This window comes from Pyrus communis, chromosome 11 (genome assembly GCF_963583255.1).
Source record: "Pyrus communis chromosome 11, drPyrComm1.1, whole genome shotgun sequence".
Classification (NCBI taxonomy): Eukaryota; Viridiplantae; Streptophyta; class Magnoliopsida; order Rosales; family Rosaceae; genus Pyrus; species Pyrus communis.
The window spans coordinates 24,485,261-24,616,115 of record NC_084813.1 but is presented as its reverse complement, the minus strand read 5'-3'; the positions used below and the strand labels follow the sequence as shown (position 1 = coordinate 24,616,115).

General features: G+C 38.3%; 17 protein-coding genes, 4 non-coding genes and 1 pseudogene across 22 annotated transcripts in view; 14 read left to right on the top strand and 8 right to left on the bottom strand.

The window, feature by feature from the left end:
* The first annotated feature begins 16,894 nt into the window (after positions 1 to 16,894).
* LOC137709271 (uncharacterized) lies at positions 16,895 to 18,627 on the top strand. The gene is made up of 8 exons (XM_068448362.1): positions 16,895 to 17,045; positions 17,162 to 17,331; positions 17,417 to 17,479; positions 17,574 to 17,593; positions 17,702 to 17,746; positions 17,988 to 18,049; positions 18,270 to 18,406; positions 18,508 to 18,627. The coding sequence occupies exons 1-8, from the start codon at positions 16,895 to 16,897 to the stop codon at positions 18,625 to 18,627; spliced, it is 768 nt and encodes a 255-aa protein (XP_068304463.1).
* A 391-nt stretch (positions 18,628 to 19,018) lies between these two features.
* Positions 19,019 to 21,925, bottom strand: LOC137709402 (type I inositol polyphosphate 5-phosphatase 8-like). The gene is made up of 8 exons (XM_068448495.1): positions 21,907 to 21,925; positions 21,557 to 21,761; positions 21,370 to 21,460; positions 21,165 to 21,278; positions 20,495 to 21,076; positions 19,956 to 20,219; positions 19,520 to 19,709; positions 19,019 to 19,408 (listed from the first exon to the last, which is right to left on the bottom strand). Exons 2-8 carry the CDS (start codon positions 21,654 to 21,656, stop codon positions 19,316 to 19,318), a joined length of 1,434 nt encoding a protein of 477 aa, XP_068304596.1. The 5' UTR covers positions 21,657 to 21,761; positions 21,907 to 21,925; the 3' UTR covers positions 19,019 to 19,315.
* A 3,696-nt stretch (positions 21,926 to 25,621) lies between these two features.
* On the bottom strand, positions 25,622 to 26,313 carry LOC137749442 (uncharacterized). The gene has a single exon (XM_068489537.1). It carries the CDS (start codon positions 26,294 to 26,296, stop codon positions 25,793 to 25,795), a length of 504 nt encoding a protein of 167 aa, XP_068345638.1. The 5' UTR covers positions 26,297 to 26,313; the 3' UTR covers positions 25,622 to 25,792.
* Positions 26,314 to 29,164: 2,851 nt separating this feature from the next.
* Positions 29,165 to 32,839, bottom strand: LOC137708726 (uncharacterized). Its single transcript, XM_068447869.1, has 4 exons — positions 32,722 to 32,839; positions 32,404 to 32,580; positions 29,791 to 31,488; positions 29,165 to 29,323 (listed from the first exon to the last, which is right to left on the bottom strand). The coding sequence occupies exons 1-4, from the start codon at positions 32,737 to 32,739 to the stop codon at positions 29,291 to 29,293; spliced, it is 1,926 nt and encodes a 641-aa protein (XP_068303970.1). The 5' UTR covers positions 32,740 to 32,839; the 3' UTR covers positions 29,165 to 29,290.
* A 1,958-nt stretch (positions 32,840 to 34,797) lies between these two features.
* Positions 34,798 to 37,049, top strand: LOC137707848 (inactive LRR receptor-like serine/threonine-protein kinase BIR2). Its single transcript, XM_068446776.1, has one exon. It carries the CDS (start codon positions 34,938 to 34,940, stop codon positions 36,741 to 36,743), a length of 1,806 nt encoding a protein of 601 aa, XP_068302877.1. The 5' UTR covers positions 34,798 to 34,937; the 3' UTR covers positions 36,744 to 37,049.
* Positions 37,050 to 44,027: 6,978 nt separating this feature from the next.
* On the bottom strand, positions 44,028 to 46,217 carry LOC137709270 (uncharacterized). The gene is made up of 8 exons (XM_068448361.1): positions 46,118 to 46,217; positions 45,906 to 46,020; positions 45,515 to 45,644; positions 45,327 to 45,431; positions 44,885 to 45,023; positions 44,558 to 44,670; positions 44,423 to 44,479; positions 44,028 to 44,285 (listed from the first exon to the last, which is right to left on the bottom strand). Exons 1-8 carry the CDS (start codon positions 46,215 to 46,217, stop codon positions 44,178 to 44,180), a joined length of 867 nt encoding a protein of 288 aa, XP_068304462.1. The 3' UTR covers positions 44,028 to 44,177.
* Positions 46,218 to 48,283: 2,066 nt separating this feature from the next.
* On the top strand, positions 48,284 to 51,956 carry LOC137708497 (uncharacterized). 2 transcript variants are annotated; one of them, XR_011064793.1, is made up of 10 exons: positions 48,284 to 48,639; positions 48,734 to 48,814; positions 48,949 to 49,293; positions 49,391 to 49,526; positions 49,629 to 49,791; positions 49,972 to 50,100; positions 50,281 to 50,475; positions 50,569 to 50,691; positions 50,787 to 51,199; positions 51,295 to 51,955. XR_011064793.1 is itself a non-coding variant. In XM_068447589.1 (9 exons), exons 1-9 carry the CDS (start codon positions 48,495 to 48,497, stop codon positions 50,895 to 50,897), a joined length of 1,428 nt encoding a protein of 475 aa, XP_068303690.1. In that variant the 5' UTR covers positions 48,284 to 48,494; the 3' UTR covers positions 50,898 to 51,956. The 2 variants fall into 2 exon arrangements, 1 of the variants encoding a protein (XP_068303690.1); XM_068447589.1 differs by having other exon boundaries at positions 50,787 to 51,956.
* A 797-nt stretch (positions 51,957 to 52,753) lies between these two features.
* Positions 52,754 to 54,481, bottom strand: LOC137749522 (transcription factor MYB35-like). The gene is made up of 2 exons (XM_068489632.1): positions 54,344 to 54,481; positions 52,754 to 53,488 (listed from the first exon to the last, which is right to left on the bottom strand). The coding sequence occupies exons 1-2, from the start codon at positions 54,479 to 54,481 to the stop codon at positions 52,754 to 52,756; spliced, it is 873 nt and encodes a 290-aa protein (XP_068345733.1).
* Positions 54,482 to 54,915: 434 nt separating this feature from the next.
* Positions 54,916 to 57,649, bottom strand: LOC137708457 (probable prolyl 4-hydroxylase 7). The gene is made up of 8 exons (XM_068447542.1): positions 57,419 to 57,649; positions 57,238 to 57,324; positions 57,068 to 57,125; positions 56,825 to 56,929; positions 56,034 to 56,091; positions 55,762 to 55,937; positions 55,617 to 55,677; positions 54,916 to 55,411 (listed from the first exon to the last, which is right to left on the bottom strand). Exons 1-8 carry the CDS (start codon positions 57,523 to 57,525, stop codon positions 55,101 to 55,103), a joined length of 963 nt encoding a protein of 320 aa, XP_068303643.1. The 5' UTR covers positions 57,526 to 57,649; the 3' UTR covers positions 54,916 to 55,100.
* A 9,474-nt stretch (positions 57,650 to 67,123) lies between these two features.
* Positions 67,124 to 69,010, bottom strand: LOC137749158 (glycerol-3-phosphate acyltransferase RAM2-like). Its single transcript, XM_068489272.1, has one exon. It carries the CDS (start codon positions 68,869 to 68,871, stop codon positions 67,324 to 67,326), a length of 1,548 nt encoding a protein of 515 aa, XP_068345373.1. The 5' UTR covers positions 68,872 to 69,010; the 3' UTR covers positions 67,124 to 67,323.
* A 4,603-nt stretch (positions 69,011 to 73,613) lies between these two features.
* On the bottom strand, positions 73,614 to 75,823 carry LOC137708371 (serine/threonine-protein kinase D6PKL2-like). Its single transcript, XM_068447428.1, has 2 exons — positions 75,044 to 75,823; positions 73,614 to 74,478 (listed from the first exon to the last, which is right to left on the bottom strand). Exons 1-2 carry the CDS (start codon positions 75,715 to 75,717, stop codon positions 73,617 to 73,619), a joined length of 1,536 nt encoding a protein of 511 aa, XP_068303529.1. The 5' UTR covers positions 75,718 to 75,823; the 3' UTR covers positions 73,614 to 73,616.
* A 1,797-nt stretch (positions 75,824 to 77,620) lies between these two features.
* LOC137708370 (pathogenesis-related thaumatin-like protein 3.5) lies at positions 77,621 to 78,768 on the top strand. The gene has a single exon (XM_068447427.1). It carries the CDS (start codon positions 77,911 to 77,913, stop codon positions 78,619 to 78,621), a length of 711 nt encoding a protein of 236 aa, XP_068303528.1. The 5' UTR covers positions 77,621 to 77,910; the 3' UTR covers positions 78,622 to 78,768.
* An 827-nt stretch (positions 78,769 to 79,595) lies between these two features.
* On the top strand, positions 79,596 to 79,681 carry LOC137709606 (small nucleolar RNA Z199). The gene has a single exon (XR_011064895.1). It is a non-coding gene; the product is annotated as a small nucleolar RNA Z199 (small nucleolar RNA).
* A 267-nt stretch (positions 79,682 to 79,948) lies between these two features.
* On the top strand, positions 79,949 to 80,038 carry LOC137709608 (small nucleolar RNA U54). The gene has a single exon (XR_011064897.1). It is a non-coding gene; the product is annotated as a small nucleolar RNA U54 (small nucleolar RNA).
* A 61-nt stretch (positions 80,039 to 80,099) lies between these two features.
* LOC137709610 (small nucleolar RNA R64/Z200 family) lies at positions 80,100 to 80,200 on the top strand. Its single transcript, XR_011064898.1, has one exon. It is a non-coding gene; the product is annotated as a small nucleolar RNA R64/Z200 family (small nucleolar RNA).
* A 96-nt stretch (positions 80,201 to 80,296) lies between these two features.
* On the top strand, positions 80,297 to 80,422 carry LOC137709584 (small nucleolar RNA SNORD14). Its single transcript, XR_011064877.1, has one exon. It is a non-coding gene; the product is annotated as a small nucleolar RNA SNORD14 (small nucleolar RNA).
* Positions 80,423 to 87,740: 7,318 nt separating this feature from the next.
* Positions 87,741 to 89,246, top strand: LOC137709478 (AAA-ATPase ASD, mitochondrial-like). The gene has a single exon (XM_068448573.1). It carries the CDS (start codon positions 87,741 to 87,743, stop codon positions 89,244 to 89,246), a length of 1,506 nt encoding a protein of 501 aa, XP_068304674.1.
* Positions 89,247 to 103,450: 14,204 nt separating this feature from the next.
* LOC137708255 (AAA-ATPase ASD, mitochondrial-like) lies at positions 103,451 to 105,619 on the top strand. Its single transcript, XM_068447294.1, has one exon. It carries the CDS (start codon positions 103,555 to 103,557, stop codon positions 105,097 to 105,099), a length of 1,545 nt encoding a protein of 514 aa, XP_068303395.1. The 5' UTR covers positions 103,451 to 103,554; the 3' UTR covers positions 105,100 to 105,619.
* Positions 105,620 to 105,791: 172 nt separating this feature from the next.
* On the top strand, positions 105,792 to 108,127 carry LOC137709269 (AAA-ATPase At3g28510-like; annotated as a pseudogene).
* Positions 108,128 to 110,495: 2,368 nt separating this feature from the next.
* LOC137708635 (AAA-ATPase ASD, mitochondrial-like) lies at positions 110,496 to 117,195 on the top strand. The gene is made up of 2 exons (XM_068447754.1): positions 110,496 to 110,571; positions 115,555 to 117,195. Exons 1-2 carry the CDS (start codon positions 110,496 to 110,498, stop codon positions 116,919 to 116,921), a joined length of 1,443 nt encoding a protein of 480 aa, XP_068303855.1. The 3' UTR covers positions 116,922 to 117,195.
* A 1,807-nt stretch (positions 117,196 to 119,002) lies between these two features.
* On the top strand, positions 119,003 to 120,487 carry LOC137749175 (AAA-ATPase ASD, mitochondrial-like). The gene has a single exon (XM_068489290.1). The coding sequence runs from the start codon at positions 119,003 to 119,005 to the stop codon at positions 120,485 to 120,487; it is 1,485 nt and encodes a 494-aa protein (XP_068345391.1).
* An 8,227-nt stretch (positions 120,488 to 128,714) lies between these two features.
* Positions 128,715 to 130,855, top strand: part of LOC137707593 (AAA-ATPase ASD, mitochondrial-like) — a 2,171-nt gene continuing 30 nt past the window's right edge. Inside the window, exon 1 of the mRNA XM_068446496.1 lies at positions 128,715 to 130,855. This exon is cut by the window's right edge and continues 30 nt beyond it. Coding sequence (XP_068302597.1) covers positions 128,806 to 130,275 — 1,470 coding nt within the window. The 5' untranslated portion in view covers positions 128,715 to 128,805 and the 3' untranslated portion in view covers positions 130,276 to 130,855.

The following is a 130,855-nucleotide window of genomic DNA, read 5'->3' as shown; positions in this document are numbered from 1 at the left end:
GCTGATGAGTGACGATTACGGCAGTCATTACAGGCTTTCCTGTGCGGATAGCGTCATTAGTGACGATCGATGGGTCGGTGGACCCACTTGACACCCCGTAACCATTTGATAGTGTTTTTAATAATTTTTTTTTAGTGAAACGTATGATTTTATATTTTTCTAATTTCTTTTTATTACTTCAAGAAGAAAAAGAATTTAAAACTATTACAATTAAGAATGGTAATTTCAAACTCAAACGCTTGAGTGAAAACTCATAATCCTGTCCAACCAGATACGTTTACGATATTTATTACAACAAAAGAAATTGTACAAGAGGGTTAAATCACAAATGATAGAAGAAAAATATCTTTGTCGGCGCTTTTAATACGAAGTCAAGAAAAAAAAAGGACCATCACGACAAAAATTATAAAAATTTATAAATTAAACATTAGAAAATTCTCAATCAAAACAGCCGCTGACGTATGTGATGATTCTTCAAACCACACAGTTTCTTGCTCCCCACGCCCACCCCAACCCTCCTTTTGCAAATCTGCAGAACATTGCAGGAATACATGGTCTCTGCTGGTGCTTAATTTTTTGATTTGGAAGCTCGATCGTGGAAATTAGAAACTGCCATGTTACCTTCAACTTGGGACAAAGAATTAAATAATTATATTTGAAGCTTTTTGTTTTGAGATTTTTTTTTTCTTTTCCCTTCCTCATTTCTACTTTCTTTTTCACTACTCCTTTCTATCTGTTTATTTAAATCCACATATCAATCTTTTTTTCTTCTCTAAAACGAACCTTAGCTTGATATTTTTATATTGAAAATTGGGGCTAAAAGCACAAGCTCAAACAAAACTAATCAATAAAAAGTCTAAACTAGGACATCTCAAGTCGATCTTTATGAACAAAACTAACGAACAAGAAAGAGGATTATCAAAGTAAAAAATGCGTAAATCTAAATCACGATTATAGTTCACTAAATTGTCTGCCATAAAATTCTTTTCTTTGTAATCATGCTGAAGATCACATTGCCAAGATTTTGAAAGCACTCTCAACATTCCAAAACAAGAAAGAATAATTGCCAGCAACTTGCATCACCAAATAAATTGTGAAGAACATTTTGAAGAAAATATTGTTTTTATACAAAATTATGCCACCTAGTTAAGTCATAATTAAATATTGAACTCATTATATATACACATACTCGCATCTATATCCATAAGTCGCTTGAAAAATAAATGGGTAATCCACATATATGTCGAGACAACTATCACCAAACCAAATGCTGATTAGTTAAATAGAAAGAAAAGAAAAGGGTTTAACCCCATCTAATCCTATTTGACAATCGATGTGTTGTTGTTGGGGTTGGGTGTGTGGGTGAATGTTGAGCTTATTTTTTCTTTGTATTTTTAGTTTTACTTAATTGTTGACAAAGTTAGATGGGTAAAATTTGGCCACAGATTTGGACTCGAACAATAATTTGGAATAAAATATTTCTATTATTATTTCCCACAAATAGAGTTGCAAATAACTATTAAAGCCTGTTTTCAAACAAATAATCAGCAGTAAAACATTCACTGAAATTTCAACAAATATTTCACGACTGTCCAAAAGATTCGTAAATAATTATCAGTAATATTTTTATTTTGTCAAACAAAGATTCGTACACGGCTTGCACATCAGGTACTTCAAACTCTATTAGAATTTAGAATTGCATCCCTATCATCACATCCATGTCATTACGATTGTACATGTGATTAAGTACAAACAAATTTAATTAAGCTAACGGTCAACAGTGTACATAATCACGTTGTAGAGAGCACTGTCAGACAGTTAAGCTGAGAAAATTAAAGTAAAACAGGCACTTAACTTTCAAACTAGCTTGCTTATATATCTACTAATTGAAAAGTTGTAGTTGATTAAGAGCTTCTCGTAAGCATTAAAAAATCATTATATAAAATTACTGTCGATCTGCGCTAGCTCATCGCAGTCATATATTGACATCCCACTTCTCTTTCCATAAATAAAAGAAATAAAAAGGAATAAATAATTAAATAACAAAAACAAATATCTTAGTCCAAAAGGATCAATAATACAAGTAGTTAGAAATTTGGAAAAAAAAATTTAACCAATTATATTATAACACTTTATACACCTGACCGTACGTATTTCTGCCATATTGAAAAAATTTCTCGACAAAAACATGCAAGAAAGTAAACACGTGGCTCATAACATACACATGGCTTGCATCCAATAATCTTATTTTTTTTAGCTCGATATTGAGTGATATTTTATAGCAAATTAAGGCATGCATGCATTTGCTTTGCTTGCCGTTGTGTCTATTAATTTCAATTGGTTTGAACACATATTTATAAGGACTTGGCATTAAATTTGGCTTTTATTGTACCTGCAGGTTTCTTGATATGTTTCGCAATTTTCAAAAACGAATTTATAAAAGAGTTGCATGAATTAGAAAATAACGTTCAAAACAGTTGCTAAAATGCTGTGGAATTGTGCATTAATATGCATGGCCAATGCCTCCAACACGTGACCTAATTTGGTGGTATTCAGTTGCAGAAGCATATGCAGATGGCGCCACGTGAAAATTGTGGAGGGAGGAAAAGGGAAAGACATGCAGTGGTCTTCTCTCTGCAAGAGGAAGCATTAATGCACTTTAACCAAACAGCTCCTTGTTAAGAGCGAAGAAATTAAGGAACCCTATGTATTTACGAGAAATGCTAAGAAATTCTCTCGAATAGAAACTCTTTATAGACTTTTTGTTTATAATTTAACGTCAATTATCGTATTAATATTATAAAATATTATGTCAAAAGTATGCGATAACAGAAAGCTTATCGAAAGCTCATTTTTTAGAGAGTCCCATTAACATTTCTCGTAACTTAATTTATGGAACATATATGCTAAGTTTTTCTGTCTCTTAACCATCGTGGTAAGAGTAGAGGTCCAGTATTTCAAGTGGTACATATGACGTATTTGCATGTTGCTATATGGCTTCCATTTAATTAAAGATTACACGTTCTAATTCGTGCATTTAGTCCAACCGTCCAACCGCCCAAGTGATGAAGAAGCATATATAAAGAAAGATATACACATAATATATAAGAAAGATTTTTTTTTTTTTGGTCCAGATTAAGAGTTTCACCCTTCTTAGGAATCGTTTGGAAGTTTGTTTAAATGGCTGAAAGTGTTTTTTGTGAAATTGTTTTTGCAGTCAATTCTTAATGAAAATGCAAGTGAATCTTGAAAAAACATTTGAAGTGGCAGGAAACACTTCAAGTATTTTTTAAATCCAAAAAATATTTTCTAAAATCGTTTTCAATTATTTTAAAAGAATCTCCAAATAAGCCCTTATATGTTGAAGCGAATGAAGAAAAGGGATTGACATTGATTATGTATTATGTACACCCTAATACGGTTAATACCATTGTCTTCTCTATTTTAATTTGTATTTTTCTTGCTGAAGATTAGAAACGCACGTAGTGACGTTCTCGTTTGATGTGATATAACCAATAATCCATGGTCTTCTCTTAAACTAATAACTTAAACAAATTAAAAATTAACTTATACAAATCCAAAACAAAGTTGACGGTTCATCTGATTAAATTTGGACTATTTACAGCTAAATTGGGTATATTGATGGAATAGTTTAAGGAGATACTTAATTTAGATGATCCAAATAGTATTGTCACAAGACTGAATACGGAAGATTAAATCGATTATATGTAAATAATGTTTTGCAATATTAACATATATATAGTACGAGTTCTTATTTTTTTGTCCATATTAAGAGTTTCATCTCTTCTTACTGCTCATTTGGAAATATTTTTAAAATGCTTAAAAACGTTTTTTGTGAAAATGTTTATGAAATTAACCCTTAATAAAAGTACAAATTAATTATGAAAAATAGTTAAAGAAGCACTAGTTATTTTAAAAATATTTTCACACGATTCTTTATATGAAGCCAAAGAAGGTAAGGGATTGACATTGATTAAGTAGTATACCATAATACCGTTTTCTTCTTTATTTTAATTTTTATTTTTCTTGTTGAAGTAAAGAAACGCACGTAGTGACGTTCTTGTTTGATGTGATATTTCCAATTACCCATGGTCTTCTCTTAAACTAATAACTTAAACAAATTAAAAATTAATTTATACAAATCTAAAACAAAGTGGCCAGTTCATCTAATTTACAGCTAAATTGGGTATATTGATGGAATATTTTAAGGATATATTTAATTTAGATGATCCAAATGGTATTGTTATGACGGATGCGGAAGATGAAAACAATTATATGTAATTTATGTTTTGTAATATTAACATATATACGCGTTTCAGGTGTTGTGTTCGATTTCTTCGTTAAATCCCACGCTTGAAAAGATAAGAAAGTAGCATCCTAATCACATTTCCAATTGGCCGGCAGACAGTTGAGCATGGACATATTCTGCATCAACAAACTCGATCATCTTGTTAATAGATATCCAACTAATTGGTCGGTTACCAATTTTTAATTTGTTGCTCTTTTTTCTTGTAGTGTTGATTATAAATGGGATATAACTTGGGAATTGTTATTAGCACTCCAAAAATCTTATTCTACATTCCTTATAAGTGTATTTTTCTTTTTAATTACAGAAAATTTAAAATGTCAAATGAAATTTTTGGAGTGCTAATAACAATTATCTATTTCTTACACCATATTTCACTAATGGCATGACTGCTTACACTTGAAGAGAAAAACTTGGGTGTACGTAACCAAATTATACCCTCCTCGATCTTTTGATCGCTCTCTCACTCATTACATAACCAAATCACGTATTGGGTAAGATAGAAAAAAAATATGCCTAATTATATGGAAGAATCTCCCTCCTTGCGTGACTTAATTTATAATTATACTTTAGGAGAAAAATTAAGGGAATTGTTATTGTCACTTCAAAAATCTCATTCTACATTCCAAACTTTCTATATTTGGAAAGAAAAATACACTTGTGAGAAGTGTAAAATGAGATTTTTAGAGTGCTAATAACACTTCCCAAAATTAACTTGAACATAATATTGGGTTCTATCATGCTCAATCTTAATCTATATCTTATTCATTGTATAACTAAATCACATAATGAGTGACATAAAAGAAAAATATATACCTAACTATAAGAATCTCCCTACACATTTGAGGAAAACAACAATTACTTTATTTAGATGATACTTGTTGAGACTTAAAAGTATTAATTCCACATTGGAGAACCAAGAGAACTTTGCATATGCTTATAAGGAATTGAGCTACTCCCATTGGTTGATAAGCATGTTGTTCCATATGTGAAGCCCAACAACAACACATGCTCTACGTCATTCAATTTGTGTTGCCCACATAGGTTTGAGAATTCGCCGCACGTGAGGAGCCTTGTTGAAGGTTTTAATCTTACATTGAAGAAATAAAGGACATTGCATATATTTATAAAAAAATGAGTTACTCTCTATACATATTACCAATTAATTTTATAGTAGAACTTTAACTTTCTTCCGTTCACATAACACTTGATATCAGTATAGCTTTCAGTTGTGAATGTAAAAGAAAAAAGTTCCTAAATCATTAAAAGCAAATATGGCAGTGACTTTAATTTTTTCAAATAACATATATTTGGACAGGACTAATCAGTAATCACCAACTTGAACAATTCTTTCTTGTACGCTTTGTTATACTTCAATATGGGGGAATTTATTTTGCATGTAAAGGTAGGAATAAAGGCAAATTTGAAGAGAAGAAGATTTAAAACACCCATAATATTGGGTTTCCCACTTGAAACATCTTTAATTTTTTTTAGTGGTGCTATTTACACACATTATTTCACTTTCCGCACTCTTATCAATTTCTGGTTATCGGATCGATTGAATTAAAAAATATTAAATGACATAAATTAACCAAAATTATGTCAAAAGTAAAAATGAGTGGGTGGATAGCACAACCTTTTTTAAAAAAAAAATTTCAAGACCACATCAGTCATATATTAACTGTCTTCAAGCTCAACCACCCAATTATTTTCTAATAACAGTGGTTGTTTTTAAGCATGAAGATGATCTGTATACTTACTTTAGAAAGAGTGGGATCAATCCAGAAAGAATTGGATCAAATCCATCTTTCCTGGAAATTAATAGCTAATTAACTTGATATTAACTTTTTGCACACAATCTAACTTAAAACACATTGCGTGCAAAAATTGATTACATGAATATTATTTTTAAGTTACTAAATGTATTCTAATTGTTGCTTCATGCTTGATGAGTTTTATAAGTCGAAAATTGAGTACGCTAACGAGCATATACAAACAAACTATGAAGAATACCTTATTAATTGAAACAAAAGAGAGCACTACAAATTTGCCAAGATGGCTACATAACCCGTAAAAGTACATGTTGTAAGACCGAGTTACAAATTATTGTATACATAGAAGACTAATCTAAACCTAATAGGTGATGAGTCCATATTAGACTATATATTTTATCCTAATCTTAGTATTAGTTTATTGGTTATTTTGGTAGAATTTTGATACATTGTTATGTAATTTCAATGTAGGACATTCGACATCCTCTGGAGAAAAAAGTGATCAAATGGGTGAATTTTGGAGTGATTCCAATTGGAGGATGTTCGTGAGTGTTTCAAGATAATTGTATCAAAATTCCAGATTTTTCTACTAAGTCGTTTGATCGTGGCAATGAAATAAAGGCCCAACACACAGCTTCTAGACGTTTTGGGTATTTTGAAGGTCAAGATGACATATTTTGAGGAAGATTCCTTCTGAAGATTTGTAGATGACGTCTCAAGCTCTAAAAAGAGACATTTTGAGACTAAATCGGAGTTGATTTGGTCAATAGAAAGACTGATTTTATGAGAAGTCCGAATTTCATTTTAAATATGAAACCTTTTATTTTCTGGTTTATTATTTTATTATGTTTCCTAGTTTTATTCCAGACCTTTTAGGGTTTTATTTTGTAGTAGTATAAATAAAGATATTTAGCCATTAGGGTTTGAAGGAAAGGAGAGGAGAACACGCACATTACTTTAGAGAGCTTTGGAAGTTTATTTTCAAGGTGTTTTCTTTCCATGTTCTTAATAATATTTTGCTTATGATTGTACATAACTAAGTTCTTTTGCTAGGGCGAAGCCTTGAGCCTTAGCATGAATATGTGATTTTATTAATTTGCTTATGAATGGATGCATGCTTAATTTAAATTATTAATCACCGTGATTAAACTATCTAATTGTCTTAGTGATTCGCGACCATTAGGGTTTTTAGACAAGTAATTTAATGCAATTTATGTTGGAACATCACTTTGAAATTGAGAAGGGCTTCTAGTGATTAGTAATTGTAAGTTCACTTAAGGTTAAGGCGAACATTACGCTCTTAAGGGTTGCATGGTTTTTCAAAGGGTTTTCACGAAGCTTAATGAGTCTTGCATGTTTATATTTGATCTGAATATCACAGACAGATTACATGTTAGATATTCGTTTTCCCTTGAACATCGCGAGGAAAATATGCATTAGGAAAACCTAAACCTTCAAAGCATGTTTGTGAAAATTCATAAGTAATTGGTAAAATTGCATAGGATTGTTAATGGCGACGGTAGAATCCTAGTGTTTAAATTGTTTTTCAAAACCTTTGTCTTTTGCTTTCTTTACTTTGTCAATAATTTAATTGTTTTTATTTTAAATTCGTTTTTATTATTTTAAATCTCAAAATCAATAATTTTCAAACTTTGTTTTAAATAATTAATTAAGAGTTGATGTTAAATACAAATTATTCATTCAATCCTTGTGGAAAACGACATTGCTTGAGCTGCTATACTACGATAACATTGTACTTTTGCAAGTATTTTTAAGTGTTTTTATCCCTATTTTTGCAAGTGGTAAAAATCCTATCAATAGGCAAGGAAATGAAACCCTAATTTTAACGGACTAGGGTAAAAAAACCAAATATTAAAATAAACCGGTATTTTCCAACATTCTATTCATTTTATTGACAATTCATTGGTGCATTTAAATGATGTAAAGAACTTGTAACTCAAGTAAATAAGAGTATATTTAGTTATTTACTCATACACTCAAACAGTATTGTCTTCTATTCTCCCTTCTTTATATCACTTTTATAAAAAGAAAACGAAAGTTACGTACGTTTCTACACTTCTGCAGTAGCATAGATTCTATGTAAAGATCAAGGTATATTTATAACCGTCTGTTGCACTGTGCGCATCGATGCTGCCATTTTTCCAACTCCAGAACAAACAACTTACAAATTCGTCAAGATTGAACACGGTGAATTCTTGCTAATATAATATATATCCATTGGAATTTGGTTCTTAATGCTTGTGGTTTTGGTCCTCAATGATATTATTAACCAATATCAGCTTGATAAAAGCAAGGGGGCACACTCCAGTCCAGTGCTACTTGATTATGTCCACCCTGGTGGACATGATCAATTTTAATTTGCTTGCTTGGAGCTATATATTCCTCCTTCTAATTGGTTTTGTTAATGCATTGCTGTCTACACTCTACAAGAAGGGTTTGACAGCATGAATCTCACAAGTATTGCACAAGAGCTTAAAATATATACCTTTTTGCGATCGTCAAGTGATTGGATATTAGACAAGACTTTTCACTAGATTGCTCAAGGATAACACATGCTTCAACGTCACATTACTCACTTATTAGACTCAAGATGTAATACACTTGAGGTAGCGTGAATGAGATAATTAAAGTAGCTAGCTAGTAGTGCATGTCAGGCCTCTATAAACTTGTGGGCCTCTTCGGCATCCCAAGTAAACTACACAATAGAGAAGAGTAATGGAGCTGCTTCATTTCAATATGGTTCATTTAATAATGGGGAATTTTCCTCTCCAGATCTTCAAGTCCTGAGTCAGCATATTCAAAAATCTAGGTTGTTTAAAGAAGGAAGAGAGAGATTCAAACTTAGTTTGTGTAAGGTTAGCTAGTGAGATGGACAAATAGGGACTATAGGATTTTCAATTAGTGATCTGGATCTCTGAGTCCGCCAACTCCGAACATATAGATGATTGATCCAAAAAGGATCTCAATTCGTTAAGGGTTTGCTGATGGCTGATGCTACCATTGAACTATAGAAGGGGACAATACCATTATTGAAGCAGAGGACCCAAAAGGGTCCATAACTCCGTGTATTTGAGGCTCCACCATTTGCTTTTTGATACCCCAATTTGGAAGAACAGGGTGAACAGCTCCCCCATCATCCGTTTTTTTTCTGCAGAATCTTTCAGCAGATTTAGAAACAAAGCAAATTATTTTCCTCATGATCAAAGAAAAAGCAACTACACTTCTTAGATCATCCAACTACCTCTTTAATTACCATCCCCACCATTACCAATCACCAACAGTTGCCTTGGAGCCATATATGGCAGCTCTCACTATTTAAACAGTCCTTTCATTTGGAAAGAGATTCTCTCCGAATCTCTTCCACCAAAACCCACGGATCAAGTGATATGGACCTTTGAAATTTGATCCAACAGCTAAAATTATTATAACTTTTAAAAGGGGACCTTTGTTTTTAGTCATTGGATCAAATTTCAAGAGCTTGGAGTGGACTTTGGTGGAAGAGATCCGTAAAGGATCTCTTTCCCTTCCATTTCTCCAACTTTCATTTATTTGGTTCCCTTAAGTAGGTCAATAAATGTCATTCAGTACTACGATCTGGTGGTATTCGTCTTCACTTGGAAGTGAACTCTCACTATTTAAACAGTCCTTACATTTCTCCAACTTCTCATTTATTTGGTTCCATTAAGTAGGTCAATAAAGGTCATCCAATACTACGATCTTGTGCTATTCCTCTTCACTTGGAAGTGAGAGGTCTTATGTTTGAATCTCGTGAATGGTGAATTTGATACCAAATTAGGTTATCCATTGTGTGGCTTAACTGAACCCATCATTCCCCTAGTGTAAAAATATTGATATACTCAAAAGTAGGTCAATAAAGGTACATGCATGGAGGTAATGGAATATGCTATATCTCCTACTGGTTAAGACTTTAAAAAAAGAAAAAAAAAAAAAAAAAGAGTAAATTAAGGATGGTACTATCGACACATCTCTTTTTTTGCTTCCCTACACTCCTCTCAATTTTGTTGAATGTTAATTACGAGATTGAGTACAATACTTATACTTATTTAATATAAGGGTTATTTTGGTTCCGGTCCTTTATGAACCTAATCATTAGATTGAAACCTTATTTGTTTAAATATTTTGATCAAGGTCCTTAACATCATTTAAAAGGTTTAACTCATGCATTTATGCATTTAATGTTCCACAAATTATGAAATTTAAACAAATTGAAATAATATTTTTAAAATATAATAAATACTTAAAAATAAATATTAGAATAATATTGTTCTTCACAAATTATATAAAGAAAATAATCTACCCACAAAATTAAGAACATATTTTAAAAAATAACTACTAACATATTTTAAAACTTTAAAATACATATAATTAGCATGGGTACATTTAGCAAAATTAAAAATGGGCACAAATAAATTAAAAAATATGGGTACAAATACAAATAAAACTTTAAAAAATATGAGCACAAAAAGAAATTAATATATGAGTACAATTTAAAACTAAAAAAAAAAAATTGGTACAAATGAAAAAGGGTTGCAAATTAAAAATGGGTACAAACTAAAAATAAAAATATATGACAAAAAATTTAGCCATAAATATAAATATACCATGTGATGACCCGTCCCAAATTAATACATACATTTTCTCCCCGAGTGTGTAAAGTGACGAATATGCCCTCGTTGGCCTTATGATGTGGATGTACATATCTAGTTTTAAATTATTTTCTCTCTCCATCATAATTAAATCGTACTCGGTGTCACGAGCGCGTTGACGCGAGTTAGGGTCGAATAAGTTTCTAACGCAAAAGTTGAGAGATTCAAGAACGAGAATGGGTAGAATTATATTTTAGGGTGGATTATATCTATTTTTGTCCACCAATCACCTTAATTCCTACTTTATTAGGCCCAATTAGATTTTGGGTTTGATTTCACTTTTCTTTGGCCCACTTAACATAACTCTTTCTCCCTCTACTATGTATGGTTGTGTTCTACTCTTCAAGAGCTTCAAATTCGTATAAATTTCATGAATTTTGGTTGAGAAATGAAGAAGATATTGAACTTTGAAAATTTTCCAAAAACTGACAAACCAGATGGCGGTCGGCGGCGAACTCCGGCTAGTCACCGGAGAAGAAGGAGCATATTTCGTTAATTTTAACGGAATATTCTAACAGCATCAAGTAATTGTAACGGAATATTATACTATTTTAACGGAATATTCCGTAACGCCGTTAGGGGTTTCGTCGGTGTGCCAGGCACGTGCCTGCGTGTGGCTGGCACATGTGGCCGTGCCTTAGCCAGCACGTGAAGGCGCGTGTGATGTCCAAAAATTATTCTAAAAATATGGGAGTGTTCGTGGTGTTGAGTAGATCACGTTGGTATATTCAAACACCCCATTTGAGCAACGTATGAGAACTTCAACCGAAGTTTTGTTTTTGTGCTATTGAATTAATGTTAAATTAGTTATTTCGCATATAGGTGAGACATATCCCGAGGACGAACGTGGACAAGCGAGGTTAGGGGGCTATGATCTTGCTACTTATCAGTGAGTGGGCATTTGTTTTATATATATATATATATATATAAATATATTATGGTTTCTAGAACGTTTCTTTTAAAATGATTTATGCTTTGAATGCCATGTCGTATACGAGTTGCATTTTAAGTGTTGCATTGTTATAAAATGAGAGTTATATTGTTTGATGTTGTGGACGCTCAGGTAAGCTTCATGTGATTGAAAGGGTTGTATTGCATTGGTGTACATACATTTGTTGAGAGCTCATTATGGTTGTACCCCAGTATTAGTGCTCCCGCCTGGGGTTAGGGCCAGCCTTCAAGTGATTGTTCACCTCCCGCACCGCACGCTCACCTTGGATCCAAGTCTGGTGCCAGCCTGTTGTACATATCACAATAGGTGGTTTTGACTCGTAGATGACCCGGGATATATCGCACAGCCTTCACATGATTGTAGCACTTGAGTGTAAGTATTTATACCCAGCCTGTCGTACAGGTCACATTAGGTGACTCCGACTCGTGTGCTAGCCTAGATTGATGAGCTATAAATCTAGTCGTACAAGTCACGTTATGTGATTTTATATTGGTTTCACACTTGGCTTACATTTATTATTGCTGAGATATTATGACATGACATACTTTAGTTTTGCGATGATCTTGTGTATTGGTTTCCATACCTATGTAGTATTATTTTCTGGAAACTATATGGGTTTTACAGAGAGGGGTTATTATTTTCAGAAAAGATAAATATGTTTTCAAATGCTTTGTTTTTGCCCACTCACCCTTCTGTTTTGCACCCTTCCAAGTTCTAGGTAGCTGATCATCCTTGGTGGCTCACGAGGACTTCACGGCGGTTATGACGTCTCCATAAATAAGTAGGGACCTTCTCCCTATTTGTATAATTAGTAGTTGGTTCGATTGCACTTTCGCTTACCTATGCTTTCATATGTGTGTATCTTATACTTGATCACTTTCACATGCTTATATTTTATCTCTAGCTTAAGTAGGTTTAGTTTTGGTTTTTATTTAGAAGTGTTTTTCTATTATTATCACTTCTGTTGCGCATGTGGCTACGTCACCCTCACGTGACGGCCAACATGCCTCGACTCTGGTTGGGGTGTGTCATACCAAATATAACATTAGAAATGAATATATTTAGAAATAAAAAATATTTTATTATTGAAATAATTAATGATGTTTATTAAAATTTAAGGACATTGATAAAAAATTGAAAATGAATAAGATTTTAATTAATGGAGTAGCAAAAAGAAAGATGGGAACCTAATTTCTCCTTAATATAATTTTCATCTAACTGTCAGATATAATTTATGTGAATATACGTAATTAATACAATCACCATCGGACTCTTAAAAATGATGATTATACCAAATAAATGTAATTATTGTAAACAAATTTAACATGACCAAAATAAAATCGAAAACAAGTGCCCTTGTCATAATTAGTCCCCTAGAAATTCAACTTCACCAGAGAATCAATATGTGAAAAAATATCTACCTTAATTTGCCAGCCAAATTACAAACACTTCACATCAAGGAATATGAAAACTGAAATTCCTAACTGGAGTTCTATTTTTTTAATCCCATTTGCCCTACTGGGGTTCCTGTTATAACCAACTAATGCAAGTTTTGATAACTAGGAATTCCAGTCATCATTTACTTCCGTGACTGCCTAGCTCACTCAAATTGTTCTTGTTGTTGGGAGTTGAATTTTCTTCCCTCCTCTCAATTTTCTCTTCTTTTTTTTTCTCTTATCAGAGAAGGTAAGACAAGTTTCTTTATTTTGAGTGTTTAAATAAGAGAAAAGGGAGGAGAGGAAAAAATGGAAGGGGAGAGAATCTAAATCCTTGTTTTTGCGCGAGTGATAGAGAAAGGGAGATGGTTTATCAATCCTCTAATAATTTTGATTGTTGATGTCATACTGATGAGAGGCTGAAAGTGACATTAATTATTGTCAAACATTTGATGATCATAATTTTGTTAATGATCATCCACTCCACCAATAATCCAATTAATTAATTAGTAAATTATAAGGTTTTTTTTTAATCACAAATAGTCTCTGAAATTGACTCATTCTATCAAGATGGTCTCTAAAATTAAAAATCGATCAATGTAGTCCCTGAAAATTAGTGTCGCAAATCAATGTGGTCATTCCATCATAATATTGTTAAAATTTCTGTTATGTGCTAACGTGGCACATAACTAAATCCCACAATAATTAAATATTACCATCTTAAAATATTTAGTAATAAAAAATAATTTTTATTTTGTTTTATATAAATGAAAACTTAAAAAAAAAAAAAGATAAAAAAAAAACCGATCATCTTCTTCCCCTCCACCGAATAATATGTGGTATTTTTGCACACTGACCATGCATACGTTGAATTTATGAAGTTTCAAATTAGATTTTGATTTCTTCTTGGCAAACTCATAAATCATGAGTTTGAGGAGGAATGTTGGAAAATACAAAGGAAAGTATTTAAATTTTTTTTTAATTAGAAATTTGATATGATTTGATTTAATTAAGGGATTTAATATGATTTGGTTTGGCTTGGTTGGTCTTTCAAAAAGATTTGGTGTTAGTTTTAGTTGAGCTTTCGAAAAGAGGCGTTAGTTCCGAGGATATGATTTGTTAGTCTCCCTTTTGAAAAGAGGCATTTGTTATAGTTGGGCTTTTCAAAAGATTGGCGCTAGTTCCAGCTGAACATTCGAAAAGAGACTTTAGTTAAGGTGGATTGCGATTTGTTGAACGTTCGAAACGATTGGCATTTTGTTTCAAAATATCAGTGAAGATTTCGTGACTGTGCGGCTCACTTGATATGTGGCCTTGTGTGAGGAGGTGTTGAATTTATAAAGTTTCAAATTAGATTTGATTTCTTCTCGGCGAACTCATAAATCAAGAGTTTAAAGGGGAGTGCTAAAAAATATAAAAGAAAGTATTTTAGAGATTTGTTTTAATTAGGGGTTTGATATGGTTTGATTTAATTAGAGATTTGATATAATTTGATTTGGTATGGTCTAGATTTCCTTGTTTTGTGGACAAATGATTGTTTTAATTTATTTCCTAGTACCGCTCCTTTTAATTTTATAAATAACTCCTTAAGAAAAAAAAGAAGTAAGGTGTCGAAGAGATTATTAGACAATTTTGAATTTGCCATAAACCTTTTATTTTCAACTTGCCAAATTATTAGAGAGACGGGCCAAATGCCTAGTAACACTAATATTGTTCTCAACTTGTAATTACCACCTGCACAGTTTGACCAGTGGGAGTTTTATCACAAAAAATCTCCATATTAGATGAAGTGAGGTTAAAATATTTTAACTCTTCCTGTTCTCTATCTCTACCTGACGTAAGATATTTTAACAATATATATGTGTGTGTGTGTATATATATATGAGATGAATAAAAAAAAGCATGCACAAAGGAAAAATATTTTTTGTTTGGAGGGAAACATTGTGGAGATTGAATTCCACATTGAAAAAAAAAAAATAAAACATTGTATGTACTTATAAATAGTTAAACTACTTCTATGAGTGAAACTCATCTGCTACACATGTTTCACATCATTCAATTTGTATTGTTTACATATTAAGTTTGAAAATTTGAAATTTATATACTTATAAATAGTTAGGATACTTTTCATATTACCAATATTTATAGTGAGATCTCCACTTTTCCAAGAAGTCCAAATATACATCAATAATACCTTTGCATTTCCGTTGTTGAAATTATATGCTTCCTGATAGTATAAACCATCAAAAGTGGATAAAAATAGTACCATGACAGTTATGTGCCGACATCCGCCGGCCGTCCAACATGACCACGCAACAGCTTTTTCTGCAGGAACATCTCTCTATTTCGAATCTGTATCTTTGCCAAGATTCTCTTTACGAGGATTTTAGGAATTCGTGAATTGTATCTGTTCATCATATATCGTACAGTCAGAAATCATTTTAAATATTTTTGTTTAAAATTAAACATAAATAGTATCTGATAAAAATTGATCGTATGATGTACGATGAACAGATATAATTCACAGATCTTTAAGATCCTCCCCAAAAGAATCCGAAAAGAATCATATTGGCTCTATTTCTCCTTATCACACAATCAACCACCAATCTCTCACCTCCATCCACCCACCACATAAAAAAAAAAAAAAAAAAAACTGTTACGTAACTGCAATATATGTATTGGGTCACCACTTTTATTGTAAGGCTGATTCTCTCCTACCGCCACTTAGGGTTTTGGCTAGGTCACCTTCCATTTCAGTTCAAATGGGATGCAACCGGACGGTACCATATAGGTATTGTTGTCGGCTTATCATGACATTACTAAGCAGAGATCAACTCAACTTTTAATCACTCATAGGTGGTAATCTAGTCACGTAGATACAGAGATGAAGTGATGATTTTTTTAATTTTTTTTTTTTTTACAGAAGTATTAGGCAAGATTAACCCTTCGTCAATGTGCAAGGCACCAATCCTCCTCCAAAAGAAAAAAGACCGCAAATCTAAAGACTCAACGTATGCCAGGTGTTCATTAGAAGCACATATACCCATTATGTCCATAACTAAAACACTACCGCACATGGTCCTTTCATGGACATTCAAAGCATAAAACCTCGAATATATGAGTAAACGCACATAAGCACTTAAATTCGCAAGGAGTAATGCTAGGGAAACCAAATTTCTAAACTAAATTTTGCAAATCAAATCATGTGGATGTTGATGATTGAATTATTACTTAAGTGTTGATTAATGTGATTATATTTCCTATTGATGACACATCAGATGGTTTGCAAATTTGATTTAAAAATTCGGTCTCGTAGCATTATCCAACTCACAAATGCACCTTTATTAAAAGTCGAATACGACCTCTTTTTCCTAGTGCTGGTAGTGGCCCTTTCTTGGTTCTGACCATCAAAATTTAAATAAAAAGAAAACTAATGAAAATGGCTTGAAAACTTTGAATTTTAATTAAAAGGACAAAAAAGTGTTGTAAGTAAACAGTACCAGGAGTGACTTTTTAGAGTAAAAATATCATTTTCGTTAAAAGTGAACGGTACCGGAAGTGTTTCGTTAAAACTCTTAAAGGGTAATGGGCCTACTCTTGGGCTTTGAAAGACCATTTTGAATTTACGATCTCGCACATAAGGAAAAAAAATCGCAGTCGAGTGTGATGATCTGAGACTGTTTGAGTACGAAGAAGCGCGAAACAGAAGCACACAAGTCATGGCGGGAAGCGACGCTCGGAAGCAGCTCCTAAACTTAATTCACGATTTCGCATCCGAAAAGTCGCACGGAGGTACAGTTCTTACCTACACACCTTTTCCCGTTCTGCATTCGCTACTCTGTTTGGTTCCCGAGAAAATGTACATGAAAGGTAAAATTTGAAAAATCAATTTTCTCGAGAAACGAGCAAATAGAGTTCCGATTCTTTGATTTCACTAAATTTAGCTAGAAATTGAACTGAAGAACTTTAATGTTTGAGAAATCCAGAGCGAAGAGTGGTAAGTCTGAGGAAGAGAATCGGCGAGCTCGGATCCGAGCTGGAAGTTGCAAATGCAGAGCTCGAAGAAGCGAAGCGCGCCAAGGAATACACCGAGCAAGAGATCAAAGGCTACGAAGTTGAATTGGCGATGAACGAAGCAGCAATTCAAACGCTGGAGGTTTGTTCGTTATTTTTATGCATTTTTGAATTGAGTGATTTTGTTCTTAATGTGATTAGGTTTTAATCTGATTTTTCAAATTCAGTCGAGGATTTCTCATACACAAGAAGAGATTTCCGCTGTTGGATCTGAAGTCGAAGCTCTCAAGGTATTTGGAATTTCAGTTTTTTTGTAATTAGTTAGCTAAAATGTTTGATTACTGATCCTCATTATGTTATTTTTGTGCTTGGATCTTGCAAAAGAACAAACAAGCTGCTTCGCGGTATGAAATTTTCATCTCAATTGTTTTTCTATTAAATTCCACATCTCCATTTCTTTTCGAAAATCTAATTGCTTTCCTATTAATTACTTTCAGTAATTGTTTATGCAGAGACGAGTTTATAAGTGAAATGATTGAGATCAACATTAAGATAAGGTTAGCATCATTTTAGAAGGAAAATGTTGTACTTGTATGCTACATTTTATGCATGTAACGGAGAAGAGGAGGCATTTTTATAATCTTGACAGACAGTTAACTGAATTTTGCTTTGATCAGTTTTCACATTTTATGAATTGATCGACGAAGCTGCAGTTCTTCAGAAGTTCACAAATAATATGGAATGCGTGACGTATTTCTGGTGCCCCATTATAGTCTACTTTCGCATTTGTGAATGCAGGAGGTTCCAAGAGTCAATTGCTGGCCATGTTCATGAGGAAGAGTACAGTGGAAGTGCAGAAGGTGATGGCCTGTGTACGTTTAGCCATTAGCCAGAAGAATTGATCTTGTAACATGTGCTGTTCCATCTTATTCCAATTCATTTGTTGAATTTTCTGTTTGTTATGGCTTAAAATCCTCCATCTCTCGTTACTCTTCAAAGAAATCTCTCTCACAATTGGAACAAAATGATCCCATAATGTAGTGTGGGTAGAAACTGAAGGAAATTGCAATTTTGTTTCAGAAGAAGATCCCAAGCTAGGAAAGGAGGAGGTTACTGAAGGTGATTTAAGAGAACTTGAGGATATGCTTGCTGGTGTGGTGTCTCAGACAACCAAAGCGGAAGAAGAATACGAAGCCGAACAGAATACTCAAAAGCAGGTGAAGAAATCGGTCTTTGAAACATTACAAATGGATAACTTTACTGTTTGATAAAAGCTTAGCTTAAGTAATTGGATTGTATGGCACTTCTGCCTCTGCAGGTCCAGCAGGCGCTGAGTGCTTGCGAAAGGAAGGTGTTCTTAATGGAGGAGACGTTCAAGGCAACGAAAGAAGTGCGTGATTTGACAAGATATCCTTTACAAGAATACATTGGTTACTGAAATTGTTCAATGCTTAAGCACAATCATAAGAACAGTTGGCTACTTGAATTTTTCATCGTTTTGAAAACTGCCATAATTGAATGCAACCGAAATCCACATCGGCTATTGTACAAGCTTCTTGGACAGCTTTCTTCCTAAGTGAATGCCTGTTTTAGCTAGTCTAGAATTCAATGGCTATGTTGGATTTTAAGGTCTAGTTTTGCGCTAAATGCCATATTTGTGAGCATGACCTACATATGTTTTGCCTTTGACGGGAAACAAGCAGACTTCAGAATTGGAACAGATCTGTGCTACCGTTGATGAGATATTGCAGAGCAGATGTGTCTGTCCCAGTTGTCATTTTGACAATGTGGAGGTCCTGGGTGGATTGATTCAGTCAAGTGAGGCAAATTAACATTTTGTAAGTAATGATATACTTCACATAACTACACTTTATATGTTCGCTTAACCTAACACGTAATGTACTGCAAATGAGAACTTGAAGAACTATAAATCTATGGCACTCCTACACAATTTATCAGTGACCGCAGTTTGTCTCTGACTTTGTTAAGGTTCCGTACTGCTGAATTTGCATTTTAAACCTTTCTATATATTATTTCAGCTCATTTCTATTAACATTTGAGAGCATGCATCGAAGAACACAACTTGCTAAACGCTAGCAGCAACCACTGTCATCTATTTGTTCTATTCAACTTGCATTTCCTGTTGGTGATTCTTCGATATCCTTTAAGATCATTGATAATAATGTAGACCTGGCCTCTTCGTCACGGTCTCTCTGTACCTGCATCGGTAAATTTATTCTCATTACTCAACAACAAAAGCTTCATCTCCTTATAAAACTCAAATTGAACGTGACTATAGTGTACTGATACTTGACACTGTTAGAACTTACTATTTCTTTAAGAGTTGGTATGACGGGAAGAATGGTATGCATTGAAACCATTCTTGGATTAGTAGATTGCAGTACGTCTACCTGTGTTGAGAATAGGGCAGAGACAGGGCGATGGTCAGAGAACTTACTTTCACTACGGAAATAAGAGAGCTGCGTCACTCCTTTTCCATACCACATAATTCTATCACACCTGCCACCATAATCAAATTACCTCTTTAGTATTTATGTAGCAGAAGAAAGAAAGTTAAGCTGTTTGTAGATCAAGGCTCATGGGAGGCCTATCGGGGGTAGACAACTTAGTCTGTGCCTTCTCTTAGAACCTTGTCCAGGGTAGGTCCTCATGAATCTCTATGGTAAAGCTATCGCTGGTCTATTGTGTTGTGGCCACATTTATCTGTGAGAGCTAAACATCTAGTAGCATGGTGGTGGTTCTTACCATGCTGGAGTCCTTTGCTTCTCTCCTGATCTGCTTGGAAGCCCACCTGAATAGCGATTGCAGTTTGATGAAGAATACTTATAGGTTGGTGCAAATTCTAAAGCTCCCTCCATCCAACCCTGAAATACCCCACCATATTCTCGTTCCATACGAAGCTGATCAAACTCTTGCAACGCTCTCCAGTCTAGTTTCCTTATCAGCTGCCTGGCTGAATTGTCCTCCAAGTATAGCCTATAGTTTAGATCCCCGAACCAAAAAATCTGACTGTTTCACAACAGAAAAATTAGCTTGTTAAGGATGACTTCTTCCATTCTTCGATAATTTTGACTCATGAAGTTAATTGGGTCAGCCAGATACCTTATTGGTTTTGAAATCTGGTTTATTTTTTACTTACTCCGGTGATTATCGAATTTTGATTACTTTGAGTACCAAATCTTTCTCGGTATGTAATATAATTATATTAAAGCAAAAAAATTTGAACTACTAGTTGTCAAATTTGTCCTTCTATCATTGTCAGTTTTAGGATGAGGAACACCTACTCGTGTCCTAAGATGGTGAGAGGATGAGGAATATCGTTGTCTAAAGGGGATCGAGGGAAAGAAGTTCGCTTGAAAATCTCTGTGACTTGATGATTCCTTCTGCCTTCATCTCCTTTCTTCTCACCAGAAGCTAGATGGGCTACAACGAAGCAAAATCTAGTTCCTTCAATCGTCATGCTAACTGAAACTGAGCCTTTGTTTCCCAAATAACCCATGATGCCGCAGGCCACGGAACAAACTTTAACATTTGAAATTTTATATTTTTTGACCAATTCACTTTTCATCCATACGGTAATGAAGACTCCAACCATCTTCTTGCTTGCCATCAGCTTGTACTTACTCACACTCTCTGGCTTTTCATGTTCGGTTCTTGATTGCTCTCTCGTGATTTCAGGTTCGGGTTCAGAAACTTGCATGTAGTGGTAGTTCTCACTTGAAATTGGATTCACAATGGGCGTCAACCAAGGGCAACCGAGTTTTTTGTTGAGAGCTTTTCCTATCAGCAGGTTCCAGTTTCTTGCTTCGGTTGGGTCTTCCGCTCCTATCACATTTCGGGCCTTCAAAGGTACGATCTCCTGAAATCTGCAAGCAAAATTACTAGTTTTGATATTCTAGTTTGTGATATCCTGAAACTATAAGTAATGTTGTGGTCGAAATTTATATAACATACCCGAGAACATACATGTCTGCCGCATCATCCTTAAGATTCAGCCACTCATCCAAATCTACTGCCAAGCTCCCTACTGGAGACCTTCCCGCGACATTCCAAGTTCCCACAAATATTCTAAAACAAACGAAAATGGTTATCAGACGGAGTACTATGAAGATCATACGTTTTCTCGTTGCTTTGTTTCTTCCATAAATCGAAAAATTACCTCAGCTCGCCAGTTGACGTGCGTGGATCCATCTCCATGGACTGAAAGAGAATATCATCCAAGTAATCTCCGCTTTCATCTTTACCCCCATCTGAAGAAAAGTTCAGTAAACTTCAGTTCGGATTGAACTTATGCTGTGGAAGAAACAAGAAGTCGATATCAGATGCATAGATAGAAGAAACAAAACCTGAAACTTGACTCAGTTGATAGGGGTCAGCTCTCTTATGCTTTCTCTTGAACCACTTTGTAAACCTTCTTCTCCTCGATTTATGATTCTCTCCGTCCATCCCTAACTATCCCGTCTTTCGTTGTCCATGCAAGCTGTTCCTGCACCTAGCTGATCAGATGAAAGCTGTTCCCCTCCTACCATGGCGGCTTCAAGTCGCATTGCTCTGGACACGAAAACAAAACGCGGATTTAGCTGTAAGATCATCGTGTAACCCATATTCGCAAGGATTTGAAAGCGTAGAAACAGACAAGCACAAGAAGCCGAGGGAAAATACAGATCCGGCGGCAAACAAAGGAGAGAAAACATACCGTGCGGGTGAAGTAAAAGGTGGGTTGGAATTAGGATAACTAATGGGGGATTAATATGGCAATGAAGGAAGATATTGGCCTCACAGTGATTCTATCATTTGGTTGGTTTATTAGGGTTGGTTAGGTTGGTGCTTGTCACGTTGGTGTTGTGGGATTTCTACGTGACAAGTTTATTGCATGTCCAAATCAAACAATTTAAAGCCAAGTTATAGGCTAGTGGTCCAAGTCCAATCAACAAGCTAGAATCTCTTTCTTTGTACATTGTTGCCCCTTAATTATGAGTTGAGATTCTCTCTGAATTTTATGTTTGAAGCTAAAATTTTTTTGAGATCTGGATCACTCATTTTAAATTCTGTGATCCTCATTAGCTCATTATTCTGGCCTACTTCACACAAGCCATGAGTCTGAATCTCTCTCTCTCTCTCTCTCTCTCTCTCTCTTTTCAACGGCCCGGATTTTTTGGTCCTTGAGCTTCGGACACAAAGATTAAGAGAGGATCTCAAATCCTTAATTAAATGGAATGAACCTAAGGAACCAATTCATAGTGTCTTTGATTAATCATTTGTTCGACTTATGCGTGGTTGTCTGTCAGTCGTTGATGAATGTATGTAAATTTTATTACTGATTGGTCGTTGCACTACGTATTTATGAGTGACTCTTTGAAAATATGATAAGCTAAGACATTTCTAAAACTCGTACGTAAATAGGTGTTAAGCCATTGTTAGAAGCGAGTCTCGCGATGGATTAAGCTTGAGGACTCTGGTTTATATATGATAAGTTGTTGTCGAAACCCTTAACAAAGATTAATTGCCAAAAACAAAACTATTAATGAAAGATCATCTCACCATCAGTCCATGTGGGAGCATGGATATGTGGCCCATAGTAGCAATGACACTAGCGACTTGTACGTTTGGATTTATTGTGCAAGCACATGAAGTACATATCATGACAAAACAATATATATACGAAGATTTTTTATGGTGTTTTAGAGAAACTTTGAGATCTTTTAATCGTTTAAATTTTTATTAAAAAAATACAAAAATTAAAGTTTAATGATTAAAAGTAAATGATCATTTATTAGTTATTACGGTAGTAGAAAGATGTTGAAAATTTATTTATGATGATGTGAATTCGAATTCCGTCGTAATTAATCTGACATCTAATCTAATTAAATTTATCGTTTCACCAAAAAAAAAAAGTTAACAATTTTAAGCATCGTATCCTCCAGTCCATCAAAGAATTTTCGAAGAACGCGTCGAACTTGCCTTTATAACAGGCCATAGTTTTTGTCGGCTGCACAATTTTGTTCAATTCATTTTTTTTTTTCACCTAACTTAGCATCTAGGGTGGTCTTTTAAGTAGGCCGGTCGGATATTATCTGATCCAAACTTATCCTCAATTGCAAGAAAAATAAAAAAAATAAAAAAATCCAATTTTTTATTTTTTATGTGTTTCTTTTTGTGGAGGTTCAATAATGTAGACATAAAGTACAAAGTATTATTATACTGAAAATATATCAAATACAAAAGGTCTCGTGTCTTTTTCTGACGACTAAAAAGTATTATTGAAGACATCAACCGATGGACGTTATCTTTCGATTTTATAATTGTTTGGGTCTATTTTATAGAGAAGCAATCTTGTTGGCGGATATAATTACCAGCATAGGATTTCATTTTAATGATTTCATATTTGGGACGGGTCACTGCCTCCTTATGGCGACGGGTCACTGCCCTCCTTATGGTGAAAAGCGCCCATCTCTTCGATTATATCGGAACTGAAGTCATTCTACCCAATGTATTTCCCTTTTTTCATAAGAAAAATAATAATAAAACAAGGTATATATTTTTGTTGGATACATGGAACGAAATAGATGCCCTTCTTTTCTTTTTCTTTCAAGGCTGGATTTTGACGTATTAATTAATTAATTAAATTCCAGTTGTTTTTATGGGTTTGAGACATTCAAGCAGGAGAAGTAGATGCGATTCCAGTCTTTGCAGATACCTTTCCACCTCAAAGTATAATGAATCCGGATTCTCGCATGATCCTTTTTGTGAGGATTCCGGAGGTCTCTGAATCATATCCGTTTATCGTACATAGTGCGGTCAGAAATTATTTTAAATATTTATATTTAAAGTTAAATACAAACAGTACCTGATAAAAACTAATTGCACGATGTACGATGAACGAACACGATATACGAATCTCCAGGATCCTCACTAAGGGTTCGTTTGTTGCATCGGAGTATCTCGGACTGGATTACCTTCTGGGATTAAGTTGGACTGACTTAAAATAGACTAAGTTAAACTAATTTAGTGAAGCGTTTGGTGCTGTGTCGGACTAAAAAATGGACAATGAAAACAATGAAAAATGGACCGTATGCAATCATAACAACACAATTTCATGCAACAACATCATATACTAACTAACCTACAATCAAATCCTAAATTGAAAAATACGGAGGAGGAGAAATTGCAAATTAACTCATAATTCAATCCATAAGTTCGTTTTCTATATAAAAAACCAAAGATTTACATGTGCAATTCAAATCAAACCAAACAATAAATCGACATTGCCAATAAATTTCCCCTAAATCAAAAAGATAAAAAAATTAAAATTAGAATTGGTGGAAAAAATGAAAAGAAGTGAATCAATCTATCAGACCTCTGCGTAATCGAGATCCTCCATCTCCGAATCAAACCTCTAGTCGCGAGTCCATCATTGTCTCCTCATCCAACCTATCTTCTCCGATGACCCACCCTCATCCCCTCCTCCAATCGACGTGAATGGCCATGCCGCCAACAGTGAAGATCTTTCTATGGCAGACTCGGCTTCGCTCTAGTCCTTTATGAAGTCGAAGAAGTGCGGAGTTGAAAACAAGTACATCTCGTCGACGATCGTCGCCATTGTCGTCGGTGGGGTGGACTGGCGAGGTACGTTGACCAGACCAGAAGAAAGAAGCGAGGAGAACAACTGGACGAGGAAACGAACGATCTTAGCAATCACATGCTTATTGGGGGGTTCTCGCTAGGACCTTCTAACGAAGGACTTAGTCGGGACGAGTCGGGTTTAATCTCATTAAATCTATTCATGCGTGTAACAAACACGGTATTAGACTAATAGCTAGTCCAATACAGTCCAAAGAGATTTAGTGAAGGCAAACAAACACCCTAAAAGGATCGGAGAGGATCCTGTTGGAACTATAATGAGATGCTTACTTACTCCTCTACCTTCCCCTCATTGGGGACCATTTGCTTCGTTTTCCAATTATTAAGCATCAAATTACGATTTTGCCCTCCCAATTTAGCACCTTATTTCATAGTATTGAATACCTTGTCAAGTGTTTGGAAGATTGTTTGGGTGGGAAAAACAACCTTGTTAATTGTTAATGTTGCTACCCACATATGGCGGGCTCGGGTTTGTATCCATATTTCTTCTCACGTGATCTCTTACATAAGAAAACGTTTTCATCACGTGAAAACATAGATAAAAATAAGAACATACATTAGAATACACACAAATTTCTCTACAACGTTATAATATAAAAGGTACACATAAAGTTTCGGGAATACTATTCATACATCTCGTTTTACTTTCTACACCACTCTTAATTTTCAGCTATCGAATCTAATGAATTAAATAAGATCAAATGATATAAATTTACATGGTGTGTGGGGAAAGTAAATATAAGTGTCAAATTGTACATTTTATTTATTTATCTCTATCCAAATGTTGTAAATCCAAGAATTTAATCAAGATAAAAGAGTGGAACTTTTGATCAAGAAAATGAAAAAAATAAAGAGTGAACCAAGATCAATAACTTAAACAGATTACAGGTTTGAAAATCAAAATGCTGATTTTTAGAAACCCTAAACCCTTCAAACCTCAATCAATTTCTTGCGTCGGAAACCAAATGCTGCCGGAACATAACGATGAAAGCTTCCACTCTCTCATTCAAATCCTCCTCCGACAGCTTCCGAACCTCCTCCTCCTCCTCCTCCGTATCGTCTTCATCCCGCTCTTGCTCGCTCTCACCGCCGCCGCGCGCTGAGCTCTTGCACATTTCATCCTCACATTCCTTAACTTCTTCAACCACTTGAGGAGCAGATTGGCACCGATATTCTCTTCTCTTCTTTCCTCCTCCGTTGCTTTTGATCCCTTCGCCATTGTCGTTTTCGCAATCTCGATTCCGATCAACATTTGAGGTCCCGGACGAAATGGAGGTGAAGACAATGGCTAGGAGGACGAGGTTGAGCAGAAGGAAAACCGACGCCCGCCATTGCTCCATGAGAAACACCATTAATATAACACGTTTTAAACATGCCATTGCCACAGCTGCTCCTGCTGTGAACAAAACTGTGTTTACTCTCCCACTCTCTCTCCACTTCTCCATGTGATCGATGTGTTTGGTTTTTTCAGATGTTTCAAATTTTACATGTATAAATTGTTATATCATGTCTTTGGTTTATATACACCAACGGAATGAGATTTATCTAAAAAGAAAAAAAAATTTAGTGCGTCGAAAACACGGTCACGAGTTTATACATGTGAAAAGGAGCGGATTTTGTGGGATTTGTGCTTCACTTTTCAGGGTCCAGCTGTGATGATCAGAGAGACATGTCTTAAGCTTGCTTGGGGAGGGGAGACATTTAGACATAACTTCACTAAAGCCTGCAGTCCCTGCAATCTTCCCATCAGCAACCTGCACGCAACCATTTGAAGGATCCGAATTCTCTCATTTCTTATTTTTCTTCTCTTTCAGTTTTCTCTTACTTGAACGTTATCGATTAAATTGCGTTAATATCTTGTGTTGATTTCTTTACAAAAAAAAAAAATGACAATAAGGAATGAGGTGGGGAAGAGAGGGGATTTAGATTGGAGAGAATCCTACTCCTGCTATGATACGATGATTTATCCTATTTAGATTTAGGCTTCTAGCTGGTTCATAAAATATTCTTGCATGTAATCAGAGTATATGGTCATCATTCTATCTCACATGTTACATGATATTTGGTCATGAGAGTAGTAAGTACGATAGAAGACATCCTCAATTACCCTCAAATGTTTCACTTGATTTTGGCAATTTAGCTAGGCTTAAATTCTCAAAAATTTATTCTTAATGAGTGTTGTCATAGTCAAGCAACCTTACTGCCCTTACCAAACATAGTCTTGACAATTTCTCCTACTTTAGATTTAACCATGCAAGTTTCTTATGTTTGGTTTTGAAGATATCCTTAGATTTAATTGAGTATATATACACACACACATATATGTCTCACCTGTTACGTAATCAGAGTATATGGTCATCATTCTATCTCACATGTTACATGATATTTGGTCATGAGAGGAGTAAGTACGATAGAAGACATCCTCAATTACCCTCAAATGTTTCTCTTGATTTTGGCAATTTAGCTAGGCTTAAATTCTCAAAAATTTATTCTTAATGAGTGTTGTCATAGTCAAGCAACCTTACTGCCCTTACCAAACATAGTCTTGACAATTTCTCCTACTTTAGATTTAACCATGCAAGTTTCTTATGTTTGGTTTTGAAGATATCCTTAGATTTAATTGAGTATATATATACACACACATATATGTCTCACCTGTTACGTAATTTATTGTAATATAATAAGTGAGGTTATGCGACAAAATATCTTGTTAACTTGAAATTGTTTCCTTGTTTTGGGTGCTTGACTTTAATTCGAGCCCAAACAAGTGTCATTACTTTTGGGATTATCAAGGTCAATCTTCTACTTGATTTTATGAAATGGAGAAAAATAAATTATTTGATTTAGATTTAAGATAAATGTTAAAGAAACTTTGTCATCCGATAATCAACATCAATTTTCGTAATAATGTTATAAAATATTATGTAAAAAAAATATAAAACGAGAAAGAATCCTCCTTTTGAGAAACGCAAAAATTAAGGGAAGTAGGAATCACTTACCAAGGTAAGGAAAGGCGCATGCCCTTTTACTCGAATCCGAAGTTGGAAGTTGGAAAAGCGGGACTTGCCGCGTAACGGAGGGGCAACGAAATTATGGAACGTGAAGGTCGAAAAAGCACGCCTGTTGCTTCGTCATCAGAAAACGACACCACATGCCACCGTAATTACATCACAACCACCATCAGCTGCTGTCATTGTCAACACCAGACAATCATTCTTTTGGTTCTTTTCGGTTTCTGGATTTTTTCAAATTACATCACAACGCCTGTTGCTTCGTCGAACAAGAGATATGCTTTACTAATAAAATATGAAACTTTAATGAAAAATTCTCAATATTATTTATTTTGACAAAAAATTATATTTTTATATTAAAAAATCAATCATAGTTATTGTATTTTTTATTTTATCTTTATCGTTAAAATTCAAAGTTTTCAAGCTATTTTCATTAATTTTTCTAATAAAATATTAACAGGGGCACGAATTGCCTTCTCTCTCTCAACAAGACAAAATTGCCTTATTAACTCTATTTTCAAATGTTTTTGGATCTCTGTCCGAAGCCGAGGGATCAAGAAATTCAAACTAATCAATTGAATCATGCAGTCCTTAAGGGGCCCAAATCCCTCTCTCTCTCTTGGGGGGCCGGAACTCTTTGCTCCATTAGCTTTGGACACAAACATTAAGAGAGGATTTGAATTCATCAACTCCCACTAGGTATTTTTACCTAGTCAATTGCCAAGTTCTTTGGAGGATTGTTTTGCCTTTGTGACTCAACAAATCTCATTTGCTTAGCAGTTACATTAATATGGTCCAGCCAACCAAACCAGTCGAGCTGAACATGGTTTGGTTTGGACAAAAAAATTGCACGGTTTAAAATCGAACCGAACCAGACTGAAATGCAATAACCAGGTGTTATGCTGTGGGTAGACCTTTGGAATCAAATTGCATCGCTTCAGATTGCACCCTTTTGCGGACCAAAACAAAATAAAAAAGAATCAAACCCAAATTTTCAGAAACTAGACAGCTATGAACTGGTTATTAATCTTTTGGCTTGAAATGTGATATTCTAAATCTAAACTAGTCTAATTTACAAGGGACTGATTTGGGTGCAAGCAGGCGGACACACCTGCCTTTTGCCAAACTGACCTAACTCACATGAGTTTCCTGCGCTATGACAACGAGAAACAAAGGATTCTAAGCATCAACTTGCAATATAGCTCAGCATGACCAAAATATGCTTCGCGGGACTAAATAAGACATCTTAGGGGAAGTTTTGACAGGAATTGAATGTGTCACCTGTTAGCTTTGGCACCGGTATTGGATTTGTAAAATAGCATTCAAATGCAAAGTAGAAAACTAACAGAAATGAACGGATATTACTGCAGATTTATAAATCTCTCTCTTGCCTTCTCTCTTTCGAAAACTACCTCTGACTGGGGGTTGTTAATCCCATCTCTTCCCAGACAACGATATGAGCTGCCAACAAATGAAAGATTTAGAGAGATCAATCACCCCGCAGCAGTAACTTAATAAGCATATAGATTATAGAGTTATAGAGGCTACATAAGATACTTCTAGTCCCCAAAAATATAGATTTTACAGACAAACCATATATCAAAGCATAAATATGCAGAAACAACAGCGGCTAAGTTCCCATCTTCAGCGATCCTGTTATAGTTCAGATCATTTCAATTAAAGATCCTGAGTTTCAATGAAACATTAAAATATTTAACTCTATTTGTTGTGCTCAATGAAATTTTAACAAATATGTGTGAGTTGTAAGTGGTTCATGAATGCCTAATTGAGCTACTTTCCTCCCCAGCCTAAGTATTTCCCAAACACATTGCAAAGTGACCTTAGCAGTTAGCCCTTGGCGTGCTAATACAATTCTCAGTTTTCAATTCAAATTGAAGGAGTGAAGAAAAGGATTGTTGGCAACCAACCTGTCGAGCAACCTGAACTAGTCGCCGGCTGTCCCTAGATAATTCATCAGTCGTTTGTGGCTGTTGTGCAACACATTCTTTCTCTTCCGTCCTCCTCTTAGCAGTGTTCTCTTCAAAAGCAGCAGTTTCACCAGGGTTTCTTGAGGAATTCTTGCGCTTCCTCTGGAAAGTGTACTTGAGAAGTCTGCTGTTGTCCACAAGACTAGGAGATCCATTTGATTGTTCTGATGCTCTCGCGTCTTTTAATTCAGAGCTTATCAATGATGCACTTGCATCTTTTAATTCAGATTTCATCAATGATGCATTCACATGTATTAATTCAGAATTCATCAATGATACTTTGACAGTTTTTAACTCAGAGTTCATTAGTGATACATCAGCAGAACCAAGTTCAGAACTCGGAGCCTCTGAATTCTCCATAGCATCACTTTCCGTCATCAACACAGGCACATCTATCAACTCCATGTCCTTGTCTGCTGCATCTTGGACAGCTCCAGATCTATTGATCCCCTTCATGCTCACATTGACACTAGCTGACCCTGATAAAGGATCCACATGACTTCCAATTAATGTCAACCCAGGATCCAGACGAAGCAATGGCTTCATCTTAGCCTCATTTTCAGTTGTGTTTGGTTGATCTTCCCAAGATTTCACACCACCATGATGTAAATAATCGAAAGACCTGCAGCGGGAAAGAACAGAAGACGGTTGATCAGTACTCGTGAGTGAGGTTGTAATGCCATCCTTACTTTTCATTTTCCTTTTCCTTTTCCTTTTTCCTTTCGGAATATTCTTAACTCTGTCCATGAAATAGCAGCTACTATGCTGCAAACTTTCTTCCAACCCACTGGAAGTTCTTGTCATGGCTACATTCTCAGTCTTGATAGAGGACAGGATGCAAGCTTCTTCATCATTTCCATTCACAGAATATATTCTGCAATGAGATTGAACAAAATTTGGTTGGTGAGATTTCACGAGCTCACTAGGATGACATCGGCGTGAAGTTTTGGATTTCCCAAATCGAGACTTTCTTCTGCGTAATGTGAGTACTTTAGCATGACTTTTGGTTTTTCCCACAGATAAGCCGTTAACTACTTCCATGCTGTTGTCGCTAAAAGAGGGTGAATTACACCTTTCTTCCTCGTCAATTTCTTTGATGACCAACTCATTCTTCCTGGGGGAATTGTGATTGTCTACGTATCCAGAAGGCAGCACTTTCTCATCAATTAAGCTTCTTTCAAATGCACGGATTCTCTGTGTACACCCATTCCTGAGCAGCTCTGGCTCCTTATGTCTCATGATTATTGAGGCAAGGTCAGAGTCAGGGGCATAAAATTTATCCAATTCAGGAACACTTAACTGCTCACTTCGTTTCATTTCATTAAAGAACTTATGCTCAATACCTCTATTTACTTCGATGTTCATTGGGCCTGAAGTTGGAACAGTTTCATGTCCTGAACCTGAAGGAGATAGTATGATGGTCTCAGGTGTCGGATTGTCAGAAAATGATGTATCTTCCCTCGTGATTTGTTCGTCCAAAGGCTTCACTTGGTTGTTATTTAGCCTCTCCAATTCACTCCATACTTGTTTCAATTCTGATCTCAGATCAGTTATGATATCCTCCGCCTCTTGGAGCTGCGCTTCAAGCTCTTCAATCTTTCGTTGTTGGCTCAAACATGTTATCTCCGCGTCACTAGTCTGCATCAATTAAAATATTGATTAATCCAATATAAAAACACTTATAGTAAATGCAATTAGTGGTGATCAGTAGAAATTCCGTAAGGTAAACTAAAACTCTTTGTATCACTCAATTTGCACATGTGTTATTGCAAAGAGAATCTAAAGAACCTTCAAGCAACACCAGACGATGCCAGTATAAACTACCAAACATCACAAAAGGTGAAACCTGAAAATTTAGACAAGGCATAACAGATACATCAGATGAGTTTAAAAATGTGTAGATTGATTGAGCATCAACAAGGAGCGAACATCAACAAAGAGGTTACTGCTAAACAACGACATTGACATTCTTAACGAGTAGTTAGCGTTCGGGAAAATGCTTTCTGCTTTTCGGGAAATTTAATTGCTTTAACAGAAGACGCAAAGAATCCCAACTTCAAATGTCAAGCTTCTTCAAAGTTCAAAATATCCGAAAATGGCTTCTTTCACTACTACGAATCACTATTACTCTCAAATCTAACACAGTCACATTCCATCCAAACTAGATTATAAAGATTCACTGATTGCTACCTTCCATTTCGTCAAAGTTCAGTATGCTTAAACATTAACAAAGAGCTTTCTTGCTTTTAGAAATTGAAAACTGCTTTTACAGCAGACAAAAAAACACCCAATTTCGAACGTGAAGCTTCATCTAAGTTCAATAGAACAGAAAATGGTCTCTTTCGCGAAAACGAATCGCAATTACAAACTCCAGAATTTCAACACATTCACATTCCATAAAAAAAAAAATAAATCACAAAGATTCAAGATTGAATCTTTCCAAGAACAAGAATCCGATCATCAAAACTGGTTCAAAAAAACAGAACTTTCAACTTCAAGGAAGCAAAATTCAGAAAAAAAAATAAAGACAAGAAAAATAAGAAAGAAATAAACCTTGGAATCGAGCATTTGCTTTAAGCGGCAAAGCACGCGAAGCGCTTCACCTTTCGTAAATTGCAGATCGTGCTGGTACCGAAGAGCCTTGCGCTCCGACGCCATTACTCTCGCCGCCGCCTCTTTCGCCGTGTTCAGAATTATCTCCGCGTACGCCTTCTTCAGAGCCACCATTTTCTGCACCATCACCAACAAAACAACGTAAATCAGCACCGTATTTTACAAAATGAAATGAAAAGATTTGAAATTGAGGCGGCGGGAGAGGCGGAGATGGTAGTGGCGCCGCCAGTAGTGGTTGAAGGTGGTTGGGAATTTCACCTGCGCCTCGTCGTCCATTTTCGGTAGTTAGCTGTATTGCGTGTGCCTCTCTGTCTGTTAGGAAACTGAAAGTCCGTTCTCTCTCTACTTTTACCTAATTCTCCCTCAATTCTATTTGAATTACAATGCTTTAACCGAAAATATAATTTCGTTGTATCAACTATCACGTGATTATATTTCAGTACGATTTAGTTTAAGAGCGTTTTGATATAGGCTTTTCATTTTTTAGTTTTTTAGATCAAACATACATTTATTTTGAAAATTTGATCAAACATGTTCCTAAAATTTTGGTTATTAATTTCAAATTTTCACATAAATTTAATTTTGTTTAGAATTTTAGTTTTTTACGACTTCTCCGGGACATTTCATTTTTTTTTCTTCCTATTATCCCTATATTTATGCATTTATGATCCATGTCTATGCAATTTTTTTATTGTTTGTTATATTTTTTACTTTTTTGTGAATATAGTAGAATATTTATAAAAAAAATTGTCAGATTTTATTATTTAGAAGACCCAACACATAATAAAGATTTGTTTGATTATATAGCTATGTCTAATTACCTATAATATGGAAACATTTAGTTTTATAGTGGATTTGATTTTTTGTATTTATTGGTGCATTTGGAATGTAAATGTACCAAAAAGGGTTATTTAATAGAGACATTTGGTTTTGTAGTACATTTAGGATTTTTTGTTTATTTGGTCTTTTGGTACATTTGGAATCTAAACGTACTAAAATGGTTACCTGACAATGGGCACATTTGGTTTTATGGTACATTTGAAATTTTAGTACATTTGGTTTCTCTGTACATTTGAAATCTAAACGTACCAAAAATGTTACATAACAATAGGTATATTTGGTTTTATGGTACATTTGAATTTTTGGTACATTTGGTTTCTCGGTACATTTGAAATATAAACGTACCAAAAGTCGATACTTTTGTTCTTAAATGTACTATAAGTTTTAAGTATATTTTTTATATATCTATACGTGAAAAAAATATATATTGAAGACTTTTTATTGAGACATTTTTAATAGAAATAGAATTTTTTTTTAAATACTGATAATAAGAAAATAAGGAATTAGTTAATTAAATTTTTGTTTTAATAAAAATATCATTTAATGCGTAGAAGGGGATTCGAAATTAAATTCCTATATTATAGGCAATTAGTTCCTAAGCTAATTTATGCCTCTATATAAATCCATTTAAATTAATGACATGGAAATTAAATAAAAAGAAAATTATTAAGGTGACAATTGATCAAGCACCTTAATCAAATCTTTAAAAGGGATGAATATTTAATCTAACAATTATAGAAAAGATATAGGGTATTCTAATTTTCCCTTTAATTGACTCAATTAATTGGTTAGATCAAACATTTGTACGTCAACCTTATTCTATTGTGAATGTTTCTAAGTTTTAACATTAGGGGAATGACTTATACATATTTGTTGAAATTTCACATTAGAATAACGACATCATGTGTCAAAACTTTTGCGTATAAAATTTCACTATTGATTTTGGATGCTATGGTGACATTTAGACTATGTTTGAATCAAGAATTTTTCGAATCTTAAGGAATTAAGGCTAAATTATAAAATATTAAGGGACTGGAAATGACATTCATAGGCATTGTAAATGCATGTGAAAAAATTTATAAATTTTATATAAAATGAGTCATTTACAAATTTCTCGTAGTATTATAGTTAGGTAATGCTATTCACATATTTATTTTTACTTTTCACACACTCTGGTTAAATTTTGTTCATTGATTTTTTTTCAATTCATTCAATCTATGACGAAAAACTAAGAGGAGTATGTTAAATGTAAAAACAAGTGTGTGTCGAGCGCCACTCTTACCAGTTTCTCACTGTAGATAGGAGAATGTCACATGAGTCTAAGCTTGCCTTAGTGAGGCTTTGAAATGAAAACGACGTTAGGAATCACAATGGTAGTTGAATTCTTTTGAGATGATGTCGTACAATTTCGGGGGGTTGGTTTCGTCATTTCGCCCGTTTAGGCTCGCAAGAGGAGAAAACGTAGAAAACACGAATAAATAAGCGCATGTAGTTATAATATGAAACAAATTTGACCAAGAAGTATCATATTCAATTCATACGTGCAAAGTTGACTGAAAAGTTCGGATCTTTGAGCATTTCAGACATCACCAAGAAGAACCCACAATTTGTTTTTCCTGCTGAATTGCCCGGATATGGATTCCCGCATCGCCAGGATTTGGATTCCGGTACTGTTATGGGGCTGTGTGAGCACCCATTTCGGCTCTTACGCCGCCGTGGTCGAAGACGACGTGAGGTGCCTTCAGGGGCTGAAGCAGTCGCTGAATGACCCGCTCGGAAACCTGGCGTCTTGGGATTTCAGGAACCACACCGTCGGATTCATCTGCGATTTCGTCGGCGTCACCTGCTGGAACGATCGGGAGAATCGGATATTTAGTCTGGAGCTCCGAGACATGGAGATCACCGGCGAGGTCCCGAGGGATATGGAGTACTGCGCCAGCCTCACGAAGCTGGATCTCGGCGGGAACGAGATTTCCGGGCCGATTCCCCCGAATATATGCGATTGGTTGCCGTTTTTGGTGACCCTCGATTTGTCCGGGAACGACTTCTCCGGCGCGATCCCGCCGGACCTGCAGCACTGTGAGTATCTGAACATTCTGATCCTTTCGGATAACAAGCTTTCGGGTCCGATTCCCTATGAATTTTCTAGCTTGGGTAGGCTTAAGACGTTTTCAGTGGCGAATAATAAGTTGAAGGGGTCTATCCCTTCGTTTTTCGACGGGTTTGATAAGGCGGATTTTGCCGGGAACAGCGGGCTTTGCGGCGGGCCTCTCGGGTCGAAGTGTGGTGGTCTGAGCAAGAAGAGTGTTACTATTATAATTGCTGCCGGAATTTTTGGCGCGGCGGCGTCTTTGCTGGCTTTTTTGGGGCTGTGGTGGTGGTACCATTTGAGGCTGAGTAAGCGGCGGAGGACGGGAGGTTATGGTGTTGGGAGGGAGGATTGGGCTGAGAGGTTGAGGGCTCATAAGCTTACTCAGGTTTCCTTGTTTCAGAAGCCACTTGTGAAGGTTAAGTTGGCGGATTTGATGGCGGCTACCAATAATTTTAGCCCGGAAAATGTGATCATTTCGACCAGGACAGGGACAACTTACAAGGCTCTGCTGCCTGATGGGTCGGCGCTGGCCATTAAGCGGCTTAGGGCTTGTAAGCTTGGTGAGAAGCAGTTTCGATTGGAGATGAACCGGTTAGGACAACTTAGACATCCGAATTTGGCCCCACTTTTGGGGTTCTGCATTGTGGAGGAGGAGAAGCTTTTGGTGTACAAGTACTTGTCGAGTGGGACTTTGCATTCGTTGTTGCACTTAAGTGGTGAGGGATTGGATTGGTCGACTAGGTTTAGGATCGGTTTGGGTGCTGCCAGGGGACTTGCTTGGCTTCACCACGGTTGCCAACCTCCGATTATGCATCAGAACATATGCTCCAATGTGATCCTCCTCGACGAGGATTTTGATGCTAGGATAATGGATTTTGGATTGGCAACGCTCACAGCTTCTGATTCTAAGGAGAGCAGTTTCGTTAACGGTGACTTGGGAGAACTTGGTTATGTAGCTCCAGAGTATCCGAGTACTCTGGTTGCTTCACTGAAAGGGGACGTTTATGGACTTGGAATTGTGCTTCTGGAGCTGGCAACCGGGCAAAAGCCTCTCGAAGTCAGCACTGCTGATGACGGTTTCAAGGGTAGTGTAGTGGATTGGGTGAATCGTCTCTCTAGTTCTGGTCGAACCAAGGATGCCATCGATAAAGCTCTCATCGGAAAAGGGCATGACGAGGAAATTTTGCAGTTTCTGAAGATTGCTAGTAGTTGTGTGATTTCTCGGCCTAAGGACAGGTGGTCTATGTACCAGGTTTACCATGCATTGAAGAGTATGAGCAAAGAACACAGTTTCAGTGAACACGACGACGAGTTTCCATTGCTTTTTCGCAATCCAGATAAGGAATAAGGATTCCGCTTAAACTCAAATAAAACGGAGAGAGATGACAAATGGTTGCAGAATTCCATATCGAGGTAATTTATTATAAGGTTCATATATGTTAATCGTACGATGTGATCTCAATTTTAATTCGTTAGCTGTATAATCCAATAAACACGCTATAGGTCCTGCATCCCACGAATTTTTTTTGTTAGAGATCCAGCGATATTTACAATATGCTTTCCAGTTCTTCGCCATGGAAAATTGGAACGAAAGATGACAACGGAACTTCTAGTGTAATATATTATATGCAAACAGTTAAATCCTTGCCTTCTATCTGCTCAATCTGTTTTGATGTGCTACTTTTACTGCTTCACACGACGAAAAATTTTCAGGATGTCAAGCTTTTCTGAATCGTGCTAGACTCCATAGACTACCGTGACCTTAACCTTCTCGTTGTTCAGATTTAAACAAGATTTTGTGTTACATGCTGATTCTACTGCGTTCAACTTCTTACGACCTCCCTTCGTATTAACTGTGTTTATGATTTAAACAAGATTTTGTTTTGCTTCCAAGGATCAGTTTCCTTTCACTCGTAAAGAAATTAACCGTGTTTATGATCCATTTATGTGTTGGCTAAGAGACTGGTGGATAGTTTATAGGCTTGAACTGCACCTTATAGAACTGAGCCTGACCTAGGCGCTAAGCTAGAACCGAGCAGACAATCAAGCTGGACCTGTTCAATGCAGACTGAGGCCTTCTACTTGTTTTGAGCTGCTCATTAGGAGGTGCTTTCAGTGATGAAAACGTCGGTTTTCACAGAAATATTGATGTTCCAATTTGTCCGGTTATTCTTTTCCACTTCCGAGTTCTTTATACCGGTATAAATACCAACTGGTACCGGAGCAACATGGGGTTTGCAGATTGGTGGTTTCAGTTTAACAACTATTTAGGTAGATCAGCGTCGAGCAGGAGAAAAACTTGGCTGCACTGGATATGTTGCGCACAACCATGGATGTGCATGTTTTTCTCGCCGAGCAGGGATGGAACTTGTGGATCGGTCATTCGTTTCCCCGGACTTGCAACAAGCTTACGCTTAAAACATATGGAGCAGGTAAAGGATTAGAGAGCATCACTTGGGTATATTTAGAGCGGGACAAATCCTACGCGATAGCAACGAGGTGTGAGTAACTGGTCGACCAATAAGACACAACTGAACCGCCAACCACTCACATTTAGCAACAATTATGCAAGATTTCTTTTGCATAACTGGTCACATTGGTGACACTCTTTAATACAGGTGGATCCTACATGCAATGGTACCAAAATGCCGCGTAGCCCACCTCTATATTTAGAAGAGTGGCAACAATGCCGTCAATTTTGTGTGTTTAAGTAGTGTGATTGTTTTGCTACTTAGTACTACGGTCTAGTGGTATTCCTCTTCACTTGTAAGTGAGAGGTCTTCGGTTTGATTCTCGCCAAAGACGAGTTTGAATCACATTATTGCTTAGCTCATTGTAAGGCTAAGCCCACCCCTTCCCTTTAGTGTAGATAATATTGTTCAAAAAAAAAAAAAAAGTAGTGTGATTGTTCTAGCATTGCTTTTAAGTATGATTAGTGACCCGAATTTCGTAATTAATTATTGATATCAAAACCGATATCTTAAGCTAGTGATAAAGTAATTTGGTTGGAATAGTTTGAAGGGAAAAATCTAATCTTTTTACTGCCTTGATTTTTTAACGCAAAGCATAGGGAAATGCACTGCACGGAAGGGAGAGAATTTTTAGTGTGCAAGAAACATGGCGTAGTATATCAAGTGTCATAATATCAGTGGTTGAATACTTAAAGAAAAAAAAAAATTTAACCACTTGTACTATGTCAGTTGATGCATTCGACCGTGTTTTCGGTACATTGAAAATTTTCTCAAAGGGAGGGGAGAGGAGTCTGTCTCCCATGCGACAAAGAAAAGGACCGTAATTTTGAATCTCACTCGTTCACTTTTGGACCCAGTCCTCCCCTGCCCTCTCGAATCAATCAAAATCAAGCCACAAAAGGAAGCAAAAGTAAAAGCAAACACCACATTTTTAAGCTCCTTCGTTTTCACTTTGCATATTCAAAGCACTTTCTCTTTTTTTTCCTTTTCTTTTCTAAATTCCTTTTTTTTTTTGTTTTTTTTTTTTTCATTTACTTTGGTGGGTTATGCTTTATGTTATATCTTCCTTGTTTTTTGGGAGAAAATACGCATTAAAGGAAGGGATTCGATTGGAAGCCTAGATATCAGGTGCAGCAGTGAACGCCCTTAAACAAGCTCACGCCCGGTGCGTTCAACATCTTTCTTTTCAAACATAAATTTAAAAAAAAAAAAAAAAAAAAAAAAAAAAAAAGAAATGGGAACCTAATGGGAACCTTTAGTGGAAGGGAATTGCTTTACGTGGGAAACACAAACACCAAAAGCCACTTGAAGAGGGCCTAACTATTAGAAAGCAAAGAGATGAATGACGAATGAGTCACGCAAGTTACGAGCCCCACTCCACTCCAATATGTCTCGTGTGGGATCACGCGACGAGAGAGATATTCACATCATCACGTGAGTGCATATTTCGAGTGACATCAGTATATATCATGCGAGGGGGCCAAGACTTCAATAGAGCTATCTGACTAGGCTAATTCTCACATCGGGTGGTATTAGAGTATATCTACTTGGTTTTTTTCAATACAAAAGTGAAATCCACTCCATTAACTTGTCTCCAAAACATTTTAAGCAAACATAATCGAGATACATTCAAAAGTTCTTATCTTTCTCAAGATTCTTGAACGTGTATATTTGGTTTGAGATAAGCTTTGGCTTCTTTCCATGCCCATGAACAACTCTACAGTGAGTCTGCAACAATGCTCGGAACTTGGAAATCGATCAAACTAGTGAGCTTAAGCTTATCTTTCTCCTAAAAAATCTAGTAACTAATCACTCCACAAGTCCTAATTCCTACCGGGCAGGGAAAACGATAATTAACTGAAGGATAAATAAAATGCAGAATGCAGATATATAATTAACTTATTGTACATGCCTCCTGCTCGAGTTCTGATGCTTCAAAACTCCGCACGCCTAGGCTCATGTAGGTGGTTGTCTAGTCTTCTCTGCTCTCCTGTATACACAAAAAGGAAAGCACTAAAATATGAGAGGCAAACAATTTGGGGGCTCCATGGTCTTCTATCATACTTAAGATTACAATTAATATCCCGATTAATCTTGAATTCTTACGGGAAAAAAGAGCGGATGAACATTTTAAATAAATTAACAAATTAGTAAAAGAAAAAGGAGAAGCTAGTTCTTTATGTTCCGTCCCACAACAAAAGTTGTCTTCTTCTTTCTCCAAGGCCTTTATGTGTTCCTTATAAAAATAAGAGAAAGCTTGGTATATAAAGAAGCTTTTGATAAAGATGGAGACAATCATCAATTTCCATATATAATCTGAAATATAAGTTCCTTCTATTTAACATATATAATAAATATATCAATTTCTTTTGCTCAGTGTTGATATCAAAGCCGGTTAATAAAGTTCACCGTCACGTCTCATATGAAACGTAATTTATGGAAACAATATATTCTCTTTCCAATTGATGTGATCTGGCTTTTCCTTATATTGGTTTTCTTTCTTTTGGATCTTTGTCTACTGAAGGACTTACCTACACCCCATGATGCCATTTTAGTTTCCTGGACCAATGATACAATGCCATGAGTTTTAAATTCCCCACACAGCATTGTATTATTGATCTGGGACGCCACAGTGGCATCCCGGGGTATAGGGAAGTCTCTCTCCTCAGTCTCAGTATGCATGTCCCCTTCCCTCGTATTTAAGCAGCTTTAAGCATGCAGCAGACATTATTGTGCGAGAGAGAAATATACTAGTGCAAATTGACGAGGGAAAATGAAAGTACCTGTTATGAATGGGATCAGGTCCATTTGGCACTCTTCTTTTGCTCACGTAGATAAAGGTGGAGTCCCAGACAACAGCATGCTTCTCTCTTCCAATCAACTTCCAATGCTTGAAGATTTTAGTGGATGAAACTGTAACGGTTGGTTTTTTTTGGGCACTGCGGTTTACAAGTATTCCAGCAAGGAAAAACAAGAAGACAACCAGAAGCAGAAGAGCTCCAAACAGAGCTCTTAAAACCTTCCTGCGACTCTCCATGTATATGTCTCCCCTTAGCCCCCTCCGACTTTAAGTTTTACCTACTGGCTTTCTGACCACACCTGATGGCCAGTCATTTCTAACCAAGATAAAGAATGTACCAAAAGACCAATGCTTGTGGCGAGAGGACAAAGATGAACTCTCAGACAAGCAAGCACAAATGGAAACACAGAGAGAGAGAGAGGGAGAGAGAGAGAGAGAGAACAAAAAGGAGAACAGAATAGAACAAATGATTAGGTTGTAACTTGGCGGGTAGAGTTGTTGGTTCTATTTAAAGGCTCATACAATAAGGCGCTGTATGAGATGTGTATCTATGAGTGTGTGTGTGTGTGTGAGAGAGAGAGAGAGAGAGAGAGAGAGAGAGAGAGAGAGAGAGTAAGCGGAGAATAATAAACAGAAAAGTTCGTTATTCTAACCCTTTTCTGTGTTGAATGGGTCCATTTGAACCCTCTTTCTCTGCTTTAGTTTGTGTCGTGCAGCTAATTGGGGCTCACTATCCTCCTAATCCTTACGTACTCCCAAGTTTCTAAAAGATATAGAGCCTAGAGCTACCCCATTATATACAATCGCGACTGAGGAAGTTGGAACCCCCTGCTTACTGGTGTGCTTGTTCCCCTCTGCCGGAAAAATCTTGGATCCGATTGCTGGACCACGTAACCTGTCCAACCCTCCCCACAACAGAGTCGGGTCCCCCTGTATTTGGTCCCACCCAACCACACGCTGGTCCTACAGTCTGAGTCAGCTACCCTATATGGTAGCTGCAGACAAACTCCTCCCTCCCCACCTATGATGAATACTTGGCTCCAGAGTACAAGCTAGCCCCTGACTTCTTAACTGAATTAAACTAATCTCACATTATTTAAACGGCCTCACCCACATTCTTCACCCAAACAACAGAAACCAAATGATATCAATGATAATAATATTAATCAACAGAAAGGTGTCAGGCTAAAACTTTGGCTACGGTTGAGAGTTTTCTTGCTTAGTAAGGATCTCGACATATGGTTGTCTGTAATAAAGTAATAATTAATAATAAAAAGAAAGTTCATATGCTACTTTTCATTCAAACAAAACAATACCAAATTGGATTGGCACTAAGCTTCAGATCAATGTATTTTGGACTTGATAATGTACCTGTCTTAGTCGCCTAGGCATAATTTTCCAAATATGCCCTCAAAATGAGGTGAAATTTCCAAACAGAATTTAAAAGTCCCACTAAAATGAGGGTAAATGCTTTAGAACTATCAATTAAGCTATCAATTATGTAATTACTTTGATGCAATCAATTCATTACAGGACCATAAGGTTTGTCTGTCCCCTAGTCAGTTGCAACACTACTCGACATCAGTCAGTCAAATGAATATATGATATACAATGTATCACAAAAGCTTACTCTACCTACTTCTCAAGCGTCTTCAAGTAAGGATGATCTCGTAACAGTCTGAACTAGTTTTATTCATATGCATGCGGATGTGCAAAATTTAAAAGCCTGTAGAGTAATAAGAGTTGAATAAAAGATATGTGAGCACATAATTACCCTACTAAATTCAGTAATACATAACAAAGATACAAACTGGAGAGGCAAACACACAAGTACATTTCCAAAATCTACTTTCTTATTAATCATAACAATGAGAAGGGAATAATAGGGAATTTCCCATCATACTCATCAATGTCAGCAACAACCCTAGCATTTTAAGAATACAACCTGAGAGTGACAGTTAATTGAGGAATCAGAAACATTGAAACCTGAAAAAAAAAAAACTAGTGGTGTTTTACGAAATCTGACGATGATACCACATTATTGAACTTTATCCATGGTCACTACTTACAGAAACTGATGTGTACAAAAGCTTGCCCGAGAGACGATTATTAAGTGACAGATAAAGAAATGCTACCAGAAAGGTACCTATCCGATATTATTTAAATACTGATCTTGACTTGCATTTGAGACATTTGTCTATTCAATTCTGCAAATATATCCAGTCAGAAAATGTTAGTTTTTTGTGATATCCATGTGAGTCTGAGTGAACTAATCAATCTGACATACAAATGAGATTAACAAGTCACAATAAATCCAAACCTCATCCCCCAACGAAGGCATGAACCTAGTTCAAAGTTAGTATTCTGTCCACAACAAGGGTACCCTACATGTCTGATAATAAACCCTTATTGAATTCTACTAGTTTTCCCCCACTCCATACGCAACTTCTTTGTGCTTTCAGAGAAACAGAAAATCAAACTTGCAATTACAAAACTCAAAGCATTTATTAAGGGCCACCATTCGTCATTTGATCAAAATTCACCTCTCTTTATGAAATTTGTACTTTTAGATACTGCCACCTCTATTAGGTGAACATATAATGTGCTTTCAAGGGCCCAGTAAAATGAAGAGATTCAGTCAAAAGTATTTGCTTCACCTTAGATCTTAGAAGCATAAATCACTTAGTGGGGTCAACCAATTTTATACTAAGATGCTATGCGCTCTTCTGGACCTCCATTGCCGGCCTTGAATGGAGTAAGACCACACACCAATATGAATAAAATAATGCCAACATCATATCAGCAAGGATTCAAAAGAAAATAGAGGATACCAATTTTTAAAGAAATTCTAAAGGAAATGTTTTGATACAAATCAACAAACATTTTGGGAATCATAAGACGATAGTATAAGTAGATAGGCTATGTAGAACATAAATACATACATCTTGCATTCACCTACACAGTTATTATTTGAAGCAAAACCAAATGATAAGTTGGCTATAAGACCTAATAATTTGAGCAACTCAGATATGGGAGAAGATAAATACTTAGGAATACACCTACACAGTTAAATTTCCAATTAAAGAAATATATACAAAATTAGTTTCTGATTTCTTACATTCTCGACAAAACTCAGCTTTAACATGAAAAAGTTTAACTCATCTTTTAACATTTGTTGATCGTCCAGGAAACTCTAATTTATCAGCGAAGTCTTTAACCTGCAGCTGCAATATATAGGTCCAATTTCCAAAAATCAGAGAGATGTAACAATATGGACATATACATAATATGTTACATCTATGGGACCATGTGGAAAACACAACTCATATATACTGCCCATGAAACAGCAATTTACCATGCAAGTTCATTAAAGCTGATGCAGCATGACTCAAAGTTACTAGTTCATTGTGTCTCGACATAGCATTAGAGAATGTGCAACTGCATTATCTAAAAAATCATCATAGTTTCAGATTTCAGTTTCCATGCGCCCCCTCCCATAGATAGACTTCTGTCAAACTTCTACTGCTGCTCCTCGAAGTGACTTTTCTTTCTTCTTCTTCTGGGCCCACTTGGGTCCATAAATAGCCAAGTGTGTCCTGCCAAACCATCGATCAGTTATCTGCAGTTTCATATGAAAGAGATTAGCAAGTAAAAACCCATCCCAAACATTCTATAGTTATGTGGTCAGGATAGCTATCATGATCTCACATTTCATAATGCTTTATCAATAGTAAAACTGCTGATAGTTTGCATTACCTTCACAAGGCATCCCCATGAATCCAGCATGTCAGTCCTTAGTGGGTACTCAACTACCTAGACCGTGAATTTGGAAGATTAATGAAGAACTGGCAAAAACATAAGCAATAACAAAAATAGAAAATCACAACTTACTATAAAGGTATCTTCTCCAACTAGGTCCGAACTTGATATTTGATCCATCAGTACTGCATAGTCAACTTCCATACATGGAGGGGTAACACTAATGTAATCAAATGGTTCTTTACCTGCAGGAAATTGAATTTTATTTTAATGATTGGATATAAAAAGAACATGAAATATGGTGCATATGTTGTAAGAAATATGACCAAGACGAATATAAGATTATGACAATGTTTTTGCACAATGAAGTCTCTTCTAATCAGCACTCATCCTTTGTCTATGTTACAAAGAGAGAGAGAGAGAGAGAGAGAGAGAGAGAGAGAGAGTATTAACACATACCTGCAAGTTTCTGTGCACGTTCCATGAATTTTTCAACACGAACAGTATGTATAAGTGACACATCAAGAAACCCAGTCCATTCCAAATCTGGACGTAAAACATCTGAAACGACCCATGGATCCATCTCAACAAAATGTACCTGGAATTGGTAATTGTAAAAGGTAGGAAATCCATAAAGATGTATGCTCCTTGACCCAAAGAGATGAGAGAAACATGCTACAAAGTACAACAAAAACAGAAAAAAAATGCATTGTACAAAACTTTTTGTTGGAGATTCCACATTAAAACCCAACTTCACTTCAAACTAGACAACTACTTTAGACTGTTGTAGGTTCAGCACTTCAGCTATGAGTTGAGAGCCAAAGTACATACATAAAACTATAATACAAAGATTCAAGATTTTTGTAGTAGCAGGAGATATGAACTAATTTATCAATGGTACCTCAGAGCATCCTCGACTAAGAGCTTCAATTCCAACCGATCCAGTACCACTGTACAAGTCTAACCAACGGCCAGGCCTTAAAGATGCAGGACAACCCCCAGCAGCCTAAGATTTTTGGCACAAATATTAATTTACAAGCACAAATGTCAAATTTACAAGCACGTGTCGTGGACAAAAGACTTACTTACCTGCAGGAGGCTGCACCTTTCACGACCTCCATCATCGGGCGCACATCCATACCCTTTGGAGATGGCAACTTCATTCTCCGAGCCTTTCCTCCAAGCACCTACATTGGCTGCAACCTTAGACTCGAGAAATCTTAATAAATCGGTATTTCACTATTTCCAACAGACAAACATGTTATTGTATACCGCCATTTCGCTAATCAACAAGTAGCAGCTAAACGTGTTCTTAACTTGCATTAAAAATTGTAAGAAGAAGACACAAAATTTGGAGAAATTGCATACAGTAAGCAACTTATTCCCCTAACGACGCTAACGTTCCAATTTCCAAACGTAAACACACACACACACACATATATATATACATATATAACCAACAGTAATCAAACAGATTAACGGAAGAGAGAGAGGTACGTTTGGAGAGGGCTCAGGAGATAAGGCCTCGTCGGGGTTGAAACCGTACTGCTCCATCAACACTCCCTTGGCCTCGCTCCACGATTCCTTCTCCGATTCTGCAGCCATTAACACAACTAAAAAGTTCAAATTTCTAAGAAAAAGGACGAAACTTCGATCCGATGAACTGAGTCGTATAAAAATGATGAGGTTTACTGGAAGCGAGGACGACGACGGGCGATTGTCGTCGATTGTTGCAGAAATTGATGAGAGGAGTGGTAGAGGGCGAGCCAAATTCCGTAGCTGTTACATTCATTCGGAATGGGGAGAGAATCGGAGGAGATGAAACCGCATTGCCGCTCTGTCTGAGCTCCACCACAAGCCGTAGACTGTAGAGTGAGAGCTCCTCACTTCGTCTCTCAAGTTATCAGAAACAAGCATCCTTTATTCTCTTGGGCTGAATACGAGCTGGGCCTACGTGTGGGCTATTGAGCTGGGCCTATAGTAGCTCAATTACGCGTTTTTTTTTTTAACAAACAATAACGTCAATAGATTAAATTAAATTATTAAATATTATGAGAAAAATTGGTGGAAACCGAACTCGCACTATAATGCATAAACATTTTACTTTTCGAGATTGCAGTAAAGCGTCATTTGCAACTCAACTAAGTGTTAATTTTGTTAGAGGAATACAGGCTTAAGCTTGTTTTTCTTGAATTACAACATTTCGTATACTATAATAATTGGTTTAATCGAGACAGTTATTGACATATATTGAATTTGGATCCTCTCTAGACCTTTAGGTCATCTCCAACTGACCCGACCAAAGGGCCATAGGGCTAAAAATAGCCCATTTTGACACAAAAACTGTCTCCAACTGAGGGCTGAGCAAAATGGCTCGTGGTTCCCACCCTGGCAAAAATGGGAGAACCGGCCAAAGGGCTGGCCAAGAGCAGCCAGCCCTATAGCCTGGCTTTCCAGTGCCAGAATGTCAAGCTTAACATTTTACTAGTCTTCCAGCTCAGCCCGTTTGAATCCCAACGGTTACCTCATTTTATTTCAATTCTTCACATTCTATTCTCTTACATCTTCCAATAATCTTACCTTTAATTTTTTCAATAATTTTCAAATGGCCACATCTGCAATGAAATGAGGGGCTTGGACTCGAAAAAAAGATGACGACATTTGCAGGGCTCATAGATGGGTATCAGAAGATAGTGTTAAGGGTAGTTCTCAAACAAGTGAAGGTATTTTGAGGTGTGTGAATTTTACCCCAATATCCAGCCAATTTATTAACATTGGAAGCTGAAGATGAGATGTGCCACATAAATAAGAATCATATCTAAAATTTGCACAACCAATTATATATCGACACCTGGCACTCGAAATTCTATCTGAAAAATTATTAAGATCATATAAAGATAAGAAATCTGAAGAGTCACTCACTTTAGCGATAAGTGTCACTCGAAAATCCTATTCGAAAAATTATTGAGATTACATAAATATAAGAAATCTTGAGAGTTACTCACGTTAGCAATACGTGTCCCTCGAAATCCTATCAAAAAAATTATTGAGATTATATAAAGATAAGAAATCTAGAGGTTTATTCATTTGGTAACAAGTAGCACTCAAAATATGTCTAAAAACCTTATTTTAACATGATAGTTTAATTTAAGTAACCATATTAATTCAATTAAAATAATACATTATATTTGGCCTACGGCCTTTTGGCCCCCTCAGTTGAAGATGATTTTTTGTCAAAGGGCTATATTTGGTCTATAGTCCTTTGGCCCATGGCCTGACATAGTTCATTAAAATATAAGTTCTTGCAGAGCTATAGGGCTAAAGGGAGCCTTTTGGTCCTCCTACGATTAAAAATGACCTTAGTGTTCGGAACTTAAAAATCAGAAAATTCTAATCCTTAGTTAGTGTAAAAGAGAAATCTAAGGTTTTGAATTTTGTAAGATACGCCAGACGAATGAATTAGTGACAACCATCGAACAATTTGAGTTATTTAAATTTGTTTGATTCCTAAACTCTCGACAGCGAAATCCGAAGATGATTTCTGTCCACAAATACTAAAAGTAGAACGTCGCCGAAATTGTTGACTTGTTTATTTGAACAAGGGAAGTTATGATTCTGAAACGACATGAAGCTGACACGTGCTACATATATAAGCAATGCAAGCACGGAGTCTACCCATTACGATCAGCTCGCCACGCGGCATCATCTCAGCCGTCGATTTCGAAGGTGGGAAGAGCGCGTCACAGAAACTGAACTGTCCCACCGCACCAACTACCCGAGCCCGACTGTTGCCAAAATTAAAATCCAATTTATAATTAAAAATTAGTCACTTTTGCGTTCCGCATAATTGACATTTCCCCGGGCGTCACAAAGACTCCAACTTTGCCCAGTTCCGAAGTCGCAAGCGAGCGAGAAGGAGGCCTCGAATCTTGATTGATTAATTAATTAATTAAGTATTTAATTAATTTTAATTGATCGATCGATCAGGAACTGAGAGGAGGAGGAGGAGGAGGAGCAGTGGAAGCACAAGTTGCCCAATTGTTAAGCGAGAAAATTTAGTTTTGGGGAAATGGGAGCTTGTGTTTCGAGGCCGAAGGGCTGCTGTTTCGGATTCTCGAAGAAGAAAAAGAAGAATGGAGGCGGCCGCCGCCAGAGACGAGTCATTCGCCGGCGCGTTTCGTCGTCCTCCGATCGCTCCGTTCCTACACTCCAAGGTGTTTAATTTACTCTTTGATTGGTTCGGGTTTACTTTTTATTTTATTTGTTTCTGTTTTGATTTAATTTAATTGGATGAGTTCTGACCAGCAGGAAGTATGGATGGGGCGTTTTTTGATGCAAATTCGGCGATCGAGTCAGAGCGAGATGACGATTTTTACAGTGTTTATGATGGTATTATCATTTCTCAATTTCAGTATATTAAAATTTTTTTTTTCAAATAATTGTTCAGCAATATGCCATCGAAGTTAAGCGAGTTTAGGCGAGAGTAGTAGTTAAGAACTGGGTTGGTTTGATTTAATATGCAGATGTGATGTCATTAAACGAGTCGGAAAGTGCGTTGAGTGTTTTGTCACCGAGAGGTCTTTCTCGGCAGGCACAGAAACCGCCGCCATTGCATTCCACCTCCGCTGTGTCTGCGGAGGAGAGCATGGACGAAAATGGCGGAGGGGACAGAATGCAGGGACTGGATCACTGTGGGATTCTTCAAAATTCTTGCTTGCCTTGTCGTCCTTCCAATAGCCTGTCGGGCGACAAAAGAATAACCACGGCGACGCCAAGTTTGAGGAGGAAAGTCCTTTCGTTTAAATGGAGGGAAGGGCATTCTGCTGCAGCTGCAGCTGCAGTTGCAGTTGATCACACCCCCACATTACGTGAGTGTTGCCCATGGACTTGCCCATTTGTCAGTATTATGATGCAACTTAACAATGTGGACTGGCAGCTGATCTTAATCTTCCCTGTTTGTGTTAGTTTCACCGAGATCGCTTGCGACAAGACCACTAGCCGGTTCTACAATTCCGTACTGTCCCATTGAGAAGAGAATGCCAGATTGTTGGTCACCTCTCGAGCCAAACACTTTCAAAGTCCGGGGTAAAAATTATCTTAGGTGAGAGCATAGTACTTTCAATAGAATTGATCTCTTTCTTTTTTTTTTCTCGGAATAATCTGTCTGATTTGTGTTTGTTTCAACTCTTCATTTGCTTAACAGGGATAAGAAGAAAGAAATTGCTCCGAATTGCGCTGCATTTTATCCTTTTGCCGCTGATATTTTCGTATCTCAGAAAAAGATTGATCACATTGCTCGATTTGTGAAACTTCCGGTTGTGAGTACCACCGGAGATGTCCCTTCTATTCTTGTTGTAAATGTTCAGGTGCCTATTCCTTCACAAACTTATTTTCATGAACTTTTTACATCTTATTTTGTTTCCGTGCTAAACCTGTTGGTATGTTCATAATCTGTTTGTCCTCCATGTTTGGGAATAGTTTTTCTTCTTATGCTAAACGCTCTTTGTAATTTTTTCTCAAATTCTATGTGAATCTTCTATCTACAGATACCACTTTATCCAGCCAATTTTTTCATAGGCGATGGTGATGGAGAAGGAATGAACTTGGTTATGTATTATAAGATTTCTGAAACTTATTCGAAGGAGCTTCCTCCTCATTTCCGTGAAAGTATCACTGTAAGCTGCTTGAAACTCTAGCTGTGGCCGTTCCTGATTTTCAACATGTAGAAATAAAGTTACGAAGTTTGGTTTTCTTGAAAATATGCTGCATCACATGGCAGACTCGTGACTCGCTCATTAGGTTGATTTAGTATGTATAGCTAATTAATTATTGTGTCTTGGTTAATATCTTGACAGAGGTTAATCAATGATGAAGTGGAGAGAGTTAGAGGATTCCCTGTCGATACAATTGCACCCTTCAGGGAAAGATTGAAAATTTTGGGCCGAGTGGCAAATTTGGAGGATCTTCATTTAAGCACAGCCGAGAAGAAGCTAATGAATGCTTACAATGAAAAACCTGTTCTTTCACGACCTCAGCATGAATTTTACTTGGTAAGTTTTGGTTTCGATTCTCCACCTGCATAATTATCAGAAAACGCACCATATCCATTTAACCTTTCTTTCCCTCCAATCATACTCATACAGGGAGAAAACTACTTCGAGATCGATTTGGATATGCATAGATTCAGCTACATCTCGAGAAAAGGTATTGAAGCATTTCATGAAAGAATGAAGCTGACGATATTGGATTTTGGTCTCACAATTCAGGTAAACAATATATTTCATAAATCTGAGCTTGGCGTATTTACCTCATACTTAAGATCGACACCTAATCTGTGCTATGCATTGTGAATTTCAAATAGGGGAACAAAGCAGAAGACTTGCCGGAGCATTTGTTATGCTGCATACGGTTGAACGAAGTTGACTACAATAATAAATCATTACCGGGGGTTCTGAATCAAAAGTTTCTGTAATCCCAACACAATACTCGAGTTTTTCAAATCGATAAATAACAGAAAAACAAGTTAACTAATCCGAGAACATATCGAGTCTCAAAATCTTAGTTTTGAGCATCTTCAATTTGTATGTATATAGAATTTTGAATGTACAGTTTCAGCAGGAAGAGTGAAATAAAGAGAACATAAAATTTTATTCATACTTCCGTGTCCAGTATGCTTGCAGTTTCTGTATGCAGCTTCTTGGCAGCAACGGGTTTGGCTATAAATCGGAGCAAGAGCCAGCATCTTCACCTCACCTCCTCCTGCTGCATCTACAGGTCTCATTCCCTCCCCTCCATTTAAATCCACTGATTGTATCTTGAAGCTGCTTCTTTTATCTGCGTGCTGATGATCGATAATTTCATCTTTCCAGATGTTCATGGTAAGAAAGTAAGAAATATAGATTTCATTCAAATCTACCGTCGTGAGGTACTTATGAAACGAAGATCCAACTACGATACAGGTGGCCTCATACATCGCCCGAAAACGGTAGACAAAGAACATTTATGAACATTTTGTTCAGGCTTAGAACGTAAAGATGAATCTGGTGAGGAATGTGAATCGGCATCCTTTCTTTCTCGAAATCCTTCGTCTGGATTTGGATGTTCTTCCCCGTCACCTTTGTTAATCGAAATAGTGACCTTCAGAGTTGGCTTTTTTTCGAGGACTTGAATCTTATCCTCCCAAATGAGGCCGGAGGAGCCCTGCCTTCGGAATGAAGTCGCCGATCTCTGCAACGCAGTCATTGATCGATACTCTGTCTCTGTCTCCGTCTTGCTTTGTGCTCGTCCGTCTTGTTTCGGTCCCTTCCTTGACTGGGAGGAGGATGGTATTAAAAGGCTTTCCTTTTTCTAACTAACAAAACAGTTTCTTGTTTTGAGTTTGTGGTCACTTACCCGTTATTACAGCCACAATTTTATTCGAGAGCGAGAGGAGTTTTCATTAAGTGACTTGGAAATATCAAATAGTGGTTTTTAAGTGGTTATGGTATTCTAGATGCAATTACATTACTATGATGCGTACAACATTCAACATTTAAAATATTGGTATCGATGGAAATATCGATATGCAAATTTACGAAAATATCGAAGGATATATTGATATCGATATTGGTTGTCCTCGATAGAAATGATGGAAATTTGTTAAAAAAAATATGGAAATTTCAAATGAAACTTTCGGAAATGTAAACATTAGTTTAGACGAAATACAAGAGTTTCTCCGATATTTAATTTATATGTCAAAAATATCGATAAAATATATCAATTTTAGCTAAAATTTAAAAGTGTCTCCGATATGGGGTAAAGTCTAAAACTTCAACCCCCTCCTTTCCATATCTTTCTAGTATCAAAGAAATTTCAAATACTGTCCACATTTCAATATTACACAAGAATTTTTTAACGAGTAACTAAAAAGTCGTTCATGTTACGACTATCATCTCTCCTTGGTTTTGGTAACTTGTTAGTTCACGTTATAATGAGTGGATGACGAGTTTATGCCTCAGGTTAAAATATCACAATAATCCACCCATAATAAAACGTGATCATATTCTAATACTATCCAATAATCTCTCGTCAAATATGGTTAATTGTAGAAAATTACTTTAAAATGATGACAAAGGAAAGTAGTTTTTTCTCTCCCTCAACCTTAAATAATTTCATATGGATTATTGTGGTCTGATCCTTGGTGGCAAGTGAAAAGTAATATAGATAATTTCATCACGTAATTAACGTAACATATTAAAACTGAGACTAGAAATTAACTTCATTAATGCAGATGTAAGTAATCATAGTTTATAGGATATCGTCTTATCAAAAAAAAAGTTTAACTGCTAATTAATAATCGAAAGAAGCATCCAAAAGTTGAGGAAAAGCTGCCTGCATCTCACTGTCTTGATCCAAGATAGTCTCCACAAACGAGCTCATGGAAGACGAAGAAGCTTGCTGTTCAAGCAAGCCATTGTTCCTCTGACCTTCAAAATCACATCCCTCAATTGCATCAGAGTTGCCTTGCACTCCAAGTTTAGGGTTTTCTAAAGATGACATCACCACGTTATGCAAATCTTGTTCTTGCTTCAAAGGATCAGCTGATGCAAAAGGATCTTGCAGAAGAAACTCACTCCAGTTAAACGAAGAAGAAGACGGCGTAACCTGAGCCTCCTGTGATTCCCGGCACGCGTAAGTTGGTTGAGAAATTAATTGGTGATCTGTGGCACGAGGAGAGGATGATGAGGAGCAAGAGGAGGTTATTTCATTTAAAAAGTGTGGCTGCTCAATTTGCACACTCTCTTGAAACCGATGAGCCAAAAAGCCAAGTGAAAGTGTGCTATCACAGGAATTGTGCTCTGATCCCTGTCCATTAACATTAGGGTTCATCATCACACGGGTATATGGGATTCCTGTGATGCCGGAAGAAGGCTCTGGTTCGGGTGCGAATGCCCTATTCGAGAGCTTAAAGAAGTACGAGAATTGATTTCCGGCAGCGGTTGGGAGGCCGCTGATGTTTCCGTAGTCGGAGAGGATCTGGGTGTAGGGTTTGTGGGTGACAGGGTCGATTCCCATTTTGGAAAGCTTCTTTTTGAGCTTGGTGTTCCAGTAGTTTTTGACGTCATTGTCTGTTCTTCCTGGTAGTTGCTTTGCAATGTGAGACCACCTGCATTGCATAAAACGAGTATTGCATTTGTTAGTAAACGCATAGGAAGTTAATAATGTGAATAATTCCAATATTTATTTGCTTGTAGATATGAAAAGGTCGGAAATCAAAATAATTTCGATTCTCATTTTAAGCAAGTAAACATGTCATCAGGCTTTAGAGTTAGAGAGAGTGTTTGAAATCCATTCAATAAGGCCAAAACAGATCTTTGAATCTTACTTTTGTCATGTCAATCTTGATTAATCTCTTGGCATTTTAATTTTATCTACTTAAAAGAGACATCTTTTGGTTAATTTTTCTAAGGAAATATGTGCACATAAAAGCGGTTACAAATTTTTCATAAAAAATTTAAATGGATTGATATTAAATATACATTAAAGGGACACTAAACCTCAATTTATGTACGGCTCACTGTTTGTTTGTGTCCATCAATTCGATTTTTTGGCTAAAAGTTTGTAAACGGTTGTATTTGCTTGTGGTATTGACAACAACACTCATATGAAAAGGAGAAAAGTAAACAAAGAAATCAACTCCACCTGCTTCCGATGGCCTTGTGAAGGTTAATGATATGCTCTTCCTCTTGAGGAGTGAAGTTGTCATGCTTGAGGTCAGGCCTCAGGTAATTAGTCCACCTAAGCCTGCAACTCTTCCCGCATCTGTTGAGTCCTGCAGACAAACCATGCAAACACATAATCTTTAAACATCGGACAAACTAACGAAATAGTTATCAAACAGGCACTTCGGTTAGCAATTAAATAAGTTAAGCATAAAACTGGACCTGCTTTTTTAGGAACCAATGTCCAATTTCCGACACCATGTTTCGATACATATGCAAGAATTTTTGCATCTTCCGCGGCAGTCCAGAGTCCTCGTTTCACATTCGATTTATCGCAGCAAGGCGGCCTTCCCATTGTGTGTGTGTGAGAGAGAGAGAGAGAGAGAGAGAGAGAGAGAGAGAGAGAGAGAGAGAGAGAGAGAGAGAGAGAGAGGTGAGAGATTATAATTATGTAATGGTGATGCAAGTTCTAAGCTTTGCAAGTGTTATTTAAAAAGAGGAAAGAAATTGGCAAAGAGAAGAGGGCAAGGAATGCATGCTAATAGGCTCTCAATTAACCAGAATTGCATGATAATTTTCATCTCTCAGAAAACTAACGGTTTAACATGACATCACAAACCTATGCTCTCTCTCTCTCTCTCTCTCTCAGCTGGTTCAAATTGGATGAATTATTTGGTTAAGGCACAAGCACAACAAATCTAAGGCCGCTTGGTAACAAAAATTAGGATTTTAAACCCTCGTGGTGTAGTCTGTTATCAAATTTAGTCATTTCAACACATTCATAGGATGTAACGAGCTCATGATGCTTCAACGAATAACCTTTCATATTTGTAATAGTAAACTGTGCAACAATGAACAATGTTTCTAAAATTTGGATCTGGGCACAGCAGCTCCAAACATATATCTCACTATAGCAGAGCTCAATGTTATATACAACTTAGCATTTAACCGCTCTGTGTAAATATTGACCTCCCTTAGGACGAACACGCCTTGCAACTCTTCCTACAGTATCCAAGAAGTCCCTCCGTGCCTATCATATAAGTTGGGTTCTTTTTGCATTCTCCCGCTTTAGCCCACAGGGGGCAGTTATCATTCTCGTCTGAACAAACTCCGCCAGTTGCACGCTTTATTAGTGACTTCTCGAAGGATCTCACATGAATCCACTTGGTTGCAGACCATTTCTCACCCGCAATGACAGGGCAACTCCCGTGCAAGCTGCTTGGATCGGTTGTTGCATTGGGATGGAGACTGAAGAACAGCAGGGCATCACCCTTGTACGGTTTCACTGTAAGGATACATAGACATAGTAAATAAATGAATACAACACAAATATAACAGCAAATACAATGTGTCTATGAATTTCAAACTGCAATTCACTACCCCCTCCCGCACTGTACACAGGACATACCCACTTGTGAATTAGTTAAAAGAGAACTAAGCAGCAAGTTTCAAATACATTTAGTTTACGTGACCATATCATAACGTGATACCTGAATAGCCATCTTTAGCACAATCAGACGTGTCATCATCCTTAGGTTGAGACAGTTTTCCCTGTCAACACATAAGAAGATGAATGAAATTCAAAAGGTAAGGAAAAAAGAGGACGAGAATTCAGCCTTGCAAGTAACCAATTACCTCCGAATTGGGAAAGACTGTTTCCCCACCCTTTTCAACATTAGAGAGATACATCAATACAGTGGCAACACGGTGGCCACCCAATTCTTGGTTAGTCTTGTCTTGAAAATAATCGAAATGTGGTTCGTACTTTTGACCATGTTCATAGTGCAGTATCTGAATGGACTCCCCATTTTCTGATTAGAAAAGAAAAGGAAGTTCAATAAAGATGAAATATAGACACTTTCTCAGTAGTCCAATAAGCTATAAATCAAATGCGCACGAGAAATTACCAACTGGAAGAAAGGTCCATGCAGCAATCCTGGCCTCAATGTTAGCAACTATTTCATCCTTTAAGGTGAAACAAAGAACACCAAGTAAGCCTTCTGAGTTCAAAAGTCAGAGAATAAATAGAAAATCTATGCACACATGGGAATGTATCTATCATGCAACGTGCCAAAAGGAGAATAATGGGTTTGGATCTCAGAGCATAGTAAGAAGGATCATTACTTGACAACTAAGCATAAACAGAAACTTCTCTACTTTCCGAGACAGATACGTTGATATGAAGGTTTGATCAATAATCCCACTCACACATTTTTTATATGACGAACAACAAACTTGAGTTTATGTAAATTAGAAGAAGATGATCATCTTGACCATTTCCACGCACTAGATTCAATTGTCTATCAAACACAGTGGAAAAACCATACTTAATAACCCAAAGAATGTTCGGCTTTTCAGTTATAATTCCACAACTTGGACAACACCAAATGAAATTAACAACTGTACCGAACCAGTAGGTCCAGAACTACACGAAAGGACTACTATGAGTTGTTGAATCTACCACGAACAGTATACATAAATGTGTAACATAGTAAGATGCACTACAGATTGTCAAACTCATCAACATCTTCTAATTCTAAGCTATAACCGCAGACCTTCAAACGAATAATGGATAACATGAAGTGACAAAAAAATGGAATCACAACGCGTTAAACTGATACCATTACGATATTAATGAAGTAAATCAAAATCATCGAACAAATTCAAACCATTCATTTAAGAAAGCAGAGGAACAAACCTGAGCTTTCAGAAGGAACATGCCGGAGCTCGTCCGGACTTCACTCTCCATACTCTGGCCAGACTCGTTATCGGCCACCATAGACTTTTCTAGCTTATCCTTCGCCTACCTCGCGAAATTCACACAAACCAAACCAAATGCAAAATTAAAACCAAATTATTACTGATTAAAGACTCTAATTAGTGAATTTCAGATGGACTTAAAACAAAATTCAATGAAAATATAGGGAAGAAAATCATTTACAATTTCAATTAGATGATCACATTCCTCCTCAGAAAGAAAACCCTTATGCAAAAACGCCCTGTAGATTGTTGATCACACGGGAATTTAAAAAAAAAATTAAAATTAATGAAACAATAATAAAAAGAGAAATTCAGCAGAAATTATTGGAGATGCAATTGAGAAAAACAAACCTGGGACGCCATGAGAGCTGACTGACACGAGTCGGATCGAAGGTAGCAGATGAAGCTCCTCTTCTCAATCTGATCACCGATCCCTCCCTGAAAATTCACACAATTTCCAAACAAAAAAATTTTAATTCCACAAAAATGTAGATCAAAAAATACGTAGAGAGAGAAAGAGACGGAGAAATACGTTTTCTTCTGCTCGAGCAATACTGGGATGCGAGTTCGGGAATGGGCGAGGTGAGGGAAAATGCAGAGAAAACAGAGAGAAAGTGCGAGAAAGCATCGAAGATCCATGAGAAAATCTAGGGTTTTGGTGAAGGTGTGTAAGAAATGTTACAGAATCGGAGGGAGACGAAGAAGGAAGACGTTGGCCCTTCCTTGGGGTTTTATGGCGGTAAAAGTACTAAAACGGTGGGTTGGTTTGCAAATTAATTAATTTTCTTGCTAAAAGTTAATTAATTAATTCGATTTTTTAGCTATTTTTGGAATGTTGAGGCGCGTAGGGTATACAAAATCCAAAAGGTCAGTCCAAAAAACGAAAAACAAATACCAAGGGTTGGTGAGGTAGAGAAATGACAGAATAGATCGAAGAGGAAATAGATCGTCAGAAAATAAAAGGATGCTGTGAGAATTTATAAAGTCAGTGTCTAAGTTCTAATTTGGATCCGTGATATATTTTCATAAAGGAAATGACGCCACGAATATATGATGAATTTTGGCGATCCGAAATCATTTCAAGCCCCAAAATAGTGTGAAGTTTCATAATAAATACTAGACCCTTCAGTTTCCATCCAATTAATGTTGTTTAATCCCTAGATTTCTTTTAGTTGTTCCAAGCAGTTGTAATCTTTTATTTAAATCATCATGATGTAACAAATGTAATAATTCAATCATCAGTTAATATCAACCCTTTGAGATTTCTCTCAATTTTTTGGTGGATTGACTTTGTTCTTCAAGGGATTACGTTGGTAACCCTTTTGATTACTTTTTGTTTCGTTAGTTAGAGGAAAATTTTGATAGAGCTGTTTGATTGGGTAGCTATCACATTAAGTGGATTAGTGAGGTGTTGGATCAAACTCTTGTTTTGCAGCAATGTTGCGTTCTCCTACTCGTCATGGCCCTCATGGGTCTAAAACTTATCATGTAAACCGGGTATAGACAGTGCAGTTTAGCGCCATCCGGTTTTCAGGTTAGTAACTACTTGATTCGTCAAGTCAGTTGTTACAATGATAGATTTTTTTTGTTTTTGTGGCTATTGTTCTATTGTCTTCATCAACCAACATTTTTTTGTAAGTCATGAGTTAGGCGTAGTTAGGCACTGTAACTGAATCGACTTCCCATTCATCCCAAATTCTTAATTATACTTACAAAAAAAGGGTAAATTACATTTAACACCCTCAGGTTCAGATCAATTTCAACTTCTTACAACATCTTTAAAACATTTCAATTTCATACATTTACTTTCATTTATTTCAATTTCATACATCCGTTAGAAAATTTGTTAAGTAAACTGTTAAGTGATGACAAGTCAAATATGGGATTCATATTTGTACTGACGTGGCTGTCAAATTTGTGCCACGTGGTAAAAATAATATTTTTTATGTATTTGAAAAATTATAATAATTTACCCTTAAAAAAAAAAAACAAAAAACCCTAGAACCCAGGGTAAACAGGGGCATGTCTCGTAAAAGTGATGGGGGGCTCGGCCACCGTGGGTTCTTCCTCTGAACCCAAGACTCCTGGATCTACATCCTTGTCAAGCTCGTCTACACGTTAAAATGCCTCAACGACGCGATTGATTTTCCAACATCTTCTCTAAGACTGACGCCGATCAGTGCACCTTTCTCTTCGCCAACTGCCTTCGGCCGCTCTAAGTCTCCAAGGACGTCAAATCGACAGTGTACAACCTTAAGGGGAAGACGAACGACCATTGTGATTACCTCTTTGCCGGTAAAATCATTATCCTAGGTTTACTTAATGTTATCTTTAGTTTACACATCTCTTTCTCCCTTCTTCAAAATCAAAAGATTCATCTTTCTCTCTTTCTCCTTTCTTCAAAGTCAAAAGATTCATCTTCCTCCTTCGCGATTAATTCGGTCTTTTTTTTTTTTATTCTTTTTTTTATATTGAGGTTTGGGTTTTGTTCGAGCCATGATTTCCAGCGAAAAAGGGCACAAGAAATCTTCTAAATTGAAACAACCCACCGCCTCGCAGCCGCCGCATTTGTTCTCGGATCTTCAACCTAGTTCCCCATTATTTTCTTCCTCGCCTTTTGTTAGATTCTCATCCTAAAAAACAAAACCAAACTACCTGAAGCATCAATCATCTATTTTTGTGTATGAATTGCAGTTAGGTTCTTAGTCTTTATGGTTTTTCTGACACACCCCGATCGAGATCAGGGCATGCTGGCCATCACGTGGAAATGACGTAACCATGTGCACAGTGCGGAAGCTTAAAATAGTAATGTAAATAGTACGAATAAATAAAAACTAGCCTTACATAAAGTAATAATAAACAAGTGCAACGTAAGTGCGATGCTAAGTTCAGAGCATGAAAGCCTAAAGCAGTCCAAAAGAAAACGACACAACAAAAGTACACCCGAAGGTGGTCCTACGCTGGTGATCGTCTGTCAGATATGCCGGGAAAATCCTCTGGGAAACCACCAAACGTGCTAGCCAACTAGAACCTGGAGGGGCGCAAAACAAAAGCGTGAGTGGGCAAAAACAAAGCTTTTCGAAAACCATTTAGTAAAAATGTTCTAACCCTTTGCCGTAAAACCTGTATACTTCCCAGAAAATAGAATAGATACATATATAAATCATGCTCAAGAATATGTTATGCCAAAACCTCAAAGTAAAATGCAAGTGCTCAGGTAAAATCATATCAATGTCATATAATCTGTCAGCTGGAGTCACCTAATGTGACCTGTACGGCTGAATCTAGAGCTCAAATCTCAATCTCGCTAACTAGACCTGCACACGAGTCGGAACCACTTAAAGTGGTATGTACGACAGGCCTGGGTGTAACATATATATACGCTCAAGTGTTACGATTACGTGAAGGCTGTGCGAATAATCGTGGGTCACCTATGAGTCGGAACCACCTAGAGTGGTCTGTACGACAGGACTGTGCACCTAACTTGGATCCAAGCTGAGCGTGTGGTGCGGAAGGTGAACATCACGTGAAGGACTGTGCCCAACTCTTGGCGGGAGCACTAACACCGGGGGTACAGGTTATGAGCTCTCTATGCATCTCAAATCACTACTGAATGTAAACATAAATCACACTTACCTGGCACTTACCTGTGCGTCCGCAGCACCAATACATACACATATATAAATGCAACTAATCATGCATAACAACCGGCAATATAGATATGGCATGTAACGAATAAACATTTTAAATCACTTTCTGGGAAAAATATAAGTATATAGGTATATACGGAAAACCAAAAGCCCACTCACTGGTATGTGGAAGGGTCGTAACCCCCCTGCCTCGAGTGACCACGCTCGTTCTCGAGATAGGATTCACCTATATGCAAAACAACTACAAAAATGTTAATTTTAAAACACATAACCAACCTTTAGAAATAACTTCTCATACAATGCTCAAATGAGGTGTATGAATACACCAACGTGATCTACTTAACCTTAGGAACATCCCCATATTTTTAAAATAATTTTTTCAACGTCGCACGCACCGGCCAAGGCACGGCCACACGCGCCGGCCACGCGCAGGCACGTGCCTAGCACGCTGACGGCGTCAGTTGACGCCGTCAGGAATATTCCGTTATCCCTAAAGATAACCGTCAACGGCGTTAGGAATATTCCGTCAATTTTGACGGAATATTCTGTCGTCTTCTCTGACGAGGCTCCGGCGCCGGAAAATCGGGAAAACTTTAAATCGTCCTATTTTCTTCGTTTTTCAACCAAATTTCACAAAATTGGTACCAAAATGAAGCTTACAACGAGAGGAACAAAATCATACCACTTTCAAGTGCTAAAATCCATGAAATCTCACTTGGAAAATCACCCCAACTCCGGCCAACCTCGAAACTCACTATCCCGACGTCCAAAACCTTCAAACGAACCACCCCGAGCCTCCTAGGGACCTCACCAAGCTTCCTACAAGCTTGATATTCCCAAAAACATAAGAAATTACGTGTGCATGAACAATACCGAAAATCAGGTATCCCGAGTTTGACGCGAAAACGAAAGTATCCTTACCTGAAATGGGTACGGTTGGACTCCTACGAGCCTCACGAGCATAGATATGTACTTTGTTTCTTCGATATGTGAAGGTTTGATGTGTTTGAGTGTGTGTCCGTACGTTGGAATGGAAAATGGGAAAGGAAAGGGAGCTCGGGACAGGTGCAGGGATAGGGGAAACAGTGAGGGTGAGTGTAGGGAAGAGTGTGTGGTGCAAAACTAGCTACACCAAGCCAAAAAGAACAACTACACAACGAAAAATCATGCTAGGGGCAAAATCGTCTTTTCATGCGTACGTTTTTAAAATTTTCGGAACGGGCTATCACATTTTCTCTAGTGGAAGAGTAAAAAATCTCGTTGGTAGATTGAACCCAGAAATCTCGGTCTGATAGGACAAAAAGATCTTTGCTTATGGGTTTATTTTGTTTTGAATTTTTAAGGTTGTTTGATGGATTTGAAGACCTTGGTGAGATAGAGATTTTGGAAATTTTTTGTTTTGATGGGGGTTTGCTGGAGCAACAAAATCAAGGCTAAAAGTCTTTTCAATACAAGTAATGGGGAAGAAGACAGGGTGTTAGTTCAGGGAATAAGACAAGGGTGTTAGTTCGAGGAAGACGGCTGCTGGAAAATAAGGGGTCAGTTTTGGAGACGGAGACGAGAGGGTGCGACATTTTATAATTAAAAATTATTTTATTTATTTTTTGTCCACCTGGCATAAATATTGTGGGTCTTATTATAGCCACATAGGCATATAACAGAGAAATTGACTTAAAATCTAACGATTGTATGAAATTGAAATAAAATGAAAGTAAATATATGATGACACACCCCGACCCAGAAAGTCCACTTGGACCCTGAATCGAGCTGTGCTGGCCGACACCTGGAAAGTGACAAAGCCATAAAATGTGATAGTGTATAAAAAGTGAATAAATTTGAATATAAAAGTGTCTAAATACCAAAGTGTGCTACGAATGGGGGCGAACCCATTTCACACGCGATGTCAAAGCATAAGTAAGGTACAGTAGTGTGGGTAAGAATCATACCCTTAAAAGTAGCCACCAATACTAAGATTAGCTATATATATCCTCGTCGATACGAACTCAGCAGTTAAAACCTGAAGGGATACAAAACAAAAAGTGTGAGTAAGCAATAAAACCAAGCTTCCTAAAACTATTACATTTCTAACATTAATAACCCCTCACTGTAGTTCCCTTATCGTTTCCTATAGGACAGTACAACATATATACATATATCCAAACCATACTCAGAAATGACCAAAACCACGGCTTGCCATCAACTCCACCATGCATTAATAAATAGGCCAAATGAATTTAATCAATACAAAATGATATGTCAGCCAGAGTCATCTAAAATGACATGCACAACTTATACATATCTCATCAATCATGGCTAGCATATAAGTCGGAGTCACCTATAGTGACCTATACGACTTATCCATATCTCATCAATTATGGATATCATATAAGTTGGAGTCACCTATAGTGACCTAAGTCGGAGTCACCTATAGTGACCTGTACGACTTATCCATATCTCATCAATCATGGCTAGCATATAAGTCGGAGTCACCTATAGTGACATGTACGGCTTATCCATATCTCATCAATCATGGTTAGCATATAAGTCGGAGTCACCTATAGTGACCTGTACGACTTATCCATATCTCATCAATCATGGCTATCATATAAGTCGGAGTCACCTATAGTGACCTGTACGACTTATCCATATCTCAACAATCATGGCTAACCAATAGCTCAATAAGTATATCTGCACACGAGTCGGAACCACCTAAAGTGGTCTGTACGACAAGACTGGGTGTAAATAAATACGCTCAAGTACTACGATCATGTGAAGACTGTGCGAATCATCGCGTGTCACCTACAAGTCGGAACCACCTAAAGTGGTCTGTATGACAGGATTGTGCACCTACCTTGGATCCAAGGTGAGTGTAAGGTGCATGAGGTGAACATCATGTGAAGGACTGTGCCCTGGCCACGGGCGAGAGCACTAACACCGGGGTGCAGGTTTATGAGCTATACTATATCTCAACACAATCGTACTCACTACCATCACTAACATCAACATGTACTCACCTGAAGCTTACCTGGGTGTCCCGCGTTTACCTTTGCACTTGAAAGCATTCCCAATAATTATATGCAAGTAATATACATATGGATATACCATGATGCAATCTAATATTCAACCATGTTGTAGCATTTTCAATTATAAACAATACGGTGTGAAATGTACAATCCATAACGCCCTACTCCCGAACTACTTATTTTCAGGGATAATTATCCATGACAACCCAATTAACACTAATTAACTAACTAATTCACAAAACTAAAACTTGCCTTTACCAATTTCCTTCGCATTACTCAATTTCCCAAATAAAGCTTTTGTCTCAAATATATTATGGTTGCATCTAACGTCTCGTTAGACTGCCTACGTACCCTAAACAGGGATCAAGCCATTCGTAGTTCATATAGTACTTCAAGCATTCACAATAATTATATATGAAAGTAATATACCTAATCAATTTAAAAGTGTTGATAGAACTCTCAATAACATATATGATAAAAAGGAAAAGATGCACTCACCTGGAGTCCACGCTATGATTCTCTAGCGCACACATCGATGCGTCCTGAATGATTGGTCATTGTGACCAATTATCAAATTACATCTCAGAATTCTTATCCGTAGAATATGTAATTCACATAAAACACAACCTCAAGGGCATTCTAAAATAGTTTGAGATTCATTGACCACATGTCAACAGTTGATCAAAGATCGATGATAGGGTCTACAACCCTGTATAACTTGACCTGGAAGATCCGCATATCAGATTTCCAATTCGTAACTCCCAACGATCCACAATATGTTTCTAGATCAACATATTAAAATTTCATTACGATCCAACGGTTGAATCTCCACCATTTGTGAACATTTATTTTTCTAACTTACAAATTTAATTCGGGAATATCCGTACATCGGATTCCCGATCCATAAATTCCTATGATCTTTAAATATTACGTATTATAATGTATCCAAGTTTGGTGACGATCCAACGGTCGGATCGTCAATTCACATTTTTATCAAGTAACGTATTGTAACGAATTTAGGTTCCAACAATCAACCTATGTCATTCAAATAATAAAGCTGAATTCAAGACATTCGACATAGCCTAAAAATAGCATTGGCGGCTCACTGACCACGCGCCGCCGCGGGTGGCGGTCGGCCGCCCCAACTCGCCGGAAATCCAACTATTTCCAAAAATTCTCAAACTTCACAGAAATGAAGATATCAGTGAGTGGAGAAACTTTCATACCTGCCACGAAGTCCAAAAGTGGACGGAAGATGGTCAATTTTTCCCACAAAGCCGGCGGGTGCCTAAAACTTCCCGACGTCGATTCGTCGTCTACGGTGGTCCAACGGGGTCAAAGTTGGTTGGGTTTTGCTCCTGGGATGATGGGCTACAAAGCCCAAGTGGTGGCATCAGCCATCGCTTCGCCGATTTGCCAAAAAATCGAAAAGGGTGGCCGGAGTACTATTGATTTTCGTCAACTTTCGTGGTCTCAAACCGCCACATACCATGGTTAATCAAGGTTGTTCTTGGGTGGGTTTTGTAGAGGGGAATGAGAGCTTCAAGATGGTGGTGGTGGCATCGAAAAACTCCACCAGAGTTGGTTGGAATCGGCCTTGGAAAATGGGTGGTCGCGAGTGGGAAAAACCCACGGGAAAGCTGGGATTTTTTTTTGTTTTTTGTTTTTTTGTTTTTTTTTCTTTCTATTTCTGATTGGGTCTCACCCTCTCCCTCTAATTTAATTGGTTCCTTCCTATTTGTGCCTAAAATCAGATTGGCCACTTTCCCACAAGGTGGGAATTCAAATAATTTATAACTAAACTTTAAATAGCCATTTTCAAACGTCCATAACTATACCGTTATAATCCGGACTCACAAACGGCTTTCGCCTATGCGTTCACATCCACGAGTACTACGAGAATATGTTAAAAGAATAAGTCATACGTCTCTCTAGACGATGGTCAACATAAGTCAAAATCTTTGCCTCTATGGCATTTTTGTAAATTCACGCTTTTAAAATAAAATAAAAACGTAAAATTTGGAACAGGTTGTCACATATGAAATTGAAATGTTTTAAAAATATTGTAAGGAATTGAAATTGACCCGAGGGGTAAAATGTAATTTACCCCAAAAAAATTGACCAATGTCCAACTCTCGATTATGTTCGTTGTATAACTTAAGGGGTGCGTTTGTTGCATCAGACTATCTTGGACTGGATTAGCTTCAGGGACTAAGTTGGACCGGCTTAGACTAAACTAAGCTGGACTAACTTAATGAAGCGTTTGGTGCAATGTCGGACTAATAAGCAAGATAATTAACAAACTCTAACATGATATTATTTAATCCATAATTATTAATATTTTATTTTCATCATTTTTTTACCCATCTATTCCTCCCTTACCATCCCATTCTATCTTTTTTTTCTCCCTTTTCCATTCCAATCTTTTCCTCCCCATATTAAACCTCTCAATTCAAGCCTCTCTCTCCTCTCTCTCCTTCTCGATTTCAATCTGTATCTCTCTCCCCTCCTTTTCTCTCTCTCTCTCTCTCTCTCTCTCTCTCTCTCTCTCTCTCTCTAGCTCTGCGCTAGTCGAATAGAACCCTCACGACTCCATTTGTAAATTTCTCAAGGAGTTTTCCAACTAAACCTCGTCGGATTAGATGAGGTTTGCACCACTAACAAACTCTTCCCCATCTCTGGTCCCAAATCCGAGCTTTGCATCTCAAATCTGTCATGGATTCGAAAAAACCCAAACCGGCCGAGACTTCCAGGTCATTTTTCGGTCACCTTCGACTATCTTTTGGCCTCGATTTAGGTAGAATCGTAATCCCCTCACTCCCATCTTCAATTTGGTATTTTATATGAAAATTGGTTGTGATAGTCCAATGGTTTTTGAGGGTGAGTGGTCGAGGAGCAGGGCGAGGAGGAGAGAGAGGGAGAGAGGGGACAATCTTAGTTAGTCCCATGGTTTTCAAGAGGTCTCACTAAGACCAGCTAGTCCCTGATTTAGTCTAGGGGAGTGAGACTTAGTCTCATTAAACCTAGTCCCTGTCGGGAACAAATATAGGACTAGACTAACCCTTAGTCCTGTCCAGTCCAGCACACTTTAGTGAGGGCAAACAAACGCCCCCAACACAATCTAGGCTTGCATTGTGTAACAGTGTTAAATATTGGGCCTGAGAATCTTGTGGGAATTTACATTTTGCTACTACTATAATAAAGTTCACAAACTTTATTGTTTTGTACCAAACATGCTTAGCCGCAAATATTGATATTAACTAGAAATTTTTTAGTGTGCTAAGAACACTATCCAATATATTAAGTGTAATATTATAATTAGTTGTAATTTTTTTCTTCAAATTTCACTATTTAGATTATTACACTTAGTATACTAGGTTGTGTTCTCATCACACTGAAAAATGTCTCATATTAACGAGCCAATTTGCCTTAGGTATTATCAAAAGGATTGGCCTATCCACACGTACATTTTCACTTCTCACACACCCTTTTAAATTTCGACCGTCGAATCTAATGAATTGAAAAGAAGTCAATTAACAAAGATTAACACAAGAATATGAGAGGTTGAAGGGGATGTGTGAATAACATTATCCTTATCAAAGGCAGGCGAAAGTACAAGGCAAAGGAAGAACAAATACATTTAATTTAAACTACTAAATGTATTTTAACCAATTACCATGCATAAGTTGTTATATGCATGTGATTATCTGCGATTAAATTTATGAGAAGGAACAAAAATAAAAAAAAACACACACTAATTATGGCTAGCAGCCCATAATTTTCTTAGCTGCAGCCGCGCGCTTAGACTTTTCCGCCACGATGCCGTCGTTCCCCGCCAAAGCCCGGTACTTGTCCTTCCGCGTGAAGGTGGTGCACTCGTACGACAAGCTCGCAGCGATGTTCCTCTGTATATAATTCGCCACGTCATGGCTCGACTTCCCGGCACCACAAGTCAGCTCGTAAGGCAGCTTGTTCAAAAACGTCACTTCGTAGGCCGGGCTAGGGTTCATGAAGAAGTAGAACGGGTCCATCCCCTTCCATCCTCGAGCCGTCGTCCCGTGGAACATGCTCATCCGGTTTGACATGGCTACGGGAACGAGCTCGTCTGTCAGCTCAGCGAACAGGGCTGAAAACCGGAGCAAAAATGGTTCCCGGCACGTTGTTCCCTCGGGGCATATGACGAGGTCGCCTTGTTCCAAAAGCTCTTTAATCTGGTTCGCGTCCTTGACCCTGTCCCGGGTGAGCCGGACGGTTTTAATTGGCGAGATGAGCTCCGAGAGGCGCGAGAGAGAGTAGGTCACGGCCGGAATGGGCCGGCCTAGAGCGGTCGAGAGAAAAATCGGGTCGAGGAGAGTGCGGTGGGAGCAAATGAAAAGAACTCCGGTTTGGCCTGTGGATTTCTTGGCGGAAGGTGGTGGGGTCCCTTTGATATACACCCGTACGCCCAACGCCCAAAAAGCGTAGTATACGACGTGCATAGGAAGCAGGGAGCCGGCTGCTACTCGCAAGCAAGCTAAAAGAAAACCGACCGGGATCCAAAGAACTATGAGCAAAGCCATGAGCGGCGATGGCTTCTGAGCCAGCCTTCCGTCGTGAAACACTATCGGTTTTGGCAACTTGTCGTGGCTCACCGCCTCGACTTCCGGCGTAGCAGGAACCACGTAGCTCTCTTTGCATAGCTTCATGAATGGGTAATCCGTTTGCCGATCACCGAGCCCGATATCTGGTGCTGACGAGGGCTCATTGCCAAACGCTTTGGTAAGCGCGTTGGCCTTGGCTTCACCGACCAAGACTCCGGGATTGAGAACCCACCCAGTGGCTCTGCCTCTGTAGGTGTCGATCTCAGTCCCCAGAACCAGGTCAGCACCCAAAAACTCCTTCAAAAACGGCTCCACCATGATTCTGGGGTTCGCGGTCAAAACGCAGCGTTTCCCACATGAAGAGAAGACTCTCCACGTCTCAGAGTGCAAGTCCGCTGAATAGAACTTGGGGAGGACCGCACGCGCCACGGATTCGATGTCGGAAACTCTCATGCCGGCGAAGGTGGCAAAAACCATGACACGAATGCCGGCTGACTCAGATACAAAGTAGTACAGAAGGCCAATGAGTGGAGACGCCAGTAGTAAAAAGAGAAGCCTTAGTATGCCGCCGACCTCGAAGGCGACGAGGGCAAAGTAAGGGAATGAGCTCCGTCCTCTAAGCAAAGTGCCGTCCATGTCCGCCATCACGGTATGTTTTTCTCGACCAATTGACGGGCAGCGGTCGATTGTCGGGAAGGTAGGAAGAGAACGTTCCTCTACGGTGGTGGCCATGGAGGGGAATGAATTTTTTGCCAATTAGAACAACTTGGCTATGGAAAAACTGTTTGTACTAACAATTTTTGTGTTTAGTTAGTGTTAATTTGTTATTAGCACCTGACTAAGGGGGTTTGTATGTGGATATATATATATATAGAGAGAGAGAGAGAGACAGAGAGAGAGAGAGAGCAATAGGGTGGTTGCTTGAATGTTTTGGCTTATGAGATCAATGACAGTGTCGCCGAGAGTTCCGAAAACAAGTGAGAAATGGTGAAAACATCATATTGGATTCACCACCCATTTGTCTTGTGTGTGTTGTGTTGTGTATGAGGCTTAATAATGAATGAGAGAAAGAAAGATGCTAATTATTGTATTAGTGCGTAATATTATGGAGAGGTTTTTTTTTAGTGTATTTGAAAAATTATAACATACGATGTACTACTTTGTGCTTTGAACATACATCGACAATGTTGCATTACTTGGAATATGAGTTGCATTACTCGAAATCTGAGTCAGTTTAAGTGTTGTAATGATTTAGAGTATAATGTAAGTGAATCAATATATAATGCTAACGATGCGAGTCATAAGAAAATTTTCTTCAAAACGACTAGTCTGTAAAGTCATATTATAATAAATATCGACGTGTTATAACATAAGTGAATTGACTATATTGTATTGTAAACCTCAAAATGATTTTTTTTAATAAAAATATTGATCTATTAGCCATGCATGACTTTAATGCCGTGAACGTTGATCTCTATCATGTTTTAACGTTTTTAATGCGCTTTGGTGAAAAAAATTGAGGGCATCTTCGTACTTCTCGCCGATGTCTGTCGTGTTGTGGCCTCCTATTTGTCCTTAATCGTACGATGATGGAAGGTCTTTAGTTTGCTCGGCCCAACTGTGGGCCAATAACCGTAAACACTCAAGTGCTTCAGACTGTCATTGATGATACGTAGCTGGAGGGGATGAGGCCCCTCACCATGAGGGGAGGTTGAAGACTTTCCAGTAGATTTGAAACATGACCCGGTATGTCATGTATGGTATATTGGGCTATGTTTTAATAGCATAGAAAAATCTCTCGGGGAGGAGGGAGTTGAAAACTGCTCGTTGTAAAAGTTGTGGTGAAATATGATAATTTTTAAGGAGTTTTAACGAAACATTTCTAGTACTGTTCATTTTTAATGAAAAATCATATTTTTACTTTCTCCTAGTACTATTTATTACATATTTCTTTATCATTTTTCATTAAAACTAAAGTTTTTTTTAAACTTTTCGCTAGTTTTTCTTAATTTTTATGTGTCGTTTGACAATCATTATATTTTAAGTTTTTGTTAGTTAAAAAAAAAAAAAAAAAAAACTCAAACCCAAATGAAAATTTTGAAGTGTTTAGTTTTTTATTTTCTGAAAACTAAACCTAGTTAACCAATAATTTTTTATTTTTCAAAAGTGAAAACCGTCGATCATTGATGCTCTCCTTCCTCTCTTTCTTGTTTCTCTACGAATTTGGATCCAATCAATTGGAAAAGAGAGAGGCCGACTTGAAGCGGGGGTTCACGGGAGCATAGTGCAGAGCCATGTTCGTCATCGACGCTGACATCAACACCGATAGAGTATGATGATTCATATTCTTCTCAAGGTATGAGAAGAGGGAGGAAGAGAGAGAGAATAAAAAATCCACTCACTATTTTCTTTCTTTTCTTTATGTTAGTTGGATGTCAGGATAAAACAAATGGATCCAAATAAATTTTCCATTTCTGCTATTAAGGAAAAGTTTATGATAAAACATGAGTGGTGCAATTCATACCCTTCTTTTTATTATACATTCTTTATTAATTTTTATCATTTAATCATCTTTAATTCATTTTAATTGGATGCTCGAAAATTATAAAAAAAAAAAGTGTAAATAGCGTTACCCTGAAGTATATTGCAAAAGAAAAAGAAGCGAATGCGACCGTCCAAAAAAAAAGCAGAATTAAAACACTCATAAAAGCAGATTATGAAGGAACAAAAGCGATCAAAGTGCCAAGGAGTCGAGAGTTTATTTTCAAAAACTGCGTTTCCGGCCAAAGTTTCAGACACTTTGCATGTGAAGTGATTGAAAAGACGACACCACTAATGGAGTATTCAATAGGGATGCCACGTTAAGGCAGTACTACCGGTACGTGTGGGGCTGGCGCGTCAAGGCAGTGCGTACAATATGTAGGGTTCGTGAGTTAAAATACATGGGACGGTTGGTTTTACGTGAGGGCGAATGGCCAGGGTTTTCGTCAAATTCACTTTGGAAGGATCTTGTAGATTCTTTAATTACATTCGTTTATCGTATATTATGTGATTAAAAATCATTGTAAATTTTTTTATTTAAAATTGAATATAAACAATAATTAACAAAAACTGACCACACGATGTACGATGAACGGATGTGATTGAAACATTCGGCAAATGAGGCAAAATGTTGTGCCCGATGTTTGTGTAGGGCTGCCGCATTAAGGCAGTACATACGACATGTAGGGTTCAAGTGCTTATGGGTGAGTTAAAATACACGTAGAAGGCTGGTTTTATGAACAATGTTTGACTATTCAATAATGAGTAAGAATTCTTATTCAAAACTCTTCATGTTAGAATCACAGAGTTTCGTGCTTATGATCAAAACCTTTCATTTTACGAATTATTTGGTAAAGATTATCTCTTTAGTCAATATATTATAGTAAATATATGGACAATTCTTAATACTTCTACCAATTCTGTTTATTTATTTTTATACAATTCGATGACTACACGACATTAGTTTTAATTAACTTTTGTAATGTAATATTTATAGAGTAATTTGTAATATGAACGGTTCTGATCATAAACATGAAATTCTATGAATCGGAAACGAACTGTTTTGAATAGGAACTCCTACTCATTCTTTAAGTAGCCAAATAATGTTCCTAGTTTTATTTGAGGGCCAATGAAGTAAATAGTCTTGCCCAATGTTTTTCTCCACAACCTCACACCAATAGAGGGAAAGAGACTTAAGTAACCATCTACAAATTGGATGTTACAATGATTGTATTCCAAACAAATCGCAAAGGGTCGCGCTTTTAATTTTTTCATATGCTAATGAGTGTATAGTGTATTGCCCTGCCATTATAACGTCCTTAAGACCATCTCCAACCCTTGGACTAAAAATCAAATTTTTTAGCCCGAAAAATTTAGTTTTTAGCCTAGAAACAATTTTTCTACTCTAACCCTTCTGGCCTAAAATTTTAGCCTGAGATTATTAAAGAATGAACTTAGGCTAATTTTTTTCTTAAATCAAATTTTCAAAAATAAATAAATATGTAGACTATTGTAAATTAATTTTATGAACATTTTTATCTAAAAATATTTAAATTCCGATAAATATTGAAAAATCACTAAATTTTCCAGAAAGCAAGCCTTCAACTTTCACTGATCATAAACACCACCATCGTCCCGCCCGCCGCAGTTGCAGTTTTCTTGAGACTTTGCAATGATTTTATCCCACAAAATCTTTTTATTTTGATTTGTGCCAATTGTACCATCTTCGCTAATCAAAACCCATGCCAAGCATAAAGCAACATCTTCCTCACAAGTCCAATTACGATCTCTAATATGATCTCTTGCCATGTTGAACAATTTGGAAATGGAAAGAAATGGTAGAAAGATAAATTGGAAGAATTGTAGGAGAAAATTGAATTTTGTGTGGATGTTTGAACAAATACATAGGTATTTATAGAGTTTTTGTGTGAATTTTGAGTTAAATAAGTTTTTTAAATTATTTTAGCCGTTGGATTTAAATTTGGGTCGTGAGATCTTTTTTTTACCGTTAGATTTGATTATATTCAATCTCAGCTGTTAGATTCAACGTATTTTAAAATAACATATTTTTTTTAAAGTAAAATTTGAATATGGACCGTTGGATCAACCAACGGTCCTTAAATGTTGGTTGTTCGATGCGGAAAAGAGCCGTTGGGCTCGGGGAAGTGGCCGACAGGGGCCCTGATAATGGGCCTCTTGCTGTCGGGAGCTGAATGGAGGGGGGCCGCATGGGGCGTGTCAACGAGTGGGCGAGCCGAGACTGGCCCAAAGTTTGGCAAGTCCACGCGTTTTTTTGGGGGGAGGGGTATTTGGCCCACATTTGGCTTTTAGCCCATTAGCTTGGGTTGGGTGGTGTTTTTTTTTGGGGGGGGGGGGGAAGAATAGATGGGGTAATTTGGCATTTAACCCAAGATTAGAGGAGGTCTAAGGGTAAAGAAACTCCCATGCCAAGTAACAAAGGAAAAAAAAGGGGGGGGGGAAGAATAAATGGGGTAATTTGGCCTAGGCTTTAGCGTTTGGCTTTTAGCCCATTAGCTTGGGTTGGGTGGTGTTTTTTTTGGGGGGGGGGGGGGGAATAAATGGGGTAATTTGACATTTAACCCAGGTCTAAGGGTAAAGAAACTCCCATGCCAAGTAACAAAGGAAAGGCCGCCGCGGGGGGGGGGGGGGGGGGGGGGGGGGGGGGGGGGGTGGTGGAAGGGAGGAGAGAATAAATGGGGTAATTTGGGCTAAACCATTTAGCCCAAGATTAAAGGAAGGTCTAAGGGTAAAGAAACTCCCATGCCAAGTAACAAAGGAAAGCTAGCTAGGTTCCATTTTACACCCCACTATGCAACGAGTTGAATGAAGCAATTATGTGAAGATAATATGTCATTGAGAACATGAACAATGTCACAAGAATGCTAAAATCCTTTCTCTCGCGCCATCAAAATTCATCAGAAAAATTCAAAATCTAAGTATGGACCTGATGATCGATTTGATTCGGTAGCTCCCTTCTTGTTCTGAGGCACTGCAGACTTGCATGTAGCAAGATCAAACGATTTTGGAATGTCCGGCGGGCGCGTGCTGCGAATGAGAGCCCAATTTACGCTTGCAAAGAAGGGGTGCTGTTTAATTTCTGTGGCACCACGTTTAAATCCCAGTCTCTTTTGAGGGTTCTTCACAAGTAAGCCCCGGATCAAATCCTTTGCAGCGAAACTGACGTTGTATCCGTCCTTAAACTGAAGAGACTGACCGACCACATTGAACAACGTCTCCCGGTTTCCATTCCCTTTGAATGGCGTCCTCCCGTGCAGCAACTCATACAAGAAGATACCGAAAGTCCACCAATCAACTGCGCTACCATGACCGTCACCTCTGATTATTTCGGGAGCTAAATACTCATGTGTCCCGACGAATGACATAGAGCGCGCACTCGTTGGCTCAGCAATAAGTACAGGCAACGAATCCGAATTTCCAAAACCTGTTCTTTCGGTTTTCTCCTTGGTTGATTTGGATCTAAGAAACCTAGGCTTAAAGCAAGAGGGTTGCAAACAAGCAGGTTGAACACAAACCGGTAATTTGCACGACGGATCAATGCATGCAGGCTGAATGCAGTAAGTAGATATTCTATAAGATGGATCGTCGCCGGACTGAACAAGAGTAGGACTCACATAACATCTCAACGATAAATCGAAATCGGAAAGCATGATATGGCCGTCCTCCCTCACTAGCACGTTTTCGGGTTTTAAGTCTCTGTACACCACTCCCATCATGTGGAGATACTCTAGGGCAAGAAGCACTTCTGAAGCGTAAAACCTGCAAAACAAAATGCAATTTGATCATAAATCACTATGAATGTAACCAATACTGACATGTAAGAATGTTAAAACACATGACATTGCGTTATAACTGTGAGATAATATCACAGTACAGTACGCGATGTAGGTACGTCCATCTCCACGAGAGAGAACAGGAAGGGGGAGGATTTAACGGAATCATAATGTTGGTCTCAAAATTGGTGTTGGCCACACGGCTATCGAGCCAACGATTTTGGGATCTTGGTCCAAGCACATAAAAGAGTGTTGTGGCTACAAACATATAAAGATATTGAAAAGGAAGGAAGTGATCAGTTTTGAAAAATATTTACATTAAAAGTGTTTTTAATTATTTTAATGTATTTTCGAAATCTTTAAATATGGAATAAGATCATTTCTGAATCCTTATTATAAGAATTTAAAAAATTATCAATCGTGTCTTAAATAGTTAGACGTGTGGATACAAGATACTGACGAAAGAACTACAACGTCCTTATTCCTTAATAACATCACGCAGAGAAAATACAAGGACAAAAGGGTAAATATTAACACAAATCGACACTAACCTCGCTGCTTGTTCAGTAAAATGCTTCCGGGGCTGGCGCTGCCGCAGCGTATGGAGATCGCCGCCGCAGCAGAACTCCATTAACAAGCAAGAAAACTTCTCGGTCTCGAAATTCGAATAGAGGGTCGGAAGAAACGGATGGTCCAGCAACCCCAATATGTCCCTCTCCGTCTGAGCTCTGATCAGCTTCTTCCTCCCCTCCAACATTCCTCTGTCCATTACTTTCATGGCGAAAAAGCAACCCATGCCTCTCAGCTCCGCCAAGTAAACGCTTCCGATGTCGCCGCAGCCGAGCTTCTTCAGCAGCCGGAAATGGCCGAGACCCAAGTCTCCGTCTTTGGAATTCACTGATTGTATCGCGTCCCACCGCGCGTCGTTGCCTTTGTGCGGCTTCGACGGGCAGAAGCTCCGGCAGTTGCCCTCGTTCGGATCGGACAGGCTGGAATTACCCAAGTGACTTAAACTGCTTTTGTCACTTTCGTCTTCGCAGTCAGCATTCTCGGCGTTCTTGTATACTTCTGGAGTTCCATTGCTGCTGACCTTGGTGCTATCGGACCCAGAAACGGTGCTGCTACACATGCTAATGCTTAAGCTGTTTTTGAAGCTGAGATTTTGGAGGCTGCTGATGACGGATTCGCCGTCCTGGGATTCGCCGGAAGGGGACGTCTTGTCCATGGTTGAGAGGTTGCGGATGAGATGTTCGATGAAATGTCAGAGACAAAAAACGCGATAAGAAATGGGGGTTGGTGGTGGGATGGGGATGGATGGGGGTGTGACCGAGGTGGTCAAAGGGAGGACGAGAGAGACGCGGGCGCGAAGAAGGGAGCTGAGCGTAGGGACCCAAAAGAGAGTGTACAAAAACGGTGTTCAAATTTGAAATGAGACTCTGAGTGTGGGAAGAATGGGGTGAGAGAACCAATGTCCATTTTCTTACTCTCCGTCCCAGAAAATGTTACAGCTTGGAGACAAAACACAACACAGAGAGAGAGAGAGAGAGAGAGAGAGAGAGAGAGAGAGAGAGAGAGGAGGATGAGAGAGAGAGGAACAGAGAATCCCTGTTCACGAGGACGACAAAATCCTCTCAGATTTTTCTAATGAAATCCAAATTGCAAAAACATATTTTACACCTCCTCAGCCAATACCATTGTGGCCTTCCCTCTGGTTTGAGTGTTTGGTGCAATGTGATTCTCAATTTTGGGTTGGTGGAAGGGATGTGATATATCGTCACATTTTAATGTATATAAGTTTGTGAGTATGAACAGTTTCAATGTACTGCATCCAGAATTAAGTAGATGGTGAATAGCAGATTTGCAAAGTGAAATTGATGCAGGGGATGCAGTGTGGATACCATTGGATATTATTGACCGCTGAATGTGGCAGGAGAAGGAGAAGGTAAGGTAATCCACTCTGGACAATAATGTCATTTTCCATGTATGTGAATAGATTTTACTAAAAAGAGGCAATTTTTGATTTTTTGAATTTCTGAAACATATTTGCAGAGACCAGAACAAGAAAGGAACTCATTTATTATTTTGTTATAAAAAGGGCAACAAATATTATCTGGATTTTGGAAAGGAAACAATGCACAAAAACTGAGAGGGTCTGGCCAGAATCCTGGGTTGAATTTCTTGATGACCACATTAATTGCACTGATGATTATCTGAGAGTTTTTGTAATATTTCAAGAGAAATGATAAGGCGACTCTCTTCACGTATGATTTTTTATAGATTTTCTGACATATCACAGTTTAACTTTAATTCTCGTGTCAACATTAGTTCATAGAGAGTCATTTTTGAGTTAGTCTTCTTAACATTTCTTTTATCATATTACACGAATCTTTTGTCATCATTGACCCATTGTCAAATTGTTGTAAAGCTTTTGCCTTTCTGCTTTCTGAGATAAATTTAGGTGCAACCAATTGTATATCCTCCCTTATCTATCTCGCTCTTCACATGACACATGAGATGTATAACATGAACAAGTTTATACTCGGTTGAGATTTTGCACACAAAATGAGAGAAATTTAGGTATAACCGAACTTATATCCTCTTATGTTTAGTATCATTTTGGTATCTTTCTTTTCACATAATATATCACTTGAGGAGAGAAATAGTCATATTGTTATGGATAATCAGTTGCACAGAATATTTTAACGTATAAAAGAGTGACCTTAAAGTTGGGAATTGAGTGTCACATCACTCTTTTTTCTGCTCCAGTCGGCACCGCTGATAATTACTGCCCATCTTATTTTTTCCATGTGGCCTGCTAGTGGTGATTTTTGTGTGCAAAAGTAATTAGACATTGTTTTGCTTCTCATGATTTGTCAACGGAGGGTCCAAATGGCAGTTTAAGAATGTTGCTTAAAGGGCAACAGAACTATAATCCTGTCTTAATTATCTTCAAAGATTGCCCACTTCAAACCTTGAAGTGCAATCCAAGAAGAAGCACTATTTAACTTTACCTATAAATGTTGCTTCTAAACAAACATTGTATACCACCTGAATGTACCATGAAGTTGCCTGACTCTGTTGCTGCTTTCTTTCTGTTCCTACTGTGGACTTTCATGTTATTTGGTAATTTTGTCGATACATACTTTCATGTTATTTGGTAATTTTGTTGAAACATAAAAGTCTATTTAAGTTTTTAACAGTTTAGTTTTGCCACGGTAGTGAACTCTCGTTTCTCTTTCTGCACTACTCTTGCAAAGGCTACAAAAAAATTGGGAGTACAACTGTACAAGGGAGAAAACGTGAATGCGAAAATCACTTTCTGTTTCTAGAGTAGATTCATATTTTTCATTGTTAAATATGTTCTTGATCTTTATTGTATGATAGCATTGAATCAATATATTCTATTGCAGGACAGGGAATGGCACATACAGTTACATTTTACATACAGAATAAGTGCCCCTTCCCCATATGGCCAGCGACTGCCCCCAACACCGGACAGCCTGTGATAGCTGATGGCGGCTTCTTCCTCCCCGCCGGACATACTCAGCCCATCACTGCCCCGTGGTCATGGAGCGGTCGGATTTGGGCTCGAACAGGATGCGACTTTGTCTCCAACTGCAAGCCTGCTTGCGAAACAGGAGATTGTGGCGGACGATTAGCATGCAATGGACTAATAGGCAATCCACCGGTGACACTAGTGGAAGTTTCGCTTCAAGGCGACAAGGGCAAGCCAAATTTCTACGCTGTGAGCGTGGTTGATGGATATAATCTTCCGGTTGCAATCTCATCAAGGCCGGTGGCATCCAATTGCGCTGTCAGAGGGTGTTTGAAAGATTTGAAAACTTGGTGCCCCGATGAGCTGAAGGTTTTAAACGACGAAGGGGAAGTTGTGGCGTGCAAAAGCGCTTGCTTAGCGTTTGATACAGACTCATTTTGTTGCCGGAATAAGTATGGAACCCCGGAAAAATGCAAGCCGAGTGTGTACTCGAAGATATTCAAAGATGCTTGCCCTTCGTATTACAGCTATGCTTATGATTCACCAACTCCATTGGTGACCTGCAAGGCAAGTGAGTACGTTATCACATTTTGTCCTGCAGGGTGGGGTGCTGCTGGCTATACCTCTGTGTAGGTAAAAGGCTAGTTTTGCACTTCATTTGTTGTAATCCACTTTTATATTTGAATTAAGAGTATTTTCATTGTAATAAGTATCAAGTTTATTTGCTTTTAGTTCTCATGGTTATGTTTATATGTTACGTTTATTTTCGTTGAATCCTCAATTTCTTCGAATTTTAAAAGGGAAAGACCTAGGAGTAGTCAGACAATTGTTCAAACTGTTCAACTCGACCAGATGAAGCCAAACCAAACCATTTTGAGCAGTTTGGTTCGAATTTTATGTTAAAGCAATGAAATCTTATATGAACAAAACCAAACTAAGTGGTTTGGTTCCTATCGAATTTGACTATAAGTGGTTTGGTTCCTATCGAATTTGACTATGTGAAACTCATCTAAACCGAACTTAATTGTCAATATTACTTTTATTATTTTGTTAACACTTGCATTGAGTTTGTGTCGAAATTCTCCCCCAACAGATTTTTGTTCACACGCTCAATCACTTAAATCTCAACTGTTCACACATAAAGAAAAAAAGTGTGAGTAAGCAAAATTATGAGTCGGTATATGATTTGAAGGTTTAACTGAACCAAACGGAATTGTCGCCGGCCCACCAGTTGGTCATACTAGCCCAAAATATATGTTTTTGGGTTTCATTTGTGGACAAGTATAGAGATGGGCCTTTGCAATATGAATACGTAGTAAGTGAATACAAGGCCCATTTATGTTTCAAAGCCCATATCAAGATCCAGAACCTTCGCATTAGGGTTTTAACACCTCCGCCGTTGCACTATAAAAATGCTCTCCTAGTCTCCTAGAGCTCCAAACCATCGTCTTCTTCCTCTTCCTGTCACTCTAGGGTTTCTCACCAACTGCACACAACCGCACACTCTCTCCGCTGCCCCCTCTGCCTCCGCCGCCTCTCTCTCTTTATGTATGATTTAATTAGTTTGTTTTACTTCTCTAATTTTAGGTTTGTGATGTGGAAATTGCGAATCAGGTGATGAAGAAAATACTGCAACAATATGATGGATACGCTCCATTTTCCGTGATTCGTAGTATTTAAGTCTCTGATGATTTCCTTCCACTTCCTATTTTTTGTTGATTTTTTTTTTCGTTTCATGAATTTCTCAAAAAAAAAAAAAAAAAAAAGCAATTTAATTTGATATATTAGGGTTTTAGGTGTGATATGATGAGGAACTTATTGGTCCGTGTTTCTGATTTAACCGTGACCGACAACCCTTAACCATCTCTGATCGCTCTTCCAATTTTTACCAATTTCAAAATTTCGTTTAAAGTATTTGGTTTTAATTTTTTTTGTATCTGTTTGAATGTTGTGTTGATCTTGCTCTGTGATTACGTGCCTGGAATTGGCAGTATACGCTATTCCGATTCAGAACATGAATGGATAACTCTCAAGAGAAATTATGAGAGCAATTAGTTTCTAATTGTTGTTTAATTTTTGTTTCCGGGGTTAATATTTATTTATTTTACAATATTCTGCTGTGATGATTTCTGAATTAATTCGCATGTCAGACTTCAGAGATTTTGTAAAAAAAAATCAATGAGAATGAAAATTCAAATTATCTGAGCAGAATTTTTATTTTTATTTATATTATGATTATTTTTTTAAATTATAATTTTTGATTATTTTTTTTAAATTAGAATTTTTGTTTGAATGTGAAAAAAATGGATATCGATGATGACAAAATGTAAGGCTTGTTTCTCAAGAACATTCGCAGTGGCCGCCTAAGAGCTTTCGCCTTTCGCCGGGCTTGAGAGCTTATGCTGCTTTTTTCCTTCCTTGGATGTCTGAGATTGTTTTACTTCACAATTTATTTCCTCTTCAATTCCAGGCTCGGATAACAAGAGCTGACGTTTTGCATAAATTTTTGCGCTCTCATCACTCTTTTTTGGTAAAAAAAAAAAGGTTGTTGTAGGCTACATTCCGAGTCGGGTTTTACGGAAAGTTCTCCCATTTTTATGATCAAACTCCTGAGCTCTCTAAGGATGGTACTCAGAAGAACTGCCCATCTTGTGGCCTAGCCAGTTTTTATACACTAGACCAAACCCCATTGGGTCGCACTCTCATCACTTGATAACTGCGAGAGACCGAGATTCGAACTCGGTATATAATAAAAACTCATTTGTTATGCGCAGTTTAGGGTATAGCATTATCCGAACAAAGATGCCAAAGGTTTACAAGAAGGCCTACTTTGAGGCAAACAACCTAACAAACTACTAGGAAAGAGTAGTGAGGAGTTCACAATGATGCTGCATCTAATGCTAGAGCGTCATTCCTGGCACTACCATAATCACTTAGGGTGGGGTATGAAAGATTATCATTACACAGAACATGATCAAGAAAAGATGGAGACCCAAATACGATCACATACTTCACCCTTAATTAGGCACGAGTAGTGACATACAAACCTAAATCCTGAAGAGATTGCAAAGAAAACACATCCAGTCCAAGTTGTCACTAGGTTTTACCACCGTTTGACTATATAGCACAACGTTCGGTAGCTAATTTAACATCTAATTTAATAAAAGAATAATGCTTGGCTACTCAAAGAGATGAGTATGAACTCTTACTCAAAACTTTTTGTGTTTGAATAACGGAATCATTTATATTATAAATCATATTGTAAAGATTTTCTTTGTAAAAAAAAATGAATTAAAATTAAGGTTGTTTTTGTTAACCTATTTTAGCAAATGCATAGACGGTTTGAAGCTGCTAGGGTTAGTTTCGATGTTTTTTTTTTGTTTTGGGCTCAAAATTTGGTTTTAAGCTCTTTGGTTGCTTTGAAGGTCTTCTTTTTGTTTGTGTGAAAGAATGTGGGCTTTTTCTAGTGTAATTGTTGTGTTCTAATAAAACAACTTTTCACTAAAAAAAATTGGATGGGATGGGTTTATGGGTAAAAGCATGAATGTTTTTTCGGCTTATGAAGCATAGCAGATTTTGACTGTTTAACTTGGAATATGTGAGAATCTCTCTCCTCTCTCTTGGGACATGGGATAGCTAGCTTAGCTAATATGTAGCATCGAAGAATCGATTGCACTGCTCGCGACGACTCGACGGTGTTGCTTTCGACAATCCAAACAACGGTTCTCGCGACGAGACCTGGAGGCTGAAAAGCGGTCGCTGAAACGAAGAAGAGCGTCTGTTGAAAAGAAGATGATGAACAACAGCAAATTGAAGAAACAGATTGCTGCAAACAAAAAAAATGGCACAAGAAGAGAAGAAATTGAGGGGAAGATGAACGGAGAGTCGGATACGGACTTGTAACTTGTGTGTATGGTTGGGTTACATAACCCATCGTACTTCCTTACTTTGGATTTGTAGCCAATTCAATTCATGTTACAATTTTTCACATCAAACATTGGTTGAGTTACAAGTCTAAATTAGTTTGAAACAGCCTATCTCATTATGCCCACCAAATAGGGTCTTAGTGCTTTTAGGGAAAAAAAAAAAGAAAAGAAAAGAGAGTAAGATTGTTAATATGAAAGTTATATTAATGGGAACTTTGATGAAAAGCTCTTGGTACTGTTTATATTTTTATACTAAAAAGTCAATCCTGCTACTATTTACTTTACCATTTATTTTGCCCTTATTGTTAAAACTCAAAGATTTCAAACATTTTTCATTAATTTTCCTTATATTAATTGGTATTATTCATATCTCTAATGAGAAAATACATTTTTTTGGAAGTATGTATAAAGTTGTCTATGCTTTTTGCTGCTTTGAACACGATTTTTTTTTTCATTTACCAAACTTTTTTTAATAATTTTCTTTAAAATAAAACTGTTATCCCAAACCACCCCCTGAATATCATCTAGTGTGCACCCAATTGTTTGTTTTTGTCAAACAGCTAATTTCATTAAAAATAACACTAATACATAATGAGAAAACTCCAAAACAATTTCCAACACTTAACTACAAGTCCATCCCAAAACAAAAAGAAAGTCCAAAAACAAATTCCCAACACTAAAGTTCAAGTCCATCCCAATACAAAAAATAAAGTCCAAAAGCAAATTCCCAACACTAAAGTTCAAGTCCATCCCAATGCAAAAAATAAAGTCCAAAAGCAAATTCCTAACACTAAAGTACCAGTCAATCACAATACAAAAAGAGTTCAAGATCAATTCCAAACACTAAAAATACAAGTCCATCCCAATACAAAAGAAAGTCCAAAAACAAATTCCCAACACCAAAAGTACAAAAAGTCCCGACACTAAAAGTACAAGTCCATCCCAATACAAAAAAGGAAGGGAGTAACATTTTTTCTCCTTTTTATTCTTCCCTTTTCTTTATTTCTTTCATATTTAAACTGTCACAATTAAGCTACATCAACATTTTATATTAATTTTTTATAGAAAAAGAAAGATAAAATGGAGAGTGTGAAAGAAGGAGAGGGAAGATGATGGAAATAAGAGAGGAGATAATCCTATTCCAAAAGGAAGTCCAAAAACAATTCCCAAAAGGGGTGTGCTATCCACACACTTCTTTTTACTTCTCACACACCCCTTGTTAATTTATGTCCGTTGATCTTTTTCAATTCATCCGATCTGAAGGCTGAAAACTAAAAAAAGTGTAGGAGAAGTAAAAAAGGGTGTGTGGATATCACACCCCTTCCCAAAACTAAAAGTACAAGTTTATCCCAATACAAAAGAAGGGGTGTGATATCTACACACCCCATTTTGCTTTTCACACACTCTTCTACTTTTCGACTGTCGAATCGGATGAATTGAAGAAGATCAACGGACAAAAATTAAGAAATGGTGTGTGAGAAGTAATTTAGGGTGTGTGGATAGCACACCCCCAAAAGAATACAACATAACAACCCACAAAAGTGAACCCTTAACAATCCTTAGAGTATCACCAGTGAGGTGCTCTATATGGGGTTGGAAAAGTGATGGATATATCATATTTTAGAGCTTGGAACAGTCTTTGGGGTTTTATACAAGAATTTCTCCCAATGAGGGACTATTTATTTTTGGGCTTTATATGGGGCTATATATATATATATATATATATATATTTATGTAGTAATTGATTACGCGATAATTTTTTTTTTGTTAACTTTTCTTAAATTGACTTTTGGATGTGTTGTTTAAGAAAAATTATGAACATTTCAACCTAAAAAAAATTCAAATTCTAACAAAGTAAGATTTCATCACTTGTTGAACCGTTGGATTAGTTTCCCTTATCTCAATATTCTCTATTGATTTGTTTATCTAAAATCAGACAATATAATATTTTATCTCATAACTAAATTGTAATGCCCTTGCAATTTAGGTATGTTGTTTGGTTATGTTTTTAGTTTATGTCTCTAAACTTCCAATGTCATTTTAATATGAAGTGTGTTTTTATTCGAAAATTAATAAAAGTAAGCCATTTTAGTAGAACATCTTATGTCATTTTATGTCTTAAGCATTAAACATACAAACAAAATGGAGGAAGACCTTTGGGACAAAAATATGTAAAGAAAAAGAATAAAATGAGAGTATAAGTGTATTCATAAATGAAGAGAGAGTGACAAAATTTTGCTCACATGGGTATCTACTTTTCTCGTGGGACTCACTAGCATTTGGGGCTAGATGTAGCCTAATTTTTTGCTATCCAAAGAAAGAAGCTGCTAGCCAAGTGGTGGATATATGCCCATTTTCTAGCTTATTGGGGATGAACTTTCTCATTAGGGCTTCAAATGTAGTAGTTTCATGAAGGATAAAGTCTCCATGGGATGTTCTTAGACTGCAAACCTTAGCTTTGGAAATGAACCAGCCTCATCCACTAGAGTAGTTGCACCACCTTTGCCAAGCCACTGCCACTAGAAAGAACTAACGAACCGAAAAGATAAACGGAAAATTTGGGGGAGGGGGGGTGGGCAAGCCAACCCGCGCTAAAAGCATGCACATAATTCTACCAAATAGTGCAAATTGAACTTTAGTAGCCACCGAAACCCAAAGCATGCTTCCTACCGAGATCCATGGAGAAAGCATTGAGGAGTCGAATAGCCAGAATAGGCAGTGTTCTAAAACTCGACCCAGGCCTTGGGCGACAGAGAGCCACCGCGATTTAGGCCAAATCGTCGAACAAAATCAAGTAGGAGTTAGGAGCCCGCCTAGGTGCTCTCTAGGCGTTCTGAGCGGACTAGGCGGCTATCCAATCGGTGGGTTTTTTGCAGACTCTATCAGTTTTGGTTGCCATCACATCCCTTTGGTTTGCTCGCTGTCGACCTGATGAGAAGAGGAAGGGTGGGAGAGATAGGTGAGGTGGTGAAGCGATGAGAACGGTGGATTGCGAGCACATAGATAAGCTTGCAACTTTGTCAATGTGCTCGCAGAGCGGTGTGGAATTAAGAGAAGTAAGAAGACGACTGGTTTTCTGAGAAAAGGAAACTGAAATGGTAAGAGAGTGAGAGATTGATAAAAGATGGAGTTTTAGTGGGAGAGGTAAAGACGGCACAGGAATGAAAGAAAAATGAATAAAATGTAAACGGCTGGAAAAAACCAAGACAAAGGCACAGTTCAAGGGTATAAAAAAAAAAATATTAAAATAATTGATAAAACCAAGACCAACTAGACAATTAATTTTTTTTAATGACAATTATTTTTATCCTCTCGCCCAGCCAACCAGCAAGTTCTAAAAAAAACCAAGTTCAACTTGACAATTAATTAATTAATTTTTAATTTGTGGTAATGTTTTATTATTTTTCTTGTTCTTTTTAAGTCTAGCTTATTATATAATAAAAATGTATAATAAATTTACTTAAAATCGCCTAATCCATCTAGCCGTCTAGGTGCTTGGTTCCAGATCGCCGTCCGACTAGCATCTAATTTCTTTTAGAACCTTGAGAATATGTGGGCAGCAACTTGTTGCTAGAACAACAATTTGGAAAGAAAAGACATGAATCCCTTATTTGATATAATATCTGCAACAACTTGAGACAAAGCTCGGAGAAAATGAGGCAAGCTCAGAGGAAAACTACCAGAAATCAAGGGTTCAGAGGTAAACGGACGGAAGAAAGAGATGGAAAAGGGTATAAGGCTTGCCACTGAGTCCACCCAAAATGAAGGGCTGACGGCTAAGGCTAGGGTTTAGTTTGGGTTCAGGCGTTGGGCGAGATAGAAAAGCGAGAGAGAAAAAGCAAGATTTGAATATAGGGTTGTCCACTGATCCCACTTGTTGGGTTTTGTTGTGATTGGTTGCTCTTGGTTTTGTTGGATAGATTAAGGTTAACACAGATGGGTCTTCTAAACTTAATGGTCACGTGGATAATGTTGGTCTTTTTCGTGACTCCAATGATCTTTTTTTTTAATTATTATGACTGTTTGTTTCTTCATCTTCTTATCCAAGTGCAATATTTGTTAAGATTGTTGTTGTGATAAAGGCAATTCAGATTGCGTTTGATAAAGAGTGGCATTACATTTGGTTTGAGACAAATTTAATGCATGTCGTTCACCTTCTATCAGCTTGCTCCATGGATGTCCTATGGTTTCTCAAAGTTTCTTGGGTAGTTGTTTATGGTACCGCTAACTTGTGCTTGCGTTTTTTGCATATTTCAAGGGAGGAAATTGGCACCTGATTTTGGTGCAATGAATAATAGTTTTATGTGGCGAGACTTGGTACCTTATTTTGCAAAAGCGTCATATAGAAGAGATAGTGTTGGCTTCCTATCTTTCCCTCGAGGTACTTTTTGGATAAGGTTTGTAGATTGTTGCTTGGTTACAGTTCTTGGCAGCATTTAAGTTTTGTTTTCGAGGGGTTTCTACGTCCCTGCTCCCCCTTTCTGCCTTTTCTTGTGTTCTTCAAGTTTTAAGAGGTGGTCAAGTTTTTGTTCCCTCTTCTTCTTGTGCTATTAGGGGTAATATTTTTGTCCTCTTGACTAAATGTAGCTTTACTTTTCCTTATCAACCCTCATACCACCGAGGTTTCATGAAAAAAAAAAGGTTTGTTTTATTTTCTTCTTGAATCATACATGTTTAATTACTCTTGTCACTTGACTAATAAGCTTTGGACCTTTGGTAATTACCCTTGATTATTAGGATTAGGCTCCAGTAATATGTCATTTAGTAATACGGTCCAGATTGTTTAGTGGTATTCATTTTTTTTTGTTTAAAAATTTTAGGTTCGAATCTTTTGAATAACAAATTTGTCATCAATTTGTTATGAACAAGACCATTGTAAGACTTAAAAGATTAAATCCCCCTTCCTTATGTAACTATATCAATTCTTCAACAAAAAAAATAAACAGATCCATCATATAAAATGTATTTTACTATTTTTATATGTATATATGTGGATGTACTTTTTTCTTAAGAGAAAACAAATTTGCCCATCTCACCCAACTTTGAATTCCACGTTACGTCCCTCGAAAGCCTCTTCTTTTCCATTATTATTTAGTTACGATAGTAACCTTCTTTTTTAATTCAATAAAATTCACCTTGTGCAACAAAGGCGTTTTTTATTATTTTTTTAATTTTTATTTTTTTAAGATAAAAGACTTTTTAGCAAAAATGATATTTGAGATTGGTATAACTCCTTACTTGATCTCTCAAATTTAAAATTAATTGCATTTGTCTATTATCAATCATTTTGGTTATTTTGTAAAAAAATTTCGTTTAAATAAGGAAAATACCCTAATTTTTTTTTTATCAAATCATTTTGGCCACCATTTATTAAATTGAAAGTATTGTTGTCAATTTGGTCGTTATTTAACAAAGATATTTTTACGAAAAAAATCAAAATAATTGATGGTGGCCTACCATTGCAAAATCCCAGCAAACTTCCTCTTGCTTTCCTTTAGTCAATGAATGTGGCTAATGTTAGAGAGATCAAAATTTTAAAATTAAATTTGCAAACCAAATAATGTGATTGTCGATGATTGAATTATGAACTAAGTGTTGATTAACATGCTTGTTTCTTATTGGTGACACATCATTTGATTTACAAATTTGATTTAAAAATTTAGTATCTTTAGCATTACTCGTTAATAAAATACTGTAAACAACAAAACTTATCTTCCAAGAAAAGAGCATCTCCTCCACTCTATAAAACCATGTCTTTCCTTGTAGCTGAAACAAAAAAACGTAAACCTTCAAGAGATTCCGAAAACCCTTCCGACGAAAACAAAGATGATGGGAGAAATGTGGGCTCAAACGGGCTCCGTGATTGCGAGTGTGATGTTTGTTGCTGCCATATTCCAACAATACCTTCCTCGCCAACTTCGGTACCCGGTCGAAAGATACACTCGAAAATTAGTGAGCTTTGTCTACCCTTACATCCAAATCACCTTTGATGAATTCACCAATGATTTTCGCAAGCGAAGCGAAATCTATGCCACCATCCAGAGCTACCTCAGCGCGAAATGTTCCACCCGGGCTAAGCGGTTAAAAGCTCATGATGTCAAGGACAGCAAGTCTCTGGTCCTTGGCATGGATGACAATGAAGAAGTGACCGATGAATTTCAAGGCGTTAAGCTTTTTTGGGTTTTGAGGAAACAACCGGTGAATCAGACTTCATTTTCTTTGAATCCTCAGGCTGATGAGAAGAAACATTATAGGCTGACGTTCCACAAACGCCATCGAGATATCATCACGGGGTCTTACCTTGATCATGTGCTAAAAGAAGGGAAGGCGATATCGGTGAGCAACAGGCAACGAAAGCTCTACATTAACAATCCTGCACAGAATTGGCATTCCTACAGGGGGACAAAGTGGAGCCACGTAGTGTTTGAGCACCCGGCAACATTTGAAACCCTAGCAATGGACCCGAAAATGAAGGAGGAAATCATCAGTGACCTCATCAAGTTCAGCAAGGGAAAGACATACTATGAGAAAATCGGGAAGGCTTGGAAGCGGGGTTATCTCCTTTACGGGCCACCAGGCACTGGAAAGACTACCATGATTGCTGCCATGTCTAATCTCATGGATTATGATGTCTATGATCTTGAGTTAACGACGGTGAAGGACAACACTGAGCTGAGGAAGCTACTGATTGACACACCGAGTAAGTCTATAATTGTGATTGAGGACATTGATTGCTCGCTTGATCTTACAGGACAGCGAAAGAAGGAGAAGGATGAGGAGGACAAGGAAGAAAATAAGGATCCATTTCGAAAAATGAGGGAAGATCAAGAAAAGACACCGAGCAAGGTGACTCTTTCGGGGCTGCTAAACTTTATTGATGGGATTTGGTCAGCTTGTGGAGGGGAGAGGCTGATTGTGTTTACGACTAATTATGTGGAGAAACTTGATCCTGCGCTCATTAGAAGAGGAAGGATGGACAAACACATAGAGTTGTCCTACTGCTGCTTCGAAGCATTCAAAGTGCTTGCCATGAATTATTTGGATTTGGATTCACATGAGTTGTTTGAAACGATTGCGCGTTTGTTGGGCGAAACCAGTATGATTCCTGCTGATGTCGCTGAGAACTTGATGCCTAAGTCTGTTATACAGGATGCTGAATCTTGTTTGAAGAGCTTGATCGAAGCTCTCGAGGCTGCGAAGGAGGAGGCAAGAGTGAAGGCCGAGGAAGAAGCAAAATCAAAGGCAGAGGAAGAGGCAAAACTGAAGATAGAGAAAGAAGAAAAAGAGAAAGACCAGTCTGCTAAAGTTGAAGAGAAATGTAATGGAACATAAGTTGAAAAGTGAAGACAACAGAGTTAGCGCTTGAAGATGAACGAAAGAGAGAAAGACCAGTCTGTATAAATTTCAACCTCTCTTAAATTGTACTTTGTACAGTCTGATCAGTGTGTATTTTTCCTTAATGTGTAATAACAAAATTTTAAAAAAAACCTAGTGCTAGATTACATGTTCAATTTAATTCCTTGAAGTGTACTTTTATCAAAATTTATGTTCAATTATGTTTTTTAATGTGTATTTTTATTTATCTCTTCACATTAAATTTTAATTTTATTAATATGCACATATTTAGTTCTTTAATTATAAATGAACATAAATGAGAAAATATTAAAAGAAATTTGTGATACAAAAATATATAAATACATAAGTGTACATAACTGTGCCGAAATATATAAAATTGATTTTTTTGTACCGAAATATTTGTACCTACATGATTGTTTTAATATATTATAATGAACTTAAATGCAAGTACCAAAATGTATTATTTTAATGTCAATACTGAAATGTATGTACCGAAATATAGTATATTGAATTAATGTACCTAAAAGTTAGTACTCAAATGTGTGTACCAAAATGCATTATATTGAATTAATGTACCTATATGTTTGTATCGATGGATATACCAAAATATTCAAATATATTAATGTACCTAAATGAAGAACATACAAAATTGTTATTGGAATATATATTATAAAAAAATTAGTTGCCTAAATGTAGACATTAAAATATATTATGATGAATGAAATGAAAATGAAAATTAAATGTAATTAATACATTAAAATAGGAATAAAAAGATAAATAAAACATCAAAATATAACTAATAAATTAGCTGTAGATGATTAAATGTACTAGGGACTAAAATTGGATTTTAATCTTACACAAGGTTATAGTCTAAAACTCATATTTTTTTAAAGATTAAAATGAGTTTTTTTATGGTAATAATAAATTAATGCATGGCACATAAGCGTTTTCGATCATCAAGGGCATACGTAACCTGTGCCGCAAGGAAATCGTTTAGAAAAAGGCTTTTTATGAAGAACACTTGATCTCTCTCTCTCTCTCTCTCTCTCTCGCGATATATATATATATATATATCTCGATTAGAAAGCGCTGCGACCAGCGAAAGAAGATTTTGCACATCAGTTTCATCACCGGAAGAAAGCATGAGTCCAAATGGATCGAAGACAAAGCGCCGGCGTTTACGTAAAATACTAAAAAAATGAAAAGAAGAGAAGAAAAGGCGACGAAACAAGTCTGTGTTAGACGAAGTCAAGCTCAAGCTGTTCTTGTTAACCCAAGTATTGGAAGAAGGACAGCAGGCCAAACTGTACAGACAGCACAGCAAGCATTTACTGACTCATGAACAGCAGGAAGGAATGTGCAGGTGCATGTGTGCTGTCCGAAGTATTCCCATGCGTGCTTGGTATTCCCATGCGTGCTTGGTTACTGCTAAAGCTGCTGTCAGAAGACAGCAGATGGTGCTGCTGCATGTGTGTGTAGTTTAATATGTAAAGGTGTATAGATAGTGCTGAGGGATGGGTGTACATGCTGTCACCTAGTAATTTAATATGTAAAGTTGTTAATGTGATGTACATATAAAAGCCTTCCCGTAAGGCTTGGAAAGGGGGAGATTTTGAAGTATTATAATTAAGATCAGAAATTATTACATGGTATTGAGCCTCTCATTGTCTAACGACTAGATCCTGTTTGTTTGTTTTTTTTTCCCACGCTTCAATGGCTGAAAACAATGTCAGTTCTTCCACCAACCCACCTACCACCAATCAGTTTCATCCGTTTTCCACTATTGTTAATATCAAGCTTGACAGAACCAACTACCCACTGTGGTTGGCTCAAATTCTCCCAATTCTCAAAAGTAGAGATCTGCTGGGGTATGTTGATGGTACTTTGGTGTGCCCTCCAAAAAACTTGCCTGGTGCTACCACTGTCAATCCTGCATACAGTGCGTGGATTCAACAAGATCAAATGATCTTGAGTTGGATAAATGGCTCCTTGACAGCGTCTGTTTTAGCTACTGTGGCAAGCAAGAGAACTGCGCGTGCCACTTGGGAAGCTTTAGAGCAAAGGTATGCCTCCACTTCTCAGAACAGAATTTTGTTCCTGCGGAATGAGTTGCTGCAGACAAAGAAAGGTAATCTTTCAGTTGCAGATTACCTGGATTGCATGAATGCGATTGCTGATAATCTTGCTCTCGCGGGTCAACCGGTCAGTGATGATGAACTCGTGCAGATTGTGTTGAACAATCTAGGACCTGCATTTGAGATGACAGTAAGTGCTGCTCAAGCTAGGGATACCCCGATCACCTATCCCACCCTTGAGGCACTTCTGTTGACAACTGAACGACGAATGGTGGATCAGAATAATTCCTTGGCTGCACCTGCACCTGTCAACGCCTTCGTTGCCACTAGAGGACGTGGTGGTGGACGATCGCGTGGGAATGGAAGAGGAATGTCTTCCTTCACCCGTGCTTCTCTGTCAAATCAGCGTGGCAACAATCCCCGCAATCCCACCAATCAGCGCAACCAGCAGTTTAATGGTGAGAAATCCTCGTTTTCTGGTGAGCGTATTATTTGCCAAATATGTGGCAAACCAGGTCATCCTGCGCTTGATTGCTTCCAAAGGATGAATTCTGCTTATGAAGGTCGGATTCCTGCTCACAAACTCACAGCCATGTCCTCCTCGCCTATTACTCTCAACAAGCAATCCAATGGTACCTGGCTGTTAGACAGTGGTGCGAATGCACATGTCACTCCTGACCTTCAAAATTTGGTTAATCCCAAAGAGTACACTGGTAATGAAACTATTGGAGGTGTAGGTAATGATTCTGGCATTCCTATTTCTCATTTTGGTTTCCAACAACTAAATACTAAAGCTTGTTCTTTTGATTTGAATGATGTTCTTCACTGCCCCACTGCTTCTCAAAACATCATATCTGCTCATAGGTTTACTTTAGACAACAATTGCTACCTGCTAATCTTCCCATATTTTTTTCTTGTTAAGGACCTCAAGACTCGGAAGACGCTTTTTCGAGGGAGATGTGAGAATGGGTTATACCCATTTCCAAATGGCAGTGGACGGTTCCAGTCTTCAATGTCAGCCTTGGTAGGGGTACGGTGTTCAGTGCAAAAATGGCATGCTAGACTTGGTCATCCTGCCAACTCAATAATTAAGTTTTTAATTTCCAATAAACTAGTACCACTTCATGGTCCTCCTCATGTAAGCTTTTGTGAGTCATGTCCCTTAGGAAAGAGTAAAAAGTTACCTTTCAATTTGTCCGAGTCTGTTTCTACGTCTCCATTGGAACTTCTGCACTCTGATGTCTGGTCTTCTCCCGTTATTTCTAATGAAAATTTTCGTTACTATGTGTTGTTTGTGGATGACTACTCTAGGTATTCTTGGATTTTTCCCATGAAAAATAAAAGTGAAGTTTTTGAGATATTTGTAAAATTTAAAGCCACTGTCGAGAACATGTTTAATCTTGCCATTAAAACCTTTCAATGTGATGAAGGGGGGGAATATAAAAGTCGTGTTTTTCAACAGTTTCTTTCTGACAGTGGGATTTCACAACGTTTTTCCTGCCCCAAACATCCTGAACAAAATGGACTTGCAGAAAGGAAACATCGCCATATTGTTGAAACCAGTATAGTTATGCTTTCTCAATCTCACGTTCCTAATCAGTTTTGGTTTGATGCTTGTTCTACCGCTACGTACCTGATAAATCGCATGCCAACAAAACTTTTATCCAATATGTCACCTTATGAGAAGTTGTTTAAAAGAGTTCCAAAGTATGACATGTTGAAAGTGTTTGGTTGTCGATGTTTTCCATGGTTAGTCCCATACACACAACATAAACTGCAACCAAAATCAAAAGCTTGTGTTTTCTTAGGTTATTCACTGAATCACCAAGGCTACAAATGTTTGGAATTGTCCACAAGACGAATTTACTTGTCTCGCCATGTCCTATTCGATGAGGACTCTTTCCCTTTTAAGGGACTCACATCTACCTCAGAAAATGTCGTCGATTCAGGTACATTTAACTCTCCCGTGGTATTATTTAATTTTGATGATATTAGCACGTCTCCTTTATCTCACTCACCTAATGTACCTGTTATTCCTCCCCGTCAAAATTGTCCTTCTAATGAAATTCTTTCCTTACCCTCCACTGCACCGTCTGAACCTGTCCCCAATCCTTCAATTGACTCATCCAGTCCACCCTCTACTACACCCGTGTCGGCCTTACCTCTGTCATCACCCATACCTTCACATGAACAAGCTGTGGTATCCATGGAATCAGTACAAGTGCTGCCAGAAAATAATGACCATCGAATGACTACACGATCAAAGTCTGGCATCCAAAAACCTAACCCTAAATATGCTATGCATGTAACTGTTGATCAGTTTCCAATTGAACCAACTTGTTTCAGTCAAGCTGTCAAGTCTCAGGAATGGAGAAATGCCATGGTACAGGAATTTAATGCGCTACAACGATGTGGCACGTGGAGTTTGGTCCCGTTTCATCCAAAGATGAATTTGCTCCCAAATAAATGGGTGTTCAAATTGAAAAGACATGCAGATGGAACAATTGAGCGCTACAAGGCTCGCCTTGTCGCAAATGGTTTTCATCAGAAGGCTGGTGTGGATTATAATGAGACCTTTAGTCCTGTGGTTAAACACAGCACCATTAGGCTTGTTTTAAGTCTTGCAGTTTCCAAAGGTTGGCAAGTTAGGCAGCTTGACGTCCAAAATGCGTTTCTGCATGGTTTCTTGAACGAAGAAGTTTACATGCGTCAACCGTCGGGTTTTGTTGATCAACAGTTACCCAATCATGTTTGTAAACTTCAACGGAGCATTTACGGTCTTAAACAGGCTCCGAGGGCATGGTTTCAGAGGTTTTCAGATTTCCTGCTTCAACTTGGTTTTCAGGAATCAACTTGTGATTATAGTTTGTTTGTGTTCAACCAAAAAGGGGTGTATCTTATCCTGCTCATCTACGTGGATGATATTCTGATTACTGGCAACAGTTCTTCTCACATCATTCAGTTAATTCAAAAGCTGGGTACTTTGTTTTCCATGAAGGATTTGGGACTACTTAATTATTTTTTGGGTGTAGAGGTTAAGTACGATGGAAATCAAATGCATTTGTGCCAATCCAAGTATGCTCTTGACTTATTGTCACACACACATTTCACTGATGCCAAACCGATTTCTACACCCATGTCTTCTGGTCAAAAACTCAGTGCATATGTTGGAGATCCGTTTGATAAACCAGAAATGTATCGTAGTGTTGTCGGTGCTCTACAATACTTAACGATAACTCGTCCCGATTTATCTTATGCAGTTAACCAAGTATGCCAGTTTATGCATGCTCCAACAACTCTTCACTGGATGGCAGTCAAACGGATTCTACGATACTTGAAGACGACGCATAGTCATGGTCTCCTTTACAAGCCAGGTACTACTCATCTTTCTGCTTTTTCAGATGCGGACTATGCTGGGAATCCGGATACTCGGCATTCCACTGGGGGGTTTTGTATTTATCTTGGTTCAAATCTGGTTTCATGGAGTTCAAAAAAACATAAAACTGTTTCTCGATCGAGTGCTGAGGCCGAGTATAGGCAACTTGCCTACACCGCAGCTGAGCTTTCGTGGTTGAGGTCTTTATTTCGGGACTTGCAGTTACATCTTACTCGACCTCAAATGTGGTGTGACAATGTGTCTTCAATTGCTCTTGCTTCCAATCCAGTGTTCCATTCTAGAACCAAACATTTAGAGGTTGATTATCACTATGTCAGGGAGAAAGTGGTTCGTGGTGAACTGTTGGTTAATTATATTTGTTCACAAGATCAGCTTGCAGATTTATTTACCAAAGGTCTGTCTTCGTCTCGCTTCAATTTGTTGGTGTCCAAGCTTCCAGTTGCTCCTCAACCTGTTAGCTTGCGGGGGGGTGTTAGACGAAGTCAAGCTCAAGCTGTTCTTGTTAACCCAAGTATTGGAAGAAGGACAGCAGGCCAAACTGTACAGACAGCACAGCAAGCATTTACTGACTCATGAACAGCAGGAAGGAATGTGCAGGTGCATGTGTGCTGTCCGAAGTATTCCCATGCGTGCTTGGTATTCCCATGCGTGCTTGGTTACTGCTAAAGCTGCTGTCAGAAGACAGCAGATGGTGCTGCTGCATGTGTGTGTAGTTTAATATGTAAAGGTGTATAGATAGTGCTGAGGGATGGGTGTACATGCTGTCACCTAGTAATTTAATATGTAAAGTTGTTAATGTGATGTACATATAAAAGCCTTCCCGTAAGGCTTGGAAAGGGGGAGATTTTGAAGTATTATAATTAAGATCAGAAATTATTACAGTCTGAACCTTCCAGGTTCACCATCCATGACACACATTGACATTAATATAATTCTCAGCAAATCTGGCAGCACGTCAGTGTCGATATTGTCTCAGCACAGTTCTGTTAGATGCGTCTTTCTGTGAGATGTGAGTATACGTCTTGCAGCGGACTTTCCTACTGCAATTGACAGTGACTTTTGCTCCTAATAAGTTAATTTGGTTGATTCAGAAACATCGTAGGCATAGTACATGAATAACATATTAGCAAGAAGTCGGGGAAACATGTGTGAAAGTCGATTGTTTCGGAGTAAAAGCGAGTTGAAATTGTGTAATTAGATCATATAATTTGAAATGTTTGTTCCAAGTGTGTGTACTTTGCTTTATATACTGAATAAAAGTTTGGTTTGGGTGATTATCTGCAGTTTCGTGTTAATTAAGAAGAAGATTAAGTTTAATAAGTATCATTTTAAGAGCAATGCTTATTAATCTGGCAGTCGTAGTTAATTCGCAGTCAAGTAGGGAATGAAAACGTTGTGATTGCTACTAAATTTAGCTGATCGGTACAAGTTTAAAATAAACGTTTACTTTCTGTCCTAAATGTATCCATGTGTTGTTTCCCTTCTCGAACAGGTTCCCGTGCAAGCTGCGGCTGCTGCAGCTGTTGCGTATGTTATTGCTGGACTGCCTCCACATCAAAGGTTTAGTCTCTCATCAAGCTCTGAAGAATTGAGCTCAATATATGGAAGCAGACATCTTGGTCAAAAAGTGCAGGAGATAGAGGAAAAATTCTATGAAGAGTTGCTACTGTATAGTTATGTGTTGCGGCAGTTTCGACATCATGGACATGGGGTTGTGGTTTGTCAGCTATTTCCAGGCCAATGGTTTACAACTATTGCCCATTTGTTCTGTTGAGGTTTTTTTTTTAATGTTTATATTCATATGTTATTCATCTTTTGTGAGCATTCGTTCCAGGATATTTTACGAAATTCTGAGAATTTTATTTAATTGAGCTTATGGTCGTTCAATAATTTTTTTTATTTCCAGAATCTTCTAATCCCATTGATGCAACGAGTCGAAGGGGAGTTGCGAGTTCCTATTGCATTTTTTTTATTTCCAGAATCTTCTAATCTCTCTCTCTCTCCCCTGTTTTTCTATCCTGTTGCATTTGGGTTTTCCGCTGTTTCTCTTTCTGTTGGTCTAATTTGAGGTGAAGTTTGAATTTTGGTTGAATTGGAATGTGGTTTTAATGGGTTTCCTTACATTTGTCGATTTGATTTTGTTAGGATTGGCATGTGGTTTTTCAAGCTTTTGCAACCACTTTGGGTCCGGCAAGGGTAATAATCTTACTCTTCATTCCATGAGCTTCATTTTGTATGCCCAGAAGAATTTGAATTGAAAACATGGAGTTTTAGGAAATGTTCTGGAATTTTCCCTATTTCCTCTGGTGCAATCTCTTTTTCTTTCTAATCTTTATTGAGTTTCTTTCAATATGTCACTTGTATAATTTATTCTTGATGTCAGATTTGGTGCGTTTGAGTTGGGTTTGTGAATGTCTTCCTGGCTTGAAAAATCTTCAATTTCCTTCTACTTATGTACAACTTTTGTTTATTTTCTACGCACAAGAAATATAGAGGAATAAAATGTTTTCTCTCTTTTTTTATTGTGTTTGGCATCAGGAGTATAACTATTTTGCTACTACATTGGAATTGGAATTTTGAAGGACCATTCTTATGCAAGTGTTTTCTTTGATTCTTATGCAGGAAGAAATAATTGGATTCTTTATATATCGTCGCGTGCCTCTGTGAATTGTGTTGTGCATAAATTAAGTTGTCTTCTCCCCAATTTTAAATATTTGGAAGTGACCCAAGAAGGGTTAAGATCTCTCTTAAGCTTCTTACGTAATAGTGTCCTGAATGCATATGTACGTTTGTTATATATAATGTAAAGAATATGTTATGGTCTGAATTTTTTTTATTTTTTATTTATTGTTGATATATACATGCAAACATTATAATGAAGAATGTGAATTATCAAGCGATAAATGCAGCCACCCATGACTACAGTGTACCATCTTTATTACTTTCGGATTTGAATTGTATTTTAAAGACACAAAGATACAATATGTAGTGTGTTTCATTCATATTTTTAATTTCTACACTATAGTTGGAGTGCCAAAAATTTAAATTGGAATTTGTCAAAAACACTATATATGTCATCTGACTCTTTTTAGTGTTTGGGTTTGAAGCTGGTGTTTTTTTATTGTTTGCGCTTGAAGGGGGTATGTGACGTGCATGTTAGCAATTGACTCTCAACCCATTTCATTTCAAGAGAAGAATCCCAATGTCATTGGGTGCTTGAGCGGTATTTTTGTTTCCATTTTTCGTATTTTTTATCATACTTTTTCGTATCAGTATTTTAAAATATTTTGTACGTTGTCACTCAGTTCAATATAAGAGGGTTTTTCAGGAACCAGATCCCTTCTGGATCTAATAAAACTGAGCCTGCTAAGCAAGATATTCAGGCCGTTGTAATTTGATCAAACTATAACTTTTAGAGAATCCTTCTGTTTGTAGCCGTTGAATCAAATTTCAACGGCCTGGATGACCTACTCGCAGACTCAATTTTATTGGATCCGGAAGGGATCCAGTTCCGGTTTTTCATACTCAAGTCAAGATTGCAGGTTAGCATTCTATGATATTTTTGTAATTTTGTTCCGGATTTATTTTCCCTTTGCAAGCAAAAGTTGCAATTCATATGTTAAAAAAGTAACCTCCACGTTCTACAAAGTTTTCCCTTTGCAAAGCAAAATTGCATCAGTTTGGATTTATTTCCAATCGAGTGGTTTTTTTTTTTTTTTTCCAGGAACGTAAAGCAAAATTGCTACCCTTAACCCCACCTCACATTCATCCACCGCACAACAATACAAAAAAAGGGCTGCAAAGTTACAAACACATGAAGAGAGAAGAGGACTTAAATTTCTAAATCCAATTTTGGATTTTATCTTTGATGTTGGCATAATCAATCAATATGATATTCTCTCTGTTTTCTTTTGTTTTTTATTGGTGTTCAATGCCAATTTTGGTTGGAACGTAAAGCAAGCAGGTGCAATCATTGATAAGTTTTGATTAGGATGTAATCCCTTACTGCTTTTGGCTAATTTTGTGTTTAAAACGATTTAGCCAATTTTGATTAGGATGCAATTCGTTCATAGAAATTTTGCTTCTTTCTTTGTTCGTTCATTTAGAAAGTTTTGTAATTTTCTTAAGGAAATTCCTTAAATGATTGAAATTTGGCAGGAAAAGAACAACAGTTAAAACTACAAAATACAGTTTTGTACTCAAGGTAAGAAATTTAAACTTTTTTGGTTATTGAAATCAGAGTATTGAATTACAGTTTCTGTTTAGATGCTTGGAGAGATAGGAAACTGCAATTTACCTTTGGATATGCTCATTAAGAAACTGCAGTTTACATTTAGATTTAATTCTTCACTGATGGTATGTTGCGATGAGGTTTAGTAAATTTCAATATTCTTCAATTCTTTTTAATCTGCAAAATCAAATAACTCATGGAATTTATGATACAATCAGTTTCCTTTCAGTTGAATTGAAATATGATATTGATTGTGCTTTCCTTTTTATAGTTAGGCTGAAAATCATATTAATAGATTCTTTATTTGGTTGGTCCGATTTGTAACATATGGGATTGTTTTGTTTGATGTTTGAATTGATCTTTTTTTGTGTGAAATTATGATGGAATCGCAAATTTGTGAGGTATATCTTAGATTATTGGATGCATAGTCACCTTCCCACAACTATTACATCGTCTCTTGATTGGAAGAATTTTTATAATTTCCAGGATCTACGGTTGCAATGCTTTTGATGCAAACAATAAGGAGGATGCTATGACTCTTGTGGAGCTTCTTTGGCAGGGTAAGTTGAAGTTGCATATCATTTTTTTTTTTTCGTTCACTGAATTCATTATCTTGCTATCCTGTCAATTATCAGTGTCTAACAACTGGTGAAGTGTGTGAATAAATGTGTAGAAGTTTGAATTGTACAGATGAAAGTGAATTTTAACAACTCTAACTTAGATTTCTTATTAATTTCCTTCATTTGTGTTCGACTATTTTACCATTTTGGTATATAAGTACAACTATTGATAAAAAACCACATAAATTACCTAACGGTCGAGAAACTGTTTGTGTTAGAAGAACAGAATATGATGTAAAGCTCAAATTTTGGGCACTTAAATATATGTTTTTTTTTTCAATTACAATTACTCAGCATGAAAGTTCAATTGGATTTGTTCTGGTCTCCAAGAATTTTTCTTTGTTTGGTTACCGGTTAATTTATGTGGCGGGAGTTTAGTTTTTGCTTTTCTGCCTATGTTTGTATGATTTGAAATGGATAGTTCAATTTGCTATATATAAATTTGTAGTCGAAGAGTTCGAGGGAAATGTGAATTAGAAAACAATTGGGGGGGGGGGGGGGGGGGGAAGAGTGATGGAGTTGAGTTGAGAGTTAACGGGGTATATTTGAAATTCTGTATGATGTGTAGCATTCCACATCGTTCAGGGGAGTGGATCCTATAAGCCTTATATCTATATTATCATCTCTACCTAGCATGAGACCTTTTGGGAGCTTACTGGCTTCAGGTTCCGTAGGAACTCCGAAGTTAAACGAGTTCGCGCGAGAGCAATCCCAGGATGGGTGACCCACTGGGAAGTTCTCGTGTGAGTTCCCAGAAAAAAAATCGTGAGGGTGCGGTCGGGGCCCAAAGAGGACAATATCGTGCTACAGTGGAGTCGAGCCCAGAATGTGGTGGGGGCCCAAGCCGGGATATGACAATTTGGTATCTGAAATAATCTTTGGCCGGAAGTGTGCCGACAAGGACGTCGGGCCCCTAAAGGGGGTGGATTGTAACATCCCACATCGCCCAGGGGAGTGGATCTTGTAAGCCTTATATGTATATTCTCATATCTACCTAGCACTAGGCATTTTGGGAGCTCACTGGTTTCGGGTTCCGTAGGAACTCCGAAGTTAAGTGAGTTCGCGCGAGAGCAATCCCAGGATAGGTGATCCACTGGGAAGTTCTTGTGTGAGTTCCCAGAAACAAAATCGTGAGGGCGTGGTTGGGGCCCAAAGCAGACAATATCGTGTTACGGTGGAGTCGAGCTCGGGATGTGATGGGGGCTCGGGCTGAGATGTGACATGATGTCCCTGGTATTGTGAGATCATTGAGACTATCTGCTTGATTAATCACTAATTTGATATATTTAAAGTGTAACTTTTCTTTAAATCATTTTCCTTTTGTATTTTCATTGGATTCGTTTCATTTAAATATGTTAATTTATCCCCCTTTTTATATAATTTTGTGCAATGTGAATGTAGGTTATTCTCAATCTTCATATGGTGATTATTTGACGACTTCTACAAACTTGGCTACTCAGCCTTTGAAATATAGAGCTAAGGATAAGAGGAGCCAGATGAGCCAGAATTGGGTTTGTATAATTCTAAATTATTCGTTTAGTTATCCTTTTGGTAATTCATGATGGTGTTGAATTTATTCAGGTTAAATGTGTCATATTCATGCAGTTACGTCTAATACAGTTGATTCCCACTGCAACGCGCGATCATATTTTCTAGTATATTCTATAGGGAGTTGTAATTGAAAAAATAGTTACATATTTGAGTACATGTATAATAAATCGAAAGTCAATAAGTACATAATTAAGTGTATGTAATAGAGTTATACAAGTTTCAGAATTTGAGATTGAATTTAGAATATAAAATACATTCCAATTCCTATCCCTTTTTTTTTTTCCGATTTCAAAAGTTTGAATTTGAATTGGACATAATCTTTGGAATATTTCAGCTCAAATCAGTCGGAATCACATATTCCTGTCAAGTTGCACCCCTACTCACGCCAAAACCAAAACCCTTAAAACTTGTAAAGAAAAAAAACTCTTCCCACTCATCACTCACGCCAAAACCAAAATACTCGTTTCATTCAAACAACACGACTTACTACCTCCAAACCCTCAAAACCCGAACTCCATATGGAACCATTATTTTCAATATTTACTTGTGTTGTACGTTTGGAGAAATTTTGATTCGAGAAAATGTTCGACATACCAGGACAAGAAAGTTTGGTGACATTTCGGTGTCCATAAGCGGAAAATAAGCAGCACGTTTCGGTCAGCACTAACTGAGTACAAACGAAAATATATTCTCTAAGCCGGACTTCCACACAAGCTTCTGGTCTTGTCTACCGAACGCAGCTTTTACATTTGACAGCTGACTGCTGCAAACAACTGGTGCTACTTCAATACTTTTCCTGTTAATCTCTCTAACATAGAAAAATTCTTAAATTTTAAGCTAGAAGACATGATAGGTTTACGTTAATGGATGGCACTGACTTGGAAGTCTTTGGACGACTTGGAAGTCTTTGGACGATCGTACTAGTGTCGATTCTCATAGCACTAAGGATAGCCTCGACAACACGATTGTTATAGGTGACTCGATTATATGACAAGATTCTTACTTACAACCGGGTATAAATTTCCATACCTCGACAAACACTTACGCAGATATATCTCCAAAGGCACGGGAGTAGCTGTCATTAAACGAGGAAGATGTAGATGTTATTGGCCTTGATTTTGAGTGGTGAGGTGGACCATTGACTTGTAAGTCTTTTGTTATTGTTTTTTTATCAGAGACTTGGAAATTTTCGTAACAGCAACATTACGGTCTACGATTCCATGTCCAAATCTTTCACCTCTAAGTGTTTCCATGACGGCACATAATTTGGAACATCTAAAAGAGGAGAATATATGACGCGCCCCAACCTTGATATCCCCACATACCAAAGTAGGCAAGTGCTGGCCGACACCCGAGGATGACGAAGCCATTTTAAACATGCATACAAGTAAAATAAGTAATTAAAAAGATTATGCCAAAGTAGGAACGTGTTCAGAGTATACAACTAAACAAGGATAATATGAAGGAATTAGAATAAAAATGTACGAATAAAGGAATGAGACCTACACCAATTTTGATTTTGCTAGCGCCTACGCATTCGTGACGACGAGTACTACGAGGATATGCCAAGAAAAATAACCTTATATGACATGACATGGTGGTCAACAAAAGTCAACATTTTTTCCTCGAAGGGCTTTTTCGTAATTTCACGCTTTAAAATTATAAAAACTGTAATATTTGGGGACGAGTCGTTACAAAATCTCCTATATATACATGGCATTTTTCTCTTTTAATACTGCAGATTCATCTTTTGTACTACAAATCATCCCATTACACTCTCACATTTGAAATATGGGTTAGACTAGTGGTTTTGAGATTGACATAACTCCTCATCTAGTCTTTGAGATTTAAAATTGATAGAACCAGTACTTGAGTTTGTTCACTGTCAATTATTTTGATTACTTCGTGGAAAATGTTCGTTAATAAGGAAAATAGCCTCAATTTTTTTTTCAAATCATTTTGACTCGTTATTTATTAAATTGAAGGTATTTTGTTATGTTGGTCCTTATTTAACAGAAATTTTCTTACAAAGAACAAAAATGATAACGGTGGACAAAGTCACATACCACTTCTATTGATTTTAAATTTCAGATACTTAAGTGAGAAATTTTGTCAATTTTAGAGATTATTTTGACTAAAAAGCCGAAAAAATGGCCTTTTGTAGTCCTTAGTCAATAATAGTGGGCTACCGTTGCAAAACCCCAGCAAACTTCCTCTTGCTTTCCTTCAGTCATGGAATATTGTGAACAATGAAACTCATCAAACTTCCTGCTGCTTTCCTTTAGTCAACTTATCTTCCATGAAAAGAGCATCTCCTTCACTCTATATAAAACCATGTCTTTCCTTGTAGCAGAAACAGAAAAACCTAAACCTTCAAGAGATTCCTAAAACCCTTCCGACAAAAACGAAGATGATGGGAGAAATGTGGGCTCAAATGGGCTCGGTGATTGCGAGTGTCATGTTCGTTAATGCCATATTTCAACAATACCTTCCCCACCATCTTCGGTACCATGTAGAAAGATACACTCAAAAACTAGTGAGCTTTGTCTACCCTTACATCCAAATCTCCTTTGATGAATTCACCAATGATTTTCGCAAGCGAAGTGAAATCTATTCCGCCATCCAGAGCTACCTCAGCGCGAAATCTTCCACCGGGGCTAAGCGGTTAAAAGCTCATGATGTCAAGGACAGCAAGTCTCTGGTCCTTGGCATGGATGACAATGAAGAAGTGACTGATGAATTTCAAGGCGTTAAGCTTTCATGGGTTTTGAGGAAACGACCGGCAAATCAGACTTCATTTTCTTTCTATCCTCAGGCTGATGAGAAGAAACATTATAGGCTGACGTTCCACAGATGCCACAGAGATATCATCACGGGGTCATACCTTGATCATGTGATTAAAGAAGGGAAAGCGATATTGGTGAGCAACAGGCAACGAAAGCTCTATATCAACAATCCTACACAGAATTGGTACTCCTACAAGGGAACAACGTGGAGCCATGTAGTGTTTGAGCACCCGGCATCATTTGAAACCCTAGCAATGGACCCGAAAAAGAAGGAGGAAATCGTCAATGACCTCATCAAGTTCAGAAGGGGAAAGGAGTACTACGCGAAAATCGGGAAGCCTTGGAAGCGGGGTTATCTACTTTACGGGCCACCAGGCACTGGAAAGTCTACTATGATTGCTGCCATGTCTAATTTCATGGATTATGATGTCTATGATCTTGAGTTAACGACGGTGAAGGACAACACTGAGCTGAGGAAGCTACTGATTGACACGCCAAGTAAGTCTATAATTGTGATTGAGGACATTGATTGTTCACTTGATCTTACAGGACAGCGAAAGAAGAAGAAGGAGAAGGATGAGGAGGACAAGGAAGAAAATAAGGATCCAGTTCGAAAAATGAGGGAAGATCAAGAAAACACACAGAGCAAGGTGACTCTTTCGGGGCTGCTAAACTTTATCGATGGGATTTGGTCAGCTTGTGGAGGGGAGAGATTGATTGTGTTTACGACTAATTATGTGGAGAAACTTGATCCTGCGCTCATTAGAAGAGGAAGGATGGACAAACACATAGAGTTGTCCTACTGCTGCTTCGAAGCATTCAAAGTGCTTGCTAGGAATTATTTGGATTTGGATTCACACGAGTTGTTTGAAACGATTGCTCGTTTGTTGGGCGAAACCAATATGACTCCTGCTGATGTTGCTGAGAACTTGATGCCTAAATCTGTTATACAGGATGCTGAATCTTGTTTGAAGAACTTGATCGAAGCTCTTGAGGCTGCGAAGGAGGAGGCAAGAGTGAAGGCTGAGGAAGAAGCAAAATCAAAGGCAGAGGAAGAGGCAAAACTGAAGGTAGAGAAAGAAGAAAGAAAGACCAGTCTGCCAAAAGTTGAAGAGAAATGCAATGGAAAACAAGTTGAAACGCGCGAAGAAAACAGAGTTAGCGCCTAAAGATGAACGAAAGAGAGTGAAATCATATGTATGAATTTCAACCTTTCTTAAATTGCATTTCGTGGAGTCTCATCAGTGTGTGTTTTTCCTTAATGTGTAATAAGAATCATTTCATGGGGCTGTATAAATTAATGTATGGAACGTAAGTGTTTCGATCATCAACGGCATAAGTAACCTGTACCGCAAGTAAAAAATGTCTATTTCTTTGAATAAGTTTAACTAAGCAACTCTCACCTGTGTTTTATCAAAATATCCTTAGTTAATTACGTTCTTTCGTATCTTATTAATTTTTTGTTTCTTAAAGTAAAATTTTCTCACTTAACGACTAATTGTATGTTACAAGAAACTAAGACTGATTGATCCACAGTAGACAGACATGATGATGATGGGAGAAATGTGGGTTCAACCGGACGCGGAGATTTGCTAGTGTGATGCTTCTTGCTTGTTTATGCAAAATTTCTGCATTTTTTCCCATCGCTTTCGAGGCATAGAGACTGAATCCGCCCGCCATTGTAGAGGATCAGAATGCTTAGTATATTCATACAAAGTAATCAGTGTGGTGCTTCATGCTTGTTTACGCTAAATTTTACGTATTTTCCCTTCTCTAAGAAAAAATAATTTATGTAAAGCTATGAAGTATACATCATTTGTCAACAAAATACAGAGGCCAAACAAGAAAGCAAAGTCTAAACATGACTCCAGCAGACATGTTTGCTCATCTGGGATTCGCAGTTGGCAGCTTGATGTTTGCGTGGGATATCATCCCACAATACCTTCCTTAGAGCCTTCGAAGCCAGACTAAGAAATACTCTCAAAGATTGGAGGGTTTCGTCTACCCATACAACCAAATCACGTTCGATGAATTCATTGGAGAGCGTCTCAAGCACAATGAACCTTACTCCTCCATTGAGAACTATCTAAGCTCCAAATCTTTACACAAGCAAAGCGCCTAAAGGCTGACATAAAAAACCAACAGTCCCTTGCTTTTAGCCTGGATGACTATCAAGAGGTCGCCGACAAGTTCCAAGGACGCAGTTTCTTGTGGGTTTCTGGGACAAACATGTTGAAAAGACAGACGTATTCTTTCTACCCTGTTGGTGAGAAAAGGTACTACAAGCTTATTTCCATAAACGGCAGGGGGATCTCGTGATATGGCCATACTTGACTCACGTCTTGAAAGAGAGCAAGGCTATGAAGGTGGTAAACCGGTAAAGAAAGATTTATTCGAACAATCGTTCACATTGGAGCCATGTCGTGTTTGAGCACCCGCTACATTTCAGACACTTGCCATGGAGCCGGAGAAGAAGGACATTATTGACGACCTAATGGCATTCACCAAAGCAGAAAACTACTATGCAAGGATTGGAAGGGCATGGCAGCGGGGATATCTCCTTTACGGCCCTCGAGGTACTGGAAAGTCCACCACGATTTCTGCCATGACCGATCTTTTGGGCTATGATCTTTATGATCTTGAACTCACTGCAGTTAAAGACAACACTGAGCTGAGGGGGCTTCTGATTGAAACAACAAGCAAGTCTATTATTGTAATTGAGTCTATTATTGTAATTGAAGACATTGATTGTTCACTTGATATTGCAGGACCGAGGAGGAAGAGAAAAGATAAAGGGGAAGAGGAGGAAGAGAAAGATCGAAGGGAGAATCTTGCAGAACAAGAACGAGAAACCAAAACCAGCCAGGTTAATATTTCCGGGTTTCTGATTTTTATTGATGGGCTATGGTCAGCTTGTAGCAGAGGGGGGATCATTGTCATCCCAACTAATCATGTGGAGCAACTCGATCCAGCACTTGTCCGGAAAGGAAGGATGTACAAGCACATAGAATTGTTGTACTGCAAGTTCGAAGCATTCAAGGTGCTGGCGGGGAACTACCTTAGACTTCAATCACACGATTTGTTTTCCACAATTGTACGCTGCCAGAGGAAACTGATAGGACTCCAGCTGATGTTGCAGAACCTTTGATGCCCAAGACAAATCCTTAGGATGCTTAAATCTGCCTACATAATATGATTGAAGCCCTCGAAAAAGAAAAAGAGAATGGAAGGTTGAAAGCCGAGGAAGAAGGGAAAAGGAGAAATCATCACCTAAAGAGGAAGAAAATGATTGCGATACAGGATCATCTGATGAGCAATAAAAAGAGAGCAAGAAAATACGTTTAGAATTGGTTAAAAAGCTTGTTTCCTAAAAGTTGTATGTATTATTCTAAAACCAAATTCCTCTCCTTTCCGAGGTATTTACTCATTCGAGTTGAAGAACATGGTGCCGAAATCTGATGTAGAGGATGTTGAGTTTTGTTTGAAGAACTTGATCGAAGCTCTTGAGGCTGCGTAGGAGGAGGCGAGAATCAAGGCTTAGGTAAAAACAAGCAAAAAGGCAGAGGAAGAAGAAAAATTGAAAGCTGAGAAAGAAGTGAAGTCGAAGGCAGTGGAAGAAACAGATTCAAAAGCAGATAGTGAAATGTAGCGGAACATCAGCTTAGCTTCATAGGACCAAGTAAACTCTCATTCGTGCAACTTTTATCCGTGTTTTTTAGGAAAATAAGCTTATAATTTTCTCAATTAACAATTTAAAAAGGTCCATTGTCCCACCTAGTTCGTCGGTCTAACCAACGATCTGGGTGTGATCTATCAGCAGCGGCATTCTTCCTTGCTCGTTCCTAGGAACTCGGTAACGTGGCCAGTAAGTCAGCGAGCATTGAGGCAGGCAGACAAATATTATTAACTGCTTTCAGTCGGTAAGGAAAGGAAGGCTGATTTCACCGATTATCCTTACTTGACGCTTTGGACGAGTATTTCAAAACCTCAGTTCACTATCATTAAGGGAACTTCTTCGATTACCGCTTTAAGCCTTAAGGGTAATTGTCTGCAATTTCCATCAGAAGTGTAATTGGTTTCCTTGTTTTTCTTTGGCTTGCATGTAAGTTGCAATTTAACTGATTGATTACCAAACATTTGGGTTCATGATTTACTCTTGGACCATACTAAAAGGAAAGTACCAAGAAAGTATGTGTGTGATGCTGAACTGAAAGACGAGGATGACATCATTGCAATATGACGTCATAGAACTAATACATTTTCCAATTTTTTAAACAAAATAATAATTTCCATTTGGTTTTACTTTAACTTAACCTACTGAGCAAGTAATCGAGTCAATTTTTGGACCGGATTGTTTAAATGTATTCACACAGAATAATCAATGCCGACTCAACCAAAACCCCCCTTCAATTAAATATATTTTAATTTTTAATTTAATCTCCACAAAATTATACAAATTCTCACCCAAACTAGTATATTGGACCAAGAACTTCAAGTTAAGGGAGTAATCCGGATTAATCTCATGAGATGGAAATGATTGAGATAGTGATCGAGTATGGATTCATTTTGTGTCTTGTCTTTTTTCTAGGGAAGTGAATCCTACAAATCGAGTGATTTGTCACGCTTCAGGCCAAGGACAGATTGGCTATCCACCGATGTACCAGGCCGTTCGACCAAGGCGGCACACCCTTCAGGATGTTAACTTGACTTCTGTTAGGTACGTCTATCTTTGCAGACATGTTTGCAGTTGGTATATGGTCTCGTCACTTTAGCTAGATTAGAGAAATGCGTTTGGAGCAACATTCTGAAAGCTAGAATACATTACATGTGCTTATCATACTTATGCGGTATAGGGATTGAGATGAGGCATGGTGGGGCAACGTCCACGCCAATTCGCTCCATTCTTCAAGAACGTTGACATTCTTATCTACTCCTAACGGTGGGAAGTCGAAGTGACAAACTGCAAAATATAAGCAGTAAAGAGATAGCTTAGAAGGACTCATAAGGATCTTGAAGAAGAATCGTAATTGACATAGATTCAAATCTTGATGTGAGGACCCATATCGGTAAAAGAGAAGTAGCAAGATTTCAAGATATGTTATATCCACTGATCCGCTTGTTAGGTTTTGTTTTCTTTGATTGCTCTTGCTTTTGTTGGATGGATTAAGGTTAACACAAATGGGCTTTCTAAATAAATGGTCATGTGGATAGTGGTGGTGTTTTCCGTGACTCCAATGGTCTTTCTTTAGGAGCGTTTTCCTCATCTTTGTATGCATTGAAATTTTGAAATTTCATGTTTACAATCTTCTTGTCCAAGTGCAATTGTTGATGAGATTGTTGTTGTGATCAAGGCAATTCAGATTGCGTGAGATAAAGAGTGACAACACGTTTGGTTAGAGACAAATTCTATGCATGTCGTTCACCCTTTATCAACTCGCTTCAAGGATGTCCCATGCTTTCTCAAAGTTTCTTGGGCAAACTGTTTATGATATTGCTCACTTCCGCTTGCTTGTTTTGCATAATTTTAAGGAAGAAAATTGTTTGGCGGATGCTTTTGCTAATTTTGGGGGAATGAATAGTAGTTTTACATGGCAGGACTTGAGACCTAATTTTGCAAATGCGTCTTATAGAAGAGACCGCATTGGCTTCCTGTCTTTCGTTCGAGGTAATTTTTTTTTATATGGTTTGTAGCTTGTCGCTTGGTTGCAGTTCGTGGCAGCATTTAAGTTTTGTTTTAGAGGAGTTCCTACATCCCCCTCTTTTCTTGTATTCTTCAAATTTTAAGAGGTGGTCAAGTTTTTGTTCCTTCATCGTCTTGTGTTCTAAGGGGGAAGATTTTTGCCCCTTGACTAGGTGTAACTTTACATTTTCTTATCAATAAAATTTTCTCATACGATCTAGGTTCCATGGAAAACAGAAGGTTTGCTTTATTTTCTTCGTTTATCATACATGGTTAATTGCTCGTCACTTGATTCATAAGCTCTGATTAATTACCCTTGATTATTAGGATAGAGCTTCAGTAATATGTCATTTAGCAATACGGTCTATTTCACTCCCCTTGTTTTGGAAGTTTTAGATTAGAATCTTTTGAATGAAACGAAGAACAAATAGAATTTGCTAAAAAAGCCGGCTAACGGGGGTATTCTTGTCGAATTTGTCACCAATTTATTACACAAGAAAATTGTATGACGTAGATTAGATCCCCATTCTTTATGTAAATATATCAATTCTTCAATGAAAAATAAAAAAATTCGTGATAAAAAATGTAATTTTTAAATGTTATTTATGTTGATTTTAAAGAAAAAACAAATTTGTCCAGCTCACCCAACTTTGTCGTTACGTCCCTCCAGAACCTCTTCTTTTTCATGGCGGGCCGCCTTTGGAGAATCCCACCAAACTTCCTCTTGCTTTCCTTTAGTCAATTAAATATTGTAAACAACTGAAACTTATCTTCCAAGAAACGAGCATCTCCTCCCCTATACAAAACCATGTCTTTCATCGTAGCAGAAACGAAAAAAACTTAAACCTTCAAGAGCTTCCGCAAACCCTTCCGACGAAAACGAAGATGATGGGAGAAATGTGGGCTCAAACGGGCTCGGTGATTGCGAGTGTGATGTTTGTTGCTGCCATATTCCAACAGTACCTTCTATACAAATGATATGTTTTCTGTATTACATTTCTTGTAATAATAGTCAGATGTTTTATATACATCTTACACAGACACACATGCAATAAACTAAAGACACATGCTTGCTGCCCATGCTACTGTCAGGAATATTGCAGCCACGTGCCCATGCTGCAACACATCAGAGCACATGAGGTCTGCTGTCCAGGTTGTATTCCAATTGTGCAGTTGGTGGAGCAGCAGTTGATGGAGCAGATTCGGCAGTTGGTGGAGCAGCAGTTGATGGAGCTGGTGGAGCAGCAGTTGATGGAGCAGATTCCTTAACACGCCCCCGCAAGACGATGGCACCATCGGAGACACCGATCTTGGAACGAAGGAGATGGAAACGTGGACGTGGCAAGGATTTGGTTAGAGCGTCTGCAAGCTGATCAGTAGTGGAGACATGAGAGACTTGAAGAAGACCACGAGTGACACGATCCCGTACAAACTGAAAATCAATATCGATATGCTTCATACGGGAATGGAGAACCGGATTAGCACAATAGAACATGGCTCCAATGTTATCACAAGAAACAGCCGGTGTTGTGGGGAGAGAAATGCCAAGTTCACGCAGTAAGGACTGAATCCATATGAGTTCAGCAGTGGTGGCAGCAATGGCCCGATATTCGGCTTCGGTAGAGGAGCGAGAGACAGACCGCTGCTTTCGGGAGCTCCAAGAGATGAGATTGCCACCAAGATAGACAACATAGCCAGTCGTAGATTTGCGATCATCACGATCACCAGCCCAGTCAGCATCGGAAAAGGCATAGAGACGATGAGAGGGGCGACGACAAAGATGAAGGCCAAAGGAAATGGTACCCTTCAGGTAGCGGAGAAGACGCTTGAGTGCCTGCCAGTGAGTCTCGGAAGGAGAATGCATGAATTGAGAGAGCTTATTGACTGTGAAGGAGATGTCAGGGCGTGTAAGACTGAGATATTGAAGTCCACCAACAAGACGACGGTAGGGAGTGGGATCCGTTGGGGAGGAGCCATCATGGAGCATGAGTGAGTGAGTGGTGGAGAGAGGCGTACTGACAGCCTTTGCACCATCCATCTTGGCATTGACAAGAAGATCATGAATGTACTTGTGCTGAGAGAGAAATAGGCCAGTGGCTGTGGGAAGGACTTCAACACCAAGAAAGTAATGTAAGGAGCCCAGGTCCTTGACGGAGAACCGAGTTGCCAACAGGTGAATGAACTTTGCTATAAGTGAGGAATCGTTTCCTGTAATAAGAAGATCATCAACATAAACCAAAAAATAAATTACAGCAGTCCCTTTATTCAAGAGAAAGAGTGAGGCATCAGAGATGGCATTGACAAAGCCATGGGAGAGCAGAAATGAGTGTAATTCCTTGTACCATGCCCTGGGAGCCTGTTTGAGGCCATAGAGGGCTTTCCTCAATTTACACACATGAGATGGATGATTGGAGTCAACAAAACCAGGTGGTTGGACCATATAGACATTTTCACGGAGTGTGCCATGAAGGAAAGCATTGTTGACGTCCAACTGACGAATTGGCCACTTATGAGTCACGGCAAGATGCAAAACAATGCGTATGGTAGTAGGTTTGATCACCGGACTGAAAGTATCTGAAAAATCAATACCAGGACGTTGGTGAAAACCCTTGGCAACTAAGCGTGCCTTGTACCTGTCAATATTGCCATCAGGATGCCGTTTGATACGAAACACCCACTTACAACCAATAAGATTTTGAGAGGGAAGGGAAGGAACGAGCTCCCATGTACCATTGCGAATTAACGCATTGAACTCATTGGACATTGCTTGTCGCCAAAGGGGATCCTTGACAGCCTGAGAGACACATGTCGGTTCAACTGAGGAGAGAATGGGATGTTTAGTAGCAGTCATAGCATACCGAGGATTGGGTTTGTGGATACCGACTTTGGCACGGGTGATCATGGAATGATTGGGGAGCACAGGAGGTACGGGGGGGGTTGGGGGAGGTTGGGTTAGAGGATGGAAAGGTGACAACAGTCCTATGAGGGTTTCTAGTGTATGTACGAACGGGGTTGTTGGGGGGGGTGGCTGGACGTGATCAGTTTGGGTTGGAGAATGTGGTGGGGTGAATATAGGTGCAGCGGATGGTGACGGTTCTGGGACAGGGGCAGATTCTGATGATGATGATGATGTGACGTGTGGTGGCAGCGAAGAAGAAACAGCCGACTCAACAGGCCTGGTGGGTAAGTGGACGGGAACATGAGTAACTGGAGAAAGAGAAGAGACCCAAGTGTGAGAGTTATCAACCGTGACATGGGGAGTGGAGGAAGGGAGGTTAGCAAGAGGAAAAGTGGACTCATCGAATTGAACATGCCGAGAGATAAAAATTTTGTGGGAGGAAAGATCAAGACACTGAAATGCACTTTGATTAGATGAGTAACCAAGGAAGAGGCATGGGCGGGAACGAGGGAGTAATTTATTGGAATTGTAAGGACGTAACCAAGGAAAACACAAGCACCCAAATGTACGAAGACGGGAGTAGTTGGGTTGTTCATCAAATAGTTGAGTGAATGGGGAGAGATTATTAAGAATCGGAGTGGGCATACGGTTGATAAGATAGGTAGCTGTTTTAAAGGCATAAGACCAATAGGTGAGAGGTAAAGAAGCTTGATGAAGAAGTGTGAGACCAGTTTCAACAATATGACGATGTCGTCGTTCGGCGACTCCATTGTGTTGAGGAGTGTGAGGTGGTGTAAGAAGATGGGTGATGCCATTGGATGAGAGAAAATGTTGGAGTTTGATAAATTCACCCCCACCATCAGTGTATAACCTAGTGATTTTCCTTTTGAAGTAATTTTCAACTAGTGCTTTGAAGGTGACAAAAGTGGAAAACACATCAGATTTCTTTTTGAGAGGGTAGAGCCATATATATTTTGTAAAATGATCAACAAAGATAACATAGTAAGAAAAACCATCAATTGAAGAGTATGGAGCAGGGCCCCAAACATCACTATAAACGAGGTCTAATGCACCATGACTGGTGAGAGACGAAGTTCCAAACGGGAGACGATGGCTTTTATTACATAGACATGAATGACAAACAGACTTGAACAACTTGGAAGACACATTAATGGAAGACATACGAAGGACTTGTTGGAGAGTTTGATGGCTGGGGTGACCAAGACGACGATGCCAGAGGTTGGGAGAGACCACCACACCCACCATAGCTTGTGGTTGATGAAATGATTTAGATTTAGGAGACCACTCATACACATCATCCTTATTCGGGCCTCGAAGAAGAACCGCCCCCGTGCTCAGATCCTTGACATGAAAGAAATCAGGAAAAAGTTCAATAGAGGTATTATTTTGTTTATTAAATTTAGAGATAGAAATAATGTCTTTTTTCATAGAAGGAACGCATAGAACGTTTGATAAGCTGAAAGATTGGGAGGATAAGGAGGGTAAAGTGGTTGAACCGACATGTGTGATACCCAAACCTGAACCATTACCAATAATTATTTCATCAGGACCATCATATATGGCTGCACCAGAGAGAGTGTTGACATTAGAGGTAACATGGTGAGAGGCACCAGAATCAAGCAACCATGTTGGAGAAGAGGTGGACCGACCATGGGTGGTAGGATTGGCCACGAGCGTACTGGAAGGTCCAGATTGGAGTTGAGGGCAGCGTTTGGCACTATGACCTTGAGTGCCACACCATTGACAGAAACCACGATAACCTGTGTTGTTCATGTTGGTAGAGCGGCGACCATTGTCGGTGAAGGATTGTTGGATGGACTTGTAGGAACCACGAGAATTGGTGGCAGTGGAAGATGTGTGGGGGTGCTCAAAGGAACTACGAGAAGGATTGCGAGAGAGAAATGACCCACGGTTGGAGTTGGAGTTGTGAGAGCGGAAGCCACGATTTGAGGTGTGGAAGCGAGATGTCTGGGTGACATTGGCAGTGATCACTGGGGGTAGAACAGTGGTATCATCACGCTTAAGAGCAGCTTCATGTTCAACCAGTTTGTCATGCAGGTTTTCAAAAGAGATTGAGGTGTCGCGGGAGCGAACTACCGCAGCAATTTCCTTGAAGTCCGAGCCAACACCATTAAGAATGTAGAGGAGGAGATCATCATCAGAGAGGGGAACATCAATGATGGCAAGCTCGTCTGCAATAATGCGGACTTCTTGTAGATACTCAGAGACAGGCTTGTTCTCACGACGCAGGAGAGTAAGGCGTTCTTTGAGACCAAGAACACGGGCACGGGCTTTGCTAGCAAAGAGATGAAGAAGCTTGTCCCAAGCTTCCTTGGATGTCTTGGCAGAGGCAATAAGGGAGATGACCTGCGGGGAGACGGAAGCAAGAATCGCATGAAGGAGGAGTTGATCTTGCCGAATCCAAAAGGTGCGAAGCACGGTTTGAGTGGTTGATGGGCAGAGATGAGAACCATCCACATAACCCATGAGATCGTAGCCGTAAAGGAGGGCGTTGAACTGAGCACGCCAGGATGGGTAATTAGTGGGTGTGAGTTTCACAGGTAATTGGGCTGTAGCGTTTATGGTGATCAAGGTGGGAGTAGTGGAGTTGAGGTCTGGTAGAGGGTTGGTTGTAGAGGCGTCAGTGGCCATGGATGAAGACAGGGAAGAGATGGATCAGAAAAAAAATTTCTCGTTGGAGTTTTTGGGCTCGTGATACCATATACAAATGATATGTTTTCTGTATTACATTTCTTGTAATAATAGTCAGATGTTTTATATACATCTTACATAGACACACATGCAATAAACTAAAGACACATGCTTGCTGCCCATGCTACTGTCAGGAATATTGCAGCCACGTGCCCATGCTGCAACACATCAGAGCACATGAGGTCTGCTGTCCAGGTTGTATTCCAATTGTGCAGTTGGTGGAGCAGCAGTTGATGGAGCAGATTCGGCAGTTGGTGGAGCAGCAGTTGATGGAGCTGGTGGAGCAGCAGTTGATGGAGCAGATTCCTTAACACCTTCCTCCCCAACTTCGGTACCATGTCGAAAGATACACTAAAAAATTAGTGAGCTTTGTCTACCCTTACATCCAAATCTCCTTTGATGAATTCACCAATGATTTTCGCAAGCGAAGTGAAATCTATTCCGCCATCCAGAGCTACCTCAGCGCGAAGTCTTCCACCCGGGCTAAGCGGTTAAAAGCTCATGATGTCAAGGACAGCAAGTCTGTAGTCCTTGGCATGGATGACAATGAAGAAGTGACTGATGAATTTCAAGGCATTAATCTTTCATGGGCTTCGATGAAACGAACGAAGAATCAGACTTCATTTTCTTTCTATCCTCAGGCTGATGAGAAGAAACATTATACGCTGACGTTCCACAGACGCCATCGAGATATCATCACGGGGTCTTACCTTGATTATGTGATAAAAGAAGGGAAGGCGATATTGGTGAGCAACAGGCAACGAAAGCTCTATATCAACAATCCTACACAGAATTGGTACTCCTACAAGGGGACAAAGTGGAGCCATGTAGTGTTTGAGCACCCGGCATCATTTGAAACCCTAGCAATGGACCCGAAAAAGAAGAAGGAAATCGTCAATGACCTCATCAAGTTCAGCAAGGGAAAGGAGTACTATGAGAAAATCGGGAAGCCATGGAAGCGGGGTTATCTACTTTACGGGCCACCAGGCACTGGAAAGTCCACCATGATTGCTGCCATGTCTAATTTCATGGATTATGATGTCTATGATCTTGAGTTAACGACGGTGAAGGACAACACTGAGCTGAGGAAGCTACTGATTGACACGCCTAGTAAGTCTATACTTGTGATTGAGGACATTGATTGCTCGCTTGATCTTACAGGACAGCGAAAGAAGAAGAAGAAGAAGGATGAGGAGGACAAAGAAGAAAAGGATCCAGTTCAAAAAAAGAAGGAAGATGAAGAAAACACACCAAGCAAGGTGACTCTTTCGGGGCTGCTAAACTTCATCGATGGGATTTGGTCAGCTTGCGGAGGGGAGAGACTGATCGTGTTCACTACTAATTATGTGGACAAACTTGATCCTGCGCTCATTAGAAGAGGAAGGATGGACAAACACATAGAATTGTCCTACTGCTGCTTCGAAGCATTCAAAGTGCTTGCTAGGAATTATTTGGATTTGGATTCACACGAGCTGTTTGAAACGATTGCGCGTTTGTTGGGCGAAACCAATATGACTCCTGCTGATGTCGCTGAGAACTTGATGCCTAAGTCTGTTATACAGGATGCTGAATCTTGTTTGAAGAGCTTGATCGAAGCTCTCGAGGCTGCGAAGGAGGAGGCAAGAATGAAGGCCGAGGAAGAAGCGAAATCAAAGGCAGAGGAAGCGGCAAAACTGTGATAGGTTGTATTATGTGCTTAGTGTGTAAATTAGTGTGCTTAGTGTGTAAATTAGAATGGTTAGGATTGTGACATGTGTCATATTGTTGGTTGATGTGTAAAGTTAGTTGACATATGTCATATTATTATTGGTTGATATGTGAATTTAGTTGGCATGTGTCATATTATGATTGGATGGTGTGTAAAGTTAGTTACAACTGTTTAAGATGGTATAACCTATTAATACCACTTTGGCTTGTAATTATTAGCGTGAAAGAAGGAATGAAAACTAGTTATCGAGCTCCCTCTCTTCCTCTCGAGTCTGCTCTCTCTTTACATTTCTGTTCTTGATTCTTCCATTGTTGACAAACTGAAAGGAATAGAAAGAAGAGAAAGAGAAAGACCAGTCTGCTAAAGTCGAAGAGAAGTGCAATGGAACATAAGTTGAAACGCCTGAAGAAATCGTAAGAAAAAGAGTGAAATTATCTGTATCTTTTTTTAAAAAGGGAACAAGCTGATAGTTTCGCCACATCAATCTACCTTTCGGGACCGGAAAGACTCACACAAGCATTTCAATCTCCTTTCACCCGAGTGAAATTATCTGTACAGTCTGATCAGTGTGTGGTTTTCCTTTATATGTAATTAGAATCATTTTATGGGGTTGTAATAAATAAATAAATAAATGTATGGCACATAAGTTAACCTGTGCCGCAAGGAAATCGTTCAGAAAAAGCTTTTTATAAAGAACAATTGTGATCTCTACAGGCAGGAATTTCATCACCGGAAGAAAGCATGAGTCCAAATGGAAGACTAAAGTGCCGGCCTATACGTAAAACACTAAAAAAATGAAAAGAAGAGCGAAGGAAAGGCCACGAAACAAGTCCGAACCTTCCAGGTTCACCATCCATGACAGACATTGACATCACTCGGTAGCATATCGGTGTCGATATTGTCTCTGCATAGCTTTGTTAGATGCGTCATGTGAGTATACGTCCTGCAGCGGATGTGGTTAGTGGTTACTGCAATTGACAGTGACTTTTGCTCTTAATTTGGACGATCGTAGTATGAATAATATATTAGCAAGAAGTCGGGAAATTTACGGAGAAGGTCTCCTGGAAATTGTCATTCTGATTGCCAAAACTTAACCTTACCAAAATAAACTGGCCCTGACTATAAATAATGAGGAGTTGAAGCTATAAGCAAGTTATCCTACGTGTAAAATCCAATGGCCAAAGGTTCTCCACGTCATTCCTGTTTTGTATCATCCACGTGTTTGGCTTGAAAATTCGTCATTCATGAGGGAACGTGTTGAGAATGAGTCTGACATTTATGGGAGAAGAGACCTTATATGGACTTATAAAGAACTGAGCTAATTCTCATATTGCCAATTGTTTTTATGGTGGAACACATTTTCTTCGGATGTCAATAAAAGCTCACTAATACAATTATCTCATAAAATATTTTCTAATTAATCTAACCAACACGTTCTCATTTATTGAAAATGCAAACTCACTTTTTTGTTTTCGTTCTCTAAAAACACTCCCGAAATACGTTATCAAACAAGCCTTAAACATCTTCGAGTACATGCTAGCTAAGCTTTAATTTGCAACTACTACGTTTTATTTCCTCTTTTTTGTTATTATTATTTTTTTAATCTACAATATCTGTACCAAAGGTCTAAGTCAAAAACATGAAAAACTTGCGGGTAGCAGAGCACAACAAGAACATGAGCCAGAAAGTTAAAAACCCCACAAGACACAAGTTCAACAACATTTATTGTCATTGATATATATTTTTGTTGAACTGTGAACAAGTTCCTGAGAAGAACTAGGTGGAAGTAAGTATACTATCTCTAGTTATTGATAATTTATTTACTTACAAAACATTCATGTTCTTGATTTACTTTCTGAACAATTAAACGGCGTTTTCATTTCCGTTAATACAAGGAAAATACTTGTCTCTTTAAAAGCAGTCATTCTTACTTACAAATCACAATTTGATGTGCGTAAAAAAGTTTCCTTCAGTGTTTTTAATTGGATATTTATGCACGTGTATTGAACTTTGATTTACAGGAAGGAGCTCCGAGAAAGTATACCAAAAAGAATGCGTATGATGGGAGAAATGTGGGCAAAATTAGGCTCGATGGTTGCGAGTGCGATATTCATGAGTGCCGTATTTCGAGACTTCCTTCCGGTGCAACTTCGGAATCATGTCGAACTATACATCCATAAACTAGCGAACTTTTTCGACCCTTACGTGCAAATTACATTTGATGAGCACACCAATCAGTTTCGCAAGCGAAGTGAAGTCTATTCCGCCATCCAGAGCTATCTCAGCACCAAGTCTTCTGCCCGAGTGAGGCGGCTCAAGGCTCATGATGTCAAGAACAGCAAGTGTCTAGTCCTTAGCATGGATGACAACGAAGAAATCACCGACGAATTTCAAGGCATTACGTTTTCGTGGACTCTGGTGAAACGAATGGCGAACCAGACTTCATTTTCTATCTACCCTCAACCTAATGAGAAGAAATGTTATAAGCTGACGTTCCACAGACGCTATCGAGATATCCTTACGGGGTCTTACCTTGATCATGTGATAAAAGAGGGGAAGGCGATATCGGCAAGCAACAGGCAAAGAAAGCTTTACATCAACAATCCTGCAGAGGATTGGAATTCATACCGAGGGACGAAATGGAGTCACATTGTTTTTGAGCACCCGGCAACATTTGAAAGCCTAGCAATGGACCCGAAAAAGAAGGAAGAAATCATCAATGATCTCATCAAGTTCAGTCAGGGAAAAGAGTACTATGCAAAAATCGGGAAGGCATGGAAGCGGGGTTATCTCCTCTACGGGCCACCAGGAACTGGAAAGTCTACCATGATTGCTGCCATTTCTAACCTCATGAACTACGATGTCTATGATCTTGAACTAACGCAGGTTAAGGACAACACCGAGCTGAGGAAGCTTCTGATAGACACGCCGAGTAAGTCTATAATTGTGATTGAGGACATTGATTGCTCGCTTGATCTTACCGGACAGCGAAAGAAGAAAAAGGATGAGGAGGACAAGGAAGAAAAGGATTCAGTTCGGAAAAAGAGGGAAGATCAAGAAAACAAACCGAGCAAGGTGACTCTTTCGGGGCTGCTAAACGTTATCGATGGGATTTGGTCAGCTTGTGGAGGGGAGAGACTGATCGTGTTCATGACTAATTATGTGGACAAGCTCGATCCTGCACTCATCAGAAGAGGAAGGATGGACAAGCACATAGAATTGTCCTACTGCTGCTTTGGAGCGTTCAAGGTTCTTGCTAGGAATTATTTGGGTTTGGAGACGCACGAATTGTTTGAAAGGATTGGGCGTTTGTTGGGGGAAACGGATATGACACCTGCTGATGTTGCAGAGAATTTGATGCCGAAATCTGATGTAGAGGATGCTGAGTCTTGTTTGAAGAACTTGATCGAAGCTCTCGAGGCTGCGAAGGAGGAGGCAAAGATCAAGGCCGACGAAGAAGCTAAACAGAAGGCAGAGAACGAAATGAAATCGAAGGCAGAGGAAGACCAAAATTTGAATGCAGAGAAAGAAGCATAACCAAAGGCAGAGGAAGAAGAAGATTCGGAAGCACAGAAAGATGAGCTCGAAGTGAAACGGAACGGAACGTCAGCTTAGCTTGATAGGGAAAATGTCTATTTCTTCGAATAATTTTAACCTAGTAAAGTCTCATTTGTGCAACTAGTATCTGTGTTTTTTAGGAAAAATAAGCTTATAAGTTTCTCAATTAACAACTAATTGTCTGCAATTTCCATCAGAAGTGTGATTATTGTTTTTCTTTGGTTTGCATGTAAGTTGCAGTTAACTGATTGTTCAACAGCAGACGAACATGGCAGATGACTGGAGAAATGTGGTTTCAGCTGGCCGCGGCGGTTGTCAGGGTGAAGCTTCATCGCTTGTTTCTGTTAAATTTCTACGCACTTTCCATATCGTTTTTGTGGTATGGCGACGAAACCACCAGGCAATGGTCGACGATCAGAATGCTTAATTTATTCACTAGCCAATGCCTGTTAGAACTTATATGTGAGAAGTGACTCAAAACACCTAATAAAGATATGAAATAACATGACTATTAAGGAGATATAAAGTAATGAATGTTATACTGTTGATCAATGTATAATATAAGATGAGAAAACTATAAGTATTGTACAAAATGATGTAGAGGACAGTTATAAGGAGTTGTAAAACTGAAAGTAACTACAACCATGATAGATGGAGCAGTTACATCCTTATAACAGGGTTTCGACCCCCTTTCTTGGGTAAGTTACAAGGTTCTTGTAGAGTGAATGCTCGTCCTATCAAGAGCAAGAGTTCCAATATGTTTACAAGAGAAGGGAAGGTCTTAATCACTGTAAAGCAACATATTATATTGCAGAGATGTATTGATGCAGAAAGATTATTAAGATGTTAGAGAAATAAGGAAGAAATGTAGAGAGAAAGAGAAATGTATTATTGTAATGTTTTTCTATATTACTCAATTACATTCACTACATTTGTTATATACTAACTCTACAAGCTTGTTCACTAAGACTTGTTATAACTGCCTTAACCTCCTTATAACAACCCTACTAATCCATTGACACATGGCACACTATCTAACCATTCATTATATATTGTTAACATCCTCCCTCAAGCTCAGGAGGAGGATCACGAAGGCTGAGATTGCAACAATGAGCACGAAACAATGGTGCAGAAAGTCCTTTAGTCAGAATATCAGCGAATTGCTCAGTAGACGAAACAAACTGCATATGAAGTAACTGTTTAGCAACCCTTTCCCGAACAAAATGAATGTCAATCTCAATATGTTTGGTTCTTTGATGCATCACTGGATTGCAGGTAAGAGCAATGGCGGACAGATTATCACAGAACATTGTTGAAGGAGTCGATATGGCAATCTGCAGAAATGCAAGAATCTGCTTTATCCAATCGATCTCAGTAGCTGTTGTAGCAATAACGCGATATTCTGCTTCAGTAGATGATCGAGAAACTGTTTGTTGCTTCTTGGATGACCACGATATGGGATTATGCCCTAAGAAGGCAACAAAACCAGTTGTGGAGCGTCTGTCATTGGGATCCCCTGCCCAGTCAGCAACACTAAATGTATTCAGCTCCATCTCACCTTTGACATATTGAAGACCATAGTGTTGAGTCCCTTTAAGATAACGTAATATCCGTTTGACAACCAAGTAATGGGACTCCATAGGGCAATGCATGAACTGACAGACTTGATGCACAGAAAATGCAATGTCAGGGCATGTGAAAGTGAGATACTGTAAAGCACCCACGATGCTTCTATATAATGCAGGATTAACAAATGGTGTTCCATCATCCTTGAGGAGCCGATGATGAGGCAAGCAAGGAGTGGCACAGGGCTTTGACAGATGCATCTATGTCCTTGTCAACAGATCATTAACATACTTGTGCTGGGAAAGAAATAACCCTTCTGCAGTTTTTGTAATTTGAATGCCAAGAAAGTAGTGGAGTAATCCCAGATCCTTTATATCAAACTCTGTTGCCAATGCAGCAATGACTGCTGGAATGATAGTTGTTGCACTCCCTGTGATGATTATATCATCTACATAAAGAAAGAGGATGACAACCCCAGATTCAGTGTGTTTGACAAACAAAGAAGTATCTGCATAAGTTGTTTGAAACCCCAGAGAAGGCAGAAAATTAGTAAACCTCTCATTCCATGCCCTTGGGGTTTGTTTGAGACCATATAGAGACTTGTGAAGTTTGCATACTGAGGAGGAATAGATAGAACCCAGGAGGTTGGGCCATGTATACCTCTTCTTACATGATTCCATGTAGAAAAGCGTTTTTGACATCAAGCTGTCTTAAATCCCAACCAAACTGTGCAGCTAAAGCAAGAACAAGCCTCACTGTAGTAAGCTTAACTACAGGGCTGAATGTTTCACCATAATCTATCCCTGCCTCTTGATTGAACCCCTTGGCTACAAGCCTAGCCTTGTATCTTGAGATAGTTCCATTGGCATGCCTCTTGATCTTGAAAACCCACTTACACCCCCACAAGATTTCGATTTGATGGTAAGGGTACCAAAGACCAAGTGTGCTGGGAATGTAAGGCTTCAATTTCCTCCTCCATAGCTTTAACCCATACAGGAGATTTCAGAGCAGATTTGTAAGACAATGGTTTAATCTGGGATAAATCCACTTCTGTAGGCTCAGAGACCAGGGCAAGAAATGCTTTCTTCTTGACAATGCCACTCTTTGATCTTGTTTGCATAGGATGTAAGTTTAATGGAGGAATAGGAAGAATGACTTGTAAAGATTCTGGGGGACACTCAGGAACCACAGGGATAGCAGAGGAAGTACACTGAGGTGAAGTGCCAGTAATGGGGTAGCTTGTGTCTTCTGGTGATGGGGACTGAGATGGATCCAGTAGAGATGGAGACTGGAGAAATCTGGCATTGGCAGAGTTAGGGGTAGCACGAGGACTAGACACAGAAGTGGGTGATGGTGCTCCAACAATAGTATTGTTATTAGTAATAGACACTGAACTCACTGGAATTGGAGAACTAGACCTCTGGGAATTGAGATATGACTTAGAGACAAGAGAGGAATATGGGAAATCACACTCATCAAATAGCACATGTCTAGATATAAGATCGCTTGGAGGTAACATCAAAGCAAATATAGCCCTTGTACTTAGATGCATATCCCAGAAAAATGCATAAGTTGGTTTTAGGTTGCAGTTTGTTCCTAGTATAAGGTTTTAAGAGTGGGAAACATGCACAACTAAAAATCTTTAGGTGTTGAACATCTGGAACAGATTGAAAGAGAACCTCAAATGGGGATTGGTTATTTATAGTTGAGGAAGGAATCCTGTTTATAAGGTAGACTGCAGTTTGACAAGCAAAAGACCAGAAGAATGCAGGTAGAGATGCAGTCTGTAACAATGTGATTGAGGTTTCAACACTATGTCGATGCTTTCTTTCTGCCAGGCCATTTTGCTCTGGAGTATAAGGACATGAAATGTGGTGAGTGATTCCCTTGGCTATCAAAAAAGATTGAAACACAGTACTTGTATACTCCCCACCCCCATCACTTTGTAAAGTTTTAATACTGACTGCAAAGTGATTAAAGATGAATTGATATAATCGAATAAACACAGAACATACTTCACTTTTTATTATGCAAGGGAAACAGCCAACAATATCTAGTGCATTCATCAATGAATGTCACATAGTATTTGTATCCATCAATAGAAATACAGGGAGCAGGGCCCCATACATCACTATGCAGTATTTCAAAGGGAATTACAGATTTTGACACAGACGGGGAAAAAGGTAACTTGCTGAATTTTCCTTGTAAGCAAGAGTGACACAAAGAAGGTAATACATCAGAAGAAACTGGAATATTTGATTTTCTAAGTATAGTGGAGACAATAGAATTGGAGGGATGACCTAGTCTGCTATGCCAGAAACTGGAATGCACTTGCTGTCCAAGAAATGCAACTTTAAACCCTTGTTGCTGAAGCACAGCTGGTCTGGATATTGGTATTGGATATAACCCATTACTACACTTCCCCTTGTACATAATCCTCCCTGTGGCTTTGTCCTGAATCCAGAAATAAAAAGCATCAAAAATTAGCCAACAATTATTATCAAGACAGATTCTGTGCACAGATAACAGATTCTGAGTAATTCTCGAAACATATAACACTGAATTAAGCTTCAACTTTTGAGTAGGTGTATGAATGACAGATGAACCAGTATGTGAAATTGATAAACCTGCATCATTGGCAGTTTGAATGGTCTCTGTGGATGGGAAAGGCGTAGCCAATGAGAGATTCTGCAAGTCTGCAGTGAGATGATTTGTTACTCCTGAATCTGTAAGCCAAAACTGCTGAGAAGAAGCATTTGATGTTGGAGTGGACAATGAGGAGTTGACATGCATTGCAGACATTTGAGGGGTGGTGCCAGACATATTTGCATTACGAAAATGGCAAAATTGGGCAGTGTGGTTCCTTTTGCTACAAATCTGGCATCCTTCAGCTATAACAGCCTCAGTGTTCCGAAATCGACATGTATCAGCAAGATGACCAAGTTTTCCACATATTTGACAGGCTGACTGTGAGGGAGACGCACCAAGAATACCAGAAGCAGAAGTAGTGTAGACATTTCTAAAGTTCCCAGATCGAGAATTAGGATTATATTTACCTCTGCCCTTGTGCTTGTTGTAATTGTTCTTGAAGTAGATATGTGGAGGATTTGTACCAGAAAACCCCGAAGACTGAGTGCTCGAATACCCTTGACTCAAATTTGCAGGACTCCCTTGATGAGAACTACCAGTATATCCGTTGGATGAAAAAGACGAGTTCTTGGAACCAGATTCAGAATTTTGGCCATCATTGCAGAAAGGAATGGTGTAACAGCAATATTCTCAACCATTGCTTCTTCAGCAAGCAACTGAGATCTCAAGTCTTTGAGAGAGATTACACTGTCTCGACCACGAATGATGGATCTGATAGTTTTATATTCCCCTGACAAGCCATTGAGAGTTAAGATGACAATATCATCATCTTCGAAAAGCACTCCTGCAGCAGTCAAATAATCGCGAGCTTCCTTAATGCGCTGCAAGGACTGGGATATGGAATCATGGCCTTTCTTGATATTCTGTAACTCAGACTTCATTTGGAATATGGTGGCACGAGAAACAATGGAGAATTGTTCCTTGAGTCGAATCCACAGTTCTCGAGCACTTGTGCTGCCAATGACACAAGATACCGCCGATGGGGAAAGTGTGATAGTGATGAGTTGTATCAAGGCGCGATCATGCATTTTCCATACCTTGTATTCATCTGTATCAGTTCTGGATGAAGAATCCGCAGAATCAACATCAGACTCCCCAGACCCCGAAGATAAAAACCGTGCAGGACAGGGAAGAGAACCATCCAAGAACCCCATAATTCCATGGCCTTCAAGGAGCAATTGCATCTGAAAGTGCCAGGTGAGATAGTTGGACTCATCAAGTTTGACAGTAATCGACGTAGGAACAGTAGAAATAAGAGAGGTGATTGACGATTGCACAATTTGTAGTTGAGTGGCAGTCACCATTGCAGCTTGTGAAGGAAGAAATTCACACAGGAAATATATCGAACACTTGGCGGGCACGATTGTAAAGAGGAACAATCGCGAGATAGGGAAACTTGTAGAGGCCCGAAATCAGAGAAAAAACACACAACACAATACCAGAGAAGAAGAAGAAGAAGATCTAGAGCAGCGGAATGAAGAAATCCAAGATCGAGATAACCGTGCAAGCAAGAATTGCTCAACCGGCGAATGATACCATGTAAAGCAACATATTATATTGCAGAGATGTATTGATGCAGAAAGATTATTAAGATGTTAGAGAAATAAGGAAGAAATGTAGAGAGAAAGAGAAATGTATTATTGTAATGTTTTTCTATATTACTCAATTACATTCACTACATTTGTTAGATACTAACTCTACAAGCTTGTTCACTAAGACTTGTTATAACTGCCTTAACCTCCTTATAACAACCCTACTAATCCATTGACACATGGCACACTATCTAACCATTCATTATATATTGTTAACAATCACATCTCACACATCATGGCTTCATCTTCTAGTGAGTACCTTCCATTACATTGATTGTAACCTAATGCATTCACAAGAATTAGGGTTAGTAATATTGCATGCATTTATTACAGTACGTAGTTCATATGCAATGTTGTTAATGATCTCTATATGCCTAAGTATACATACACACACACACACACACACACACACACACACACACACATCAAAAATGGCCTACAATACCAACTCCACTCTACCCCGGCCTTCTTTAACAAAATAGAATCATATAATCGGAATAGTACCGGTATCAGTGTAGTTAATAGTGGGCCGCTTGCCTGTATGTGTAAAATACAAGGCCAAGCAAGAAAAGCAAAGCTAAAACATTGACTCCAGTAGACATAAGTTGAATAGAGTGAAGAAAACAGTCAGCCCTTGAAGGCAAAGAGACTGAAATTATCAGTATAATTTCTTCCTTATTTCTTGTATTGCTACCCACACGCTAATTTTTACCTCTTACTCACATCTCTTAATTTTTGGCCGTCGGATCAAAAAAATCGAAGATGATCAAATGACAGAAATTAACAGACATGTGAGAAGTAAAAAGATGTGTGTGGATAACACCACCTTATTTCTTCCATTTTGCACCCTTATCAATGTGCGTTTATCTTAACAATGTAATAAGAATTTAGGTGGAATGGGTTCACGACTATCGTTTCCCCTAAATACAAGGTTATGAAGATAAAATATTACGCATGGTCTTGTATTAATGGTCTGAAATATCATAGTGACGATGAACCTGTTTCTTAAAAATTCTCTCTAAAAACACAAAGCAAGAGAAAGGATAAGAAGGTGAAATGTAAATGCAGCAAGGGTTATTGAAAGTAAGTATCAGTAATTAAGGGCATGTTTCGTATTGAATTTGAGTCCAATCTTTTTAATTCAAAAACAATTTTTGAGTTTCAATTGCATAATTTGCGTTTGGTTGGAGCATTTCCAAAAAATCAACTCAAAACTAACTCAAGAATTAGCTTGTAGCTTAAAAACACAAAACTTATGTTTTCACACTTTTTTTTCAATCAACATCATTGTTGGGGAAAAATGGGGCTGATTTAAACACAAAACACCACGGATTCAAACTCTTTTACGGCCGCTAGAGCTCTGATAACTTGGTTTGCTGCACGTTTTGCAAGTCCCATCTTTGAAGATTGGGCAACTGCAGGCATGGGGCTGATTGGGGAAGAATTTGAAGAGTTAAATTATTCGAAGTTGGGGAAAATTTTGATCTACTATTGTTGCTTGCTTGTAACTTAGAACATGCGTCCACCAACTGTTTGTGTTTATGCATGTGAGAAAGCTGTGTGGTGCGACTGAAAGGCAAAAATTGTTTTTAAGAATTCCCAAGTTCCATAACAAACAAGTTTTCGGATTGCAATGGTTGTACTTAAGAAATCACGTTTTTAAAAACCATCATAATCTTTTTTAAATTTTTAAATAGAACACCGAACAGCCCTAAATATTGGATGCTGTTACTAATTAATATTTCCTTATTGATCCGGCTGTGAAACAAACGTGACTTAAATACACAATTTTCATTGCCAAATAGTCTGGTTCATGATTGACCATACTAATTGGAAAGTACCAAGAAAGTGTGTGTGATGCTTAACTGAAACATGATGATGACATCCCAGATGGCGTCAATGTCACATTATGTCATAGAACTAATAATAATTTCCACACAAAAATAATTTAAATTTCGATTATGGTTAACTTAACTTAACCTCTTAAGCAAAGAAGATCATTTCCGGATCCATTTTGTGAGGATCTTAGAGATCTTTACATCTTAACCGTTCATCATGCATCGTGCGGTCAGTTTTCATCAAATACTATTTATGTTTAATTTCAAATAAAAAAATTAAATGATTTCTAACCGTATTATGAATGATGAATGGCTAAGATGTGATGACACCTAAAATCCTCATCGAATCGAAATCTATCTTAAGCAAGGAAACGAGGCCACGGCACGACTCCTCCACGCCCACGGTCCACACACAAACACCGACTATCTGCATTGAGACAAATCCACGGGTCAATTTTTGGACCGGATTGTTTGAATGTATCCACACAGAATAATCTATGCCAACGCACCCCAAAACGCCTTTTCAATTAAATATATTTTAAATTTTAACTTAAATCTCCTCAAAATTGTACAAATTCCGACATTTCTAGCAAGAGCACACAGAAGAAATCCAAGAACAAGCAAAAAGTTGCAACCTTTGAGCCCCCAAAACATGGTTCCGGCAACCATTTTTGCCCACCTCGGATCCACGATCGGCGGGTTAATGTTCGTGTGGGCGATATTCCAGCAGTACTTCCCCTACGAGCTTCGAAGGCATGTCGAAAAGTACTCGCAGAGAATGGTGGGATATGTGTATCCTTACATTCAGATCACTTTCAATGAGTTCACCGGGGAGCGGCTGATGCGCAGCGAGGCTTACTCCGCCATCGAGGACTACCTGAGCTCCAAGTCCTCCACGCAAGCGAAGCGCCTCAAGGGCGACTTCAAGAACAACCAGTCGCTTGTTCTGAGCATGGACGATCACGAGGAAGTGGATGACGAGTTCAAGGGAGTCAAAGTGTGGTGGGCGTCCGGGAAGTACATAGCTAAGCAGCAGACAATCTCGTACGCTCCGGTGAACGATGAGAGGAGGTACTACAAGCTCACTTTCCACAAATGGCAGAGGGACCAGATCATTGGACCCTACCTTAGCCATGTCCTGAAGGAGGGGAAGGCCATTAGGGTTAGAAACCGGCAGAGGAAGCTTTACACGAACAATGGGTCACACTGGAGCCATGTGGTGTTTGAGCACCCTGCAACATTTGAGACTCTGGCTATGGAGGCGGAGACGAAGCAGGATATTGTCGATGATCTGATGGCGTTCAGCAAGGCTGAGGAGTTTTATGCGCGGATTGGGCGGGCTTGGAAGAGGGGTTACCTTTTGTATGGCCCGCCGGGGACTGGGAAATCCACCATGATCGCCGCCATGGCCAATCTTTTGAAGTATGATCTTTATGACCTTGAGCTAACCGCGGTTAAGGACAACACCGAGCTGAGGAGGCTGCTGATTGAGACGTCAAGTAAGTCGATTATTGTGATTGAGGACATCGATTGTTCGCTTGATCTCACGGGGCAGAGGAAGCAGAGGAAGGAGAAAGGGGAGGAGGAGGGGGAAGGGAGGGATCCGAAGGAGAAGATGGGGAAGGAGGATAGGGAGGCGAAACCGAGCCAGGTTACTCTTTCCGGGCTGCTGAATTTCATTGACGGGCTGTGGTCAGCGTGCCGCGGAGAGAGGCTCATTGTGTTCACAACAAACTACGTGGAGAAGCTTGATGCTGCATTGATTAGGAAAGGAAGGATGGATAAGCACATTGAATTGTCATACTGTAACTCCGAATCGTTCAAGGTGCTGGCTAGGAACTACCTCAAGCTCGAATCACACCGTTTGTTTCCGGAAATTGGAGCGTTGCTTGGGGAAGTTAAGATGACTCCGGCTGATGTTGCAGAGCATTTGATGCCCAAGAAACTTTCCGGGGATGTCGAAATCTGCCTGCAGAGTCTGTTCCAAGCTCTCCAGAAGGAAAAGGAGAGTGGAGGATTGAAGGCTGAGGAAGAAGCGAAAGAGGAGAAATCGCCATCGGCTGCAGAAGAAGAACACGATCAGGATACAGAATCACCATCATCTAACAAAAAAATGAAGTGACTGCAAGCAAGAAAAAAAAAAAGGATTTTCGATTTGGGGGGCAAAAGGGCTTTGTATGTGTAGAGCATTTATGTATACTGCCAATGTGGTCCTAGATATATATCCAAAACACCTATAATTGTGTCGAGGTTTGAGCAAGGCAATTGTTGAGCATACAAGGCTCATGTTTACGGAAAATCTGTCTTGTAATTGGTTGTACATCCATTGTCCGAGAGACTTACAGCCAGACAAGGGATCTCTCTCTCGAACCAGGGATATACAATCGGGCATAGCTAAGATTCTAAGAATCCCTCCTGTCCACACGGAATTAACTAGCAGCGGCATTTCAACAAACATCTGGTGGACACTCGGTTATTAGAGAGAAAAGTGCAAATTTGCACCAGAACGCAATCCAAAAGAAGCACAATGCTTCGACACGAATGACAAGGAGCAACGCAAGATTCCAATAAAAAGAAATCGACTGAAGACGGTAACAATTTTGGGCTGAGTAGATGGAACTCACATGAAACTGAGTTGTTGATTTCTGTTCATATGCGTTAATTGTGCCTGGTGTCCATAATTGACTCTTCTGCCCGCCCTC

Coding starts and splice junctions, on each gene's coding strand:
- LOC137749522 (XM_068489632.1), bottom strand. CDS start 54,481: ATGGGAAGGCCGCCTTGCTGCGATAAATCGAATGTGAAACGAGGACTC. Junction 53,489..54,343: donor TTCCTAAAAAAGCAGGTCCA/GTTTTATGCTTA, acceptor CTCAAAAAGAAG/CTTTCCAAAATGGGAATCGA.
- LOC137749442 (XM_068489537.1), bottom strand. CDS start 26,296: ATGGAGAAGTGGAGAGAGAGTGGGAGAGTAAACACAGTTTTGTTCACA.
- LOC137749175 (XM_068489290.1), top strand. CDS start 119,003: ATGCGTATGATGGGAGAAATGTGGGCAAAATTAGGCTCGATGGTTGCG.
- LOC137708370 (XM_068447427.1), top strand. CDS start 77,911: ATGGCACATACAGTTACATTTTACATACAGAATAAGTGCCCCTTCCCC.
- LOC137709270 (XM_068448361.1), bottom strand. CDS start 46,217: ATGAATGTAACAGCTACGGAATTTGGCTCGCCCTCTACCACTCCTCTC. Junction 46,021..46,117: donor CGTCGTCGTCCTCGCTTCCA/GTAAACCTCATC, acceptor TAATGGCTGCAG/AATCGGAGAAGGAATCGTGG. Junction 44,480..44,557: donor TTGGAGAAGATACCTTTATA/GTAAGTTGTGAT, acceptor TTCACGGTCTAG/GTAGTTGAGTACCCACTAAG.
- LOC137709402 (XM_068448495.1), bottom strand. CDS start 21,656: ATGGACGGAGAGAATCATAAATCGAGGAGAAGAAGGTTTACAAAGTGG. Junction 21,077..21,164: donor GCAGACATGTATGTTCTCGG/GTATGTTATATA, acceptor TTTTGCTTGCAG/ATTTCAGGAGATCGTACCTT. Junction 19,409..19,519: donor TACCAACTCTTAAAGAAATA/GTAAGTTCTAAC, acceptor TTACCGATGCAG/GTACAGAGAGACCGTGACGA.
- LOC137709478 (XM_068448573.1), top strand. CDS start 87,741: ATGATGGGAGAAATGTGGGCTCAAACGGGCTCCGTGATTGCGAGTGTG.
- LOC137708497 (XM_068447589.1), top strand. CDS start 48,495: ATGGGAGCTTGTGTTTCGAGGCCGAAGGGCTGCTGTTTCGGATTCTCG. Junction 48,640..48,733: donor CTCCGTTCCTACACTCCAAG/GTGTTTAATTTA, acceptor TCTGACCAGCAG/GAAGTATGGATGGGGCGTTT. Junction 48,815..48,948: donor TTTTTACAGTGTTTATGATG/GTATTATCATTT, acceptor TTTAATATGCAG/ATGTGATGTCATTAAACGAG.
- LOC137708457 (XM_068447542.1), bottom strand. CDS start 57,525: ATGGATCTTCGATGCTTTCTCGCACTTTCTCTCTGTTTTCTCTGCATT. Junction 56,930..57,067: donor GTGATCATCTAATTGAAATT/GTAAATGATTTT, acceptor TTCGCGAGGTAG/GCGAAGGATAAGCTAGAAAA. Junction 56,092..56,824: donor TGTTCCTTCTGAAAGCTCAG/GTTTGTTCCTCT, acceptor TTCACCTTAAAG/GATGAAATAGTTGCTAACAT.
- LOC137707848 (XM_068446776.1), top strand. CDS start 34,938: ATGGATTCCCGCATCGCCAGGATTTGGATTCCGGTACTGTTATGGGGC.
- LOC137709271 (XM_068448362.1), top strand. CDS start 16,895: ATGGCGGGAAGCGACGCTCGGAAGCAGCTCCTAAACTTAATTCACGAT. Junction 17,046..17,161: donor CGAGAAAATGTACATGAAAG/GTAAAATTTGAA, acceptor TGAGAAATCCAG/AGCGAAGAGTGGTAAGTCTG. Junction 18,050..18,269: donor GTACAGTGGAAGTGCAGAAG/GTGATGGCCTGT, acceptor ATTTTGTTTCAG/AAGAAGATCCCAAGCTAGGA.
- LOC137708635 (XM_068447754.1), top strand. CDS start 110,496: ATGATGGGAGAAATGTGGGCTCAAACGGGCTCGGTGATTGCGAGTGTG. Junction 110,572..115,554: donor TGCTGCCATATTCCAACAGT/ACCTTCTATACA, acceptor AGATTCCTTAAC/ACCTTCCTCCCCAACTTCGG.
- LOC137749158 (XM_068489272.1), bottom strand. CDS start 68,871: ATGGCCACCACCGTAGAGGAACGTTCTCTTCCTACCTTCCCGACAATC.
- LOC137708371 (XM_068447428.1), bottom strand. CDS start 75,717: ATGGACAAGACGTCCCCTTCCGGCGAATCCCAGGACGGCGAATCCGTC. Junction 74,479..75,043: donor TTTACTGAACAAGCAGCGAG/GTTAGTGTCGAT, acceptor TTTGTTTTGCAG/GTTTTACGCTTCAGAAGTGC.
- LOC137708726 (XM_068447869.1), bottom strand. Junction 31,489..32,403: donor AGCAAATGCTCGATTCCAAG/GTTTATTTCTTT, acceptor TAATTGATGCAG/ACTAGTGACGCGGAGATAAC. Junction 29,324..29,790: donor TAGTTCAGGTTGCTCGACAG/GTTGGTTGCCAA, acceptor ATTTGTTGGCAG/CTCATATCGTTGTCTGGGAA.
- LOC137708255 (XM_068447294.1), top strand. CDS start 103,555: ATGATGGGAGAAATGTGGGCTCAAATGGGCTCGGTGATTGCGAGTGTC.